Consider the following 119,588-nt stretch of genomic DNA (forward strand, 5'->3'; position numbering starts at 1 on the left):
TGCACACAAACATATTTTGTTTCCGTGTCTGTTCCGTTTTTTTTTTGCGGACTGGATGAGGACCCATTCATTTCAACGGGTCTGGAAGGGCGCGCTTCTAGGTATGGAACGCCTCCCCCGGGCAGAGATCGGGGAAGGCATTTATTCATAGTAATGAGCCTATACTAGGCTTCCAGGCTCATTACTTGTATATTACAGTTCAGGCCAGCAGGTGGCAGCACTTAACTGTGATATTGTGATTTCTGTATAAAATGATGGAGTAAATTCCATTATTCTCAATGGGGTCCAATTGGGGACCTAACAAAAAGTAAAAAAAAAATAAGTAGAAGAAATAAAATTAAAATCACCCCAAAATAAACAATAAAAAAGGGATCATGTGCATTACCACGTGCGAAAACGCACATACTATCATAATATTTAAAAAAACGTATCCCATACGGTGAAACTCGAAACGTAAAATTTTTTTGAAAATGGCCTATTCGCCATTCGTTTGATCACTTTACTTACCAGAATTGTTTTAAAAAAGTGATCAAAATATCATATACCGTACACCCCAAAATGGTATAAGCAAAAACTACAAATCGTCCCAGAAAAATGAGCCCTCATATATCCCTCTAAAAAAGTTATGGGGGTCAGAATAATTTTTTTTTCTGTATTTAAAGGGGTATTCCCATCCCAATGATCACTGTTAAATCTGTTAATGATTTGACAGTGATCATTTTTGTAAATACATTTAATTACCCAATTCCCACCCTTTTAGAGAAAATAAGTTCCCTCTTACCTGATCGTTGTCTTTGGTCTCCCCTGGTTACGGCCACCTCTCCTGTCGAATCCCGCCGGGGCGCGCTTGCGCAGAAGATTGAAGATTTTCTCCCGGCCGGGCAATGTCCTGAACGCGCACGCCGCCGCGTATGCGCCATGATGACTTCTTCCTTGCCAGTATAGTACAGAGCCGTGCACGCCGACTCTGTACTATACAGGCCAGGAATAAGTCACCATAGCGCATGCGCGGCAGCGTGCGCGTTCAGGACATTGCCCGGCCGGGAGAAAATCTTCAGTCTTCTGCGCAAGCGCGGCCCGGCCGGGAGAAGAATCCAGGAAGTGAACGTCGCGCTCAAGGAAGGTAAGTATGAAAAGGGAAGATGGGAATACCCCTTTAAAGCAAGAAAGACTATACATATGTGGTATTGCCGTACTGACCTGGAGAATAAGGGTCCATTCACACGTCCGCAATTTCGTTCCGCATTTTGCGGAACAGAATTGCGGACCCATTCATTTCTATGGGGCAGCACGATGTGCCGCTCGGATACGGAATTGCGGATCCGTACTTCCGGGTCCGCAATTCTTTTCCCGAAAAAAATAGAACATACCCTATTCTTGTCCGCATTAGGCATTTTCTATTAAGTGCCAGTCCGCAAAATGCGGAACGCACATCTCCGATGTCCGTGTTTTGCGGATCCACAAAACACACACAGACATGTGAATGGACCCTAAAGAGCACAAGTCAGTTTTGCCGCATAGTGAATGCTGTAAAAAAAAACGTAAAACTGTGGCAAAATTGCGCTTTTGCCCCCCAATTCCACCACATTTGGATTCCCCCCCACTTCCCACTAAATTGCATGTAGTATTAAATTGTGGCATTAGAAAGTACAACTTGTCCTGCAAAAAACAAGCCCTCATATGGCTATGTGAACGGAAAAAATTAAAAGGTATGGCTCCAGGAAGGAGAAAAACGAAAACGCAAAAACGAGGAGAGGGTTAAAGGAGAGTTAAAAATAAAAATAAAAAATCCCCTCACAAACTGCACAACGCTAGATTAGTAGATTCCTTCCCAGTTGAAGCATTGCGGTCACAAACAGCGCCACCTGTTGGCCAGTAACGGTTCTGCAGCGGATGGAGTGACGTTGCGCAGAAGGAAACCGCCTACATACACTCTTCAGCGGGAGCGGTAGCTCCCCGTGACGTCACTCACTTCTTGGCGGACTTCACCCCTGAACTTCCAGACGCTCTAGCCGTTGCCAGAGACTCTATGGTGATCCCGGCTGGCCCCGGAGATGCAGCTTACGGTGAAGGCATTAAAAGGAAAGGAGACCAGCCTGCAGGTACCGGGGGTGCGAGGGGAGGCCCCCTGCCCTTAGTAGTGATGTGTAAGATGGCATTGCGGGGGCACCCTCCTGTTTCTTGCAAGTGCCCGGTGTTACACCGCCTTGGTCTCCGTTACCGGGTAACGGGCACTCTGCTGCCCAGGACTGGATAGGGTTACATGGGTAATAGTGCCAGGGGGGACCCCGGGGCCTAGGCTGGGTGGTAAACCATCTGCCTGGCACAGTCTGACATCTGCACTCCAGCACACAATTTACCATTTACTTAAAGGGGTTGTCTATACAAGCCCTGCAATAGCTTAAAGGGGATGTTCACATTCAGACAGACCCCTCCCCTGTGCATCTTACTTAAACCATCAGATCTCCGCTTTCCCTGAGTCAACATCCGGTGACGTGACGCATGGGGGGGGGGGGGGGACACACCGCTACTGCAGTTGTCATGTCACCCGCGTCTAACCGGATCCTGACGCAGGGAGACCTGAGACCAGCAGAAATGGCGGGGGAGTGAAGGAGCGGGAACACAGGGATCAGGAAAGTAGGATTCCCTCCGCAGGTCCTTCCACGTTGAGGGTTCTACTCAAAACTCCCCCCAATGGGTGAACAACCTCTTTAAATTTTAAAAAGAATTCCGCAGCACTTCCTATTGCAGGGACATACCGGTCACAGTAAGGGTACATGCACACGTTCAGGATTCATGTGCGGAGAATCCGCACTGAAATCCGCAGGTGTTCGCAGGCAAATCTGTGCGGTCAATCCGCATTAATTGGTGCGGATTTGCATACGGATTTGCGTGCGGATTTGGTGCGGATTCGGTGCGGATTTTCCGCATGCGGATTTCACTAAGTGAATGAAGAAAATCCGGTCAGGAAAAAAAATATTAATTGACATATCGCGGATTTTAAAATCCGCACCGCAGGTCAAAATCCGCGCAGAAAAAATCCGCATCGTGTGCATTGAGAATTTCAAATTCTCATAGAACACAATGGACATGACCTACGGTGCGGATTTTCCGCACGCAAATCCGCGCGGAAAATCCGCACGCAATCCTGATCGTGTGCAGGGGGCCTAAGTGATGTGCAGGTAGACGGAACGTCACCGCGGCAGCCATTCACTGCCCACAGTGATTGGGTCAGCCGTCTTGGGCTGTGTCCCGGAACGCCCCCCCGCTGCTGTTTACAAGGGGTGAGCCCACACATTTTATACGTGTTTAGGTCTCGCACGTGCCGCCAAACAGCTTCAACGGGGCCGCAAAAAAATAAATAAAAATAGAACATGTCCTATTCTTGTGCTTAATACGGACAAGGATAGGACAGTTCTATAGACTAGAGGGCAGGACGTTCTATTACGCAAAATGCAGGACGCACACGTGAAGTATCCGTGTTTTTTAGATCCGCAAAACCGGCAACGGCCGTGTGCATAAGGCCTTAGGCTTTTGTCACATGTCTGTGTTCACACCCATGACGGGATGGTCAGTGCTTCATCCGTGTGTCCGTTTTTTTTGCCCTCCATGCGTCATCCGTATTCCACGGACAATGCTCGGCTGAAAATTAATTTCCAGAGCGTCTCCTACCAGTGGTCCGTGTAAATCACAGACTAAATGGATGGCATGGATGTATAGACCATAATGTGCGGAAAGGGTCTGCAATCTCGGACAAAAATAGGGTGTGCTTTTGTGGTGTCGCCAAGGAACGTGAAAAACCACTTTGTGTGAATAGACACATTAAAGGGCAGCTGTCAGCAGTTTTGTGCCTATGACATCGGCTGACCTGTTACCTGTGCACTTGGCAGCTGAAGACATCTGTGTTGGCCCCATGTTCCTATGGGAGAAAAATGATGTTTTACTATATATATAATAGGGCTGCACGATATGGGAATTTTGTGCGATTGCGATTAGGGCCCTAAAAATTGCGATAACGATGTGCGATGCGATATTTTAAGGGAATTGTGCTAGAGGTCTATTTGCTTGGATTTTCCCATAAGAGCCGCTGACGCGGCTGGGTATGACATAGTTATGGGGGATCTGTGGATGATGCTGTTATGGGGGATCTGTGGATGACGCTGTTATGTCGGGGATCTGTGGAGGACGCTGTTATGTGGGGGATCTGTGGAGGACGCTGTTATGTGGGGGATCTGTGGAGGACGCTGTTATGTGGGGGATCTGTGGATGACGCTGTTATGTGGGGGATCTGTGGATGACGCACTGTTATGTGGGGGATCTGTGGATGACGCACTGTTATGTGGGGGATCTGTGGATGACGCACTGTTATGTGGGGGATCTGTGGATGACGCTGTTATGTGAGGGATCTGTGGATGGCGCTGTTATGTGGGGGATCTGTGGATGACGCTGTTATGTGGGGGATCTGTGGATGACGCTGTTATGTGGGGGATCTGTGGATGACGCTGTTATGTGGGGGATCTGTGGATGACGCACTGTTATGTGGGGGATCTGTGGATGACGCACTGTTATGTGGGGGATCTGTGGATGACGCACTGTTATGTGGGGGATCTGTGGATGACGCACTGTTATGTGGGGGATCTGTGGATGACGCTGTTATGTGAGGGATCTGTGGATGGCGCTGTTATGTGGGGGATCTGTGGATGACGCACTGTTATGTGGGGGATCTGTGGATGACGCACTGTTATGTGGGGGATCTGTGGATGGCGCTGTTATGTGGGAGATCTGTGGAGGTGTAGATCTGTGGATGATGCTGTTATGGGGATTTGTGGAGGACGCTGTTATGTGGGAGATCTGCGGAGGGCGCTGTTATGGGGGACCTGCGGAGGGCGCTGTTATGGGGGACCTGCGGAGGGCGCTGTTATGGGGGACCTGCGGAGGGCGCTGTTATGGGGGACCTGCGGAGGGCGCTGTTATGGGGGACCTGCGGAGGGCACTGTTATGGGGGACCTGCGGAGGGCACTGTTATGGGGGACCTGCGGAGGGCACTGTTATGGGGGACCTGCGGAGGGCACTGTTATGGGGGACCTGCGGAGGGCACTGTTATGGGGGACCTGCGGAGGGCACTGTTATGGGGGATGTGTGCTATGACACATGGGGCCACGAGGGGGGCCAGCATAAGACACACATATAGCATCTTATGCTGGTCCCCCTCATGGCCCCATGTGTCCCTTCATGTGTTAACTCTCCTATTCATAAAATGGCCAGCCTCTGTACTTTCACTATGAATGCACTCACACTGCAGAGAGCGAGCCGGCCGGCGCGTGACTGACGTCACTGGCACGCTCCTCCCACTTAATTCAGGAAGCAGGAGCGTGACTAAGTTACGTCAGTCCCGCGCCGGCCGGCTGCCTCGCTCGCTCCCGCTCGTCGCTGCAGTGCATGCATTCATCGTGAAAGTAAGTACAGAGGCTGTAATAGGACAGAGGACTTTTTTTTATCAATAGGGGCCCCTTCATATATAATAATCGCGGCATTTTCGGCTCGGCCGAATCGCCAAACCGCATTTGCCGATTATCGCGATTCGATTACTTTTGCGATATATCGTGCAGCCCTAATATATAAATGAGCCTCTAGGAGCAACGGGGGCGTTACTCCTAGAGGCTCTGCTCTCTCTGCAACTGCACTTGGATTGACAGGGCCAGTCATGAGGACAACCTGGAGTGACTGTATCTTATAGGGGATTATCTGCCCCATTGTGTCACAGTTCTTAAAGGGGTTCTCTCACTTCAGCAAGTGGCATTTATCACGTAAAGAAAGTGAATACAAGGCACTTACTAACGTATTGTGATTATCCATATTGCTTCCTTTGCTGGCTGGATTAATTTTTTCATCACAATATACACTGCTCGTTTCCATGGTTACGACCACCCTGCAATCCATCAGTTGGGGAAAATAGGAAAAAGTGCTGACCTCTCTGGTGGCCGCGACCGTGGGAGCGCACATCGGCTGGTGCTTTTCTTTCTATAGTGTGCAAGCACGACCACCGCTGATGGATTACAGGGTGGTCGTAACCATGGAAACGAGCAGAGTATAATGTGATGGAAAAGGAGACTACTAGAATTACCGTATCCCGCATAGCCAGACACCGCCATAGCCCTTCAGATCCTCATTCACTATAATAGGATCCATCGGGTATCTGGCAAGAGGTGCTGCCAAATTCCCCCCCCCCTCCTCCCAAAAATAAAAAAACAGATGGCTGGCACCCAACAGATCCCATTATAGTGAATGGGATGGTGTCTGGTCATGCCGGATACGGTAATTCCAAAAGTCTGCTCCTCTGCCGGAAAAAACTACCAGATTTGCCAAACGACAGCATGTGATGTGGGTGAGGGCCTCCTACCTCTCCCGGGATGTTGGAGGGGGAGCATGGATTGGGCATCATTCCAACATGCAAGATCTTGCGTGTGCACCAGTCCTACAAATGGTCACCTAATTGCTGTTGCAGAATACCATGATATCGATAGGAAGGTGCCACGGTACTATAACTCCCAGCGTTGTCTCCTTGCAGGTGACGTCATTGTTCTTATTTGACTTCTTCCAGGTCTCTGAGAGTGACACGATTCTTGCAGTGAAAAGACAAGTGGAGGAAAAGTTACAGGTGCCGGTATCGCAGCAGAGGTTGTTGTTCAGGGGTAAAGCGCTGTCAGGTACGGAGCCCCTCCCCCATGTATTTTTTAGGTATACGTACTGCATAATCCTGACACTATATTGGGTGTGCACAGTTATGTGCTATACCGTGTTATGTCTAATGAGGGGCCGGTGCCATGTTCACCATCCCGGACTGGGAATAGGGAATTTAGAAAAGGATTTTTCTAGGGGCCCATTCACATGACCAATTTTGCAGATCGAATGCAGACCCATTCATTTCAACGGGGGGCCACAAAAGAGGAGGACAGCATGCTGTCCGCACCCATGTCTTTTTCTTGTCCGTTTTTGCGTACAAGAATAGGCATTTCTATCATAGGGAAGGACATTCTGATCCGCAAAGTCCGGAACGCGCACAGCCGATACCCGCGTTTTGCCGATCCGCAAAAACGCATATGGTTGTGTGAATGGACCCTAAGGCGGCATTCCCACGACCGTAAGGCCTTATGCATACAAGAGTGGTTTTGGTTCGCATCCGGTTCGCATTTTTGGCAGATCGGATGCGGTCCCATTCACTTCAGTGGGGCCACAAAAGATTCGGACAGCACACCCGTGTGCCGTCCACATCCGTATGTCCGTTCCGTGGCCAATGAAAAAAGATAGAACATGTCCTATTCTTTTCCGTGGGCAGGACGTTCCATTCCGCAGAATGCACACGGCCGTTATCTGTGTATTGTGGATCCAGAATTTGCAGACTGCAAAAAACGGCAACGGCCGTGTGCATGAACAGTTAGGGCTCGTTCACACGGCCGTTGGTGTCCCGTTACCGTATTGCGGACCGCATTTGTGGATCCGCAATACACGGGCACCGGTCCGTTGCCATTCATTTCAATGGGTCCGCAAATCCGGAGATGCGGAACGGAACACTACGGAAGCACTACGGAGTGCTTTCTGGGGTTCCGTTCCGTGCCCCCGCACCGCAAAAAGATAGAACATGCTGTATCTTTTTTGCGGAACGGAGAGATTGCAGACCCACTCAAGTGAATGGGTCTGCGATCCCCATGCGCCTGCCCCACGGAAGGTGCCCATGCATTGCGGACCGCAATTTGCAGTTCACAGCACGGGCACGGGACACCAACGGTCGTGTGAACGAGCCCTTAATGTTTTGCTGTCTGCAAATCGCAGATGCGCAAAACATGGATTCCAGCTGCGTGGAAGATGCATCATGTTGCAGAGCCATTGACTTCTATGGGTCCTTGGCGCACTTGTTGGCTGGATGATGGCTCTGACTGGGCAGTTTTGAAAGGATCGCCAAAACCGGAGATGGGGAGAGTCTGCCTTTATGTAAAGTCCTGTCTAAAGCCCACAGTCCGAGAAGATATAAGTGAGGGACATGAACATGTGGTCACTGTGGGTAGAAATACATGGAGGCAAAAACAATAATAAATTACTAATAGGAGTTTACTATAAACCACCTAATATACCGGAGTCCACAGAAAATCTACTACTAAAGGAGATAGACGAGGCGGCAAATCATAATGAGGTGGTTATTATGGGGGACTTCAACTACCCAGATATAGAAACTGAAACCTGTACATCCCATAAAGGAAACAGGTTCTTGGCAATAACCAAAGACAATTACCTTTCCAAACTGGTTCAGGACCCGACTAGAGGGACGGCCATACTGGACTTAGTATTAACCAATAGACCGGACAAAACAACAGACGTGCAGGTCGGGGGACACCTGGGAAATAGTGACCATAAAGTAATAACCTTCCAATTATTGTTCAAACGGGCGTTTCTACAGGGAGGAACAAAAACACCAAACTTCAAAAAGCAAAATTTAGCCAACTAAGAGAGGCCATAGGCCTAACTAACTGGGACAAAGTCCTCAAAAATAAAAATACATCCACAAAATAGGATATTTATAAAAGCATCCTAAAATCTAATTGTGGGAGGTACATACCGTATGGGAATAAAAGGTTAAGGAACAAGAAAAAAACAATGTGGATAAATAGAACTGTAAAGACAGCCAAACTAGAGACCTAGATTAATTGCCAAAGAGAGCAAAACCAACCCTAAAATGTTCTACAATTATATAAATGGTAAAAAGTATAAATCTGAAGGTGTCGGTCCTCTACAGAGTAATGAGCGGGGAGTTGCAGAGAGCGATAAGGAGAAAGCAAAGCTGTATTCACTGAGGAAAATAAACTGTCAGATGAAATGCAGAATGTAAAAGTTAATTCCCCATTAAAAGTGCCCTGTCTGACCCAGGAAGAAGTACAGCGGCGTCTTAAAAAGATTAAAATAGACAAATCGCCAGGACCAGATGGCATACACCCCCGTATCCTAAGTGAATTAAGTAATGTCATAGCCAGACCCTTATTTCTGATATTTGCGGGCTCTATACTGACAGGGAATGTCCCACAGGATTGGCGCATGGCAAATGTGGTGCCAATATTCAAAAAGGGTCCAAAAACAGAGCCTGGAAACTATAGGCCGGTAAGTTTAACATCTGTTGTGGGTAAACTGTTTGAAGGTTTTCTGAGAGAGGCCATCTTAGAGCATCTCAACAGAAATAAGCAAATAACGCCATATCAGCATGGCTTCATGAGGGATCGGTCATGTCAAACTAATGTAATCAGTTTCTATGAGGAGGTAAGTTCTAGCCTTGATAGCGGCAAATCAATGGATGTCGTATATCTGGACTTCTCCAAAGCATTTGACACTGTACCACATAAAAGGTTAGTATATAAAATGAGAATGCTTGGACTGGGAGAAAATCTTTTTTTTCCCTAAAGTGAGGATAATTGGCTTCTACCTTACAGTTTTAGGATCCTGTGATTTTCCGTCTTTGTATTTCCTTCCTTTTTTTTTTTTTTTTTTTACTTCCTGTCTCCCTGAAGCAGTTACTTTTTTTTTTTTGTTCACATGACGGCACACAATATAGTGGGAAGCTGTAAAAAAAAATTCCTAATGGGGTGGAATTGGGGAAAAAAAATGCAATTCCACCACAGGTAGAAACGAAGAAGGCGGTGAATTGGCCTTTTTGATTTATTCATATATTTTTTTTCATTATGGCATTCGCTGTACCATATACATTTTTTTACACTTATTTTACGTCCCCCCTAAGGGACTTGAAAATGCTATTGTCTGATTGCTTCTCCCATAGATTGCAATTTAACAGATTATGGGGGTCATTTATGATCTGAAGAACGCCGCTTTTGGCGTATTTTTGTTGCAGATTTGGTTGCAAAGGGGATTTGCGGCTGAATCTACGTCTTTTCCCTACTCGCGCAAGTTTTTCAAGGGGGCAGGCCAGCCGGCCTGTCTCATTTATCATTTTTATCATTTTTTAGGACATAACGACAAATGATGCTTTATCCACAGAGGATATAGTTACAGGAGACCCTGCAGCCATGTGTAGGCAAGGCTTTTAGCAGTGTAAATGGGTCAAGGCAGGGGCCGTGTATCGGCACCGTACGGATTCCAAAGAGCCATAGGCACCTAAACCCCTGCCTATCTTGTAAGGAATCCATGAAAAATAAAGTACATTTTAGGACATTTAGAATCGTTTATACCTTTTTATTCAAAAGTTTACTTTTAGCCCCACTTTATCCTTGTCCTCCTGGTTTTCAGATGAACATAGTCTTTCCTTTTACTCCATTGGACCTGGCGCAAGACTGAACCTAATGGTGAAGGAGCGATCATCACCGGAGGTCGGAGGGAGCGCAGTTTGGAAATCCCTGGCTGTCATCCTGGGGAAGCACTTCAGCCCCTCTGATGCAGAGAGAGTTTTGGAATATGTACAAAAGGTAAGGTAAAGGAGCTGTCCATGAGCCTGGCTTCTGCAGACTCGGGCCGGATTCACATCACTGTTTAGTTTTCCGTTCTTCTGATCTGGTAGAAGAACAAAAAACAAAAACGGATCCATCATTTTGAGCATCCGTTTTTGTCGGGGCCATCTGAGATCCATTATTTTAGATGGGAGAAGAATTCCTGCGTCTCCTGTCAAAAATAACGGATCTCAGACGGAACGGATAAAAATGGATGCTTCTGACTGATCGGAGGAACGGAAAACGAAACGTGATTTGAATCCGGCCTTAGGGCTGTAGTACGCCGCCTGATGTTCGGCCGATGCGAGTGCCTTTGGGCAATAGCACATCCATTGGCGTTTGTTTGCACACCGAATGTGGGAGGAAAGATGGCTACCGCTCTCATTCCTCCCTCGTTCAGTTATGTTGATTATTGGCAGCACAGGGAGATTTGCTGCCGATAGTCGGGCATGTTTTATCCTGATGAAAGATGACCATCAGTCGGCACGCTTGCTCATTCATCAGCTGTTCGGCAGCACAGTTACACGGGTCAGTATAATGAACATTCGTTCCCAATGTTTGGCCCGAACATCGTGCGGTCTAATAGTGGTTATCTGATTGGATGCTCTCAGCAATGACTCCATTCTTCTCTTGCACCAGTTTTGATAAATGTTCAAGGGTGAAGGCTTCATCAGGTTGGAGATCACAGCAGACACGCTGTTATACAGAATGTACAAAGTGTAAAAATGGTCATAAACGTTAGATTGAAGCGGGTATCCAATCCTATAAAATGCCCCCCCCCCCCCATATGCACGGGCCCCTCACATTGAATATACTTACCTAGCTCTCTGCTCCTGGTCACCAAACCGCCGCTGCAGGTAAGTATATGCAATGTGAGGGGCCCGGCTTATGGGGGAGCATTTTATAGTCTTGGATTACCCTTTTAATGTCAGCCAAGGCCGACGATTTCCGTGGGCCCGGGCGACCATCTGGTATGTCGATTCCAGCATACTCATTCCCGGGTTCCCACGGGAGAGAGCATGTTTGCATATGTGCAGCTGGAAGGAATAGCCATCTAAGCTGTATGACCACCATAAGGCTGGTTTCACACAAGCGAGCGTCACGCTCTGGACTCGCGGCATGAGTATCACACAGCTCCTGTCCTGAACTCCCAGCACTGCCGGGGTCGCATAGCATTATATTGATTTATGATGCTATGTAACTCTTAGAGGTCTGCAATGTATTGGATAACACTGACAGCCTAAGGCCCCTTTCACACGGGCGAGAATTCCGCGCAGGTGCAATGCGTGAGGTGAATGCATTGCACCCACACTGAATCCGGACCCATTCACTGCAATGGGGCTGTTCAGATGAGCGGTGATTTTGACGCATCACGTGAAAATCTCAGCATGTTCTATAGTCTGCGATTTTTCACGCAACGCAGGCCCCATAGAAATGAATGGGTCTGCGTGAAAATCGCACGCAAGTGCGGATGCGGTTGGATTTTTCACGCATGCTTGCTAGGAGATGATAGGGATGAGCAACCCCATTAAAGTCTAGTCACTGTATTATTTTCCCTTATAACATGGTTATAAGGGAAAATAATAGCATTCTTAATACAGAATGCTTAGTAAAATGTGCCTTGAGGGGTTAAAATTTTTTAAAAAATTAACTCGCCTCATCCACTTGTTCGCGCAGCCGGCATTGTTTTCTTTCTTCTTTTTTCAGGACCTGCAAAAGGACATTTGATGACGTAATCGCACTCACCACATGGTGACGTCAGCGCAGGTCCTGCTGAATGAAGATAGAAGATCCTTCTATCTTCATTCAGCAGGACCTGCGCTGACATCACCGTGCTCCCCACGTGGTGAGCACGATTACGTCATCAAAGGTCCTTTTGCAGGTCCTGAAAGAAGAAGAAAGAAGACTATACCAGCTGCGCGATCAAGTGGATGAGGTGAGTTAATTTTTTTAATATTTTTTTAACCCCTCCAGCCCTATTGTACTAAGCATTCTGTATTAAGAATGCTATTATGTTCCCTTATAACCATGTTATAAGCGAAAGTAATAACATCTACACAACAGCAAACCCGAACTTCAGTGAAGAAGTCCGGGTTCGGGTCTGGGTACCACATTCAGTTTTTTATCATGTGCGTGCAAGACGCATTGCACCCATGAGATAAAAACTGAACAACGCAATCGCAGTAAAAACTGACTGTAATTGCGTGCGCAGTTTTGTACCTGTGAAACTGGCTGGTCTGTGCACTTGGCAGCTGAGTGTCACGATTACAGGGGAGGGGAGGGACACAGAACTAGGCCTCAAGGCTAGGGAGAGGTAAAATGTCGCCTCCTAGGAAGTCCTGAAAACCTGGCCCTGACTCCTGTCAGTATGTATAGACCCTGAAGGTGGGAAAATACATACGCCGGAACCTAGACCCTAGGAGCCCTGAAATGCCCTAGGTAGTGGCAGGGAATGAGACTACTGGTTCCTTCCCAGGTGAATGAACCAGCGTCTCCCTGAGGCCTAGTAACAACAAGCACAGGGGAAACAACCAAATACAAAGAGCAGTACAACTTATCTTATAGAAAATGGATGAGCAGGAACACAGGTAAGGTCCACACACCAACTCTTCCAAATCCAAGCAGAGAATATAAACCGCATGGTATGAAGTGTGAGACCAAATAGGCAATGCAGTAATGACCACGGGCTGCACCTGACAAGAGGTGTGGTCATTACCAAACCACAACACTGAGAATCTCACGTGCAGTCAGTCTCCCCGATCTTCTAACCTCTGTCACAGAATGTACCGTAACACTGTGTTGGTCCCATGTTTATATGTGTCCGCATTGCTGAGAAAAGTGATGTTTTATTATATGCAAATGAGCCTCTAGGAGCAACGGGGGCGTTTCCGTTACACCTAGAGGCTCTGCTCTCTCTGCAACTGCCTCGTCCTCTGCACTTTGACAGGGCCAGGTATGATGACGTTTTCACTGCATGACCCTGTTAAAGTACAAAGAGCCAGCAGTCGCAGAGAGAGCACAGCCTCTAGGTGTAATGGCAACACCCCCGTTGCTCCTACAGACTCATTTGCATATAATAAACATCATTTTTCTCAGCAATGCGGACACATATGAACATGGGACCAACACCGATGCCTTCAGCTCCCAAGCGCACATGTAAGGCTACTTTCACATCTGTGTTTTCAATTCTGCTATTGAGATCCATCATAGGATCTCAATGGCGGAAGAAAACGCTTCAGTTTTGTTCCCATTCATTGTCAATGGGGACGAAACGGAAAGCACCAAAATGCATTCCGCTCCGTTTGGTTGCGCCCCCATCGCGGACAGAAAAATGCTGGAGCAAGACGCATCCGTCCTGACACACAATGTAAGTCAATGGGGACGGATCCGTTTTTTTTTCTGACACAATAGAAAACTGATCCGTCCCCCATTGACTTTCAATGGTGTTCAAGACGGATGCATGCGGTTGTATTATGGTAACGGAAACGGTAGCAGTTTGCGGTAAAAACACGTGCTGTTAATGTGGTGTAGTACTTTGCACAACCGCACTATGTAAATACACCCTTAGCCAGGGTGGGAAACAACTGATCATACGAGATAATAAGAGATTGGTGGAAACTGTATTTTGCCTCTTCTCCCAGATCGAAAAGGCTAATAACTGGATTGGAATCAGTTTCATTGCATAGCAAATACAGATGAGCGTTCAGTATCTGCACTGTGTGAACGAGGCCTTTTTGCTCCCTCTGGTTACCCGTACATTTGTATTTTTTCTCTTTCTAGGACTACGAGCGCAGTCTGTGTCTTCTCAGCCTGGATGACGTTGAACGACTGGCTACGCGAATAATTCACCCGCAGCTGCCAGAAGCAATAGATCTCGGATTCCTGGACTGAACTCCTAATACTACCGCCCCTCTCTTACACCCGTGTCGTCCTCGCCTGTACAGAGCTACTGAATGGGATCACAACTGTAATAAAGATACCAAATGACCAGGAGCAGAGTCCAGAAAAGTTTTTTATTTTGTTGCCTTTTAGGCTTAAAAAACAAGCAACACAAAAGGCCGATTTTCATTGTCTTTGGCAGAGCATCGTACATCAATGTATTATTTAAAGGCTATGTTCACCTTTGGGGGTAATTTTTTTTAAAATATTGCATTGTACTCATTTTGAACTATAAATATTTTTTTCAGTTGGTCTTTATTAAAAATTTTGAGCCTCTTTCTCTGTACAGCCTTGAGATTCTCTAGTAGCGGGCTCTGTATTTTTACTGTTTCTGTCAGGCAGCTCAGCCGATGGCTCCTCATCTCTTCCGTTATAAACACTCATTATACCCAAATTCTTATCTTACTGATGAGAATGTGGGTTAAATAAGTGCTTATGATCTATTAGTAAATTAGAGATAAGGTTTATTAGATGACCGGGCACAAAGTGAAAGTAGGATTCACACAGCTAGAAAACCAGTTAACCGTTTGTGACAGAATGGCTCAATATTTTTAATAAAGGCCAATTTGAAAAAATATTTACCCCAAAATGAGTAAAATGCAATAAAAAATATAAAAATTCCCCCGAAGGTGTACATAGCCTTTAAGGCACTTGTCATTATATATCTTAGGTGCACAGCAAAAATTTCGATACAAAATATTTTATAAAAATAATATTTAATGTTTTCAAAAATGTGGAATCGGCGACTATATATAATTAATTAAAATGTCTATTATATACATGTAAAACATCATGAGAACTCTGAGTACAGATAATGGAGTAGGTGTTCTCTGCGGTCCTATGTAACACCATAGATCAGGCTCTTCAACTGTTGCAAAACTACAACTCCTAGCATGCTCTGATAGGCTGTCCGGGCATGATGGAAGCTGTGGTTTTGCAACACCTTAAGGGCCACGTGTTTGACATCTCTGCCATAGATAAAGCCTTGTAGGTAGTGATTCTCCTTGGGGAGAGTGCCGCAGCTGGTGTAGAGAGTCTTATAGACCAGGCAGTGCTCTCTGGGAAACAGGATATGCAGATTAGCTCTCTAAGGAAAAGAAAGCGACCTCTGCGGTGCCACCTAGTGGAGGTAGCTACTCTGCAACATAATTAAGGATATTAGCCAACCCGAGGCTTGTCCAAAAATAAAAAGGACTACTTCTGCAGACAGCTGTTTTTGCGCCTCACCAGTACGGAGCAGGGTATGGAGTAGCACTGCCCACTGGACTCCTAAGCACAGAATAAGCAGGGATTTAATTGACAGTGAATCTTTTCTTACAAAACTATATATCTGCTCTAGAACATGCTACCTGCAGCTAAGACACCTGGCTTAAAGGGGTTGTCCCACAAAAATGATTCTACATTTTTCAAAAACAGGATCTGAATACTTTTTTTTTTAACTGCATATAATTATAAAAATAGCTTAGGCACTGAGTTACTCAATAAAATGTATCTGTATAGCGCCACCTGCTGTTTGTTCTTTTCCTTAATTCTTTGTCCACCTTGCTGAGGTGGCCGCACATGCTCAGTTCCATCCTTCAACAGTCACCAGCTGTTAGAAGCTTTGGCAGTTACAGGACACGACTCTGAGGAAAATCTAGAAGTGCAACTGGAGCAATAAATAGGAGATGTGTGGACCCGTGTTAGAGATTGTCATGTACTATATCAGGCATGGCCATCCTGCGGCTCTCCACCATGCCCTGCTGTAGGCTGATAGCTGTCGGTAGTCTGGGCATGCTGGGAGCTGTAGTTTTGCAACAGCTGGAGAGCCTCAGGTTGGCCATCTCTGTACTATATTATGTCTGATTTTCATATTTTACATTAATCACGGGATAACCCCTTTAATGACAGATTCCCTTTAAATGGGGCAGTCATCCTTCTCATACAAAGTAGATGGAGATGAGCCATTGTTCGTCCCCATTCAGTTTCCCTTTAGTTGCAGCATATCCCATTTACATGAGGGGATGTGACCCCTACAAACGATGACTTTTATGCCACGTGATGAAAAATGAGCATGGCCAATCGTCGGCCTGTGTAAAGGGGCCTTAAAGGGTCTGTCCACTCTTTTTATAATAATAGGCTAGCCTTATGATAGGCCATCAACAGGTCCAGCACCCCCGCCGACCAGCTCTGGCAGTACACAGCGCTGGCCATCGTGTAGTGGATGGAGCTGGTAACTGTAGTGCCGCTCCCACTGAAGTGAATGGACGCAGTGCTGCAGTAACTAAGGATGGAGCTGTGTGGCGCCAGAGCTGATCCCGAACAGCAGGGGTGCGGGTTGTCAGACCTCCGCCGATCATATATTCATAGCCTATACTGAAAACAGGCCATCAATATAAAAGTAGGCAAACCCTTTAATAAATCATATATGGTGTAACATTGCACGACAACACAGGTATATAATTCATAAAGCCTAGAATTGAAAAGCAGATATATGATGGCGAGAATAAATAAACTTAGGTCCCTGAAGTCAATGGAAAGCAGCTGTATACGCGCGGATACCGCTCCATTCGTCTGCTGGAAATAGCCGAGCCAGCGCTTGCCTCTTTTTAGAACTCCCATAGCGGTGAAGGGGGGGAGGTAGGGGAAGTCACGACTGATTATGGCTACTGCAGATTCAAGTATCCACTGGATTCTAAAGCAGAATTTTTTGGGGAAAAGAGTTCTTTAACAAAAACGTATCCCCTATTCTAAGGATAGAGTATAAGAGCCTGATTGTTGGGGGTCCCCTATCCAAAGATGTTCTCTAAAGTATAGGGTATAAGAGTCTGATCGTCAGGGGTCCTTTCTCTAAAGGATAGGGTATAAGACTGATTGTCACTGGTCCTTTCTCCAAAGGATAGGGTATAAGAGTCTGATCGTCAGGGGTCCTTTCTCTAAAGGATAGGGTATAAGAGTCTGATCGTCAGGTGTCCTTTCTCTAAAGGATAGGGTATAAGAGTCTGATTGTCAGGGGTCCTTTCTCTAAAGGATAGGGTATAAGACTGGTTGTCACTGGTCCTTTCTCTAAAGGATAGGGTATAAAAGTGATCGTCAGGGGTCTTTTCTCTAAAGGATAGGGTATAAGAGTCTGATCGTCAGGGGTCTTTTCTCTAAAGGATAGGGTATAAGAGTCTGATCGTCAGGGGTCCTTTCTCTAAAGGATCGGGTATAAGACTGATTGTCACTGGTCCTTTCTCCAAAGGATAGGGTATAAAAGTGATCGTCAGGGGTCTTTTCTCCAAAGGATAGGGTATAAGAGTCTGATGGTCACAGGTCCTTTCTCCAAAGGATATTGTATAAGAGTCTGATCGTCAGCGTTCCTTTCTTCAAAGGATAGAGTATAAAAGAGTCTGATTGTCAGGGATCCTTTCTCCAAAGGGTAGGGTATAAGAATCTAATCGTCAGGGGTCCTTTCTCCAACCGATAGGGTATAAGAGTCTAATTGTCGAGAGTCAGACTGCTAAGGCGCTCGCCGATCAGAAGAATGGGGGACCATTCTTGGAGCGGCAGTCACACATCAGTGTCCACTTTTCTATGGGACTGCCAGAGACAGCAGAGCACATGTACAAGGCTATCTCTGGCAGTCCCATAGAGTTAAAAGGAGCGATAACGTGCCTGCATGTCCGCCACGCCATTCAAATTGGGGAAACATGGGTTCTTGTGATCGGCGCGGGTCACAGTGGTCATAACCTTGCTGATCAGATACTTATTCCCTATCTTGCAGGTATGGCATAAGTTGTAATAGGACAACCCCTTTAAGGCAAATTTTCTCTCTAGTGATGCTTTCTTTGAATTGCAAAGCCTCATGCAGACGTCCGTGGAACACAGTCCGTGAGATACGGATGAGTGCAGGAGCGCACGGCGTCATTGGTTGCTATGACGCCATGCGCTTCGTGCTTCCGCTGCTGTACAGCAATACACTCATGTAGATCATACGAGTGTATTACTGTACAGCAGCGGCGGCACGAAGCAGACGGCGTCATAGCAACCAATGACGCCGTGCGCTGTTGCACTCAGGAGGATGCCAGTCTGGTACCTCATGGACCGTGTTCCACGGACGTCTGCATGAGGCTTTAGGCTGATGGGCAAGGTTTATGTCCGAGTGCCGAGTTTAGAATGGACAGCACTCGGACTAAACACTGACCCATTTAACTGAATGGCACAGTCACATGGGACATCGGCAGAGAAAACCACAATATTTTCTATATTTGTCCATTTTCCCCTCAAGACTTATTCAATTGAGTGGGTCCGTGGGAGAAATAGCACTCGGAATCTATCCATGTGCGGACCACTTTGTCTGTATTTCCGATTGTTCTTCTGCAAGGGGTCTAAGAGTGGTTGGCAAAACTCGCACTTCTAGAAAGAGTTGAACTGTCTGCTCATCACGCAGTGGACACCATTGTTCCTTAGTTTCCCATCGGGTTTGGAAGTGTGCATGATAAGTTTCTGACAGTGTTCCCCAAAAACTGCCAGATTCTCAACAACTGAGTTGTATTTAGACAACACTGATGTCTTGCATGGTCATCCTCCTACTTCCATGTTCACCTGCACCAATAAAACTCTATAAAATCTTCTTGGTCAACGAGTATCTACCAGATGGCAAGCACTGGTTGCACCCCCTGCATGGCACTTTCAGATTGGGGATAAGAAGTTCATGAAAAACTCAATATTCATTCAGCCCTGATCTCCATAAAGAGGAGTAGTTCAGTGTTCAAGTACAAGGAACATCTACAGTCTTTGCCTTCTAGTTTATTGGAGAACATGATTCATACTAGGTGGACATGGGAAGATTTTATAGTCTTGCTCTTTTTCTTGCTTCTGTGCTTTCGCCAGGCCCTCTGAATAACCATAGCAGCTTGTTTTTTGCGCTGGAAGAGCTGCTTCCTCGCCTTCTCCCTTTCCACCAGTTGCAGTCTTTCTTCTAATGGAATCAGCTCAATGTCTAGCTGCTGCCAGTCAGCAGTGCTTTGACCAAGCTTTGAATAGTCTCTAGGTATTGGAATAGTCAGTGACCTCATGAAGCTAATGTCACTTGATGGGGTGCGGGTTACTACTTTTCCTTCTAGTTCTCCATGTTTGATCCTCCTTGAGTGCGAACCAGAAGAACTACGATGTACTTTTCCTGAAGACTTTTTGTCCTCGCACCTGGACAGTTTTCCAGTGGCAGGTCTTTGTGTAGGTCTAGCAGATAGACTTCTTTCTTTATATTTTTGCTTCTCTGACATTTCTCTACTTTGGACAGAAGGTTCTGCATTTTCCACCGTGGCTATTCGGTTGGTAGATTCCCTCTTTCTTCTACTCGATCTTGATTCTGTGATGTTACAAGCTCCCAGCTTCTGGGTAACTATATCTAGGTCCTCTCTTTTACTTCTATGTGTTCTGGTGCTTTTTATTTGCTTTCTTACGGCCTCCTCTTTATAAATATCTTCAGGAGCTTCTTTTTCCTGCACAATAAGTCTGATTCCGCCACCTTTATTACTATGTTCTAACCTTAGAGAAGAACTAGAGCCTTCTCTGATCTCCTGGGTTGACTTCCTACAAACCTCTTTGTGGCCATGGCATACTTTTTCAGATGCAGTGACACTGCTGCCTTCTCTTTTAGGTCGGCTACATTTCCTACTGTCATCTTGTGCCCCAGTTGAGTCCTCGTCATGATACTGCTCCTCAGAACGTAGAGGTGGAGATGAAGGGCTTTGAGAATTACAAGCTCTTCTGGGACTAGTTCGGCTTGGTAGCACGCCAACCTCTCGAAGCCTTGGAGATGTGTTGCTATCTTGGGCAGCTTCGTAGACTTGATTATGGTGCTCGTTAACCTTTGTCTTACTGCTAATCTCTTTCAGTCTTGATTCTTTTGTTTCCTTATATTGTTCCTCGTTACCTCTGTCTTCCTTCTGGTCCCTCAAGACCTCTGAGGGTTTAACTGGTTTCTCTTCTTTCTGACCTTCTTTAGCCTGTTGACCAGCTCTTCCTTTCCTTCTATTTTCGCCTTCTCTCTTTTTGGCAGCAGCATCTTTTCTCAGCTGTTCATGTTTCATTAAGAGGTTCTTTTTATGTCGAAAAGTCCTCCGCATTATGTGTCCTCTGTAGACTGCTTGAATTTTGGAGGCAGCGATATATTGTATTGCAGCAATGGACAGGGCGCCATGCTCGAGCATGAACTGTATAACCTCCTGATGCCCACCGAGCAAAGCATAATCCAGAGGAGTGTACCTTTCTTCAGTGCTTTCCATCTGGTTAGGGAAGGCGTTATAGTGCAGGAGTAGCTTGATCGCATCTAAGTAGCCGTTATTGCAGGACCAGTGCAAAGCCGTGCGCCCGTTCTTATCCTGGATGTTGGGATCGGCCTTATTTTCCATTAACACCTCCATGCAGCCAATATAACCTCCGTAGGCTGCACAGTGCAATGGAGTCCTATCTTCGTAGTCCTGGGCATTGGGGTTAATATTATTTTCTATAAGTATCTGGCATACGTTGGCATTGCCTCCTAACGCTGCCCAGTGCAGCGGAGAACGTCCATCCTTGTCCACCAGGTGAACTTTGGCACCACCTTTAATTAAAGTAGCGATGACCTCTCGGTGTCCCATCTCACAAGCTCTGAAGAGCGGCGTGTGCTTCATGACATCTGCCGCATCGACTTGGGCACTGTGGTCTAAGAGAACGCGTACAGTACTTATCTGCCCGGACAAGGAGGCGGCGTGAAGGGCGGTTCCACCGTATTTATCCGTTCTGTTGATCTCAAGTTCTGGATCTAGCTCCAACATGACTTTTAGCGCCTCGTCACTTCCTTTCCCGGCGGCCCACATAAATGCGGTCCGACCCTCTAAATCGGCTTCATCTCTCACGGACAGGTGAGTGAGCAACACCCGTACTGTATCAGGGCAATTTCCCTGGGCAGCGTAATGCAGGGGCGTTGCACCTTGACTGTCGGAAGGGATGTTGGGAGAACGGTTTCTTTCCAGAAGGAGATTGGCAATAGGAGTGTGACCCAATAGCGCCGCCCAGTGGAGAGGGGTACGGAAGAGATTGTCATAAGGTGCCACGTTGCACCCCCGGTACGAGGTCAGAAGCCGAACCACTTCCTGATTACCATCGCCGACGGCAAGATGGAGAGGCGTGCGTCCTTCGTAGTCTTGCCAATTGAGTAAAGACTCCGTTGGGGCGGCCTCCAGCAAGCAACGCACTGTTAGGGCTGCTTCCGGGTCCTTATGTCCAGCTGCCCAGTGCAGTGGTATCTTCCCCTCTTGGTCGGGGATGCCGATATTCGATCCGTGCCTCACTAACAACCTGACGTGGCGCGGACGGTTGTAATAGGCGCTCCAGTGCAGCGCCGTTTGCTTCCTTTGATCCTGGGCATCAACCTGACCGGGCGGAGTGTGCTTCAGAAGAAGGGCCAGGCAGCGGGTGTCTTGGTGACGGGTGGAGAGGTGCAGTGCCGTGATGTCCCGTAAATCTCGGTGGGTGCAGTCAGCCCTACGAGACAGGAGAAGCTTCAGCAGGCGATGGTTGCCGGTCTGAGCCGCCAGGTGTACCGCAGTCCTCCCGCTCCTGTCGGAGCGGTTCACCTGGGCTCCATAACGGATAAGTGCTTCAGCACAGGCCCGGCGGTCACCCAGCACGCTGTACATCAGAGGAGTCCTCCCAAGTTGGTCCTCCTGGTCAATAAGATCCAGGTTGGAGACGATGAGGCGCAGCAGAGAGGCCTTGTCCCCTGTTACAGCAGCTGCATGGACAGGGGAGGCCAGGGAAGAGCCCTGGGGCGGGCTACTCATCCTTGCCCCAGCCGAATTCCCCAGCACAACGTCACAGGTAGCCAACTTCTACAACCTTACGGTCTCTATGGAAACAGCGACCGCTCTTTTCCCAGTCTCTACAGTGCGGCAGAGTTAGCCGGTATTCTCATCTCTATAGCAACGGCCGCTCTATCCAGAGTGACTGCAGTCGATGGTGGAAGATCCGCGCATGCGCTCGGAGCACGTTCTGACGCAGTTACGTCACGTTATATGTCTTGCGGACTCTGACCCCGGAAGTTTCATTTGCAGATTGCAGCCAGCTCTCATGGCGGCCGGGTCTCTGCCAGCGTCCATGGCGCCGTACTTTCCGGGGTACCGGCCGTTTGACCCGGAGTCTCTGGGGTTGGGGGCCGGATTCCGCCTCACTTCGTTCTCGGATCTGAAGGGATGAGGCTGTAAAGTCCCGCAGGAGACTCTGCTCAGACTCCTGACGGGACTGGAAAATGGGGAGCCCAGCGAAAGCTCCTGTGCGGTGCAGGAGGGAGGAAACCCGAGGCTGGGTGAGCATGCGGCGCTTTACGGCTACTCTGTGCGACATCTGCTTTGCGGCTCGGCGCATATGGTGCGACTGTGGGCAGCTGCCGCATGTGTCGTCCCCTAGTGCTAGCCCTGACCAAGCCTTTGTGCGAGACCGGGGGAAATCATGGAGGCGATCACACTGATCAGGGGGAAGGGCTCTCTAGAATGTGCTCACCCCTTTAACACTGCACAGAGATGGCTACCATAAGCTGACGATCATGTTACCGGATTATTGGTGATGTATGTCGTCTTGGATCACGATGATCCGTTGTACGCGCCGGTTAGACTTGCGGTCGCGTATTCACCGTATGTGACAACATGCGAGGTCCCCAAGTTGTTAGACCGCTGCTGATCAGACAGCCTAGGAATATGTCATCCTTGTCTGTTATCGGAGTACTCCTTTAATATTGTACATCGATGGCCTGTACTTAGGACCCCCATCAGTTGTATGGAGGCGCTGCTGTGTGCTGGGGCAGCTCTGTGTAGCCCAGGGATCAGCAACCTCGGGCGCACCACCTGTTCTCAGACTACAACTCCCAGAATCCTCCTTTCACTTCTTGGGGCTTTTCAAGAATTGCTGTGCAAGTGTGCATGCTGGGGGTTGTAGTTTCACAGAAGCTGGCGTGCCGAAGGTTGCTGATCCCAGGTGTCAAAGCTGAGAAATGTACTGCAAACAGACGGCTGTTGATCCCGACTCCCCCATACATAACCACGTTCAATTCAGCCAAACGTGTGTGTGTGTACCCCATGGGCAGAGGGTAGAAAACTGTCAGACATTTCTGGTGGTGGCTTATCTCCTGGGAGAGCGAGAGGATCAGGTGAAAATGCTTTCCCCCCCCCTCTGACAGAGGATGTAGGGGGAAGAGAAGGATTGGGCAGAGTCGGGGGCGCTCGCCATGTACATTAGACTATTGGCCCAACTTGCTGTTTTACCCCGGGGTTGGCTGACAAAGTGATTAAACTACATTTTCCTAGATACCAGGGTATTCACAGCCAACGCATTTCTATCAGAGAGATTGTAATCGGGGCATGATTAAGATCTATCTTCTGATCGAAAGGCGTTGGTGTGAGCATCCTGGTATCTGGGAAAGATGTATGTTAGGCTACTTTCACACTTGCGTTTTGGCTTTCCGTTTGTGAGATCCGTTCAGGGCTCTCACACAGCGGTCCAAAACGGCTCAGTTTGCATTCTGAATGAAAAAGGATCCGCTCAGTTTGCCTCCGTTCAGTCTCCATTCTGCTTTTGGAGGCTGCTTGCAGCGTTTTTCTGTCCGTCTGGCGAAACTGAGCCAAACGGATCCGTCCTGGCACACAGTGTAAGTCAATGGGGACAGATCTTTTTTCACTGACACAATTTGGCACAATAGAAAACGCATCCGTCCTCCATTGACTTTCAACGGTGTTTAAGACGGATCAGTTTTGGCTATGTTACAGATAATACAAACGGATCCGTCCTCCATTGACTTTCGACGGTGTTTAAGACGGATCCGTTTTGGCTATGTTACAGATAATACAAACAGATCCGTTCTGAACGGATGCAGACAGTTGTATTATCTGAACGGATCCGTCTGTGCAGATCCATGACCGATCTTCACCAAATGCGAGTGTGAAAGTAGCCTTAATTGAATAAAGTCTGAAGATTTTACACTCGTGCTGGACGCTTTTTCAATTGTCATGGGACAACCCCTTTAACAAGCAGATGTTCCGAACTGTAATCCTTTTTATATATGCTTTCCTTGTAGGAATTGGTATGGACTCGTGTGTAATCCCTCTAAGACACAGAGGACTGTCCCTTGTGCAGACCACCGACTTCTTCTATCCATCCGTGGAGGACCCCTACATGCAGGTGAGGAAGGAGTTAACAGGTAGATCTGCGGGTTCATCAGGTTCCTGTAGCCCCTTGAGCTCTGCTGAGTCACCATGACACAGTGGGTGGTAGCGAGCCGGGAAGGAATGTGCTGGGAATGCATTTTACGCCACACGGTCACGACACAAGTCTCGTGTTCCCCGCAGTGACATTTCTAAAGCTCACCTTTTTTAATAAATGCTAATTCTGGACAACCCCTTTAAAAAATGCATAGCTTACCGCAGCTTTCCCTAGCAGACTTTTTTTAAACCCCTTAAGGACCAGGCCTGTTTTTTTTTTTTGTTGTTGTTTTTTTTCTCCCGCCCCATGCTTTCCAACTTTTTTTTTTTTTTTTTTCCTGTTCACATAGACTTGAGGGCTTATTTTTTTTTGCGGAATGATTATTTTTTTTTATGGCACCATTCAATCTACCCATCTTATATTGGCAAATGGAACAAAAAATTCTTTGTGGTGTGAAATTAAAAACAAAACAGAATTCCGCCACGGTATGCAGGGTTTAAAACGCAGTGTAATACAGTGCCAGCCAAGTGTATGCGGTTTACCCTAATCTCATGTACATTTTAGAGATAATTATATTTTTTTTGAGTGGAAATTGATCTGCTGTGCGGATTCCAAATGAGGCTACTTTCACACTAGCGTTCGGGTGTCCGCTCGTGCGCTCCGTTTGAAGGGGCTCACGAGCAGCCCCGAACGCATCCGTCTGGCCCCAATGCATTCTCAGTGGTGGCGGATCCACTGAGAATGCATCCGCCTGCCAGCGTTCAGCCTCCGCTCCGCTCAGCAGGCGGACACCTGAACGCTGCTTGCAGCGTTAGGATGTCCGCCTGGCCGTGCGGAGGCGAGCGGATCCGTCCAGACTTATAATGGAAGTCAATGGGGACGGATCCGCTTGAAGATGACACCATATGGCTCAATCTTCAAGCGGATCCGTCCCCCATTGACTTTCAATGTAAAGTCTGAACGGATCCGCTCAGGCTACTTTCACACTTAGAAAATTTTCTAAGTAATAATGCAGACGGATCCGTTCTGAACGGATGCAAACGTCTGCATTATCGGAGCGGATCCGTCTGATGAAACATCAGACGGACCCGCTCCGAACGCTAGTGTGAAAGTAGCCTTAAATGTCATGTCAGTTATGTTTGAGACTTTAGCTGCAGATTTTGCCCCTTCAATGGAAGGGTGAGATCTACAGCAAGACCGCATCTGATCTGCACCAAAAAAATGCTGTTAAACATTGTGGCTATGTGTAGATATGCTGCTGAAACGCACATAAATCCACGTGGAAACTCGTGTGGATCTTAGGCTACTTTCACACTAGCGTTCGGAGCGGATCCATCAGACAGATCCGCTCCTATAATGCAGACGTTTGCATCCGTTCAGAACGGATCCGTCTGCATTATAACCTAGAAAATTTTCTAAGTCTGAAAGTAGCCTGAGTGGATCCGTCCAGACTTTACATTGAAAGTCAATGGGGAACGGATCCGCTTGAAGATTGAGCCATATGGTGTCGTCTTCAAGCGGATCCGTCCCCATTGACTTCCATTGTAAGTCTGGACGGATCCGCTCGCCTCCGCACGGCCAGGCGGACACCCGAACGCTGCAAGCAGAGTTCAGGTGTCCGCTCACTGAGCGGAGCGGAGGCTGAACGCTGGCAGACTGATGCATTCTCAACGGATCCGCCTCCATTGAGAATGCATCAGGGCTGGACGGCTGCGTTCAGGACCGCTCGTGAGCCCCTTCAAACGGAGCTCACGAGCGGACACCTGAACGCAGGTGTGGAAGTAGCCTTATGTGCATTCATCTGCACATGCAGGTGGCCTTAGGGGACTTTAACATGTGATCCTGCAATAATATAAATGCATTTCTGAGCGGCTGTCCACACCAAAATTTCATGGAAAAACGTTGTGAAAAGCCCCTTCAAGTTCAGTAGATGCAGCATTTAAAGGGGTTGTCTGGGTTCAGAGCTGAACCCGGACATAACTCCATTTTCACCCAGGCAGCGCCCCTGACTTGAGCATTGGAGCAGTTCATGGTCCAATGCTGTCCTTTGCCTGGTGCTAAATCGCGCAGGGCAAAGGCGTTTTTTGGAGATTGGGTGACGTACCAGGGCTGCCAGGAACGCCGGTGATGTCACGGCACTGATGGGCGGGATTTAGCGCTGCCCTAGCCAGTAAAACGGCTAGGGCAGCGCTAAAGCCCGCCCATCAGAGCCGGTGATGTCACCGAACACACTTCCGCCCGGCAGTGTGTTATGATAAACAAGAGACCTTGCCCTGCGCTACATGAGATGCTCCGATGCTAGCCTCAGGGGGGCTGCCTGGGTGAAAATAAAGGTATGTCCGGGTTCAGCTCTGAACCCGGACAACCCCTTTAAATGGGACTGAGCTGTAATAGCAGCGCAGCCAGCAGGGGAACGGAAATTTTCTGCCAGGTTCCTGCACACATTACAATACCCCATAATCCCCTGAGGGTTACTCCTTGCTGTAAAACTGACTCTTACCTGGAATGTCTGTTCTCCCCCAAATTTACTGTCTTCTGTGACACCTGACATTGCAATGGGATGAGCTCGGAGGGGAGGCCCAGGCGCCTCTCTTCTTGGTTTAGTATCTCGTATGTATTAAAGTTTTTTTTTTTTTTTGTTTGTTTCAGGGTCGTATTGCCTGTGCGAACGTGCTGAGCGACCTCTACGCCATGGGTATCACTGAGTGTGACAACATGCTGATGTTACTCAGTGTCAGTCAGAAGATGACGGAGGAGGTGAGCCCCAGAAATAGGAAAGTGTTGCCAAAGGTCAAGAAACTGTTTTCCTTAAGAATCGGTCCCTCAACATACAATATGAATTGGTTCTGGGGCGACCATAGCAGGTTGACACCATAACTCTAGGGTTAACTGGATCCAAAGCCTCGAAATGTCATCCCGAGTATAAGACAAAAAAAGCAGGAAAATGAACCCCCGAAAATAATACAGCTAAAGCAAGTTCTTCTAGCAGTCGGGAGAAGAGCTGGTTAGGGTAGGTCCATATCTGGACTCCAGGTAATCTGGGTGTCTGTTCTGGCAGTTAGAGACTACCGGCGCTACCGTATTCTGCACCGCCAGATCCCTGTTAACTGTAATGAGAGCCGGTGGCTTTCAGCCAGAAAAATATCACTGCTTACAGCGATAGTTCTCTGGCCAAAGTCAGCATTAAAGGGGTATTCCGCTAGGTATAAGTTATATAACTATCAGGTTGGTGGGGTGATCCCATGGTGGTGCCTGGAGGAATCTGGCTATGCCTGGTAGTCTTTAACGCTACCCGATTACCTTTAGCACAGATATGAATGTAGCATTAGTCTCATCCTTGTAGAAAGTAAAGATCTTCAGAGTCTGTTCTTGGCACATGGTAATGTTAGGCAGGCATTATGGCTTACACTGTAGTGGAGGGACTGGCTGGCACAGTTGGGGGGGAGGGCATTGTTGCTGATCCTAACCGAGGGCACAATGGCATTGGCCATAGACGGCTCATTATGCCTCGCACTGGAATGTACTGCAGACAATCGGCATTCCGACTGGGTGAAAGGGACCACCTGCTGCCAGCGCTGTTTTCTGTCAGCCACTCGCGCCCGTGCTGTCTGTAAGACACTCGTCAATTAGCTGGATGTTCCAGCCAGTCGGCATACACCATCGTAGCCAGGACAGTTGCATCTGGAGACTGCATTCAACTTGCGATGCCCTGTGAGAGACCATTGCAGGTTGAAGCGATCGCATCCTATGAACTCGCCCTAACAAAAACCATCATGAGATCCACCATCGTGGCATGGGTTAGACCATACTAAGGCGACTTTCACATCTGCGGTTTCCTTTCCGGTTTTGATATCCGGCAGAGGGTCTCAATACCGGAGGCAAAACTGCAACAGAGTGCACCAGAATGCGTTCTGTTCCGGTTTCTTGCGTTCCCACGCCGGAAACAAAACCGCCGCAAGCAGCGTTTTTGTGTGTAGCGGGGGAAACTAAAGAAGCTGGATTGGCATAAAAAAAAAAACATGCAAGTCAATGGTGTCGGACACAAAACCCCCCCGGATCTGGCACCCATTGACTTACAATGGTATTTGATGCTGTATCCGGCATGTTCATTTATAAATATAATACAACCGGGTCTGTTCTGAACGGATGCAGCCGGTTGTATTTAAACTGATGTGTTTTCCTGCGGTTTTGAGATCCTCTGCTGTAAAATGCAGACGTGAAAGCGGCCTAAGCTGATCACACACAGCCAGATGTCTCCCTAGTCCCAGTGTGCCCCAGAGATGGCCATTGCCTCCATCCTGGGCCTGCGCCAGGGCAGTGCCTGACTTTCCCACCTGACGTTATATGGCGGTACAACATCTGCCTAGGCCAGGGGTAGGCAACCTCCGGCTCCCAGCTGTTGTGAAACTACAATTCCCAGCATGCTCCATTCATTTCTATGAGAGTTCTTAGAAGAGCAGAGCAAGTATGCATACTGGGAGTTGTAGTTTCACAACAGCTGGGAGCCGGAGGTTGCCTAGGCTGACACGGGCACCTCTGAGACTCATGGGCTACCGGATTGTAACGGGCTGAGCTGCAATACCAAGTGGACCGGTGTAGCACATCATCATTATTTTTTTCTTATCCAAACCCCTTAAGGCTTAAAGTTAACCCGGTATCCAGTTTATGCTGCTCAAAGCTGCGGCGGTGTCACTTACCTGCTATTGTAAAGTGTTTTTTCATGAATTTGCTGGGGATAAGTAGAAGGCTGTCAGCCTGGCTTATTCATGAGCCTCCTGCTCAAAGGGGTACATCGGCTGCTTACTCTTCCGAGGGGAAAATCCTGGTGGACCGGCCAGGTTAAGACATCATGGGGCAGAGTAGGATGCTGTCTGTAATGATAGATAGATATAGATATATAGATAGAGAGATATATCTATATCTCACACACTACGTAATGATTGGCCACCGCATATCTACTATAGGGCGGTATATAATCTATACCTCTGGTGGTCCATAGCGCACTATAAGGCTCTATATGTAGTTATTCCACTCTATGTAGATGTAATGATTGGGCACCACATATCTACCATAGGGCTGTATATAAAATGATGAGCGGGGTGGGGGCGCTCTGTCCTATTGTATATTTACATTTGCCCCAAAAATTTGGTTATGGCGGTATTGCCTACTCCAGCTACTTGTTTAGGCCCTGCGTGCTGCCAGTTTAGACCCACCTACAATACGAGGCCGATTTCAACCCCTCCCTCACTGCTGAGCTCATGAACGAGTCTACCCTTCTCTAGCACCCACTGCCTGCATTATACAGTAAGTTCTCACAAACCACTTTACAGTAGCAGGTAAGTGACCAGGTAAGGCCAATGAAATCAGCTTGTCTTTCACTACTTTGTTGCTGAGGGCAACATAGTCCCCTTTAGGGCCTGTTCACACGGCAGAGTTTTGGCTGCGTGGTGTCGGTCTCCCATGGTTTTCAATGGGAGGCAGTGCTTTAAAGCCGAAGGCATAGTCCTTGGGACGATTGAAGTTGGGGTGCCTATCCGCTCACGGCTCAGTTTTATTCAATGGAGTTAAGCCACTAGTGCATCCGTGGCATCTTCTCAACTGGGAACAACCGTGGTAGAAACCACAGCAGATTTTGAGTTTCATGTGCATTTAGTTTCTGTAATGTTTCTTGGTCACCTTGTCGTTTCTTCCAGGAACGGGAGAAGGTTACACCACTGATGATCCAAGGCTTTAAAGATGCAGCTGAGGAGGGAGGCACCTCTGTCACCGGCGGCCAGACCGTGGTCAATCCATGGATCATCATCGGAGGAGTAGCGACAGTCGTTTGTCAGTCAAACGAATTTATCATGTGAGTTACTTTCTGGGTCAGACCCGTTGTTCTACTGAGATACCAGCAGCATCAACCAGTTCTTGGCTGAAAGCTTAGCAGGTAAAGCCATGTTATATCTCCACTAGGCCACAGAACGCTGTACCAGGTGACGTCCTCGTCCTGACGAAGCCTCTAGGGACGCAGGTGGCTGTGAACGCTCATCAGTGGTTGGACAATGTAAGTGATGGTCCTGATGAGAATATTCTAGAACATTCTCATGAATTTACACCAATAAACTGTAATAATCTCTCATCAGGCTGATCGCTGGAACAAGATCCGTCTGGTGGTGACCAGAGAAGAAGTCGAGCTGGCGTATCAGGAAGCCATGTTTAATATGGCTACTCTGAATCGCACAGGTAATCAAGGAACGAGGCATGGCCGCTGATGCTGGGAGACGCCTCTCAAATTCTTTTTGTAACGCACTAAACGGATATTTTCCAGTTGCACATAAAGAAAATGTAATCTGTAGCTGGTTGGTCGGGGGGGGTTTTAGACCCGCACCAATCGGATATTAATATCCTATCCTGAGGATAGATCATCAATATTTAACTCCTGGCAAATCCCTTTTAAAGGGGTTATCCAACTCTTATAATGAGCCCTGCCCAATGCCTGGCCCCTCATAGGTTATGCTTGCCCTGCTCACAGGCACCCGCGTTGCTCCTGATCCCTGCACGGCCGCCACTGAATCTCCCCGTCGCACTGATCAAAACATCTGGCTACAGGGGGAGCAACCAATAGCAGGCCGTGACGGGGGCGAGCTTCCCTAGTGTCACCCACGATGGTAGGGCGTTTCGGCCCTGTCACGGCCTGCTATTGGCTGCTCTCCCGGTTGCTGTGCGGGGGGATGAGGAGCGATGTGGGTGCCAGGGGAGTGGGGTAAATATAAACTATGAGGGGCCCAGGCATTAGGGGGGTCATCATGGGGGTTGGATAACCCTTTTTAAGTTTCTTATACTGTGTTTTAATTTTAAAGATCTCTGCTTTCTGTCAGGGAATGTGAACATAATTTGCAGAATGGCCACACGGATGCATCCAGCCCATGGATGGCATCATGTGCTGTCCATGTTTTTTTTTGCGGAACAATAGAAATTAATGGATCTGCGTGCGAACTTCCAGAAAATGCAAAACGGACGCAGACCCGAAGCACGGTTGTGTGCATGAGGCCTTACCTTGTCACTTTCTTTCAGCTGCAGCGTTGATGCACACATTTAATGCTCACGCTGCTACCGATATAACCGGTTTTGGAATCTTAGGCCATGCCCAAAACCTGGCCCAGCAGCAGCACTGTGAAGTTACCTTTGTCATCCACAATTTGCCCATCATTGCCAAGATGGCAGCCATCACAAAAGCCTGCGGAAGCCGTTTCAGTTTACTTCAAGGAACATCTGCAGAGACTTCTGGTGAGTGTTTTAAGTATTCACCCGACCAGCCAGTGTGTTGAGAGAGTACTTGACTCTTCCCCCTAACAGATGATGTCGACAAAGAGAAGGCTCGGGCATGTTTAAAGGGGGTTTCTGGGAGAAAATATCGATGACCTACCTCAGAATAGGTCATCGATATCAGATTGTTGGCAGGAGGGGGGGCGGTTTGACTCCTGACACCCTCGCCGATCAGCTGTTTTCCGGGTCAGTGATGTTGCATGACCTAGGTGCAGCTCAGTCCCAATGTGACAATGGGCCTGGGCTTCAGTACAAAGCTCAAACACTATACGGCAATGTGCTTGGTAATCGGTGAGGACGGACGAGCACTGCGACCCTTTCAATCAGCCGATCGCCCAGGAGTCGGACCCTCGCCAATCTGATATTGATTACCTATCCTGAGGACAGGTCATCAATATTGTACTCTAGGAAAATCCCTTTAATTTCAACGACCGAAAAGGAGGCTTTATCCTCTCTCCGAGCATTCATGGAGAAGGGGTTTTGGAGTGAGAGCTGAAAACTAATGGGGCGGGGGAGGCTGGTTGTGCTGTAGTTTTCTAATCTAAATGTTTGCTTATAAAGGTGGGCTACTTATCTGCCTTCCGAGGGAGCAAGCCGCCCGCTTCTGTGCCGAGATAAAATCGCCAAAGTATGGAGAGGGACATCAAGCCTGGATCATTGGTATCGTAGAAAAAGGAAACCGGACAGCCCGCATTATCGAAAAGCCACGGATTATAGAAGTGACCCCGCGTGGCGCCGGGACCAGCGACAGTAGCACTACATCAACTCTAGATGGACCTTGCTAATCTGGAAAGTCCAACGGTGCCTCAGGTCTCTTGCTTGAACATAGTTGTTTTTTTTGACTTTACAAAAAGGGGTAAATGGATAAAGCTACTTGAATGTATAATTATCTGCATCAGATGATAATATACAAATGATGGAGTGATTTATTATAATTTTTTTTTAATTTTGCTGTCACCATGGATATGAGAACATTCGTAAGGCCCTTCCATAGTAAATCTCCTCCACTCTAAGGTCCAGGCCTGAGCAGCTGGGTCTTGGAGTTATGGAGGAGAAGGGGCTCTGGTTGCCGTCCATACCCTCCTTCTGTTAATGACGTCTCTTCCTATAAAACCCAGTATGGGGCCGGAGGCGACAGAGGAATTCAGACGAGGGTGGGGCAGTTGACGCATCCCCAGGATAGGGCCTTTTTAGATTATTATATTTTTTTTTTCCAATAAAAAAAATTCTCTTCATGAACCAATAATGAAGGCGTTTGGCTATGTTAGTGTTCAGTGCAGATTTTATTTACAGAGGCACAGAACAAATTCATGTTGTAAAATTTACAATAGATTATTTTTTTTTTTTCCTTCTGGGCCTATCTTAGGCCTCCTGCACACGACCGTATGGCTTTTTCAGTATTGTGCGATCCGTTTTCTGTTTCAGTAGTGTTTCCGCTTCTGTTCCTTGCAGATCGGAAACGGAAGCATACAATAATGTTTAAACAGGGCTGGGCATAAAATTTTCAATAGATGGTTCCGCAAAAACTGAACGGATACAGTCTGTTTTATTTTTGCGGACCCATTGACTTGAATGGAGCCACGGATCGTTATTTGTGGACATGTTCTATGTTTGAACAGAAATGCAGAAACTGAAGGCATATGGAGTACTTTTTTTTTTTTTTTTGCGGATCCATTAAAATGAATGGTTCCGTATAGGGAACGTAAATCATGTGCAGGAGGCCTTATAAGCAGTGGAGACTTTCCCTTTTTTTCATCAACTGCAGAGGTTCAACCCCCATCCCCAAAAATTTTAATCATCCTTCAGCTTCAGAGTAAAATTTAATCCTGGTACAGTCAGGTAAGTGTGCATTCAGTCCATGGAGCAGTCTGTCGTGTTGGAGAACTACTGTATGCAATCCATCACGTGTATCTGCAGAGTATCCATGTCCGGTGCTTTGTACTGACACTTGGGGCAACAGTATTCTTGCCGCTCTACCAGAGGGTGGATGGAAGGAGGTGGTGGCGTAGCGTAGGGCGGCTGGTACAGCCCTGTAAAGAAAGGAAAATGGAGATGTTAGTGTCAGTTATGTCTATTCCACTCGAAAGGGAGGAGTGTCTGACCACTTGAACGGTGCGGCAGTTAAGCATGCGTGCTGCCAATGCCTTCAACCTCTAGGGGGTAGGTTAAAGGGCATCTGTCAGCAGTTTTGTTCCTAATAAACTGGCTGACCTGTCTAGGGCTGCAGCTAATGATTATTCAAATAATCGATTAGTTGTTGATAATTTAATCGAGAAAAAACACCAATAACAAAAGGGGTTTATATGATTTTACTTGAAAAATTGTGGGTGGCACTGTTGTGGGGAGGGGGACCTGTGGGTGGCACTACCCGCATAGCAACAAATCGGCCGATTATTCGATGACAATGAATCCAGATATTGAATATTATCGATAATGTCGATTTAATCGTTGCAGCCCTAGACCTGTTACGTGTGCGCTTGGCAGCTGAAGACATCTGTGTTGGTCCCATGTTTATACGTGTCCGCATTGCTGAGAAAAATTGTTTTTAATATATGAAAATGAGCCTCTAGGAGCAACGGGGGCGTTTCCGTTACACCTAGAGGCTCTGCTCTCTCTGCAACTTCTCTGATTTTGACAGGGCCAGGCAGTGTAAACCTCAAACTTGGCCCCCGACTGAACATGGGACCAACACATGTCTTCAGCTGCCAAGTGCACATGTAACAGGTCAGCTTGAAGTCAAGGGGGCAGCGGCCTCCTTGCTTCAAGCTAAGCCTGCCCCTTACCTGTCTTCCCTTCCGCTTTTCTCTCTGCGCATGCACGATGGAAAAGCCTGGCGCATGTGCTGAGAGAGGATAGTGGAGTGCGGGAGCTGGAGAGGGGATGGCGCAGTGACAAGGCGTGCACAGTGCAGGCGCAAGACTTGCACGATCCCAGCCTCACAGCAGGATGTCAATCACAGTGAAGGGAGGACGGGTAAGGGGCGGGCTTAGCTTGACTTGAAGCAAGGAGGCCGCTGCCCCCTAGACTTTAAGCTGACTCGGAGGATAGCGAAAACAGATTAAAACAGCGTTTTTATAAAGTATACAACAACCAGTGGAGGAATGAAAAACATGATTAGGAACACACTGGGGGCTCCTGTAAGGTAATGATGTCAGTTTAAAATGTGTTTTGGAGGTGACCGGTTTCCTTTAACCCCTTAAGGACTCAGCCCTATTTCACCTTAAGGACTTGGCCATTTTTTGCAAATCTGACCAGTGTCACTTTAAGTGCTCATAACTTTAAAACGCATTGACTTATCCAGGCCGTTCTGAGATTGTTTTTTCGTCACATATTGTACTTCATGACACTGCTAAAATTGGGTCAAAAAAGTTAATTTTTTTGCATAAAAAAAATACCATATTTACCGCAAATTTCAAAGTTTCAGTTTCTCTACTTCTGTAATACATAGTAATACCCCCAAAAATTGTGATGACTTATCATTCCCAAAATGCTACAAACATGAAGTAGACATACGGGGAATGTAATTTTATTTTTTGGGGATGTTACAAGGCTTAGAAGTTTAGAAGCAAATCTTGAAATTTTTCAGAAATTTACAAAAACCCAATTTTTAGGGACCACTACAGGTCTGAAGTCACTTTGCGAGGCTTACATAATAGAAACCGCCCAAAAATGACCCCATTCTATAAACTACACCCCTCAAGGTATTTAAAACTGATTTTACAAACTTCGTTAACCCTTTAGGTGTTGCACAAGAGTTATTGGCAAATGGGGATGAAATTTGAGAATTTCATTTTTTTGCCTAATTTTCCATTTTAACCCATTTTTTTCCACTAACAAAGCAAGGGTTAACAGCCAAACAAGACTGTATCTTTATTGCCCTGACTCTGCCGTTTACAGAAACACCGAATATGTGGCCGTAAACTACTGTACGGGCACACAGTAGGGCGTAGAGGGAAAGGTGCGCCGTATGGTTTTTGGAAGCCAGATTTTGCTGGACTGGTTTTTTGACACCATGTCCCATTTGAAGCCCCCTTGATGCACCCCTAGAGTAGAAACTCCAAAAAAGTGACCCCATTTTAGAAACTACAGGATAGGGTGGCAATTTTGTTGGTACTAGTTTAGGGTACATATGATTTTTGGTTGCTCTATATTACACTTTTTTGTGCGGCAAGGTAACAAGAAATAGATTTTTTGGCACTTTTTTTTTTTTGTTATTTACAACATTCATCTGACAGGTTAGATCATGTGGTAATTTTATAGAGCAGGTTGTCACGGACGCGGCGATACCTAATATGTACACAATTTTTTTTAATTTATGTAAGTTTTACACTGATTTCATTTTTAAAACAAAAAAAATGTTTTAGTGTCTCCATAGTGTAAGAGCCATAGTTTTTTCAGTTTTTGGGCGATTATCTTAAGTAGGGTCTCATTTTTTGCGGGATGAGATGACTGGCACTATTTCGGGGTGTATGACTTTTTGATCGCTTGCTATTACACTTTTTGTGATGTAAGATGACAAAAAATTGCTTTTTTTACACCATTTTTATTTTTTTACGGTGGTCACCTGAGGGGTTAGGTCATGTGATATTTTTATAGAGCTGGTCGATACGGACGCGGCGATACATAAATTTAAAAAAAAACTATACATATTAGGTAAGTTACACAACGATTTCATTTTTGAAACAAAAAAAAATCATGTTCTAGTGTTTCCATTGTCTAAGAGCCATAGTTTTTTCAGTTTTTGGGCGATTATCTTGGGTAGGGTATGATTTTTGCGGGATGAGATGACTGTTTGGTACTATTTTGGCGTACATACGACTTTTGATCACTTTTATTACCTTTTTTGGGAAGTAAGGTGGGCAAAATTTCAATTTCATCATAGTTTATTTTTATGGCGTTCACCGTTCGGGTAAAGTAACATGACCGTTTTATAGATCAGGTCATTACGGACGTGTCGATACCAAACATGTGTAGGGAATTTTATTTTTAATCTGTGATAAATGTGTTTGATTTTTACTTTATTTTCACTTTTTCTTGACCCAGACCCACTTGGTTCTTGAAGATCCAGTGGGTCTGATGTCTGTATAATACAGTACAATATATATTGTACTGCACTGTATTTTACACTTGTCTGAACAGATCTATGCCTTTTAGCACAGATCTGTTCAGCACCATGGACAGCAGGACGCCTGAGAGGCGTCCTGTTGCCATGGGAACCTTCCCCGTCTGCTCAGTACTGGTCAGAACTGCGCAGAAGGGTAAGGAGGGGGGCTGTCTGGGGGCTCTCCATCGGGGGGCTGCAAAGGCACAGCAGCCCCCCCAATGGGAGAGGGAGCTCCCTCTTACTGTTAACTTTTTCCATACAGCGGTCCGTATGGACCGCTGTATGGAAAGGGTTAAACGGCTGACATCGCATCAGCCGTTTATACCAGGGTGCCAGCAATGTGCTGGCACCCTGGTATACCCACTAGAAGCCAACGATTATTCAAGGGGAGGTGGGCGGGGGATCGCGATCCCACCTGCCGGCCAAAAATCATGCGGGGGTGCAGGGGGGGGGTGTAAAATCCATATTTTAGGGACATTAAAGTTTCTGCAGAAAGCGCAGGTCTGAATTGACCTGCGGTTTTCTGCGATCGCCGATACGGGGGGGGGGGGGGTCAAATGACCCCCCCCCCCTGCATTGTTACGGGATGCCGGCTGAATGATTTCAGCCGAAATCCTGTTCCGATTAACCCCTGGGGCGCCGGAATACCGATTTCAAGTTAGGACGTACCGGTACGCCCTGAGCCCTTAAGGACTCGGGAAATAGGGCGTACCGATACGCCCTGCGTCCTTAAGGGGTTAAGGAAAACTGGCTTAGCTGCCCATAGTAACCAACTGGATTGCTTTGGAAAACAAAAGTATTAGATCGGTTGTTATGGGCAACTAAGCCAGTTTTCCTTTTCACCACTTTTGCGCACTTTACTCTCATCTTCGGCAGTCCTATAGAGATGAATTGAGTGGCAACTGCAGCTCCCTTTATCCCCTCATAGTTAAAGGCTATGGAAAACCTCTTGGTGGCAATTTTTATGATTGAGTTCTACTCATTTTGGGTGAAAAAATTTCTTCAAATGGTATTTAAACAATTTTTAAGCAGTTTATCTACTTTTTTTTTGTACTGATGACCCATCATGAGTATCTGATTGATGGGGGTCCGACGCCTGGGACCCCTGCCGATGAGCTGTATTGAGAAGGCAGGAGCAGCTTACCAAGCACAGTGCTGTACATTGTATAGTGGCTATGCATCATGCTTAGCCCCATTCACTTGGACTGAGCTGCTCCTGGGCCATGTGACCCATAAACGTGTCCTCAATCTGCCTAGAAAAAGCAGAGAGAAGGCCACGGCCCTCAGGAGCGCTACTGCCTTCTCTAACAGCTGATGGGCGGGGGTCCTAGACGTTGGAAAAACCCCTCTTTTGTCTCTCTTGCTTTCAGTTTGACACTGAGCCGTCAGGGTTGCTGCTCTGCTGGCTGGATAGCCCTTTTCTCTGCACTCCTGACAGCTGCTAAACACTCTTAGTAAAACTTAGTAAAACTTTAGGCCTTATTCACACAGTCCGTGATTGTGAGCTTAGACCAGGAGTTGAGTCTAGAGAGAGAAAATATATCTGCAACTGCTCTGTGTAGACCTGTCCCTGGTTTTGGCTCTAAACCACTGACTTAGGCCCTTAGTCACATCTGTGATTGACAGCTATCTCTGTACACACAGAGGGAAGACTGGCGATCACTGATGGGACCTCCTCCTGGACCTCAATCACTGATAGGCCTGCCTCCATGACATTAAAGCCCAGAATGAGCAGGAATTTAAATGAATAAATTACAAGTTATACAGAATCTATTCCCACAGAACTGTATATCAATCTGCCCTGTAATCTTCAGCTCAGATTCCCTTTAACCCTGTAGAGCAGTGTTCCTCAACTCCAGTCTTCGGGGTCCACCTGCCGGTCAGGATTTCCTTAGGATGGAGCAGGTGATATTGTGATTGTATCAGGATTTACCACAGGTATTCATTCTGTGGGATATTCTCAAGTCATGACCAGTAGGTGGGCCCCGAGGACCACTGCTGTAGAACGTAACAAATTAAAAAATAGTTTTAGCCAAAAATTTTAAAAATGCAACCATTAAAAAAAATCGCTTGCCTATGTACAAAATGCAATGTTTTTTCTTTTTCTTTTTTTTAAATAAAGTGGGTGCCTTACATTATATACTGCAATACTTAAAGGGCTTCTGTCACTCCACTAAACTTTTTTTTTTTTGTCTCCTTAAAATCCTTATGCTGCGATTTCTCAATATATAGGGCTTTTACTCAGTTTGGTTCAGTAGTTATATAAAAACAAACTGACTTTTATAATATGCAAATTACCTCTCTAGCAGCAAGTAGGGCGGCTACTTGCTGGTAGCAGCCGCATCCTCCATTCATAATGACGCCCCCTCCTCATGTTGATTGACAGGACCAGCCAATGCGCTCGTCTTCTGACTGGCCCTGTCTGCGTTTTAAATCTCACGCCGGTCTTCAGTTGGCGCAGGCGCACTGAGTGGAGGCCACTCCATCCTCAGTGCGCCTGCGCTGATGACGTCACATGTACACCCGGCGCAGGCGCACTGAGGATGGAGCGGCCGAGCGAGCGTCCTCCACTCAGTGTGCCTGCGCCAACTGAAGACCGGCGTGAGATTTAAAACGCAGACAGGGCCAGTCAGAGAACGAGCGCGTCCGCTGGCCCTGTCAATCAACATGAGGATGCGGCTGCTAGCAGCAGGTAGCCGCCCTACCTGCTGCTAGAGAGGTAATTTGCATAGTATAAAAGTCAGTTTGTTTTTATATAACTACTGAACCAAACTGAGTAAAAGCCCTATATATTGAGAAATCGCAGCATAAGGATTTTAAGGAGATAAAAAATAAATAAATTAGTTTAGTGGAGTGACGAAGCCCTTTAGTATATAATGCTTGTCATAGTATAATGCACAGAAACGTGTTTTTCCGTTACGGAAACCATTCATTTCAATGGGTTCGCAAAAAGATGGAATGTACTTCGTATGCATTCCGTTTTTTCTGTTCAAAGATAGAACATGTCCTATTATTGCCTGCAAATCATGTTCCGTGGCTCCATTCAATGGGGCTGTAAAAAAGAACAGAATGCATTCATATGTCTTCCGTATCTTTTTTTTTTTTTTTTGGAGGAACCATCTATTGAAAATTTTATGCCCAGTCCAATTTTTTTAATGAAATTACTGTATACGCCATGCTTCGTTTCTGTGCTGCAAAAAAATGGACCACAAAACACTGAAAAAGCCATACAGTTGTGTGTGAGAGGCATCCTACTCTGGCCGGACCTATCAGGGATTCATATGGCAAACCTGCCTTTGGTTGCCATTGCAACTCAACACCCAGCAATTACAAATGGGGTGATGGGAGACCCCCCTTCCTCCATCTAAGCAATCACTCTGCACCACCTGGGATCAGTCTCCTCCAATCCCAGCTGTTGCGCCAATCTGTAATCTAAAACTGGCACCTGCTGATGGTGTGGGCATAGTTCTTATGCTATACACTACTGGGCGCTACCTCCATACTTCCTGTGCTGTACATGCAAGCAATTCTGCGCTAACTGGTTAAGTGACGACGTATCGTATTAAGCACAGGAGGACTACTCACCGGGCATGCTTTGCCGTAAAGTGTCAGAATGTCTGTTCCTCATCTCATCAATCCTCGCCCTATAAAAAACAAAGTGTTACCAGATGACTATTCTTACACAGAACCCCAATGAATAACCGGGACTCAGACGGACCTGGCCCCCTCAGATTCATTCCTCAACCTTTCTCGCAGGACTTCTTCTAACTGTTCCTGTAGCTTCTGTTTCTCTGCATGAAGTCGCGCCCGCTCTTCGCGTTCTGTAAGAAAGTCCGTTCGAAATATGTCGGCCTGAGTAGAAAGAAAAATCAACATCAGATGAGTGCCTAAGATTAAAGCGAATTCACATGACTGAGCTTGGTCCGGGATTAACTAGGGCTGCGTGTCAGCTGGACCGACCACTGCTCCCCTATCTGATTGGGTCTCCATTGTACTGTGCTCACATGATGTCAGCACAACAGACCCGCTATCAGCTAGGAACGGCCTGTCATAAATTACTGTGTTTCCTGGACCAAGTGTGGTCATGTGAGTAAGCTCTTACCTTGTTAGCAATGACTTACCTGAGCCTTAAGTACACCGACTGTTTCCTTCAGACCTTTCTGCTCATCTGTCTCAACCTTCAGCTTATCTATAAGATCTTGCTTGGCTACAAGAGCTTCTTCTGCTTCCTGCAGCTGTTGCTTCAAGTCCTGAATCTGAACTTCCAAGCTCTAAATGCGACAAACCAGAAAGTCCGTAAAACCGAAGCGATGGCATCTAAAAAGATGGCGGCGCGTCTGCTTCTACTCACGGTAATCCGTTTCTCATGATGGAGGGTGCCCTTGATGTGGGAATCATATTCTTGAAATAACTTGTGATATGCAGACTGGAGCTGTGCCAGCTTCCTCCTAGAAAAAGAGTAGGTTTTGTGAGACATTTCTTGGCAAACACTGGGCTTGGCTGTATTCAGAACTTCCATAAAAGTGAATGGATGTTTATTTCAGAAGTAGTGCCACCCCAGCCAACAGGCAGCCTCTGGTATTACACCTCAAGGCAGTGGACAACAGACCGATCAGCTGAGGTCCTTGTGAGAGACTGTAGACCAGGGATGCCCAACCTGCGGAACTCCAGCTGTTGCAAAACTACAACTCCTAACATGCCTGACCAGCCTACAGCAGGGCATGGTGGGAGCTGTGGTTTTACAACAGCTGGAGTGGCTGCAGGTTGAGCATCAAATGTAGGTAACCATACTGCTAGGGACTGTGTTGGTACACACGGATTCTGCTCAAGTAGCCATCTAGTCACATAGCAATGAGGTATATTAGTGTCAAATCAGGTGTTCGTAAAACGGTACCCTTCCCTCATCCATGTCTGTGCAAATTAAAGCTCTTTCCAGTAGACTTGTGCTGAAGAACCCATAAGGTCCCATCTGCAAGCAGGAGGTCAGTGAAGAAGAAAAATCCATCGAAATACCCAGAATGTAGAATTAGGTGTATACATATATACTGGAGCACGTCCACCTTCAATGTGTCCGACACCATTGTGAATGACTGTATAATGTACCAGTTGTGTAACTGCCTCATCGGTCACAGCTCTGGCTGTGGTAATGCCACTCGCCATGGCACAGCGACTGATGGGTAGGACATTGCGCCGGATCCAGTGCGATTTTGTGTTGCGTTTTTAAGCAGGGATGCCCAACCTGCGGCCCTCCAGCTGTTGCAAAACTACAACTCCCAGCATGCCTGGACAGCCTACAGTTATTAAGGCATGATGGGAGTTGTAGTTTTGCAACAGCTGGAGGGCCGCAGGTTGAGCATGCCTGGTTTAAAGGAATAAACGAGGATGAGAATTCAGTAGCTGTAAAATAACCTGGGGAACAACTTAATTTTTTTTCCCATCCCCTCAGTATCGGGTCAGAAAGGCAATGAATGTAGTCGCAGCCCAGTCCTCAACAGAAGAAAGTACTGCAGGTGGAGCAGCAGGAGATCCAGGAACCATCACACGCAGAAAAGGAGCAGAATCCCCTGGAAGAACAGGAGGGCTACATGTAGAGCAGGTCTCGCTCATTCCTGGATTTAGCAGAAAGGGGTTTTCTGGGAGTGCAACATTGATGACCTCTCCTGAGGATAGGTCTTCAATATGTGAGTGGTGGGGGTCCGACTCCTGCCACCCCCGACGATCAGCTGTTTAAAGAGGCTGGAGCACCACAGCGCAATACATTCTACAGTGGCTTTGCATGCTATTGCAGCCCAGGACCCATCCATCTGAATGAGACTGAGCTGCACCTAAGCAAGGTGACCGACGAGCATGACGTCACTGGCCTAGGAAGAAGCCGGAGCAGTCGGCAGGAAGCGCAGAGAGTCGGACCCTCACGGTTTAGATACTTATGACGAAAGGTTTTACTACTGGAAAACTCCTTTAAAATACTGAACCATGTTGTATATGAGAGTACATGTAAAAGATGTTGATGCTCTGTATTTGCATTTCAGGAGCTTGTCAGTGGTTCTGTTAATAGTATTAAATAGGGGCCAGTGAGAGCAGGACAACGACCGTATCCGTGTTTTGTGAACCGCAAAACGGACACGGTAGTGTGAATATGAACATTTAACATTCGCTGAGAAGTGCTCTCTGCTGTGACAGCTGTAGCATCAAAACAGGAGACAACTACAAGCGGTCACTCGGGGGACGGGTAGAGTAAGGGTACAGCAACATGGTGACATGTTGCACAACATTTTTTCTACATTGTCAATGGTGTCGCAATGTGACACGACAGTTGCAAAAAAATCCAGGAAAATAAAAAGTTGTGATCCGGACCCCTTATCTGCAGTACTGCTCATCTTTTACTGCAGATAATAGTCCAAGATCCCTTTAAGGCCCAAAACTATATACCAAATATATGGCAAAAGTTTTACAATTTTACCAAACACCTACTGATCTAACCTATGTATTGCAAAGGGTTAAATTAGCAGCATAAACTGACATATGGCAAATTACCAAATTCGCGCCGCAGGTCAACTGTGCGCATACGATATTACCATATTTTTCAGGCTACAAGACACAATCCCCCCCCCCCCCCACCTACCAAAACTGAGGGTGGAAAAATGGCAGCCCTTCTTGTAGTCCACTTCCAATATGGAAGCAGTCATTAGTATTCAGGAGGCGTGGGGAGCGCTGGCAGTACTCGCCGCTCCCTGGTCTTCCGGGCCCTGACTGCCGTACATTGTGCGCACTATGACCGGATGCTGTGCGATGCCGGGCCAGAAGAAGACCAGGGAGTGGCGAGTCCTGGATCTGCAGAGTGCCAGCGACATCCGGAGTGAGTGAGGTAACATAGTTCTGCCTGTTATCCTGAAATTTTTTATTTTTTTTTGTCTGATCTGAGGTCTAATGAAAAATATTTTTCTCCTCTAAATCCTAGGTCTGCCTTGTAGTACCGAAAATACAATATTATTTTTTTCTTCCATTCTGGGTCAATTTCTTAATTAAAAGGGTTGCATAAAATCAGAAAAACATGGCGGTCCCCCCCCCCCCCCCCCCCTCCAAAAAAAATAAAATAGCACCACTCCTAAAGCTCAGGCCCATTCGTTTGAACAGGGTTAGGCTGCAATATAACATTCAGGCTATGGCCAGGAGTGTCATGAGAGCCATGTTTTTCTAATCACCTGCAGCCCCTTTAAATCACCCCTACAGTCTCATCCAGACTTGTGAGAGGAGTCTGCTCCTTGCCCCGGTGCCTCCGCCATGAAGAAGTAGAGCGCGCGCAGACTTACATCTCTTCTCTGCCGTTCTGTCTCTCCATTTTCAGTGCCGCTTCCAGGTTCTGCACCTGCAGTCTGTGCTGGTCCAGCTGTAGAACCTGCTGCTTCATCTGAGCCTCCCATTCCCGCTGCTGCTCCTGCGCACTCCGCAAGCTGAAAAACGAGAGGCAGAGGGTGACGAGACGCCTTCCTACATAACGCTATGTCCCAAGACATTTGCAGGCTCTTTAACCAGGTGGCTTCATTTTCTGACCCGAGTCCCACATCCTTGTAAGTTCCTTACCTCTCCTCAACCTTTCTTCTCTCCTGCGTAGAAATCTCCAGGCTCCTTTGGCTCTCGTGTAGCTCTCCCAGAAGGGACGTTACTTGAGCTTTTACGGACATCTTCTCCTCGGCCAGTAACTAACAGGTAAAGTGAATACGAATAAGAACATATATTCAGCCCCTAAACTCCAACAAGCTGCATCTGCCTTGAAGGAGAATTAGGGGGCCAGGCTAGTACTTAGAAGTCTTGGTCTTGCTCTTCCAACCAATGTCGGACATTTCTAGCCTTGTGACATGTCGCATTGTCTTACTGGAAGATCCCATCCGCCCCAGGTAAGACAATCAGCATGTAGGGGTGTACGTGATCTGCAAGGTTGGATTCATATTAAAATGAGTGCCTTCCACAGAGATGAGTGGCCCAGAAAATGCCACAAAAACCTTCCCCAGCCCATAACGCTGCCACCACCAGCCTGTGTTCTTCCAGCAATGGCTGCGGGGGGTTTGTTCTCGGATGTTTCTCTCCTGACACGCCAATGTCCACCCGTTCCATGAAGCAAAAAACGTGACTCATCAGAGAAGACAACCCTCTACCAATCAGCGGAGGTCCAATTCTGATACTGGCGTGAAAATTGTAGTGTCTTCTGCCGATGCAGTTTCCTTAGCAGAAGTGCAGAGACCGTCTGTCTGCTCCGGAGCCCTATAGGGTTCACTGAATGGTTGTGTTAGGCTACATGCACACGACCGTATGTGTTTTTTTGGTCCTCAAATTGCGGATCCGCAAAAAAAAAAACGGATACCATCCGTTTTTTTTTTTTGGCGGATCCATTGTAACAATGCCTAAAACGGACAAGAATAGGACATGTTCTATTTTTTTCGCGGGGCTACGGAACGGACATGGTGTGCTGTCCGCATTTTTTGCGGATCCATTGAAATAAATGGGTCTGCATCCTATCCGCCAAAAAAACAAAAAAAAAAAAACGTAACGGAAACAAACAACGTTCATGTGCATGTAGCCTTAGACACATGTCTGGTGGCCCCATGTTGGCGGTGAGCTACTTCCCTGCAGTGTGTCGGTTCACCCTCACGTGGTGCTCCACAGTTTCCACGTCACTTATTCACAATGGTGCCATTTGTCCACTCACCGGACACTTTCACCACATCAGCGCATGAACAGTTTAAAATACTGACTTAGTTCGAAAGCCAACAATCATCCATTTTTACAACTCTGATCGCCCCTTTTACCCATGACACTTACACGGCCTTGAAGCAGACACCTAGAATCCTCTACCGTCTTCCCTCCCCCATAAGAAAACATGTCGCTTGACTGCAGTCCCGCTCCAGCCCGGTTGTCTGCTCCAAGGCCGTACAACCGATTTAACGTTCATGGGGTGCGGGCGATGGAGGACAGTGTCAGTCCTCTGCATCATGGATTCACAGGATCGTACCCGCACACGGATTACTGCAAGTTGTAGGCTATTGATTTGCACCTGCAATTTCCGCTGCGCTTCCTCCCCCTGCTCCGTCAAGTGATGTGTCAGACGTGAAACCTCCTCTCTCAGCTCTTCCATCTGTTCTTGAAGATGAATATTCCTACAACAAAAGGAATTATGTTCAGCTTCTTGAGAAAAGTTGTAGTGAATTCTCTGTGTTTTGACAACTCCCACCATCCTCCAGCAGGCCTGTGCCAACCATGAACACCTTAGCGGGGCTGTCTCCCTTCAGCAAGTTGATGCAAGGCACTTACTAATGTATTGCGATTGTTTATATTGCTTCCTGGATTCATTTTTCTATCACATTATACACTGCTCGTTCCCAAGGTTACGACCACCCTGCAATCCATCAGTGGTGGTCGTGCTTGCACACTACAGGGGAAAAAAAAAACACTAGCCTATGTGCACTCCAACGTTCCCGGCCACGCTTTTTCCCTATAGTGTGCAAGCACGACCACCACTGATGGATTGCAGGGTGGTCGTAACCATGGAAACGAGCAGTGTATAATGTGTATAAAATGAATCCAGACAGCAAAAGGAGGCAATATGGACAATCACAATACATTAGTAAGTGTCTTGTATTAACGTTCTCTACATGATGAATGCCACTTGCTGAAGTGAGAGGACCCCTTTAACTGGCGTTATCATAATGGAGTCTGCATAGGAACTGAACTCCCTCTGCTGGTCAGCCTGCGTCACTATACTTCTGGCCAATGCTGACCAACTGATGGATTAAAGGGGTTGTTACATGGCGGCTTTCTTCCACAAACAGTGCCACACTTGTCTGTGGGTTGTGTCCGTTTTAGGAAGCAGCCATGTTATCCTAATCCTGGACAACCCCTTTAATTTCCTATAAAGACCCCCAGGTGGCTTGTTAAAGATGCTAAAGGAGACACTCACCGTCTCTGTGCCTCCCGCAGCTTCTCCTGGAGATCTTGCTCAGCCCTTGAATTTCTGAAATAGACAGACTGTGAGTAAGGTGCAACGTGAGATGACCAAGGTATAAACCTACCCGCCAGTGGACACTTACCTGCCCCCTGCTCCCTGCAGGACGTCTACTTTTGCTGCCAGGTTCCTGACTTCAGGCTCCTCCTGGAACAATAAGACACAAGTCATCAGACTGAGGGTGGAGGGGGGATTGAGATGGCGGCCAGCAAGTGCAATTACGAATCCCTCACCCGCATTCTGACCCCATTTGTAGCTGCAGAATCAAAGTTCCGATGTCGCTCGTTTTCCAGTTTCAAGTTCGCTTCCATCAACCTTTGCAAGTCCTTTGTGGTATCGTCCAGCAGACGGAAAACGCCGCCAGAAAGATCACGGAAAAGAGAAGAAAAGAGCAAACGAAGTAGAGTTCAAAAACTAGATCGAATTAAGCAGGACTTCTGGCATCTAAGAGGATGCGGAAGGCAGAATCATGACTGAGGGGAAAATAAGAAACAGCGCCACCCTTGTCCATAGGCTGTGTCGGGTATTGCATTCACTTTAAAGGAGCCGCTCTGGAATGCTAGACACAACCAATGAGTGATGCCAAGCAGACCACTATTCTAATTTCATACTGTCTCTTTAAGACACCTCACACAATGACTGGACACTTTGCATTTACTTCTTCTAAATGGTAAAGGATCTGTCCCCTCTCCTGAGGTCTGTTTTAGTACGTACATGCACTGGCCATGGAACATAAATTCTGTATAGTAATGTCCCTCAGTTATCCCCCCTGGAAGTGGATCATTTGACAACTGGGCATCGCCATTCTGCTTGTCAATACGGCATGTCTGACACCGATTGGACAGTGTCAAGTAAACAAAGGGGCATTCTGGTTAGAGTAAGGGTCAATTCACACGTCCGTAAGCGTTTTGCGGAAAATTGCAGATCCGCAAAACACAGACACCTGCAATGTGCGGAAAGCACATCACAGACACTATAATAGAAAATGCCTTTTCTGGTCCGCAATTGTGGACAAGAATAGGGCATGTTCTATTTTTTTTTTTCAGGAACGGAATTACGGATCCCGAAAATGCGGATGCGCATCCGTTCCAGCCCCATTGAAAGTGATCGGGTCCGCAAATTGTGGAACGAATGCGGACCCAAATTACGGATGTGTAAATGGACCCTAAGTTATCCCCTATCCTATGAAATCGGTAAGGGTCCTACTGGCTATGAGAACAGGGCCCCCGAACCCCCCTGAAATGAACGGAGTGGTCAGTCTGGCATGCGTGCGGCCGCTCCATTCATTTCTATGGGAGTTCTGGAAAAAGGCGAGTACAACGCTGGGCTATTCCCGGAATTCCGAGCAGCCGCACGCATGCCCCCGTTTATTTCAGAGGGGGTATGGGGCTTCCCCCATTCTCGTGATTGCTGGGGTCCCAGCGGTAGGACCCCCACCAATATAATCTCCACAGGATAACTTACAACAATCGGAATACCCCTTTAACAGATTATACATTTACAAGAGGAGTATCATAGGAACAGGACAATGCAGAATTTAATTAGAAGTATTTACTTAAAGGGAATCCGTCACCAGCGACCTCCCTATCTGTCTGCATAGACATGTAGCTGTGCTTCACCTGATTAAAACGCTGTTTTTCCTTTGTTGATCTGGGGCTCCGTTCCTGAGTTATGATGCTTTTTCTTAATATTCAAATTAGGCCTTTGGTGCAATGAGGGCGTCACCATTGCTCTTGTTGCACCCAAGCTCTGCTCCTTTCTGTGGCCAGCCCATCCCTCGCTGCTCTGACAGTACCTGGGCCCTCTCAATCAAAGCAGCAAGGCATACATGGCGGGTGCCGGCTGTATAATACAGATGACCAGGAACAGCGATAATGCCAATCCTGGTCATTTAACCCCTCAGATGTCGCTGTCAATAGTGAACACGGCATCTGTGGGATTAGACCAAGGGAGGGGGCTCCAAGAGAAGCCCCCCATGGTGAAATAGTGGGGCTCCGAGTGGTTGCTATGACGGTCTGGAGCCTTGAGAAGCTTTCCAGCACTGTCAAAGCAGACTACTTGTGAAGCTGTGTTTGAGGCATAGCTTAGCAGGCAGCCTGTCCGAATCCCATAGTCTGCAATAGTATTCTATCAGAGGATCGCATGTACGAGTCTGCTAAGGGGACTAAAAATTACAGAAAAAAAAATAAATAATAATATAATATATTAAAAATTTAGCACCCCTTTTTCCAATTTTACATATAAAAATAAATAATAAATAAGCATAACGGTGAACGCCCTAATGGAAAAAAAAAATGCACAATTTGCTATTTTATTGCTCACCTCCCCCCCACCCCAAACAAAAAGAGATCAAAAAGTTGTATGTACCCCAAAATGGCAAAGAATAATAAACCCTCATACAGCTCTTTAGAGGGACAGTAAAAAGTTATGGGTCAGAAAATGTTTTTTTTTTTTGTTTGTTTTTTTAAATAAGTAACACATAGCAAAAACTATACAAATTTGTTATCGCCGTAATTGTAGTGACCCGTCGAATAAGGACGTCATGTGTTTTTAGTGCACAGTGAACACCGTAATATCAAAACCCAAAAAACCTTGGCGGAATTTTTATTTTTTTTTACCCGTTTTTCAATACAAGATAAATGGTGCAATTAAAGAAAAATACTACTTGCCTCGCAAAAAAAAAAAAAAAAAGTTGCAGCTTTTGGAAGGTAGAAAGGAAAGAACAAAAAAAAAAACGCAAAAGCAAGATTTGTCCCTGCCCTTAAAGGGATTTTCCAGGATTTTAATATTGATGAGCTATCCTCAGGATCGGCGGGGGTCCGACACCCGGGATCCCTGCTGATCAGCTGTTTGAAAAGAGGACGGCGGGCTGTGCCAGTGCTGCCTTCCCTTTATGGTTTACCTTCCCGCCGTCGACATCACAGCGGTGAGCAGGCGAAATTACAAGAAGCCGACCCATAGAAGTGAATGGAACGGCCTGTAATTACACCTGCTCGCTGCTGCGATGTCGACGGCGGGCAGGTAAACAATGACGGAAAGGCTGCGCTGGCACAGACCGCGGCCTTCTCTTTAACCAGCTGTTTGGCGGGGGGGGGGGGGGGGGAGGGGGGCTGCGCCGGGTGTCGGACCGCCACTGATCTGATATTGATGACCTATCCTGAGGATAGCTCATCAATATTAAAATCCCGGAAAATCCCTTTAAGGGGGTTATAAGCCGATCGTTCCAAAAGTCAGACCACCACCTATCGGATACCCCGAGGACAGGCCATCAGTATCCTCAACTTGGAAAACCCCTTTAAGGGTGCATTCGCATCACCGTTTTGTTTCCAGTTCTTCTGATCCGTCAAAAGAACAGAAAAATAAAAACAAAAAACGGATCAGTTTTTTTGGAGCATTAGTTATGATCATGAACATCAGTTTGCATCGTTTTCGTCATTTCCGTTAGTCCTTGCAGGACTTTTTCTCCCGTCTAAAATAATGGATCTCTGACAGAACTGATGCTCCAAAAAAAGACGGATCGGTTATTTTTAATGGTAACTGATGCTCAAAATAATTGATCCGTTTTTTTTTGTTTTTTTTCTGTTCTTCTGATGCTTTAGAAGAACGGAAAACAAAGCGGTGATGTGAACACGCCCTAAACAGACATGTCGGGACAGCTGTGTAATGACAGATGTGTGACGGACACGAGGACTTGGTCTCACCTGCTCAGCTCGGGGTGGCCCCACGTGATTTCGTGCCGTCTCTCTCAGTGTTTCGCACATACTCTGGGTCAGAGTCTCACAGGAGGACATAGAGCTCCCGGGGCTGCTGTTAGCCTAATGACACACAGCAGAGCAGTCAGGCCGGGGGCCAAGCCGAGGAGCGAGGCAGAGGAGAGAGCGGAGCAGACAGAGCCCAGAAGGAAACAATGGGGGCCCCGCCTCACTTATCCAAAATGTGCTTTTATTGGAATATACTGCCCAAGAAACCTATAGGTAGCAGGAAGGAGAAGCGTAGGGTACACTCACCACCCAAATCTCAAGGGCATTTGAGATAAGCTGGTATCTGTGTGCCAGGCCTTTAAAGGCGATGGGTCACTTCAGCAAGTGGCATTTATCATGTAGAGAAAGCCAATACCAGGCACTTACTAATGTATTGTGATTGTCCATATTGCTTCCTTTGCTGGCTTGATCCATTTTTCCATCACATTATACACGGCTCGTTTCCATGGTTACAGACCACCCTGCAATCCAGCAGCGGTGGTCGTGCTTGCCCACTATAGGAAAAGACACCGGCCTCTCTGGTGGCCAGGACCAAGGGAGTGCGCATAGGCCGAAGCTTTTTCCTATAGTGTGCAAGCGCGACCACCGCTGCTGGATTGCAGGGTGGTCGTAACCCCTGTATATGAGAAGCGTATAATGTGATGAAAAAATTAATCCAGCCAGCAAAGGAGGCAATATGGACAATCACAAGACATTAGTAAGGGCCTTGTATTAATTTTCTCTACATGATAAATCCCATTTGCTGAAGTGACACAACCCCTTTAAAAAGTTCCCCTTCCCCCGAGACTTGCTTGGTGACAACCGTTCTTCATATTAGCTCTTTTTACTAGCTGTGCTGCTGCACCCATTCAACAGAATGGCATCAGCCGTGCAGTAACCAAGCCTGGCCACTGGATGGAGCTGTGTAGTTCCAGCCTTCAAAATAGCTGATTGGTGGGGCTGTCAGGAGTAAGCACCCTGCCTATCTGATACTAATGACCTATCCTAAGAAAAGGTCATCAATAAGTAGGTACTTGAAAACCCCTTTAAAGATATGGAATTAAAGGGGTTTTCATAGGATTCATATATTGATCACCTATCCTCAGTAGAAGTCATCAATATCTGATCAGTCGGGGGTTCGACTCCCAGAACTCCCACCGAACAGCTGTTTGAGGTGACAACAGCGTTCCAGTCAGTGCTGCAGCCTCTTCTATGTCAGTGACGTCACGTTCATCGGTCACATGATCTAGGCGCAGCTCAGGTCCCATTCAAGTGAACGGGCCTGAGCTGAAATACCAAGCATGGCCACTATACAACGGACAGCGCTGATCGGCAGGGAGGGCCAGGTGTTGGACCCCCACTGATCACATACTGGTGACCTATCCCGAGTCTTGGAAGACCCCTTTAAGAAGTCCAAAGCTATAAAAAAAATGACAGCGGAGCTGTGGCCTTTTTCTTGTTTTTGAGAAGCCGAAACTGCACAATCCTAAATCCCTATTCACACCTGCCTCTAAATTCTGTCCATATCAAGTAAGCTCCAGAATACAGAGTCAAGATTTTTTTTGTGTGGACCTTTTCCCACATTTGAACTCTCCCCATAGAAGTCAATGGAGCCTAAAAGGACAGATGCAAGATACGGACCAGTACTATCTTCATATTACAGGTCCATATTTGTGTCGGTGGGGTGACCATATAGATGAAAAATAGTCATCAAAGAGGTTTGGCGCCATTCACAAGGCCAGGAACCGCTCCTGGTGCAAACACCACACACGTCTGGAGACTCATGGTCCTGACAGATGCCAAGGTTGGTGTCCCAGCTACCACCAACACAATGTGAACAGCACCTAAGACTCTGTTCACACTTGTGCTCCAAGCCTCTGTGGTTGGTTTCCATCAGCCAGTGCCGTTACAATGCCAGAAACCCAGACCATACTAGAAGTCAATGCCAGATGACGGGGAAGATGCAGTGTGAGGGTCTTCAGGTCAGTGTGAACAGAGATTTAAAGAATAAGGTAGGTAGCAAGTGCAGGGTAAAAGCACAGAAAGAAATGTGTAAGGGGCAGTACCTCGTTCTGTCCTTCTCTCATGTCCTCCTCGTCTCTGGCCATCAACGCCGACAGATGTCTTTTCGTCTCTTCGAGGTGCCCTTGAAAGGAGTCCCGCTCCATTGTTAACCTCAGCACCAGGCTCTTGGCTTCATTGAACTTGATGGCGATGAACTCCCGCTCTTTCCTCTGCGCCTCCTGGAACTCCAGCATCTCGCCGTGTCTTGTCCTGAGCATGGTATTACTCTGCTCCAGAGCCACTAGGGGGCAGAAGAAAAGCACATGGTCACCAGAGAAGAGAGGGGTCACAGAATACAGAGATGGGTGTTCTTTACGCATGGAAACCACCAGTCACCCGATTAGTTTGCAGTGGGGTCCATATGGTTCCTTCATTTTGACGGTAAAAAAATAGCGCTGCATGCGGGACCAATATGACAATCTGCGACAAGACTCTGAGGGACCTGGGAACAGAGCCTCGCAATCGGGACCCTGAGGGACCTGGGAACAGAGCCTCGCAATCGGGACCCTGAGGGACCTGGGAACAGAGCCTCGCAATCGGGACCCTGAGGGACCTGGGAACAGAGCCTCGCAATCGGGACCCTGAGGGACCTGGGAACAGAGCCTCGCAATCGGGACCCTGAGGGACCTGGGAACAGAGCCTCGCAATCGGGACCCTGAGGGACCTGGGAACAGAGCCTCGCAATCGGGACCCTGAGGGACCTGGGAACAGAGCCTCGCAATGGGGACCCTGAGGGACCTGGGAACAGAGCCTCGCAATGGGGACCCTGAGGGACCTGGGAACAGAGCCTCGCAATGGGGACCCTGAGGGACCTGGGAACAGAGCCTCGCAATGGGGACCCTGAGGGACCTGGGAACAGAGCCTCGCAATGGGGACCCTGAGGGACCTGGGAACAGAGCCTCGCAATGAGGACTCTGAGGGACCTGGGAACAGAGCCTCGCAATGAGGACTCTGAGGGACCTGGGAACAGAGCCTCGCAATGAGGACTCTGAGGGACCTGGGAACAGAGCCTCGCAATGATGCAAAATACTTACGGGGGAGATTTATCAAGATGGGCGTCACCTGCGCCAGTCTTGATCTCCTGTGCGCCAGAGTGAGATGCACCTAATTTTATCAAGATGCCAATTCGGACTACAGAGGCCCCACCTCTTTCTTATTAGCCTTGCCCCATTTCTCGCTACTTTAGAAAAGTGCCAAGAATCTCAAGGAATCGCAAATCTTGGTGCAAATATGGCGTGCACCAGAATCGGTGACATTTGACGCCAGGAAGCTTATTATGTCTCCCCCTTGGTGCGACTTCTAAAGGGGTTGGGGGTCATTACCCAATTTTAGAATCAAGGAGGACAGGAGACATTCATCATTACACGTGGCTGCCTATAAGTTGAGGAGACGAGGAACCAGAACTTCCCCATTGAACTTATGAAACTCCACAAGCCCTCCATCCGTCCACGAGGTCAGCGCAGAAACCTGCTCCTCGGTGAGAGGGTCCCCTAACCGGTCCTGATGTTCTTGGGGAAGGGATGGAAGGGGAAGTCCAGGTCATTTCTGGTGTTACTAGGACCAGCCTACTGATAATTACCTTTAACGACTCTTACCTGCATTGCTCCATCGTCCCAGATTACAAAACAAGGAAGTTTAATGGGGTTGTCCCAAGAGTAGGGGCTGGGTGAAAGGAAAAAAAACAAAAACAAAACACACTCACCTTTCAAAATGTTCCACAAATACGGTTCCGACCCCTGCAGCGTTCACATGACCGTCATTGTGCCGCATTATACTTACGACCACCAACACCAGTGACTGAGTGACATTCACAGCTATTTCCTGGTGTGTTGAGAACAGAAGCAGGAAGTAAAGTGCAGCAGGGACCCCTGCACCAGTGGATTGGGGGGTGGGGGGGGGACGACTATAAAACTATAAGTAAGAGGAGTGCAACAAGGACCCCAACACCAGTGAGAGGAACAGTGAGGAGACTAAGTGGAGTAAAGCAGGGACCCCGGCACCAGCGAAGGAAAAGTCAGGTGACTATAAGTAAGTGGAGGGCAGCAGGGGAACAATGAGGTGACTATAAGTAAGTGGAGGGCAGCAGGGGAACAATGAGGTGACTATAAGTAAGTGGAGGGCAGCAGGGGAACAATGAGGTGACTATAAGTAAGTGGAGGGCAGCAGGGGAACAATGAGGTGACTATAAGTAAGTGGAGGGCAGCAGGGGAACAATGAGGTGACTATAAGTAAGTGGAGTGCAGCAGGGACCCCAACACCAGTGAGAGGAACAGTGAGGAGACTATAAATAAGTGGAGTAAAGCAGGGACCCTAGCACCGGATCAGTGAGGTGATTGTAAGTAAGTGGAGCGCAGCAGGGACCCCAGCACCGGATCAGTGAGGTGATTGTAAGTAAGTGGAGCGCAGCAGGGAGTCCAGGACCGGATCAGTGAGGTGATTGTAAGTAAGTGGAGCGCAGCAGGGACCCCAGCACCGGATCAGTGAGGTGATTGTAAGTAAGTGGAGTGCAGCAGGGACCCCAGCACCGGATCAGTGAGGTGACTATAAGTAAGTGGAGTGCAGCAGGGACCCCAGCACCGGATCAGTGAGGTGACTATAAGTCAGAGAAGTGCTGTGGGGACCCTTGCAGTGAGGTCACCATACCAGTTCTGGTATTTTTTGCACGTGCAGCCACGGGGACAGCTTTACTTCTTGCGCTGGAATATCCCTATACGCTTACAGCAGGTAATATTACATCAAGTGATAACGAAGTGAAACACGAGGTGCCGTTTTTGCCTCGGGGCATGAAGATTTACATTGTTCTGACCTCGTAAGTCCTGGTTCTCAGCTCTCAGGCGTAGGAAGGCATCGTGATTACATATTTCGGGTGGAATCGTTTCTGGCTTCCCCAAGGACATGTCTCCAGAGCCTCCAGCACACAAAGGACCATAGCTACCGGCAGAGCCTTCGTTGGGCTGCACCATCTTGGCGGTCTGCCCTAGGGCGCTCATTCACCGCACAGAATCTTGCCAGGTCCCCAGTCTGCATGAGAAGAAGAAGGAGAGAATAAAGTCAGCTCACGATCCAGCGCCCTCTTATTTCCAAACAAAACATTTAAAGGGTTTATCCCATGATCGATGTAAAAAATGAAAATCAGACATCATACAGTACATGACAATATCTAACAAAGCTAGAACCAGCCCTGGACCTCACATGGATCCAGAGATCTCCCCATTCACTGCTCTGCTAGATTATCTTCAGCCTGCCAGTACAGGGGGCGTGTCCTTTCCGCTACAGCTCTCTACCTGTAACTGCTATAGCTTCTATGGCTGGTGGCAGTTGAATATTTAAACTGAGCGTGTGCGACCATCTCAGTGAGGTGGACAAGGAATAAGGAAAAGAACGAACAGCAGGTGGTGCTATACAGATACATTTTATTGAATAACTCAGAGGCTAGGCAAAATTTTTAATGACATGTAATTACAAAAGTATTCAGATCCAGGTGCTGGTTTAAAAAATGTAGAATGTTTTGTGACAACCAAAAAAAATAAAAAAAGCGCCACTTGTCGTCCAATGCACGCACTGACGAAAGCCAGCGGATGTCACCCCCGGAGTAAACACATACGTTACGATCCGTGTTCCTTACTTCCCATAGGCTTACAACAGGTCTCATGTTTCCGTTTTTTTCCTGAATAACTTAGGCTAGTTTCACATTTGCAGCACAGCATTCCGGCAGGGTTCTCCAGATCCGTGAATGTAGCCTCAGACTACTTTCACACTTGCGTTGTGTTTTGTGATCTCAATACCGGAAGAAAAAAACGTTTCCGTTTAGTCCTCATGCATTCTGAATGGAAAGAGATCTGTTCAGGATGCATCAGGACGTCTTCCGCTCCGTCAGCATTCCGTTTTGTGACCGGTCTAAAAAAAAAGAAAAAGGAAAAAAACCGATCCGGGACTGAAAACTATATAAGTCAATGGCAATATTTTTTTAGGAGCCTAAAAAATGTAATCCATCACACATTGACTTTCAATGTATTTAGTGACGGATCCTTTTTTTTTTTTTTCGTTTTGATTTCACACAACCGCATCCTAACGGAACAGATGCGTCCTGATGTGCAAAATCAAAACATCTGCCGGATCTCAATACCGGAACTAACAACGCAAGTGTCAGGGGAGCCTTATTCTGTCAAAAAGAAACAGAAACCTGACAGACGAGTACTAATGCAAGTGTGAACAGAGCCTCCAAGTGCAAACAAGAAGGGCTTCATTCACTGACAGCAAACAGAGCTCTTGGAAAAGGTTAGAAACTGAAACCCCAAAGTAAAAGAAAGACTCGGGTTGCGGAAAGTGATACACGCATGCCACCGCCGCCGGTGCCTACACACTGGCCACCGCCGCCTACACACTGGCCACCGCCGCCACCCTCATCATAGTCCTTAAAGAAGAAGATGATGAATGACCTGAAGCGCTGGACCACGACGTACCTTTTCCGAACCATCGGGTGCCGGACTACAAGACGTTTATCAGATTTGCTCCGTCAGCCTAGTCCTAGCTAGAAATGTTGGGTCAGCATCAGCGAGCGCACGGCCTGCAGAGCAGCTTTCGGTTTTACAGTCCTGCTCCTTTGTTCACTTCCTGATCCGTGGGCAGCAGACATGGCACACGTCCAGGGCTGGCAGTGAGGGCCACAGATCACACACAATCAGCCATTTAATGCAATTACTTTAGCTAAATGAAGCGTAACAATCATGGGCGAGTATAGTAAATAGGCCTCTACAGGAAACAGCAGACATGGCGGAGGGGGGCGTAATAACAGCGCAGATAACAGAGGCCAGGGAGACCGGGGAAAGCCTCTGCCGGACTGGACATCCCCTTTAAGTAAGCTACCATCCCTACAGCATTCACAAAATTCACATAGGACAATACCCTAATGTCCTTCTATTATCTGAATCCGCCCCTTTAAGAGGCCCTGTCCCCTCTCCTGACATGCATTCCCTATATATTCTTATGACTCTGTGTCGTGCTATTCCTCTATTATTCCTGCTAGAAGCTATGAACAGCCAGAAGTCTGCAGTGAGGGTATGCAGGGGGGTTGGGGGTCCCTGCACAGTCTTAGGCCTCGTACACTCGGCCATTGTGGGTCCGTGGCCGTATTGCGGGTCAGCAATACACGGGGGCACCGGCCCGTGTGCACTCCGCATCATGGATGCGGACCCATTCACTTGAAAGGGTCCGCAATCACTGAGATGCGGAACGGAAGCGCGGATCGGAACCCGCTCTACGGAGTGCTTCCGCTGTGTTTCTGTCCGTGCCTCTGCACCGCAAAAAAAAAAAAGAACTTGTTCTATTTTTTTTTTGCGGTGTGGACGGATCACGGAGGTCTCGATTCGTCGCGGCCGCCGCACGGACATTGCCCGTGCATTGGGGACCGCAAATTGCACTCCCCAATGCACGGAACGGACCCACAACGGCCGTGTGCAAGAGGCCTTACTCTATCCAGTCAGTGCGGCCATTGTCAGACTGTGCAGGGACACCCCCTTCCCCCAACTGGTTAACCCCCCTGCATACCCTCACTGCAGACTTCTGGCTATTCATTCATAGCTTCTAGCAGGAATAATAGAGGAATAGCACGACACAGAGTGATAAGAATAGATATTATTACATGGGGAAAGCATGTAGCTATTAAAGCAGGCATGTCAGGGGAGGGGAGAGGTCCTCCAAGTTACAAAATTTTTTCCCATACACTTTTAATGGCTGACACCCATTCCTGACTCCCCCATGAACATGCATCCTCGGTTCAACCGAGCAAAGAGGAGCGGGGTTTTTAGCCACTGCTGGAGACCACTACTGAGGGGTTTCCTGAAAATAAGCCTCATCAAAGGCCCCCCCCCCCCCCCTAGAACCCCCTACCCTATTGTGGCATATGGATATAACAGAGTCAGACCCCCTGACTCAGGACCCCCGCTATAGCAGGACTATCTCTCTGGAGGAAGAATCACGTCCAGGTGTAATGTCCCCTTTACCCTTATGCAGCAGGACCCCTGGACCTCAGGCGATCTTTCATGCGAGAAGGGGCTCATCCAAAGTGGACAATCCGAAGATAAAAAGGGGTCTACATGACATCGCTTTTGCAGATCAGATCTTGTCATCAGCGGGGATTTGACCCCATTGGACCTAATTAGACATGTACCAGGGTCTATGGTGGGATCCCCCATGCCGCTGGCGCCGCGGGGTCGGATCCCTCCCTTCACTATCAGGGTCAGAGATTTACAACACGCAGTAAATCTGCTACGAGCACATCTGATCAGGACCTACCTGGACTTTGCCCGGCCGCCAGCGCCGTCACCGAGCTGAATTTCCTTCTGTCAAGCAGTAAGAACTTTCTACCAGCCATTTCTTGGTTCTATCCGTTTCTGGGAAAGCTGGGTGACAACTTATAGGGCTGCGAATTCCAACAGGGACTGTCCTTAAAGGGGTTGTCCAGACTCGGAGCTGATAACCCCTGGAGTCTGAACATTAAAAATACTCACCTGTCCGTAGTCCCCCGTTCCTGGACCCCCCGCCCGCTGTGGCGAGTCACAGTCCTTTGCGGTCACAGCACTAAGGCCTGTGATTGGCCTTTAAGCCACTTCTTGGTCCTGTAGGGACTGGGATCGGCGTCGGGATACAGACAGGTCAGTGGGGGGGGACCCCAGCGGTTGTCAGCTCCAAGGTGCGACAACCACTTTAACCTCTGCTGGACTGCTAAATTTACCTACACACCTCACAGGATTGGGAAGAATCGCCATTCAGGAGACACTTACAGGCGGTCACCCAGCTTTCCAAGAAACCGATAGAGGAGGGCACCAGCTCAGGTGGTTTACCTATGTGTGTAGTCAGGGGCGGATGCAGAGAGCTGAGGGCCCCTGTAGCTTAGCATAGAACACGCCCCTTAAAGGGGTTGTCTCATGGCAGACGACCTCTGTCACTATGCCCCGGTAAGGCTTCGTTCACATCAGCGTTCAGCCTTTCCCGTTCTCCTACTCCGTTATAGGGGCAGGAAAAACGGAAAGGACGGATTCGGCACATAACTGAGCCTACGGACCCCATAGACTCCCATAGACTATAATGGGGTCCGTTAGGTTTACGCTCAGAGGAAGATTTTTGGAAGCGGAGATAAAAAATCCTGTATGCACTACTTTTGTCTCCGCTCCAAAATCATCTTCTGAGCGTAAACCTAACGGACCCCATTATAGTCTATGGGGGTCTATGGGGTCCGTAGGCTCCGTTATGTGCCGAATCCGTCCTTTCCGTTTTTCCTGCCCCTATAACGGAGTAGGAGAACGGAAAAGGCTGAACGCTGATGTGAACGAAGCCTTAGCCATAGGGACATAAAGGTGGGGTCCGCCTCTACGAGCCTGGGTGAAGAGCAGCTCTAAAAGGGGTGATCCCTGATGGAACAACCCCTTTAACAAGCCACCATTCCTTTATATGCAGAGCGTGACGGTGAGGCCCATTACCTACTGGGCCCCTGGGTAGTGGGTACAGTCCCTTACCTGGTATTGAATTCGGCTCCACTCCATCAGACGGCAGCTACGGTCACTCTACTGTCTAACTGTGATGAAAATCCACCTATTAGTCTATTTAGAGGCCCCTACTTTACACTGCAGCACAGTATATTCTGACATAGGTGTGGCGGTGACATATGACAGGTCAGGAGCGTCAGCCAAGAAAGCAACTTACCAATATGACGGCACCTATGGCAATGCCCATCCCCTACCCCATGCAATAGCCCTGGCAGTGCCAGGCATAGCTGATTAGAGGGAAGACCCTCTCAGTATCACACCACATGCCTATATACAGTGAACAGAATTCCTAGCTCATGACTTACCTACCAGGGGAGAGGCACTGGAATAAAACAGAAAGTGACACAGCCGGGCCACCTACCTGCAGATGTTTTATCACTTATTTCCGTGTTATTTCCCAGCTGCATGACGTCATTACGAAAGGGACTTTTTTTTTTGCAGCGGAAGTGGGGAAGATCCTTCGTCGACACGGACGGAAGTGGGGCAAGTTTCCCTGCCTATCATACCACATACTCTCCTGATGCCCAGTATGCCCTCTCCTGATTGGTTAGCGGCTGCTTACGCGTGGTCTGATTGGTCCAGGCGGGGGCGCGGGCACGGTTCCACGCCTCGTCACGCCGCTAGACCCGCCCCTCTGGGAAGGTTCTGATCGCTGATTGGATAGGAAGTCGTAGGGGGGGGGCGGAGCGCAGAGAGTGGGCAGAAATGGGGAGCAGACCCAGTGTGGGTGAGTGAGAGGAGGGGGGTGGATCCTTACGCTCCTCCTGCCTCGTTGTAGGTGTAGAACCCTTCCAATTGCTTTTTTTTATGTGCATAGTGAGAAGTCCGGGCATGCTGGGACTTCTAGTTCTGCTGTAGTTGGCTAGTACTACAAGTCCAAGAATGCCTCCCTTTAAAAAAAAAAAAAAGCTGCCTAGAGATGCTGCTGTGTAGCTTTACCTATCATATGTATGTGCTTCTCCTCCAGAACAGATGAGGATGCTGAGACTTGTAGTACTACCCCAGAAAGTCCATTCAATCAGAAGCTGCCTGTCATGCTGAGACTTGTAGTTCTCCTGCAGTGGAGCTCATCATTTCTGCAATGTTGCAGGAATAAATGGTAAAATCTAATACCCCCCCCCCCCCCCAGAGGGCTGAGATATGAGGTGCTGTTTGATGGGGTGGTGCATGCTGAGCAGTGGCCCACAGCAACCAATACACCTGCCATTGGAAAATGAGGGTTGTAGTCTGATTGGCTGCGGACACTACTCTATTTTTTGGGTGCCCCGGCTTCGCTCTGTGAGGATGCAAGACAGGAGCGATCAGGTGAGGGATGATGAGAGGAGGAGGAGGAGGAGGAAGCTGTGGGATGGGTGCAGAGCAGGGGAATGGGGAAGTGGGTGTGGAAAAGACTCGCAGATCGGGGAGGAATATGCAGTCCTTGCCTAGATCCACCCCTGTCACATATACCCAGAGCTCCCAGCATCCAGGGGCACACACACCATCTGAGAACCCAGTCTGTACCCAGTGTGGACGCCGGCGCCAGTGAGTACCCACCCAGGTCTGTCATTGTCTTTAAACCTCAAGCCACCAGTGGTTATGCTGTACGCAGCTCCAGGTCTCTGCACTGACGAGGCACCAGTATGGATGTAGCAGAGCTGAGTTTGTGTAAACCCACAGACCTATTCAGCTCTGCTGCATCTACAGTGATTGTCTAACACAACCCAGTAATGCGTTTGTGGTACCGATGGTTAATCGGGGGGCACATCATTTCGTACAGTGGCAGGCGGTACGCCATAAACCCCGGATCCGGCTGTGATGGGTCTCACCGGGTCCTACTTCTCTTACGGGGTTCCCAGTTTTATGCAGATAATGAAATGTTTTGCAACTTTCTAATAGACTTTGTGTCACTATTCTTGGCCATTCTCAAGATCTCTACTGGGTGTCAGTGAATGGAAACATTCTGGTTGATATGCTGAGGCTGAAAAGGCATACAAATGTAATGCTGTTTCACAGCTGAGAGTTTGCTACATTTGTAGCACTTTTCTGGTCGTTTGCTACAACGTAGCAGTGCAGATAAACCCAGCTGGGAGCCCAGACTGCATAAGCTTAAAGGGGTACTCCGGCTGTTAAAAGTTATCCCCTAGAATAGGGACCCTGGGACTGGGCACTGGGACCCTCAACAATCACGAGAACGGGGACTCCATACAACTCTGAGCCCTGCTATTCTATTCATCTCTATGGGGGTCCCGGTAATAGCTATGCGCGGTCTCCGGAACTCCCATAGAGATGATTTGGAACGGTAGGACAAAAAGGTGAGTTTATAACAGCCGGAATACCCCTTTAATATAACCGGCTTTGAATTAGGTTTTAGCCTCTGGATGTAAAGAGCAATGTTCCATTCTCTGACAGCAAGCAGAGATTTTGAAGCTGGTGGCAAGTTGAAAAAAAAAGTACATTAGAAAGTTGTATAAGTATTCGGTATGCAGCGATTAAAGGGGTTTTCCCATGGCAAGAAGTTATCCCTTGTCTATAGGATAGGAGTCTGATTGGTGGGAGTCTGGCCGCTGTGGCCCCTATCAATTGCAGGAACGGGAGGGGGGGGGGGGGGGCTTGTTTACCTCCATTTGAATGGATCGGTATATGTGTCCACCACTGCACTCGGCTCTATGGCACTGTCCCATAGAAATGAATAGATCAGGAGTGCGCGTGCGTGTCCTCCTCTCTATTCAAATGGGTGAACATGGGCCCCAGTTCTCGTGATCGGTGGGGGCCACAGTGGATCGGGCTCCCACTGATCAGACACTAATCTGTGGAATAAGGGACGAGTTCTCATAATGGGAAACCCTCTTAAGTTTTCTGCTTGTTAAGATTGAAAGCTCTTTTAGGCTAGGTCTACACGACATTTGTCGCACGACAGTTTTTATAATGATAGTCTATGGTGTCGCACTGCGACATACTGCGATGCGACAGTCGCAAAAAATCCATTCGAGATGGATTTTTCTGTGACTGTTGCGTCGCAGTGCGACACCATAGACTATCATTATAAAAACTGTCGTGCGACAAATGTCGTATTGTAGTTGTGCCCTATCTGTCGCGCGACACATGTCGTCGTGTAGACCTAGCCTAAGTCCTCCCGGGGCCTCCTCGTAGGTGCTTGGTTTCTGATAGGTCCCCATAATTTAAAGGGAACCGGTCATCAACTTTATGCTAACCTCACTGAGGGCAGCATAAAGTAGTGACAGAAATGCTGATGTCAGCGGTGTGTCACTCATCAGCTAAAAGTAAGTGGTTGCCGAGAACCAGCATCATAATCATTGCAGCCCGGGCCTGGAAGAGTCACATCTACCTGAGAAGAGTCCTGGTTATACATAATCTCCTGCTCTCTCACCACCTGCTGATGATTGGCAGTTCTCTACTAGAGAGAAAGGGAGACAACTAGGTAGAAGCCGGTCAGTTATCAGCAGGAATTCATCGATAACCAGGACTCTTCTCAGGTGGCCGGGACTCTTCTCCAGGCCCAGTCTGCAATGGTTGTGATGCTGGTTCTCGGCAACCACTTACTTTTTACTTATAAATGACAGAACCGCTGAAATCAACTCACCTGTCTCTACTTTATTCTGCTGTTAGTGTGGGCAGCATAAAGTTGACGACAGGTTCCCTTTAAGGAGTCCTGTAGTCCCTGACTGATTCTCTAAAGCAGGGATGGCCAACCTGCGGCTCTCCAGATGTTGCAAAACTACAACTCTCAGCATGCCCAGTCTGCCTACAGCTATCGGCCTACAGCAGGACGTGCTGGGAGTTGTAGTTTTGCAACAGCTGGAGAGCCTCAGGTTGGCCATCCCTGCTCTAAAGGGTTGTGCTCATTACCATTGATTGGATGAGACATAAGTTTCCTTGTCCTCCATTTCTGGCAGAGCTGACCGTGATTGTGGACCTCTGTTCTCGGGATCGGTAGGGGTCCGCTCTTCTCGGGATCGGTAGGGGTCCGCTCTTCTCGGGATCGGTAGGGGTCCGCTCTTCTCGGGATCGGTAGGGGTCCGCTCTTCTCGGGATCGGTAGGGGTCCGCTCTTCTCGGGATCGGTAGGGGTCCGCTCTTCTCGGGATCGGTAGGGGTCCGCTCTTCTCGGGATCGGTAGGGGTCCGCTCTTCTCGGGATCGGTAGGGGTCCGCTCTTCTCGGGATCGGTAGGGGTCCGCTCTTCTCGGGATCGGTAGGGGTCCGCTCTTCTCGGGATCGGTAGGGGTCCGCTCTTCTCGGGATCGGTAGGGGTCCGCTCTTCTCGGGATCGGTAGGGGTCCGCTCTTCTCGGGATCGGTAGGGGTCCGCTCTTCTCGGGATCGGTAGGGGTCCGCTCTTCTCGGGATCGGTAGGCTTCCGCTCTTCTCGGGATCGGTAGGCTTCCGCTCTTCTCGGGATCGGTAGGCTTCCGCTCTTCTCGGGATCGGTAGGCTTCCGCTCTTCTCGGGATCGGTAGGCGTCCGCTCTTCTCGGGATCGGTAGGCGTCCGCTCTTCTCGGGATCGGTAGGCGTCCGCTCTTCTCGGGATCGGTAGGCGTCCGCTCTTCTCGGGATCGGTAGGCGTCCGCTCTTCTCGGGATCGGTAGGGGTCCGCTCTTCTCGGGATCGGTAGGGGTCCGCTGTTTGGACACCTATTCTTACTGTGTAAATTTTAAGGGGAAATCCACACAAATCTTTTGACTAATCACAGCGACTCATCAGAAGGTGTGAACGTTGTAGGCCTGTGACTTCAGTCTTCTGCCGATTCCCAAATTGAAGGAGCCACACTTGTCTGCAGTGTGAACAGCCCCCCGAGGGCATCTCTAACCCTGTTTCTCACGTGGAGTCAAAATCAATAGAAGGAGAGCGCAGCACTTGTGTCCATACAGCACCTTATCCGTTATGAATTAGAGACCAGCGGAGGACATGGTCCCCATAAAATGGACATCCCCTTTAAGCCAGCAATAAATGTAAAATTGTTTTGCACAGTACAGGAATAATCAGAATCCATTCATGTGTAATACACAAAGGGATAAGCCACTGTGAGACCTGGGGCGCCGCTTATCTCTTGAAAAATAAATTTGTTTTGTCTAAGTAAACATTGCTTAGTTGCATGACTACTTCATTCAGTGGGGGAGATTTATCAAAACTGGTGTAAAGTAAAACTGGCTTAGTTGCCCATAGCAACTAATCCTCAGTATCCTAAGTAATCATTAGTATCCGATCAGTGGGGGTCTGACTTGTGGCTGCCCTGCCAAGCCGCTGCTTGACAGGGTCCAAGCGCTGCGGCCTCCTCGCAAGTACAGCACCATATGTTGTATAGTGGTTGTGCTTGGTATTGCAGCCCAGGTCTATGCGACTATTGTACGTGACTATGAAGAGGCCTGAACGCTCAAAAGAGCACAGCAGCCTGTCAAATTGGTCAGGGTGCCAGGAGTTGGAAGTCCACCGGTCCGATTATTTATTGTCGTAAAACCCCTTTAAAACAGATTTCTGTTATGTATTAGGTCTGAACTAATGAATTCCAAGACTGGTGGATGGTTAGACATAAGGGGGGGCTCTAAGCCATGCTCATCGAGAGCTAGGGGCCCATATATTGTGCTTGCACAGGGGCTGTCTGTCACCCTGCTTTAGGCCTCATGCGTCCGCCCCAAAAAACAGATGCGGCATCCGTTTTTTTTGTTTTTTTTTGGAGGATCCGTTTTTTTCCACAGATCCCTTGTAATAAATGCCTATCCTTGTCCGCAAATGTGAAAAAAGTAGGACGTGCACTATTTTTTTTTGCTGAAGGGAAACACGGACAACGGACGCGGAACACAAACGGATGAACTATCAGCATTTTTTTGCTGACCCATTGAAATGAATGGATCCCCATCCTATCCGCAAAAAAACGGAACGGAACATGAGGCCTTACTTTATGAACTTGGTCTTAACCTGCACAGCAGGAATTCATTAGGACCACGATTATATATAGACGTGGGCAGGTGACACAACTCTGCTGCAGCTCTGAAGGGGTTAACCCCAGTATGTACCTGGTTGCGGTTGATAGAAGGTGCACGGTGTGGGAGCGGTTGCGTCCATTTGCTGTATCATGCTGACACCGGGCTGGTGCCTTTTGTGCGCTGTCATTACCCCATTGTCAGGCTGCCTTGCATTGTGTGTAGTGTGCAAAGCTTGGCAGTGCTCACCCTGCGTAAAACACACCCATAGGACCTGCTAGGGCACGTCGGATCTGCCAGCTGCAGGCTGCTAGTCTTGCGGTGGGCCCTGGCAAATATATATAATTTGCATTCATGATTAGACACACACTGGATTATCGAGACCCGGTGAGAACCCTGCCCCCCACCTTCTCCCCTGCAGAAGAAAGTTTGTAATATACTTAATGTTCTGAAGTTGCACGAATCAGGAACCCGATCAGGTAATGCTACATGTTCCTTACCAGGTTTCTGGTCTAGTCTATGGACGGGGCTGGAATTCGACCTCTTCCTGGCGCATGTGCACATGAGGTGGACACAGGAGTTTGCGCATGCGCCATCCGTCCTTGGCTACGGAAGTGACGCCCCATTTGTAGACCGGACCGGAAACCTGGTAAAGGATGTGAAGTGCACTTTTAAGAAGGGGAGCATCAGGTGACCAAGTTTCTAATCCAGGCAACTTCGAGACATTAGGTGTATTACAAACTTTCCTCCACAGGTAATTAAAGGGATTACCGTAAGTTTTGATCGGCGGTTTTGAGTCTGTTCGCTAGAGCGAGGAATATCATGCCCTCTCTCCTCGCTGCAGAGGACGAAACCTAGACGTGCTGTCGGTAGAGAATCCATTTCAGGCCGGAGAGTCCAGCAAACTTTCCGCCGCTACCCTACATCCCCTGTGTTCAGTATTTAGGTGCGATGTCCCTTTAAGAGCTTGCGCTGTGCTTCAGATGAGATCGTTCTGACTCTTTTATATAAAAGTGACAGCAGTGAGCAGTAGCTGGCCGGATTATCTGCGGAGCAGCCCCTTATTATAGTCTTGTGGGTAAAAGGTAACCCTTTGTTTCCCTCTACAGAGAACAAGATGAGTGCAGTCCCGGAACAGGTGCACCTGAGCAGGTCGCAGATATGTGGTATAATGCGGGAGGAACTCTACAGCGAGGAGGACTTCCAGCAGAGCCAGACGCACATATTCATCGTAGTTGGCGCTTCGGTGAGTCCTATATGTCCCTTGGTGCAAATATGTTTTCTATATTGTGTCTAAAGGGGTCCTCTGAGATTTGGCAGAGGTCGCTGTACAATGGCTGGGCCTGTTCTGATGATAGGCCATGCAGTGGTCATGGGAATGGTGCTGCAGGCCCAATGGGGTTCGGAGTGACGATGCTGGGATGAATTACATTTTAAGGCCTCTTGCACACTACCGTATGGCTTCTTCAGTATTTTGCGGTCCGCGAAAAACGGATCCTCAAAAAATACGGATGACGTCCGTGTGCATTCCGTTTTTTGCGGAACGGAACAGCTGGCCCCTGATAGAACATCCTATCCTTGTCCGTTATGTGGACAATAATAGGACATGTTCTATCTTTGAACGGAAAAACGGAAATGGAAGGCATTTATAATTTTGTAATTTAAAGGGTATGTCCACTGTCATCATTACAGTTTACAATTAAAAAGTCTGCAATGGTGTCTAGAGCTGCATTAACAATTCTGCAGGCTTCAGAGCTGAGATCTCACATTTTGCTTTGTTGTCAGTACAGGTCTGCTTCTTATAATTTGCATTCTGGGAGCCGTCCTCTTTATACTCTGCAATCCCAATACATTATAAGTTGTTAGGGGGGTGTCTGAGAAGCTTGTTGACTGTTTCCAATAGCAGAATTGTGAATGCAGCTCTGGAGTGTAACACCTACTGTAACTCAGGACACGATGATCTAATGAATTGATGGCGTGTCCCTCCAGTTTCATTCTTCCACCCATTTTCATCTGACCCAATGCAAAACAGTTAGGACAGAATAATAAGAGAATGTATACTCATCTGGCGCACGCGTATGTACAGGCAGCAAGACCTCCTGTATCTGCGCCAGAGATTGGCCAACCCCTTTAATGACTCAGACTATCCCTTTAAAAGGGTTCTCTGGGACTTTGATGTTTATGGCCATATCAGATTAACAGGGGTCAGACTCGCCAATCAGCTGCATGAAGAGGCCACGGTGGCCTCTTCCTAGACCATGTGACATCATGTTTATGGGTCACGTGGTCTAGGTGTGGCTCAATCCCATTCCAGTGAATGGGGCTGAGCTGCAATACCAAGCACAGCCTCTATCCAATGGATGGCGCTGTGCTTGGTGAGCTACGAGGAGGTGGTGGGCGCCGCGGCTTCCGCAGGGACTCCGGGAGTCAGACCCCCACTGATCAGATATTGATGACCTATGTTCCCCTTCACGCTGCCGTCCCATTTAACTCTATGGAACAGTTGGAAATAGCCTCGCCATAGAGTTGAATGGAGCAGCATGCATGAACCCCAGTCCAGTCAAGCGGGGGAAACACAGGGCCCCCATTCTCATGATCTGACAGCTGGGGCCCCCGTCGATCAGACACTTAACCCCTCTCCTGTGGATAGGGGATAAATCTTTGTACGGGACAACCCCTTTTAAATACAAACAATCCTACTGTAACACCTGAAACCCCTTTAAACCCTGATTAGGCCGCATGGACCTTTATAGAGGTTAAATACCCCCCCTAATATGTAATGTGGGTGTGTAACTGCCGAGGTATGTGCAGACCTCCAGTCATGGTGTATGACGCCATCGTCCTGGTTCAGATTATGCAGTATTTATTGTGCTACGGGGTGGTGAGTTCTTTAAGGTGTTGTGTCACTTGTGTTCAAATTGTGTAAGACGCCAGAGGAAGAAAATTCTTTACTTAATTTCTGTGAAGCAACTTGGTGGGTAGCTGCGTAACGCTCATATGGAGGCACAATATCCTGACCGCTGATGCGGATGCCATTTCTCATTCATTTCCTTTAAAGGGATTGTGCAGTGCAAAGATATTGATGACCCCACCACCACCACGCGCGCTGACAACGAGCGCTCCTTCTCTTCAACCAGCTGATCGCGGGGATGGCCCACCGCCGTCTGATATTGATCAATAAAAATAACTTGGACAACCCCTTTAAAGGGCATCTGTCAGCAGTTTTGTGCCTATGACAATGGCTGACCTGTTACATGTGCGCTTGGCAGCTGATGGAATCTGTGTTAGGGCTATGTTCCTATGTGCCCGCAATGCTGAGAAAAAATAAGTTTGGGTAAATGCAAATGAGCCTCAAGGAGCAATGGGGGCGTTGCCGTTACACCTAGAGGCTCATTTGCATATATTAAAACATCATTTTTCTCAGCAATGCGGGCACATAGGAACATGGGACCAACACAGATGCCTTCAGCTGCCGAGCGCACATGTAACAGGTCAGCCAGCCATTGTCATAGGCACAAAACTGCTGACAGATGCCCTTTAACTTCCTAGAGTTTCACTCGCCCGTGGTCCCCTAAGACCAGTTTGTGATCCCTGAACATCTGCAGTTCATTAGCTCAGGGGGTGAAGGAAAGCCTACCTATACCCCCCCCCCCCCCCCCCCAGTCATAATGGACCCCGATAGAGCTTTCCCCATTGTATCACAGCACAGGGCCATGTATGTGCGCCCCTCTTTCCCGGGCAGGATGACTGTCGTAGTCTCTCGTACAGTCTTTGTCAGAGTTACTCAGCACTTTGTCCTGATGAAAAACCCCGGCTGCTGAATGCCAAGCTCATGGTGACTGTGCCACTCCCTGCCTCCAGCATACACTGCCCCCGGTGCTGGCCCTGACAACCTAAGTCCCCGTCCAAATCTAATCTCCACTCCTAATTGTCAAACACAAAGATTAGTTTTAATGACTCATTGCGGTACTGGTGTGACACAGGTTTTATATAGTCATCATTACTGAGGGTAGTTCTCTAATACAGTACGGCATATGGGTATACCAAAACTATAAACCCTCCTAATTATGACCATAAGATGCAAAATCATAAAGTATAAATCTTTATTAATTCATTGATTATAATCACAATGTAATAGTGGCAAAGTGCATATATAGAGGATGGTATAAATTATAGCAGTATACAATCCGAAAAGGATAAATATAACAAGAAAAGCAAAAAAAACAAGAGCAAAGAAACCTACCGTAGATTAGCAACTAGAAAGGAAGGTACATAAAAATATATGTGATACATATAATACATAATATACATATATATAGAACTGACATAAAATACAGGTATTTATACTAATTAGCAGCCTCCAGGTAAAACCCCCATATGATGAACATGTAAACATATTACCGACTAGGGGGGAAGGAAATTCTGACGTACGTTTTGCCTCTTCCTTCTTCTGGGACAGTTTTTACCGTCTTTACCTGGGGGCAACTAGGTAGTATGTATGCCTGTATTTGAGGGATCAGCAACTTTCGGCACTGCAGCTGTTGTGAAACTACAACTCCCAGCATGCAAACTTACTCAGCTGTTCTTGTAACTCCAAAAGAAGTCAAAGGAGGATTCTGGGAGTTGTAGTTTCAGAACAGCCGGGGGTCGCTGATCCCTGCTGTATTTCATGTCGGGTCTATATACATATTTTCTAGCTGATTATCAAGATTTTTTTTTTGCCTTTTTTTTGTTATATCTATCCTTTTTGGCTTGTATACTGCTATAATTACCACCAGGGAGGTGTATTTTTATGTTTTTACCATCTTCTGTGTATGCACTTTGACACTATTTTATTGTTATTATGATATCAATGAATTAAAGGGAACCTGTCATCAACTTTATGCTACCCCCACTAACGGCAGACTATAGTAGAGACAGGCGAGTTGAGTTCAGCGGTTCTGTCATTTATAAGTTAAAAGTAAGTGGTTGCCGAGAACCAACATCACAATCATTGCAGACTGGGCCTGGAGAAGAGTCCCGGCCACCTGAGAAGAGTCCTGGTTATCCATGAATTCCTGCTGATGACTGACCGGCTTCTACCTAGTTTCCTCCCTTTCTGTCTAGGAGAGAACTGCCAATCATCAGCAGATGGGTGAGAGAGCAGGAGATTATAATAACCAGGACTCTTCTCAGGTAGATGTGACTCTTTTCAAGGCCTGGGCTGCAATTATTATGATGCTGGTTACTTTCCGCTCATGAGTGACACACCGCTGACCTCATCAGTTCTGTCACTATTTTAGTGAGGTCAGAATAAAGTTGATGACCGGTTCCCTTTAATAAAGATTTGTATTTTATGAGGTTTTATATATTCTGCTAACTAAGAGAGACTTCTGACAGTGGTGATCACTCAATGGGGGCTGTATCGAGCCCCCTGCGCCAGAAACGTGGCATCGATGAGCCCCTTTTTGTCTTAAAATGTGAAACTTTTTGCTGTTTGCCGCCGCACTCTCCACTCGGGAAGGGTCAGGGCAAACTTTCAGGGGTATTCCGGCAGTGGCAAGTTATCCCCTTTCAGCAGGATAGGGGATAACTATTAGATTGGTGGGGGTCCTACCGCTGGGACCCCCACCGATCATGTTTTTGTATGCGCCCTGCCGCTCCATTCATCTCTGTGGGAGTTTCAGAATTTCCATGGAGATGAATGGAATGGTAGTGTTCGCGCCCGACCTGCCGCTCCATTCAGGGGAAGGGCCTGTTCTCGTGATAAGTGGGGGTCCCAGCCGTAGGACCCCCACCGTTCCAATAGGATAGGTGACAACTTGCCGCAACCAAACCATCCCTTTAATATTACTTCTGCCAGTGTCAATTTCGCTAGAAACCCATTTCAGTTTTGGCGCACGGACCACCCGAGGTGCACCAACATTATTAAGAGGAATGTGCCCCTTAATAAATTCGGCACTTCTTATGCCAGCATATTTTTTAATATGAAAACTGGCTTTAAAAAAATGCCAGTCTACGCATGCCTTTGTTGAAAACAGCAGAGCGAGCGACGCCTCTCTATTGAATTTTATGGGTACTGCGGGGGTCTCTGTTCTCCCAGAGGGGAGACTTGTATCCATCTTGTGGATGGGAATGACTACGGGCATGGCACTTGGTATAGTGCCATGGCCCTTTCGTTCTGGTGATTGGTACGTGGCCAAAATGAAAATGTATTATATTCCAGTCATTGGAATATAATAGTCAGGGCGGGTCCACCTCGGACAGGACCCTCCAATATGATGACATTTGAACGGTTGTTATCTTATTGGACGACCCCTTTAAGAATCAGCTTGACCTGAAACACAGAGGGGTAGATTGATAAAAACTGGTGTAAAGTAGAACAGGCTTAGTTGCCTATAGCAACCAATCAGATTCCACCTTTCATTTTTCACTGCTCCTTTGGAAAATGAAAGGTAGAATCTGATTGGTTGCTATGGGCAACTAAGCCAGTTCTCCTTTATACCAGTTTGATAAATCTTCCCCATAGATTATTGGGCCTATGAGTCACCTCTGACTTATCTTCCGAGTTACGTGACCATTTCTTCTTTGGTCAGGTCCAAAGCTAAATTTACAATGCCGCTGGTCGCCTGTTACCAGAGAGCAGTGCATTGTGGGATCTCGCATGGTAGTAATGTCTGACAGAGTGGAGATAAGTCTATGTCTGTTTCCAAGGGGTTAAATAAACGGAATAGGCACGGAATGACTAAAAATCGGTGTCAAGTAACTCAATCCAGTCAATTAAGATTATTTTCTGCCTCCTTCCCTCAGGTGCTATACCTATTAAGAGCCCTTTAGGTATTTTCTTACTACGTGGAGAGGTCACCCATGCTGATGGTTTCCATAGACTGTTCCCTATGACACGTCTAACATGGCTTCTCATCACTGTGAACACAGTATGACTGGTAATAATAGTTGCATCTTACCTTTCGCTCCTTGACAAAAAACCAGAGTCGCCCTGCAGGTATTAAGATCCGACTCGGACGGATTCCCAGCAATGGTTCAGGAAAAAGCACCGGTCCAGGCTAAAAGCGGCAAAACCGGACAACGCTGCTTTTTACCAGTATGTCCAGTTAAGGGCCGGACTGGGGAATAAGGATGGAAGGAGGAGTACAAATCAGCCCGAAAACAACAGGTGCAAAATAATCACACAAAGCCGAAAGCTTACAAAACAAAGACCGCTGTGTGGCGTGTGTGCCGCCATGGCGAGCCCTGACTGTGGGCGCTGTACCTTCACTTTCCCTGCAGAACGGTGCATTTCTATTGTTCCCTGTTATCAGCCATTTTATGGCATTGGCGTAAGGGAGTCTGGTAAAATACTTGCCCCCATGATCACTTCCGATTTTACATAATGTTATATACCACACGTATGTGTGAATGATAAAACTGGACTTTATACATGAGGTTTACTGGCCCTTTAAGACTAAACGGCCGAACCAGGCTTAAAGGGGTTTTCCCATGACTAATGTAAAAAATGAAAATCGGACATCATATATATAGTACATGACGATGTATTTCTAACAAGATCCAGAGATCTCCCCATTTATATCAAGCTGGCAGTTCAAGGGGAATGTCCTTTCTGCTGCAGCTCAAGGGGGCGTGTCCATTCTGCTGCAGCAGCTCTCTCCCTGTGACAGTTCAGGAGGCAATCGAAGGATGAAACTGAGCATGTGCGGCCATCTCAGTGAGCAGGTCAAAGAAATAAAAAAACAAACAGCAGGTGGAGCCATACAGAGATTTTATTAATATAGCGATGCTAAATTTTAATTACATGCAATTACAAAACGTATTCGGATCCAGGTGCTGGTTTGAAAACTGCAGAATATTTTTCGTGGGAGGACTCCTTTAAAGGAACGCTACAGGCAATACAATGGAAACTATAAGGACAAGCTGTCTTTGTTGCCCATAGTGACCAATCATTGTGCAGCTTTACATTTTTTCCAGAGCACTATGAGAAATGAAAGCTGGGCTGTGATTGGTTGCTGTGTTCTCATGGCACTTTTTCACGTTTATATGTCCACAAACCAGACCCGATTGTTGTTTTTAATCGGAAATATGCATCGTAGTCCTCTCCTCACCGATTGACATCCACCTTGTAGGGACTTCGGGTCCATTAGTGCTGACCTCAAAAGCAAGGGAGATATCACTCAGACTGGAGGAGGTGCCCACGTGACTCCGGGTGCCGCACCGCCCTCGTGACTCCGGGTGCCGCACCGCCCTCGTGACTCCGGGTGCTGCACCTCTCTATGGTCCCACGGTGCCACTGCCACTTTTAAGGCCCCATGCCAATCATAGACCTCATTGGTCACATGTGCTAGTGACACACTAGAGAAGTGGCGTTCAAGCACATGTGATGGCAGCGTTCACAGTACCAGAATCCAATGGCACAAGATTTCGGGCAGGTAAGTGTTTATTATTATTTTTTTTTTTTTTATGGAGCACAATTTAGGAACATTGGGGTTGTCAGCTCCTAGGCTTGACAACCCTTTAAACTTAGTTATTCTGAAGTAACAGGGACATGGTGCCAGTGCTGTTCAGCAGTCCTATGATCCCATCTCCCATCCGATCTAATACCTAAAAACCTGAGGACCGGTTCCCTTAAGTGTAATTTTGGAAGTGTGCCTGATTCATACCTGTGAGTACTGTTAATACCACAGCATGCTTAAATATTCATTTTTCGCCTTTCTATTTTATAGGGAGATTTGGCAAAGAAGAAGATCTATCCCACCTTATGGTGAGTCTATGGAGACACCCTTCAAAGCTCCCCGGTCCAGTACCAGGTACCTGCACCTGGTTTACACAAAAGCGTGCAGATCCAGGATAGTCACATCGGCCATCTAAGTCCTTTTCAAACTCTATGTAAATTTCCTTTTGGTAGTTTAAGTGCACAGAGGGCGGGCCCAAGCCACTCTGTGCACCCTTGCTCCTCCTGCTTCCTCTGCCAGCCCCTCCCTCTTCTTGATTGACAGGGCCAGGTTCCTGAATAGTCATCTTACTCTGTCAATCAGGAAGAGGAGGGAGGAGCAGCAAGGGTGCACCGACCGTGAGTCCTGTCTGCTACCAGATAGATTTTGTCTTTATGGTGCCCACCCTCATATATGGGAATCTTAAAGGGCTTGGGCAAAGGTAAGCATACTTACCTGCTCCCTTCCATAGGCTCTGCTATGGTTCCTCCACAGATAGTCAACATAGCTTGGGTTGGTGGAGGGCACACCAGCAATATGAAAGGTGGAGTGTCCCTTTAATCCATAGGTATATGGTTTAACGCGCTTGTATTCTGTATTGTTGTCCTACAGGTGGCTGTATAATGATGGTCTCCTCCCTGAAGACACCTACATAGTTGGTTTTTCTCGTTCAAAACTGAATGTACAGGACATCCGAAAACAGAGCGAACCTTACCTCAAGGTACGGCGATGTCTCCTGTAGCTTAGAAGACAGTTACCCAGGGTTTATAACGGAAGGTGGGTGCACTGACCTTTCATGTGACCTTCTAAAGTGCACCCGCCCACCGCTATGGTTTTCCTGGCAGGGGATTTTTTAACCAGCTGCACCAGTGATGTCACATCGACAGCATGTGACCGCTGCAGCCAATTGCTGGCCTCAGAGGTGCACTGAAGAGGTCAGTGATTGGCTGCAGCAGTCACATGTTGACATGAAATCACAGCTGCAGCTGGGAAAACAGAGGCGGAGCAAGATCTATTCTTTATTAAAGGTTGATTTCCACCGTATGTATTTTGCAGTGTTGCATCAGTTTTTTTGCGGACCCACTGATTTCAATGGGTCCGTGGTTCGGATTTTGCAACATGTTTTCTCTTTTTGCGGAACGGACATACGGATGTGGAAAGCACACAGCTTATCAAAAGATAGAACATGTCCTATACTTGGTCCACAGACCCGTTGAAGTCAATGGGTTTGCAAAAAAAAAACTTGCAACACAGACGTCATCCATATTTTGCAGATCCGCGTTTTGTGGACCACAACATACATACAGTCGGGTGCATGACGTCTTAAGATGCAGATTGTTTTTCGCAGCGTGTAGATGAGACCTCTTAAAATCTCCTTCGCTTTGCTGCTACTGCAGGGTATACATCCTGTAGCGCCACCTTGTGGCACCATTAGTTCATTCAGTGCCTTTAAAGTGTAACTGTCATTCATTTTTTATTTTTTTTTGTAATGTATCGGGGCAGTGATACTGACCATTTTTGTAATATACTTTCATTACTGAAATCGTACATTTCTATTAGAAAACTAGCTCTGAAGTGGGCCATTTTGAGCCTGAGCCTTACATAACAGTGGAGACGCGCTCAACACTGACTGTGTTATGTAAACGGAAGACAGGGGAGCGTTGCTGAAGATCAAAATGGGCCACTTTAGAGCTATTTTTCTAATAGAAATGTACGATTTCAGTAATGAAAGTATATTACAAAAATGGTCAGTATCACTGCCCCGATACATTACAAAAATAAAAAAAAGAATGACCGTTACACTTTAAAGGCACTGAATGAACTAATGGTGCCACAGGATGTTACACTTTAACTTATATTTACGTCCATTTCTCAGGTCTCTCCGAATGATGCTGAGAAGCTGAACGCCTTCTTTGCGAGGAACTCCTACGTGTCTGGACAGTACTCCGACGAGGCTTCTTTTAAAGCCCTGAATAAGCACTTGCAGGCCTTACCAAATGGGTTAAAGGCCAACCGCCTCTTCTATTTGGCAGTCCCACCAAGCGTGTACCACGATGTGACCCGGAACATCAGAGTGACCTGCATGAGCGCAGTGTACGTATATCGTAATGTGCCAGTCATGATGAATGGCTGGGATGTAATGATAGTAATGATAGATCACAGGTCATGATGCTTGTTTAAAATCAAGGGGAACTCCCCCCCCCCCCCCCTTAAAGGGATTGTCTGAATTCAAGATCCTTAGGATAGGGCCTCAATATCGGACACTGTGCACCTCAACACAGCGGACGGGGACGGAAGCAGAAGGCTCCATCCACTGTGTACTGGCCATGCCAGGTTACTCCAGTTCACATGGATTTAGCGCCATCTTTGTTTTCTGGATTGGGTGGATGTGCTGGTGCCATCACAGGAGACTGTGCTGCTGTTGCTGCTCATGCCAAAAAGGGGCTGATACAGCGCACAGGATGTGCAAATGTAACGAGGGAACCGTTGCGTCACCCATGACTGTGCCAGGCTGTTGCTATAAAGTTCACTGAGCACAAAGGAAATGCAATGTTAAGGAGGTCACCCCACGGAAAACACATGCATGGGTAGGTGGTAAATGTCTGATCCACCGATCAGTAGAACAGAGGTCCTGAGACCCCAATTCCTCCCCTGTGCACCCCCACAATTAGGAGGAGTTTGAATGGACAGGTTTTTCTGGCTGTGTGCTGCTGCTCCATTCAGTGTCTGTGGGCCTGATGAAGACAGCCAAGCACACCTGGAGTTTCCCTTTAACCCTTAGGATACTGGAGATTTTTTCGTTTTTGGCATTTTCATTGTTCTTCCCTATCTTCCTTGAGCCATAACTTTTTTATTTTTCTGTTCACATAGCTGTACGAGGGATTAGGGAAAAGTTGCACTTTCTAATGCCACCATTTATTATGGTATACAATGTCATGAGAAGCGATAAAAAAAGAATTCCAAATGGGGTGGAATTGGGAAAAAAAAAACACAATTCCTGGACTGTTTAACGAATTTTGTTCCCGCGGCGTTCCGTTTGCGGCAAAACTGATCCATGCCCTTCATTCTCTGGGTCAGTACGATTACAACGATGCCCCATATGTATAGGTTTTTTATGTTTATATAGTGTAAAATCGACATTTTATTAAGTTTTTTTTGGAGTAATAGAACGCAATGAGATAATGGCAAATTGGCCATTTTGACCCTTTTTCCGTTACGCCATTCGCTGTATTGGAAAAATATTTTTATATTTTAATAGTACGGACGTTTTCTGTTGCGGTGATACCAATGATGTTTATATTTTTTATGTATTAATTTTTTTATTATAAGGAAAGGGGGGTGATTTAAATTTCTAGATTTATTTTTTAATTTTTTTTTACTTATTTTGTTATGATTTTGAAGCTCTTATTTGAGAGTACAAAATCCAATTTTGTTTTTATTCTAAAAAACATGGATTTTTAAAATCCAGGTATGGCTCTGAATTGCTCATGGCTTATAATGGCCTGCCACCTGGTGGCCAAAATAAGAATTACAGCTTTCATACCCTGAGCCTCTTCAGCGAGCTTCCGGGTTTTTCACCCTTTAGATGCCGTGATCTCACTTGATCACGGCATCTAAATTAGTCCCAAACAGCAGAGACCCGCCAGCCATGACGCCCGCTGCACGTGCGAGCGGGGGCCATGTTTGCCCATCGCTCCAGCTCCGTACATGTACGGCGCTGGTAGCGAAAAAAGGTTAAAAATGGACTATGGTCCCTTTAACAAAAACTGGCAGGTGTAGCCACTTTCCCTGGTAGACACCTGGCTTGCATTAAACTTTATTTCACTTTGTTGTTCCCCTCGCAGTGGTTGGAATCGAGTGATTGTAGAAAAGCCATTCGGGAAGGATCTGGAAAGTTCAAACAAGCTCTCTGACCACATCTCCTCACTCTACCAAGAGAATCAGATTTACCGTATTGACCACTATTTGGGCAAAGAGATGGTCCAGAACTTCATGGTGCTCAGGTTAGACGCGAGAACGTTCCTTCACGATGTTGTAATTGACCACCTGCCTCCATACGCCAACCTTTTCTTGCGTCCCCTTTAGATTTGGCAACCGGATATTTGGTCCTCTGTGGAACCGCGATCACATTGCTTCCGTGGTCCTCACATTTAAAGAACCCTTCGGGACCCAGGGACGTGGAGGATACTTTGATGAGTTTGGGATAATCAGGTATGGCTTTTATTAATGTATTTGATGTGTGAAACCGTTGTCCCATCTGGACACTGCCTAATGGTGGCGCTGTCTTCTAGAGATGTCATGCAGAACCACTTGCTGCAGATGCTGTGCTTGGTGGCCATGGAGAAACCAGTTTCTACTAATTCCGATGATGTGCGGGATGAGAAGGTAATAGGTTGTTATCTTTTAGGTATTGTTTGGTAACCCTGTACCCAGGAGTGTACATTGAGGTTAGGTGACCCCATAGGGCCCCTGGCTGAGATGGACTTAACTCTTTAAGTAATGGTTCCTCTGTTCTCTTCACAGGTGAAGGTGCTGAAGTGCGTGCCCGAGTTGACCCTTGACAATTTTGTTATAGGACAGTATGTGGGTAATCCTGAGGGAAAAGGAGAGGAACAGAAGGGTTACTTGGATGACCCGACTGTACCTAAAGGTTCCAACACCCCAACATTTGCCACTGCTGTCCTTTATGTGCAGAACGAGAGATGGGACGGTAAGCGATTGCTCCATTTTTCATGTAATATGAACGGACTTGGTTGCATTATGGACCATACACAGGGGAGAAAGTACCGCCATAGCAGCCATATGGGCCCCGCAGTGGCAGTGCACACGCGCAATAATCATAATTACTGTGTGTGTGTACCGGCAGGTGAGAATGTATTGGATTACAGACCTTCATTACTGCCCGGGCCTCATTCCTTGCCGGTGCTCTCCTCAGCAAGCGCCTGCTCGGCTGACAGGCCGAGGGTCAACCCCCTGTCTGTCCTCAGTCTGTGTGCTTTCTAGTTTACTACTCCCTACAGACACAATGGCATCACCCAGATGCGCCCACTGGGAGATCGGGATGAGCCTTGTACATCGGGGGGACAGGGATAGGGGAATATTACTGTATTTTTTAAAAAATTTACATCATAGGACTTCACTAATGTAAAGGGGGTACCAAGTGGGCAGTGAGGGCACTGCGAGTTTATCACTACTGTGATTGTGCACTAAGGGGGCATAATTACTGATTGGGTTGGGGTTGTATGGGGTTGGTAAGCATTGGCGATCCTCGTTAGCAATGAGAGAGGTGGTTGCAAGAAGTTGATCAGAGTTAGGGGGCCGTTCAAGTATTTGTGCTGGTGGGGCCCAGCCTTTTCTAGTTACGCCCCTCTACAGAATCTTAATCTATTATGTAAATCTCCTATATGGCCATAGTTCTGGATGTGAGACCCCCATAATTCTCACTCCCCAGGTGTTCCCTTCATCATGCGCTGTGGAAAGGCGCTGAACGAGAGGAAAGCGGAGGTCCGGCTGCAGTTCCGAGAAGTTCCAGGTGACATCTTCCAAGGACAGTGCAAGAGGAACGAGCTGGTGATAAGAGTACAACCAAACGAAGCCGTTTATACAAAGATGATGACCAAGAAACCGGGAATGTACTTCCACCCTGAGGAATCAGAGTTGGACTTGACATACGGTAACCGATACAAGGTATGGCCGCCATCCATACATGGGATATACATATTAATCTATACACAGTCACAGTAGAATTTTTTAAGTACAAACACCTTTTTAGAATAGAGTCCATAGTAAATGCAGCCACCTTTTATAGTTTAGAGCAGTGTTTCTAATCCAAGTGCCCATTTAAGGGGTTGTCCAGGATTTTGATATTGGGTCCCGATCAGCGGTTCTGAAGTAGCTCCAGCGCTAGAACTTTACAGCACCGCCCGCTGCACAGAGCCGTGTAGTTCCGGTGCCGACTTTCAGGGCGCATGGTAGAAGCGAGTTGTCAGACCCTGGCCAATCTGATACTGATGGCCTATCCCGAGGATAGGCCATCAATATCAAAATGCTGGAAAACCCTTTTTGGTCTCCACACATTAAACTGTTGATGGCCAAACCGGACATTTTTGTGGGGTCGACTGACAATCTAATGTGTATGGGGAGATCCCAACTCTCCTCGAACAGATCCTTTTGTTGTCCTGGTAGATAAGCCACCACCAAAGTTGTCTGGCAGCATCTTTCTGCTCTCTCCTCCTTCACAATATGTGTGTGTGGGGGGTCAGCTGTTGACAGGACGAGAGTTCTTCGGTAGCCATTGAAGGTGTATTTGGACTTTTACTCAAATACATTACATCACGTACCCCTATGACCTTGATTAGACACTGCCGATTAGAAGCGCAGAAGGAGGACACTGCAGATGCCCCCAAGGTTCATGTTCCTCTGGTTGAGAATGAAAGCTCTAGAGGACTTCCTGGCTGTCCCCTTGTGAGAGCTTGTGGTGGGCTTGTGCGCATACACAGCAGCCAATCTGAACATGCAGAGCTGCAGTATAAAACTATAGGAGGGGGTACAGCAGCACTCTGAGCCCCTACTAAAACAAGAGGTGAATGTCATGCTATCTCAGACTCCCATTAACCACCGAGAAATGTCCACCGTTGTAATAAATAGTGTCTGCCTTATCCAGGATGTGAAGTTGCCAGATGCCTATGAGCGGCTGATTCTAGATGTGTTCTGCGGGAGTCAGATGCACTTTGTGCGCAGGTAGGTCTTGCACTGGCTGCACTTCCTAAAAACATGGTGTCTGTAGACTTGTCCGTGAACGTTCTTCTTTTCTCCTTTTCTTCTGCCAGCGATGAGTTGAAGGAAGCTTGGAGAATCTTCACTCCTATCCTGCATCAACTGGAGAGAGAGAAGATCAAACCTCTGCCCTACAAATATGGCAGGTGAGCAAGCATGACAGAGGATTATTAAAGCCATATTCTTATCAGTTTGATTACAGTATAATGAGTGTTTATGGGGTCAGAAGCTCAGAGATCAGGGTTGGCATGAGCCATCAGTTGATGGCACTTAGAATAAATACTCTGCAAACAGACAGATTATTATATATTTTTTTTCAACCCTTGTATCTAAAACAAGACTGAACATATTTTTAGCCTGAAATGAGTAAAATGCAGTCATAAAAAATGCCCTGAAGGTGTCCACGGCCTTTTAAGTTTCAGCCTGTCTGCAGAGTATCTTGCTTTCAGTTACACTGAACCATCAGGTTGCTGTTCTGACGGCTTGATGTATAGTCCATTCAAAAATCGCACGCCTGTGTTCATTCGACCCAGGCGCTCTGAGATGAGGAGGCTCGCCTCCTCAGAACTCCCTCAGTGCGCCTGCGCCGATGACATCACCGAAAGAGAAGACGTCATCGGTGCAGGCGCACTGAGGGAGTGCTGAGGAGGCGAGCCTCCTCATCTCAGAGCGCCTGCGCGAATGAACACAGGGGCGCGATTTTTGAAACGCTGACAGGGCCGGCTGGAGGAGGAGATCGCGGCTGGCCCTGTCAATCAACACGACAAGGGGGCGTTTTTTTGCGGCGGCTACCAGCAAGTAGACGCCCTATTTGCTGGTAGAGACCTAATTTACATATTATAAAAGTTCGTTTTTATAAGAAACTGCTGAAGGAAAGTAAGTAAGACCATTATATTTTCATATATCGCAGTATAAGGAATTTAACTAGCCCAAAAAAAAAAAAAACTTTAGTGGGGTGACAGAAGCCCTTTAAATCTGAAATCCTGATCGCTTACAAACATTCAGAAAATGGCTTAAATAAGTGTTTATGAGCTGGCAGCAGTTCAGAGATAAGGGCTATACATCCATCCGGTTCAGTATGAAACTGAAAGCCAGATACTCTGCAGATAGGCTGAAACCTAAACCTGTAGGGCAAATACTGTTGAACGTTTTTAATAAAAACCTATTTTTAGCCCCAATAATGAGTGAAATGCAATCATACAAAATTGCCTCCAAAGGTGTATAGCCTTTAAATGATTTGGAGCCTGAAGGACATTCATCACTTACTGCTCATACACGTAGGACCAGGGGCGTCGTTGGCTCAAAACATTCGGGGTTTGAGCCCTGGATGTTTTGTCCAGTGCCCCGAATGTTATGCTGGATTGCTGGTAACATTTTTTTCCAGGGCCCTTTTAATATTGATTGGACTTGGGCAACCCCACAGATCATCCCCCACCACGCTTGTACTTGTTCCGCTACTTTCCTGCTGCGCCGGCATGAGTTCAGTCACTTCGGTGGCATCGGTGCGCAATCCTGTCCTGCGGCGTGTAATCCCGCAAGACCTGCCGATGGAGGTCACGGGTCTCGTGGGATCACGCGCCGCAGAACAGGATTGCGCACCTTTGCCACCGAAGTGACTGAACTCATGCCGGCGCAGCAGGAAAGTAGCGGAACAAGTACATGGGGGGTGGGGGATGATCTGTGGGGTTGCCCAGATGGCTAGGCCCTTCACATTAGTTATTAACCCCTTTCAGCAGTCCCCCATTCACTGAAGGGAGGACTGCACAAATGGGTTAATAACTACTGTGAAGGGGGGACTGCTGAAAGGGGTTAATAACAACTATTGTGAAGTCCGTCCGTCCCCCCCCGGCCCGGTGATGGGGGCGTGGTACAGTGGGCTTGTGCCCCGGATGTTTTCAGACCCTAGCAACGCCCCTGCGTAGGACATAACCCATTAGTGCTCACCGCTCATCTCATAGGAATCTTCTAGTAAATGATAAACGACCTGCTTATCCCAATGGATCAGTCCTTGCACAGTCTTCAGGATATGGTGATATCTGCCTTGGGGCCACACTGGGAATCTGCTGATGTTCCCAAAGGTGGACGTGATTGCAGTCTTATAGCAGATTGTATATGAGGATAGATGGGGGGGAGACCACCTCTATGAGCCAGAGCAAAGGGTCACTGGCTAGCAGCATCTGTCACCTTCACATACTGAAACCAGCCATGTATGACCTAGAACACTGCTGCGGGGGTGATGCATAGTCAGCTGAATTTTAGGAGCCACGCTGCTTCTCAGATCAAAGGCAACCCCTTTTAATAACAATACAGAAAATTGAGAGAAAAAATAGATCCAAAAGTATAATCGCTTAAATATTGATTTTTCAGTTTCGAGAAAGCAGTCACTTAAAGGGCATCTGTCAGCAGTTTTGTACCTATGACACTGACCTGTTACATGTGCGCTTGGCAACTGAAGACATCTGTGTTGGTCCCATGTTCATATGTGCCCGCACTGCTGAGAAAAATGATGTTTTAACATATGCAAATGAGCCTATATGAGCAACGGGGGCGTTGCCATTACTCCTAGAGACTCTGCTCTTTGACAGTATTAGGAGTGATCACATTGACACTACCTGGCCCTGTTAATCAAAGTTGAGAGGGCGCTGCAGAGCAGAGCCTCTAAGTGTAACGCCAACGCCCCCGTTGCTCCTAGAGGCTCATTTGCATATATTAAAACATCATTTTTCTCAGCAATGCGGGCACATATGAACACGGGACCAACACAGACGCCTTCAGCTGCCAAGTGCACATGTAACAGGTCAGCCAGTGTCATAGGTACAAAACTGCTGACAGATGCCCTTTAAAGGGATTGTCCACTTGCCGATGATTTTTGCTTGACGATTACCATCTTGGCACGGCATCTTTCCCTGATCAGTTGTAATTTGTGGAAGAAGCCGCTAGAAAGTGCACACTTCCCCTACAGCTCCTCCACAGGGGAAATCAGTGGACATTTGTCATCCGTGTGCTGTCCACATCTTCTGTGCAGCCATTCCGCACATTATAGAACATGTCCTATTATTGTCCGATTCTATAATGGGGCCCACGGCAGATCCGCAAAATGGACACGGTCATGTGAATGTAGCCTTACACTGCATGGCCTCGGTGCAGAAATATAATTATTCTCAATGTCTTTCTACCATATTTCAGCCGGGGTCCTCCAGAAAGTGACGAGTTCACCCAGAAACTTGGTTTCCGATATGAAGGAACGTATAAATGGGTGAATCCTAACAAGCTGTGAAGTCCTGGTAGAATGGCGTGCCAGCGGACTTCGAAGAACAACAGACGGCGACCATGGAATTCTTGAGGACCAAAGCACAACTTCCTTCAGTGCTGACTTTCTGTACCATGTGACTGCATAGTCTTAACACATTTAAAGGGGGATTCCACTTTTGGCAGTCAAGGCTTATCAGCCCTGACCGGTAGGGATGCCAGGTGTCAGAATATCACCGATCTGATATTGGTGACCTACAGTACTGTGCAAGCGATTTAGGCAGGACAAATGCTGCAAACTACAGGTGCTTTCCAGAAAAAGAAGTGTTAATAGCGAATGAACAAAAGTGAAATCTAAATCCGATCACTATTAAGGGTGACTACCCTAAATAACGGCAAAAGTTCTTCTAGGTACTCCTGAACACCATTTTTTATGAAACACGGCAGGGAGGTTGTTCCAAACATTTTGGAGATCTTCTGTGGCTGTAGGCTTGCTCAAATCCTTCTGTCTCTTCATGTAATCCCAGACAAGTAGTCCTGGAGGTGAAGATATGGCCCCCACCGAGCCTGATCTCATCATCATCATCATCAAGTCTGTCTGGGATTACACGAAGAGACAGAAGGATTTTAGCAAGCCTACATCCACCGAAGATCTGTGGTTACTTCTCCAAGATGTCTGGAACAACCTGAAGGCATTCAGGCAAGGATTTAGATGTCTCTTTTACTCATATAGGGCTCATGCACACGACCGTATGTATTTTGCGGTTCACAAAACACGGATCTTCAAAAAAACAAAAAACGGTGACGTCCGCAAAACAGACAAGAATAGGACATGTTCTATCTTTTTGCGGACAAACGGAATGCACACGGAGTCATTTCCGTTTTTTTTCAGATCCATTGAAGTAAATGTTTCCGCATAAGGGCCGCAAAAAAAATTGGAACGGACGCGGAAAGAAAATACCGTCATGTGCATGAGCCCTTACTTTGCATTTTCTTAATTGATAAGTGTAAACCATTAACACTTCTATTTTTGAAAGCATTCTTACTTTGACGCATTTTTTCCCCGAACATGCCTACAACTTTTGCACAGTACTGTATCCCGGAAACGCCCCTTAATTAAAGGGGTTGTTCATCAGATACCAAATATCTTAGAAAAGAGGCAGAATGGGGTAAAAATATAAGACGAGTAGTACTCCCCTCACTGATCTCCTGCCGCTGCCATTCAGATGCCACCTGGGTCGTCCACTGGTCTCCGCTTTCCCCTTCCTCCCGACCCACAGGAAATGCAGGCTAAGCTGATCACTGGACCGGCCGGAAAACTTAACGGCCCTGATTTATCACACGTTCACTCCAGAATTCTGGCTTCAAAAAGTTGCAAAAAAGGGCTTTTGCTACTTTTTTGCGCTCCCTTGCGCAAAACTTTTGCGCCTTTTTGCAGTTTTGCATCACTCTGGTTTTGAAAAGTGGGCGTAGTTAGCAATGCGTTTTCACTCCAGATTTATCATTGTGACTTTTTAAAAAGTCGCAAAAAGAGTCGCAATTTCCATGCAGTAGAAGGGTGGAGTAGGAAAACTGGAGGAGCTTTCCAAGACAAAAAGTGTTAGGTTTAGGGTCCATTCACACGTCGGTATTTTTCTTTTCCAGATTTTCATTCCGTTTTTTTGCGGATCCGTGTTTCCGCAAAAACCTTCAGTTTTTACCAATTGTACATCCGCATCCGTTCCGTTTTTTTCTGCAAAAAAATACGGAAGAAGGAATGTGTATTGGTAGGGTACTAAAAATAAAGTCTTTCTATTTCCTGGAAACGGATCCGCAATTGCGGATGACATATTGATGTCATCCGCATTGTTGCGGACCCATTGACTACAATGGGACCGCATTTTGCGGACAATGATAGGGCAAGCTCTATTTCTTTGGCGGATCCGCATGACGGAACGGAGCAACAGATGCGGACAGCACACTGAGTGCTGTCCGCATTTTTTGCAGGGCCATTGAAATGACTGGGTCCACATTCCGTTCTTCAAATTTGTGGAACGGATGCGGATTACAAAATATTGACGTGTGAATGGGACCCTAACGGATAAGACAAATGTATCAAACAACGTGCGATATTTGATAAATGTGGCCTAAAGTACACCAACACAGGCCCTGATTTATCATACCTTCACTCCAGAATTCTGGCGTCAAAAAGTTTCAAAATAGGGCTTCTGCAACTTTTTGTACTCTCTCGCGCAAAAATTCTGCAACTTTTTTGCACTCGCGCCAAATTTTGCAACTTTTTGCATTTTTTACACTGCTCACTCCAGTTTTGTAATGAGGGTGGAGAAGTGGGTGTGGTTAGCTACGTGAACGAGTTTATCATTGAGACAAACGATGGAGCCCAGGGAACATGTCAATAGTGGCAGCGGGGATCAGCGAGAAGAGTATTGCTTGCTTTATCTTTTTTTATATAATTTTATTTCATTTTTTTACATCCAACCCCTTTAACCCCTTGCTCGTCCAAAGTGGAGCTCCCCTTTAAGAAACATTTCCTTTTGCGTTTACATTTCATAACACATTTCCTCTCGCTTCTTCTGAAAAACCCAAGTAACTCCTGACGCTATTCTATATACTGCGGTGTAGTAGGTGAGACAGACGTGTGTGTAGCGGTGGGGCCTGTATAGTCCTATGGCTTCCTCCTGAGGTTAGGCAGATATATATATACGCCTCAGTGTTTTTTTTGAGTTTTCATTGCCTTTTATTTTTTGAGATAGTAAATTTGGTCATGCCTAGAAGTAAAGGAGCGGCTTCTTTTCTTTTTATTTCTCTCTTCCTGGTGTGAATACCTGAATATACGGCCAGGTTACTGTATTATAATATGGGGCGTCTATTTCATAATCTATTTAGCTGTTCTTACATTGCAAATCAGTACATCAGTGTTTGGCCTCTTGCACACGGCCGTTGCCCCGCCGTGGCCGTATTGTGGCCCGCATACGGCGGGTCTGCAATACACGGGGCACCGGCCGTGTGCATTCCGCATTCACTTGAATGGGTCAGCAAATCCAGAGATGCGGAACGGAAGCACGAAACGGAACCCCACAGAAGCACTACGGAGTGCTTCCGTTACGCAAAAGAAAAAATAGAACTTGTTCTATCTTTTTGCGGAACTGAGGGATCGCAGACCCCATTCAAGTGAATGGGTCCGTGATCCGCAGGTGGCTATACCCCATGGTCGGTGCCGGTGCATTGCGGACCGCAATTTGCAAGAGGCCTTAAAGAGGACCCATCGCCTCTCCTGACAGGTCTGTTTTATGGTCCATTCACACGTCCGCAAAATGGGTCCGCATCCGTTCCGCAATTTTGCGGAACGGGTGCAGACCCATTAATTTTCAATGGGGCCGGAATGTGCTGTCCGCATCTTCCGCATCCGTGCTTCCGTTTCTGCAAAAAAATAGAACATGGACTAGGCATTTTCTATTAAGTGCCGGCGATGTGCGGTCCGCAAAATGCAGAACGCACATCGCCGTTGTCCGTGTTTTGTGGATCCGCAAAACACACACGGACGTGTGGATGCACCCTTTCACTCTCCTTTTATTATTCCTGCTAGAAGTTAGGAATGAGAAGCAGTTTGCAATGAAGGTCCAGATAGGTGTTACCAGTTGGGGGCGTGTCCCTTCACTGGCATCACTGATTGGATAGTGTCAGACTGTGCAGGGACACGCCCCCGACTGGTAAGGGCTCATGCACACAAACGTATTTTCTTTCTGTGTCCGTTGCATTTTATGGTCTGCATTACTGACAAGGATAGGACTGTTCTATTAGGGGCCAGCTGTTCCGTTCCGCAAAATACGGAATGCACACGGATGTCATCCGTATTTTTTGCGGACTTCAAAATATACGTACATACGGTCGCGTGCATGAGGCTTAACAGACCTTCATTTCAAACTGCTAGTAATTAGCATCTAGTGCAGGGATGGCCAACCTGCGGTCCCTCCAGCTGTTGCAAAACTACAATTCCCAGCATGCCGACACTGCCTACAGCAGGACATGGTGGGAATCGTAGTTTTACAACAGCAGGAGAGTCACTGGTTGGCCATTCCTGGTCTAGTGTCTAGTACAGGCATCCTCAAACTGCGGCCCTCCAGCTGTTGCAAAACTACAACTCCCAGCATGCCCGAACAGCCTACTGGTATCAGCCTACAGCAGGGCATTGTGGGAGTTGTAGTCTTACAACAGCTGGAGGGCCGCAGTTTGAGGATGCCTGGTCTAGTAAATAGCGTCTAGCAGGAATAATAGAGGAACGGCGCAGCACAGCACAGAGTCATAAGAATAGATGCTCCAGAATTGTTATAACAAGGGGTGCCAGTAGTTACTACATGTCAAGAGAAGAGACCGGTCCTCTTTAAATGTCAAATGGTAAACGGAAGTGGAATTGCCCTTTAAATTTAATTTAAAGGGAACCTGTCACTGGGATAAAGACATGTATGGTATTTCCCGCAATGGAGGACTGGAAAATATTTTGCCGCATAGGATCTGCTTTTGCAGCAGAGCTGACCGCAGTCATGCCAAACTTCTTTATAAAGACTTTCAAAGCTGTCCACACACATTATATTAATGCTGGTTAGGCCCGTCCATTTCGCTGACAACCATGTAATGTATATGGAGGGGGAGGGGTGTCCTGACTATCCGGAGAATAAAAGGATCGCACATGTTTAAATCCATCTGCCCGATCATTTTGTTCTATGGAAGATAAGCCAGTGGCCTTTGGCAGTCTTCCCATTCAGATCACATGCAGGCTGAGCATGCATGTGGAGTTGGGAGAGATAACTGTTGGTCGACCGCTTTCTGAAACGTATGGCCAGCTAGAAAAGTTCCCGTCCAGTCGGCACTTCAGGGAGGTTCGAAGCCATTAGCACATCCAGTCTGGGGCAGATTTCCCTTTAAATATGATTTCAATGACATGTGCCAGTGCGCCGTCCCTTTAATCGCTCCTGGTTGCCTGTATTTCCAGGCCATATGACTTGTCTTGTTAAATAAACCCATAACCTCGATCCGCCTGAACAGAACATCATTTTTAATCAGTTTTACATGGCAGACATCTGCTCGGGGCTCGGACCGTAATCCCCCGATGGGCGTACAGTCTGCTCCCAGTATCCTCCTTGAGGATGGAACGTTAAGTCTTACAAATTGCCCGTTACTGCTGTGAAATGTCTCCGGCTTTACGGATTCCGCATCCTGGAAGTGATCCAACAGAGCAGGAATTTTCTCCAGGACTTATAAATTATACCCAGCGGTTCTGTGCCATATGGCGACGCCAGATGTGAGGGGAACTTCTTAAAGGGATATTTTTATTATTAATACTCAGTGGTCCGATTCCACCTGTCCTAGACACAAGTCCAATAAAATCACGCTTAGGGCTCATGTACATTTGCGGATACAAACCCATTAACTTTAATGGATCCATGAGCCGCACCTCAAAAAAATAGGACATGTTTAATTTTTTTTGGTGTGGAGGCCTATTTTAGCAATCGAGTTTTCTGCCGATTATTTTTACGATGAATCGAGTAATCTAATTAGAAAAAATGAATTAATAGACTGTTTTACTTTATAAAAACTCATCAGTCTCCAACACCCTTTGTTTCCCCCTGTGCGATCATCCCCAGTGCATCAGTTCCCCCCAGTGCCATCAGCACCACTATCCCCCAGTGCCATCAGCTCCAATATCCCCCAGTGCCATCAGCTCCAATATCCCCCAGTGCCATCAGCTCCAATATCCCCCAGTGCCATCAGCTCCAATATCCCCCAGTGCCATCAGCACCACTATCCACCAGTTCCATCAGCACCACTATCCACCAGTTCCATCAGCACCACTATCCACCAGTTCCATCAGCTCCACTATCCACCAGTTCCATCAGCTCCACTATCCACCAGTTCCATCAGCTCCAATATCCCCCAGTGCATCAGCTCAGTTCCCCCCAGTGCCATCAGCACCACTATCCCCCAGTGCCATCAGCTCCACTATCCCCCAGTGCCATCAGCTCCAATATCCCCCAGTGCCATCAGCACCACTATCCACCAGTTCCATCAGCACCACTATCCACCAGTTCCATCAGCTCCAATATCCCCCAGTGCCTTCAGCTCTCCCCCACCCCAGTGCCTTCAGGTCCACTCCCCCAGTGCCATCAGGCCCTCCATGCCATCCATTGCCATGTCCCCCAGTGCCTCCATGCCATCCTTTGCCATGTGATGTCCCCCAGTGCCATCAGATCAGCCCCTCCATGCCATGTCCCCCAGTGCCCCCTTGCCATCCACCATGTCCCCCACTCCCCAGTGCCATCCGCCCCTCCATGCCATCCATTGCCATGCCCTTCTCCCCCAGTGCCGCCATTGCCATCTGTCCCCCTCCCTCAGTGCCTCCATGCCATCCGCCATGTCCCCCACTCCCCCAGTGCCATCAGATCAGCCCCTCCATGCCATGTCACCCAGCACCATCAGCCCTTCTATGCCATTTCCATCCATGTCCCCCAGCGCCATCAGCCCCTTCAAATCACAGGTGCCCCCCAACCCCCTTTCCCCTGGCATATTCGGGCCCCTGCTAACTTAAGCCTCATGCAGACATCCATGGAACACGGTCCGTGAGATACCGGACTGGCATTGCAGGAGCGCATGGCGTCATTGGGTGCTATAACGCTGTGTGCTCCTGCAATGCCAGTCCGGTATCTCACGGACCGTGTTCCACGGACGTCAGCATGAGGCTTTATACTTACCTTTCCTGGCAGTGAGCTGACAAGTATAAATCGCCCCCTTTCCCAATTTTACATATAAAATATATAAACATATTACATATCGCCACGCCCAAAAAAAGTGCAAAATATTACATTTTATAAAAAATATCTCCTATGCGGTGAACACCGTAACAGAAAAAAAAAAAAAAACGCGCGATTCGCCAATTTTTAGTCACGTTGTCCACCCCCAAAAAAAGGATCGGACTGTTACATTATGGGCCGGATGTTCCATAAAATGCGGAATGCACGCGGCTTTTTTGGTGTTTTATTTTTTCCGCGTGGTATCGTATTGTATCGAGTATCTCAATACTTTTTTATGGTATCGAAATCAAATGAAAATTTTGGTACCCTAGTTCCCCGGTATGGACACTTTTTCTTAATATGCAAATTAGGCCATTGGTGCAATGAGGGCATCACCATTGCTCTTGTTGCACCCAAGCTCCACTCCTTTCTGTGGCCAGCTGCTTTAGTTTCAAAAAGCATTTATTTGGTTTTTGCAAATCAAAAAAAGGAAAGCAATTACATGAGAAATTCACGCAACAGGTGATACAACAAAAAAAGGAAAAATGTCTCTTGGGTTTACACATGAAACACAGCATAATAAGCAATGCATGGTATGGCAGAATAAATAAGAATATATCGATCTGATATACATAAGTTTAAAGGGAAATACTATATCTAACGTCTGGAGAGTGAGGAGAAGCTAGCCAGGGTTCCCAAACCTTCTCAAAAGCAGCATATGTATCAGTGCGGATAGCCGATAGCTTTTCAAATATTAATATTTTATTAACCCTGTCCATGACAGCCTGGAAGGACAATGAGTCTGAGCGCCATTTAAAAGCGATGTGAATCCTCGCTGCCAGAAGGATGAATTGGGCAAGTTTGAATTTAGCGTAAGGAAGCTTGTGCGGTTTGTCACCTAGAAGACAGAAAGGCACTGTCCTGGGACAGCTACAGTCTAAGACTGAGGATATCAAATGGGTCACCCTATCCCAAAATCTTTTCACTATACGGCAAGACCACCACGTGTGGATCATGGAACCCACCTCGCCACAGCCTCTAAAACACAATGGAGAGACTTCAGGGTATATACTGTGTAGGCGTGCGGGAACCATGTAAGTCCTATGGAGCACTTTTATGGAGGTCTCAGCTAACGTGACTTGCCATGAACCCTTCGTGAGAGTTATGGAACAATCTGACCATTTGGAGGGTGTAAGTTCCCGACTCATATCCGCTTCCCAAGCTCTCATGTAAGGCATTTTGTGATCAGAAGGAACTGAGTTGAGTGCCCCATACATTCTGGATAGTAACCCTTGTCTATACAACGAGAAGTTAATTGTACGTTCAAATGGCGTAAGCTCTACAGGTCAATCAGATGGAAGAATCGCTCTAAAAAAGGAAAAAATCTGGTTCATGGTGAGGTATTCTCTAATGGGAGGCGAGAATCTCTCTTTAAAATCTGTAATGGAAATCAGTTTGCCTTTAGACAGGAATTTAAGCAATGAACACTAATTATTGCTCGCCCACCAATCCATATTGTGAGAACGAGTACCCGGTAGGAAAGCTGGGTTCCCTAATAGGTATTCTAGTGGTGAGGGCTTATTCTGCAATGCGAACTTAAATCTGACCGACCTCCACAGCAGTATTGAGTAATATGACAATATGGAGGTGGTACGTAAAGCTTGAGGAATGGGAGAGGATGACCATATCAGTGCCTTCCATGTGAAAGGTTTAAAACTGTTAAATTCCAGTCCAATCCAAAGAGGATGCATGCGTGGATCAAGCAGTGTCAAAAACATCTGAGCTAGTCTCGCTGCTCTATAATATTTTACTAAATCAGGTACAGACAATCCCCCTTGGGATCTGTGTCTACATATCGTTACTCTAGATATGCGGTGACGCTTGTTCGCCCAAATAAACCTCAGCACATCTCTTTGCAAGGATCTCAGATCCCCTATAGCAGTGGTTCTCAACCTTTCTAAAGCCGTGGCCCCTTAATACAGTTCCTCATGTTGTGGTGACCCCCAACCATTACATTTTCCCATATGAGCCGCTGACGCGGCTGGGCATGACATAGTTATGGGGGATCTCATGTGTCCTAAACTGCGCACATAACTGTCTTTGCGTGTAAAGTATGTTACTCCTGTGTGAAACAATCTCTCTCCTATTTGTAGCGTTATACTACCCTACCTCGTGATATTTCCCTACCTCCTGACTTCCTGTCGCACTGCTAATGACGTGAGGAGGCGTTCCTGAGTTTTGACGATCTGCGCATGCGCAAACCGACAGTTTATGGAAAATCTCAGCGGAGTTCAGCTTTACACCGGGACACTGCGCAGGAGAGCCTTAGTAGGGAAATATTACGGCCCAGTGCGCAAGCGCGGCTAACTCCGGCCGGCGCATGCGCAGTGTCCCGGTGTGAAGCTGAACTCCGCTGAGATTTTCCATAAACTGTCGGTTTGCGCATGCGCAGATCGTCAAAACTCAGGAACGCCTCCTCACGTCATTAGAAGTGCGACGGGAAGTCAGGAGGTAGGGAAATCTCATGAAGTAGGGTAATGTAGCGCTACAATCGTGCAGCCCTAATAGGAAAGCCTCAGGCGACCCCCCGGAAAGGGCCGATCGACCCTCAGGTTGAGAACCGCTGCCCTATAGGAACTGGAATTGGTAGGGTCCTAAATAGATATAGGAGCCTAGGGAGAACCACTATTTTGATAATGTTTATTCTGCCTATCCAGGATGTCTGTAAAGTCTGCCAAGACGTCAAATCCTGACGGATCTGTTAGGAGTTATATACATGTTAACATGTTTACTGCCACCTGTAGGCTATTCTGATATGACAGTTTTTAACCTCCTCAGGACCGCCGTACGCAGGATTGCGTCTTTGCGGCGGCCCTGCTCTTCTGGGTGGACGCGCCGGCGCGTCCTCTCGCGAGACGCGAGATTTCCTGTGAACGCGCGCACACAGGCGCGCTCACAGGAACGGAAGGTAAGAGAGTTGATCTCCAGCCTGCCAGCGGCGATCGTTCGCTGGCAGGCTGGAGATGTGTTTTTTTTAACCCCTAACAGATATATTAGACGCTGTTTTGATAACAGCGTCTAATATACCTGCTACCTGGTCCTCTGGTGGTCCCCTTTGTTTGGATCGACCACCAGAGGACACAGGTAGCTCAGTAAAGTAGCACCAAGCACCACTACACTACACTACACCCCCCCCCCCGTCACTTATTAACCCCTTATTAGCCCCTGATCACCCCATATAGACTCCCTGATCACCCCCCTGTCATTGATTACCCCCCTGTCATTGATCAACCCCCTGTAAAGCTCCATTCAGACGTCCGCATGATTTTTACGGATCCACTGATAGATGGATCGGATCCGCAAAACGCATCCGGACGTCTGAATGAAGCCTTACACGGGCGTGATCAATGACTGTGGTGATCACCCCATATAGACTCCCTGATCACCCCCCTGTCATTGATTACCCCCCTGTAAAGCTCCATTCAGATGTCCGCATGATTTTTACGGATGCACTGATAGATGGATCGGATCCGCAAAACGCATCCGGACGTCTGAATGAAGCCTTACAGGAGCATGATCAATGACTGTGGTTATCACCCCATATAGACTCCCTGATCACCCCCCTGTCATTGATTACCCCCCTGTAAAGCTCCATTCAGATGTCCGCATGATTTTTACGGATGCACTTATAGATGGATCGGATCCGCAAAACGCATCCGGACTTCTTAATGAAGCCTTACAGGGGCATGATCAATGACTGTGGTTATCACCCCATATAGACTCCCTGATCACCCCCCTGTCATTGATTACCCCCCTGTAAAGCTCCATTCAGATGTCCGCATGATTTTTACGGATGCACTGATAGATGGATCGGATCCGCAAAACGCATCCGGACGTCTGAATGAAGCCTTACAGGGGCATGATCAATGACTGTGGTTATCACCCCATATAGACTCCCTGATCACCCCCCTGTCATTGATCACCCCCCCTGTCATTGATTACCCCCCTGTAAAGCTCCATTCAGACGTCCGCATGATTTTTACGGATCCACTGATAGATGGATCGGATCCGCAAAACGCATCCGGACGTCTGAATGAAGCCTTACACGGGCGTGATCAATGACTGTGGTTATCACCCCATATAGACTCCCTGATCACCCCCCTGTCATTGATTACCCCCCTGTAAAGCTCCATTCAGATGTCCGCATGATTTTTACGGATGCACTGATAGATGGATCGGATCCGCAAAACGCATCCGGACGTCTGAATGAAGCCTTACAGGGGCATGATCAATGACTGTGGTTATCACCCCATATAGACTCCCTGATCACCCCCCTGTCATTGATCACCCCCCTGTCATTGATCACCCCCCCTGTCATTGATCACCCCCCCTGTCATTGATCACCCCCCTGTCATTGATCACCCCCCTGTCATTGATCACTCCCCCTGTCATTGATCACCCCCCCTGTCATTGATCACCCCCCCTGTCATTGATCACCCCTCTGTAAGGCTCCATTCAGACATTTTTTTGGCCCAAGTTAGCGGAATTTTTTTTTTTTTTTCTTACAAAGTCTCATATTCCACTAACTTGTGTCAAAAAATAAAATCTCACATGAACTCACCATACCCCTCACGGAATCCAAATGCGTAAAATTTTTTAGACATTTATATTCCAGACTTCTTCTCACGCTTTAGGGCCCCTAGAATGCCAGGGCAGTATAAATACCCCACATGTGACCCCATTTCGGAAAGAAGACACCCCCAGGTATTCCATGAGGGGCATATTGAGTCCATGAAAGATTGAAATTTTTGTCCCAAGTTAGCGGAACGGGAGACTTTGTGAGAAAAAAATTAAAAATATCAATTTCCGCTAACTTGTGCGAAAAAAAAAAATTTCTATGAACTCGCCATGCCCCTCATTGAATACCTTGGGGTGTCTTCTTTCCAAAATGGGGTCACATGTGGGGTATTTATACTGCCCTGGCATTCTAGGGGCCCCAAAGCGTGAGAAGAAGTCTGGTATCCAAATGTCTAAAAATGCCCTCCTAAAAGGAATTTGGGCACCTTTGCGCATCTAGGCTGCAAAAAAGTGTCACACATCTGGTATCGCCGTACTCAGGAGAAGTTGGGGAATGTGTTTTGGGGTGTCATTTTACATATACCCATGCTGGGTGAGATAAATATCTTGGTCAAATGCCAACTTTGTATAAAAAAATGGGAAAAGTTGTCTTTTGCCAAGATATTTCTCTCACCCAGCAAGGGTATATGTAAAATGACACCCCAAAACACATTCCCCACCTTCTCCTGAGTACGGAGATACCACATGTGTGACACTTTTTTGCAGCCTAGGTGGGCAAAGGGGCCCATATTCCAAAGAGCACCTTTAGGATTTCACAGGTCATTTACCTACTTACCACACATTAGGGCCCCTGGAAAATGCCAGGGCAGTATAACTACCCCACAAGTGACCCCATTTTGGAAAGAAGACACCCCAAGGTATTCCGTGAGGGGCATGGCGAGTTCCTAGAATTTTTTATTTTTTGTCACAAGTTAGTGGAAAATGCTGATTTTTTTTTTTTTTTCATACAAAGTCTCATATTCCACTAACTTGTGACAAAAAATAAAAACTTCCATGAACTCACTATGCCCATCAGCGAATACCTTGGGGTCTCTTCTTTCCAAAATGGGGTCACTTGTGGGGTAGTTATACTGCCCTGGCATTCTAGGGGCCCAAATGTGTGGTAAGGAGTTTGAAATCAAATTCTGTAAAAAATGACCTGTGAAATCCGAAAGGTGCTCTTTGGAAAATGGGCCCCTTTGCCCACCTAGGCTGCAAAAAAGTGTCACACATCTGGTATCTCCGTACTCAGGAGAAGTTGGGGAATGTGTTTTGGGGTGTCATTTTACATATACCCATGCTGGGTGAGAGAAATATCTTGGCAAAAGACAACTTTTCCAATTTTTTTATACAAAGTTGGCATTTGACCAAGATATTTATCTCACCCAGCATGGGTATATGTAAAAAGACACCCCAAAACACATTCCTCAACTTCTCCTGAATACAGAGATACCAGATGTGTGACACTTTTTTGCAGCCTAGGTGGGCAAAGGGGCCCATATTCCAAAGAGCACCTTTCGGATTTCACTCGTCATTTTTTACAGAATTTGATTTCAAACTCCTTACCACACATTTGGGCCCCTAGAATGCCAGGGCAGTATAACTACCCCACAAGTGACCCCATTTTGGAAAGAAGAGACCCCAAGGTATTCGCTGATGGGCATAGTGAGTTCATAGAACTTTTTATTTTTTGTCACAAGTTAGTGGAATATGAGACTTTGTAAGAAAAAAAAAAAATCATCATTTTCCGCTAACTTGTGACAAAAAATAAAAAGTTCTATGAACTCACTATGCCCATCAGCGAATACCTTAGGGTGTGTACTTTCCGAAATGGGGTCATTTGTGGGGTATTTGTACTGTCTGGGCATTGTAGAACCTCAGGAAACATGACAGGTGCTCAGAAAGTCAGAGCTGCTTCAAAAAGCGGAAATTCACATTTTTGTACCATAGTTTGTAAACGCTATAACTTTTACCCAAACCATTTTTTTTTTTTACCCAAACATTTTTTTTTTATCAAAGACATGTAGAACAATAAATTTAGAGCAAAATTTCTATATGGATCTCGTTTTTTTTGCAAAATTTTATAACTGAAAGTGAAAAATGTCATTTTTTTGCAAAAAAATCGTTAAATTTTGATTAATAAAAAAAAGTAAAAATGTCAGCAGCAATGAAATACCACCAAATGAAAGCTCTATTAGTGAGAAGAAAAGGAGGTAAAATTCATTTGGGTGGTAAGTTGCATGACCGAGCAATAAACGGTGAAAGTAGTGTAGGTCAGAAGTGTAAAAAGTGGCCTGGTCTTTCAGGGTGTTTAAGCACTGGGGGCTGAGGTGGTTAACCTTTGTCATATTGTTTGTGTCTGAATAAAGTTTGTTGAATTACCTCACACCGCCTCAGGAAACATGGTGTCAGAAGTGGAGAGGGCTTTGGTGTTTTAGAAACCACTAAAGTCCTAATATCAGAACAAAAGACCAACAAGAATTGTTTCTCTGGTAATTTATTAATAAGAGACACACCGTGTTACAGAAAATGGCTGCAAACAACTTCCCTGTGCCGTCTCCCACAGGGGACCTGGCAGTTAACTGGACCAATTTCAAATCCCAGTGGGAAGATTATGAGGTGGCAACTGAACTTGATAAGAAAGACCCCAAGGCAAGGATAGCGACACTGCGCTCAGTGACGGGGAGAGACGGTCTGCGTATTTATCAGCACCTCTCACTCTCTGATGCCGACAAGCAGGACATAGAGAAAACTCTGGATGCATTACAGAGCCATTTTATGCCTTCACGTAACATCATTTATGAGAGGTACATATTCAATACCACAAACCAAGGCCCATTGGAAACTATAGATCAGTATGTGACTAGACTGAGGCAGCTCACTGCTACATGTGAGTTTGGAGTATTACATGATGAACTTATCAGAGACAGAATAGTTCTGGGATCAAAAGACATTAATGCTAGAAAGAGAATGCTCAGAGTACCAGACCTGAACCTGCAGAGAGCCATGGACATGTGGAGAAGCCATGAACTTACAGAAATGCAAATACAAGCAATGCAAGAAGCAAAAGTGAAACTGAAGCCGTACATTATACTGCTAAAACATATAAAAAGCCCATGAAAGAAAGCAAAGTAAAAACAATCAGATGTAGATACTGTGGAAACAACCACCCCTGGGGCAGAGACCACTGTCCTGCATATGGAGAAACCTGCAGTAAATGCAAAAAGCAAAACCATTTTTCTAGAGTATGCAGGCAGAAAGCAAATGCCAGAATACATATGGCTGCACAGATCAAGAGCAGCAGCTCAGAAGAATCAGTATTCACTATTATTCATCAAATAGGAGCAGTAAGCAGTCCGGGGTCACAGTGGTTTGTACCACTAGAACTCAGCACTGACAGAGAAGCAGGGGAAAGGTTACACTGTCAGTTAGACTGTGGGGCCACCTGCAACCTTATGACATACAAAGACTATTGCAAAATTGTTAAAGAAGGAAAGCCAACATTACAGAAGAGTAATGTCAAATTAAAATGGTACAATGATACCTATATGAAACCTATGGGCCAATGTAATCTAAATTGTACATATAAAGATAAAACATATACACTGCAATTCCAAGTTGTCCAAGGTAAACACAAACCTTCTTACACTGAATGTAGAACATAATGTATTATTACATGATGACCAGCAAACAACTACAACTTCACCCTTTTCTTATGAAATGATCACAACTGAATATAGAGACATTTTCAAAGGACTAGGGTGTCTACCTGGAGAGTATCACCTAGAAATAGATGAAGCAATACCTCCTGTTCAACACCAACCACGTAGAGTGCCGGCTCCACTTAAAGCAGACTTAAAGGCGAAAATAGAGAGATTAGAGACACTGGGAGTGATAAAAAAGGTCATAGAACCTACGACATGGATAAGTAGTATGGTTGCTGTTAAGAAACCAGGCAAGCTGCGAATATGCATTGATCCCAAAGACTTAAATAAAGCACTAAAACGCTCACATTATCCAATGCCCACTATAGAGGAAATCCTGCCAACTTTGACAAATGCAAAAGTATTTTCTGTCTTAGATGCTAAGGATGGCTTCTGGCAAGTAAAACTGGACACTAAAAGCAGTTATCTCACTACATTCTGGACTCCCTTTGGGCGTTACCGATGGCTACGCATGCCTTTTGGGATTGCTACTGCACCAGAAGAATATCAACGTAGACAACATGAAGCAGTAGAAGACCTGCCCGGAGTGGAAGTTATTGCAGATGATATATTGGTGTATGGCTGTGGTGACACTACAGAGGAGGCCACAAAAGATCATGACGAGAATCTGATTGGTCTCTTAGAGAGAGCACGAAAGCTGAACCTAAAATTCAGTAAAAAAGAAGCTGAGATTGAGGCTATCTTCAGTACCATACATGGGACATTTACTCACAGCAGAAGGCCTGCGTCCTGATCCAGAAAAAGTCAGAGCAATTTTAGAGGCACCAAAGCCTGACAATGTACAAGTAGTTCAGAGACTGCTAGGGTTTGTAAACTACCTTTCAAAATTCTTACCACATCTTTCGGATGTATGTGAACCACTACGCAGACTGACAGACAAAGACAGCTTGTGGGCCTGGCAATCCAGCCATGATGAAGCCCTTCAAGCAAATAAAAGATATTGTTACTAAACATCCAGTTTTGAGATACTACAATGTCAATGAAGAAGTAACAGTCCAATGTGATGCCAGTGAAAAAGGTCTTGGAGCAACACTTTTGCAAGGAGGTCAGCCAGTGATGTTTGCATCACGTACACTGTCTTCAACAGAACAAAGATATGCCCAGATTGAAAAGGAATGTCTTGCAATTGTATATGCATGCCAGAAGTTTAATCAGTACTTACATGGAAAAAATATTATTAACATTGAGACTGATCATAAGCCTCTAGAGAGCATTTTTAAAAAACCTCTCCTAGTAGCACCAAAACGTCTACAGCGCATGATGCTACAGTTGCAAAAATACAACCTTAATGTGGTGTACAAAAAAGGATCAGAAATGTATATTGCAGACTTCTTATCAAGAGCAGCATTACCTCACAAAACAATGGACAAGGACACCCCAGATTATGAGATTTTCTTGATGCAATCAGAGGATGCCTTTTCTAAGGAACTGGAAGAGACAAACTTTGCAGAATATCTAAGAGTGTCTGATTTGCGCCTACAACAAATTCAGAAGTTCACAGAACAAGATGAAGTCTTGCAAGCATTAAAAACTACTGTTCTTACAGGATGGCCAGACCAAAAAGAAAAAATACCGATTTGTATCAGGGACTACTGGAGCTTTAGAGATGAGATAAGCATACAAAATGGAATTCTGTATAAAGGACACAGAGTCATCATACCAAAAAACATGCGCCCAGAAATGATTGCGAGGACTCATTCTAGCCACTTAGGAATAGAAGCATGCCTTCGCAAGGCCAAGGATGTCATCTTTTGGCCACACATGGGCCCAGAGATTATAGAGGCAATAAAGAACTGTAACACTTGCAATGAGTATATGCGTAAACAAACAAAAGAACCTCTGATGACTCACAAAGTGCCCACTGTACCCTGGAGCAAACTAGGCATGGACTTATTTTCCTTAACAGGACAAGATTACTTAATAATTGTTGATTATTATTCAGATTTCTGGGAAATTGATTTAGTTTCTGATACCACCTCTAAAACAATTATAGATTGTTGCAAAGCACATTTTAGCAGACATGGAATCCCTGATTCTGTAATTACAGATAACGGACCACAGTTTGTCAGCTCAGAGTTTGCACGATTTTGTAGAGAGTGGGAATTTGAACATCTTACATCATCCCCATATCACAGTCAGTCCAACGGTAAAGCTGAAGCTACTGTAAAAATAGCAAAAACACTCATAAAGAAAGCTAAACGAGATGACAAGGATATCTGGAAAGCGGTTCTTGACTGGAGAAATACCCCATCAGAAGGCACCAGCAGTAGTCCTGTACAACGGCTAATGTCAAGAAGGACCAGGACTTTACTTCCGACTGCTCAGAAACTGCTGTTTCCAAAGGTTATAAAAGGAGTGGTCGAGAACCTAACTGAAAGACGCAAAAAAGCAAAGGCATATTATGATAAAGGAGCCAAGGAACTTCCTGAACTAAGAATTGGTCAGCCAGTGCGAATACAACCATCGCCGTCGTCAACAGATGAAATTTGGCGACAAGGTATTTGTTTGGAGAAAGTTGCTCCACGATCTTATAAAGTGGAAGCAAATGGACAGTTGTACAGAAGGAATAGGAAGTTTCTGAAGACTGCAGATGACAAATCTGACATTGAAATAAGTGAAGTGATTACACCAGGTACATCTCCAGATGAGACAACTCCCGAAGAAACAGGGATGATCATATGCAACAATGTGAAGCTCCTGCCACACCAAGACGTACTAGAACTAGGGTTATTAGAACACCAACAAGATATAAGGATTTTGTATGCTAGATACATTATAAAAAACATTGTCACCTTTTGGAATGTATTGTGGTATCCAATCATCTTATGTTATATATTACTTGATTTCACAAGAAAGGGAGGATGTTAGGAGTTATACATGTTAACATGTTTACTGCCACCTGTAGGCTATATAGATATGACACTTGTTAACCTTTGTCATGTTGTTTGTGTCTGAATAAAGTTTTTATTGAATTACCTCACATCGCCTCAGGAAACACCTACCACTACCCCTCGGCTACGGACACTCATGTGGTCTGATGAGAACAGCCATACAAAGGCAACCTGTAGTCATGTCCGCCGGATACGTACAGAAGCAGACGTTCCTTGCTGCCTGAAATCCTGTCTCTTCCATCTTTGGTTTGGGATCTGCTTGGAAGAAGGGTATCTCCTAGAGAGAGCGATGGCGTGATGTTTGGCTCCATTCGGGCACATACGCACATACACTCAAACAACTTTTCTAACTGAAACGGCACAAGCCAAGAAGCTCTTCAGTTCAGTTAGAAAAATCAGCCGTGTGACATTCAGGAGCCTCCAGGAACTGCAGACCTTACGTGGACGAGTCTTTGAGGACTAATCCATTAAGGGGTTGCTCACAATTAGAAAAAACGTGGCTGCTTTCTTCCAAAAACAGCCCCACACCTGTCCATTAAAGTGTATGAGGCTGAGCCTTAATACCACACACAACCTGTGGGCTGTTTTTAAAAGAAAGCAGCCATCTTATTCTAGTTCTGGAGGACTCCTTTAATTGACAGATCAAAGAGGAGATCTCTGCTTCTTCTAAAAAGCAAAATCCTTGGTGCAAAGGAAACTGTCTTACTTGTCCATAGCAATCAATCAGATTCCACCTTTAATTTTTCAGAGCTCTTTTGGAAAATGAAAGGTGGAATATGATTGGTTGCTATGGGCAACTAAGCCAGTTTTCCTTTACACCAGTTTTGATAAATCCCCCTCTCTAGGCTACTCTAGACAACTTAGTTTTATGAACCAATCCTTTACTGGGTGATGATCGGCCACAGCAAATTGTTTCCTTTTAACAAAACGGTATCAAAACCCCACCTCCTCCACGAACCATTCCTCCGATGCGGTATACCACCCTGGGTCCCCAATAACTCTTTACTACGAACTTTCATTTTCAAATGCCGCCATGGAGGAGGATCGTATCTCAAACGGGGCTCCGACCACCACCCAGCAAACTAAAAGCCTGTTCGATGCCATCCTGCAAACCGGACAAAAAGATATCCAGACCGATCTCTGTGAGGTGCACCCCGTCTGGCCTCATCAAAGATCTATTATCGCCCTCTAACTGCCCATGCCGGACAACCACCCCTCCCTTTGAACGCACAAAGCGGGACATTCGGGCATTCAATGTCCTCCTGCATTTCTCCATAGCCTCCCCGTCCCTGGCGCCATGCCAAACTACTCTTGGCACTACTTCTGACCACACTATAACTAGCTCCGGGAAGAACGCAGGGAAGCGCTCCAAATCAGACCTCATCAACGCCATTAGTTCCAACATCCTCTGAGAACACAGGTCATTCCCACCCGCATGTAAGACCAGTATCACTGGCCCCACCGATCTTCGTCCAATCTCCACCACCTCCGGTAACACCTGTGCCCATGTCAGCCCCCGAAGCCCTCTCCATTGCACCTCTACTTCCCTGAATCCCAGGCTGCGACCTCCAGGCCTGCATTCAGCCCTCTGCGCTGCCCAGAAGATGTAAGAGTGCCCAACCAACCAAATCACCGGGCGACCAACTTCTGCAAAGAAAAAAGAATTAGTAAAAACACCAACATGTCTGACACGCATGTAACGATCTCCAACAATCTCCTCTTCTCTTTTTTTTATTTTTTATTATATATACCTAACTCACCAATAAATCTGGCCTTACGTACCGCGCAAAGCAGGCCGACCTCCAACGACCAATTCGCATGACTTCCGATTCCGGCAATCCTGCCCTAGCCGCTTCCGTCGCGGCACTTATTCTAAAGGAGTGGGTACCGAATTCCCCCGGATCTAACCCCAACTGCGCCAAACATTTACGCAACACAGATGAGAACTGAAATTTCGTCAAGGGAGACCCGTCGGCATGAACGAAAAAATTCCTCCCACTAACCCGTACCGCCTGGTACTCTGAGACCAATCTTATGGGGCAAGCCCCACTCGCAACCGGATGGATAGGTAACCAAACCCCTTTACCGAACTGATCGGTTTTTGAACAACGAACCCGAACCCGTAGCGCATTATTATTGAGAATCACATCCGACATCAACAAACCACCCTGTCGCGAGCTCGAAGGCGCCACCAGTTCCCCCACCCGTAAAGCCGCGAAAAAGGCAACGCTAAAACACGCCGCCACTAAAGCCCTCTCGAACCCTGATGAACACACAACTTGACACACATCCACCAATCTTCCCAGCAAGCTAAATGAAATCGTCCGCCTACTCTCACGCACTACTTATTCCTTCTGCCACCCCTTCATAGCCTGCCTGATTAAGAAATTTTTTGTTACATCTGGCCATCCGCGTAATTTAAAATAAAAGCCCACCCCTGCCAATTTACGCTGCGCAACCGGAGCAGAAACCCCTTGACCACGCAGCCTTAACATCCACTCCACCGTGACCTCCAAACACACATCATCCCCTGCCGACACTTCCCTATTACCTTTTACCGCCAACCACTCAGTCCAGGCCTTACCATGCGCCTGCCACGTGGCCGGAGTCACCGAAGAGCTGACCAACGTCATTAATTGTTGAGCACTAGACGCCACAGGAAATCCGGGCACGCCAGTCCATCCATTTCCGCCTCCGGAAGAAGGTCCCGGAAAACCTGCCAACGGAATCGAGAGAGGGCATCAGCAATCCTGTTATCCACCCCCGGAACATGGCGGGCCCTAAAGAAAATATTGCGCTCCAAGCACCTTAGCACCAAATGCCGAAGCAATGCTAGGATATGCCCCCATTGTCTTATAGGTGTGGGTCCCACCGCTGGGACCCGCACCTATATAGAGAACGGAGCCCCGCAAGGTGGTAGCTGGAGGACTCCGGTGCGGCCACCACCAAGCCGGCTCCCTATAGAAATGAATGGGAGCGTACCGCGCATGTGTGACCCCCGCTCCCATTAATTTCTACAGGGCCAATGGAAAAAGCCGAGCCAGCGCTCAGCTATTTTCGCGGGCCCCATAGAAAATGAATGGAGGATGGCTGAAAATGCGCAGTGCACCCTACTTCACTTGCGGGGCTCCGTTCTCGATATAGGTGGGGTCCCATCTGTTAATATCATGACCTTCATTTGCTTTCCATGGTTTGCGCTGAAGGCTTAAAACAGCTTTTAACCCAAAGCCCATAAGAGTCACATCACAGGTACAAGACATACAGACAAGATAAAGGTCGATAAATGTCTTTCTTTAGATTTATTAAAGACAACTAGCAATAACTGAAAACAATTTAATTATCCATTTTGCACAATTTTGATGGAACTGGAGAAGCCTTCTTGCTATGGGGCCTTTTTCTTGAAATTTTTCCGGTGTCACAGGTGCATGTTGCCTTGTAAGATTCTGATGGTTTTGGAGATGCAGGTTTTCGGTTGGTATAAAAACTACGTATCATCTCCAGGACAGCCAGTTCCTCTCTGTTACTTGGAGCAACATAGTCCTCAATCCCGGGGTTCAGCTCTTTAACGTCAGGTATCTTTGCTATAGTGGTTGCTCTTATGGAGTAGTCTGAAGAACGTCCACAAAATCATTTGTCAATTCATCTAGCAGTTTGGCAGTCACTGTTTCGTCCACACCTTCCCACCAAGGTTTATCATTGTTTTTAAGACATACCTCCTGTTTGGACAACTTGTAGGCAAGGTGGATACATACACAGGCGATGACGGATGGCTTGTACTGAAGGCAGAATGTGGTGACAAAGCTGTGGTCGGCCAGGTGATAGAAGACGCTTGTAAGAGCCTTGCTTTCTTTCAGTGATGGCACTATTTCATCAAGACTTGCATGAGGATGTTCAATCGTGATATCAAAGCCCAGGGTCTCCAGAAGAATAGTCTCTAGAGTCAATAACTCATCTGCCTTCTCCATGTAGGCCTGGCTCTTAGTGTCCAATTCTGGAGATTCAGGTGTAAGACAGGCATATGTCATGAACATCTTCCGCTGCCCGCGGCTCTTCCTCTACTTTTGCGGCCAGGAAGAGCGCTGCCGGGGACAGCCATTTTTATTGCATTTTGTAAACGAATGCAGCATGTAGAACCGCTGCATGTACACGATGGCAGTATTGATGGTAACCTGCGAGACATGGAGCTTCTTGCCCATGTCCTGGATCAGAAAAGTAGCTTGTTGGCGGTAGGAGAACTCCTTCTGGGCCTTCAAACCACATTTACGAGAAGGGCTATTTTTCAGCTGCTCTTGGGTGAACAGCCAACGAGAAGTAGGAGAATCAGAGTCCTCCATCGCACGTAAAGTCGGAGAATCACAGTCCTGCAATGCACGAGACATCGCCGTCTGCGGCTGATCCGAGTGTCTGACTAGATCACTAGTCAAAGATGGCCGCTAGGCCCTCACTGGACGCTTAGGTCACAATGGCACGGAACGTGGTGGGTCACAATCACTCAGAACACTTGGGTTGAGGACTTGGTTACCACTAAACTAAGACTGCTGGTACTAAAATGGGGATGGGGCAAGGAGAGGGGAAAAAGGGGGGGGGGGACCCCACCGGCCCCCTTAACTTCAACCAAATAAAACTCAGACAACTGATCGGCCACAGCAAATTGTTTCCTTTAAACAAAACGGTATCAAAACCCCACCTCCTCCACGAACCATTCCTCCGATGCGGTATACCACCCTGGGTCCCCAGGGCGTACGTACGCCAATAACTCTTTACCACGAACTTTCATTTTCAAATGCCGCCATGGAGGAGGACCGCATCTCAAACGGGGCTCTGACCACCACCCAGCAAACTAAAAGCCTGTCCGATCTCTGTGAGGTGCACCCCGTCTGGCCTCATCAAAGATCTATTATCGCCCTCTAACTGCCCATGCCGGACAACCACCCCTCCCTTTGAACGCACAAAGCGGGACATTCGGGCATTCAATGTCCTCCTGCATTTCTCCATAGCCTCCCCGTCCCTGGCGCCATGCCAAACTACTCTTGGCACTACTTCTGACCACACTATAACTAGCTCCGGGAAGAACGCAGGGAAGCGCTCCAAATCAGACCTCATCAACGCCATTAGTTCCAACATCCTCTGAGAACACAGGTCATTCCCACCCGCATGTAAGACCAGTATCACTGGCCCCACCGATCTTCGTCCAATCTCCACCACCTCCGGTAACACCTGTGCCCATGTCAGCCCCCGAAGCCCTCTCCATTGCACCTCTACTTCCCTGAATCCCAGGCTGCGACCTCCAGGCCTGCATTCCGCCCTCTGCGCTGCCCAGAAGATGTAAGAGTGCCCAACCAACCAAATCACCGGGCGACCAACTTCTGCAAAGAAAAAAGAATTAGTAAAAACACCAACATGTCTGACACGCATGTAACTATCTCCAACAATCAACAATCTCCTCTTCTTTTTTTTTTTTTTTTTTTTTTTTTTATATACCTAACTCACCAATAAATCTGGCCTTACGTACCACGCAAAGCAGGCCGACCTCCAACGACCAATCCGCATGACTTCCGATTCCGGCAATCCTGCCCTAGCCGCTTCCGTCGCGGCACCTATTCTAAAGGAGTGGGTACCGAATTCCCCCGGATCTAACCCCAACTGCGCCAAACATTTACGCAACACAGATGAGAACTGAAATTTCGTCAAGGGAGACCCGTCGGCATGAACGAAAAAATTCCTCCCACTAACCCGTACCGCCCGGTACTCTGAGACCAATCTTATGGGGCAAGCCCCACTCGCAACCAGATGGATAGGTAACCATACCCCTTTACCGAACTGATCAGTTTTTGAACAACGAACCCGAACCCGCAGCGCATTATTATTGAGAATCACATCCGACATCAACAAACCACCCTGTCGCGAGCTCGAAGGCGCCACCAGTTCCCCCACCCGTAAAGCCGCGAAAAAGGCAACGCTAAAACACGCCGCCACTAAAGCCCTCTCGAACCCTGATGAACACACAACTTGACACACATCCACCAATCTTCCCAGCAAGCTAAATGAAATCGTCCGCCTACTCTCACGCACTACATATTCCTTCTGCCACCCCTTCATAGCCTGCCTGATCAAGAATTTTTTTGTTACATCTGGCTATCCGCGTAATTTAAAATAAAAGCCCACCCCTGCCAATTTACGCCGCGCAATCGGAGCAGAAACCCCTTGACCACGCAGCCTTAACATCCACTCCACCGTGACCTCCAAACACACATCATCCCCTGCCGACACTTCCCTATTACCTTTTACCACCAACCACTCAGTGCAGGCCTTACCATGCGCCTGCCACGTGGCCGGAGTCACCGAAGAGCTGACCAAAGTCATTAATTGTTGAGCACTAGACGCCACAGGAAATCCGGGCACGCCAGTCCATCCATTTCCGCCTCCGGAAGAAGGTCCCGAAAAACCTGCCAACGGAATCGAGAGAGGGCATCAGCAATCCTGTTATCCACCCCCGGAACATGGCGGGCCCTAAAGAAAATATTGCGCTCCAAGCACCTTAGCACCAAATGCCGAAGCAATGCTAGGACCGGCAATGATGAAGAGGACAACCTATTAATACACTGAACCGTACCCAGGTTATCCGACCAAAAACACACATGACGATTTTCTAACCTATCACCCCAAATCTCCACTGCCACTACAATAGGGAACAATTCCAGCAACCCCAGAGCTCTCCACTCATCAGGCCAAGGAGAAGCGCACCATTCCTTACCCAACACCGTACCAAAGCCACAGGAGCCAGCCGCATCCGACCACAGCTCCAACTCACAACTAGATATTTTCTGCGAAATATAACACGTATGGCCATTGTAAGAACATAAAAATTCACGCCACACCCTCAAATCAGCCTTGAGCGACTTGGTCAACCGAATGCGATGACGAGGGGAAACCACCCCCCGCGTCGCCAAAGATAACCGCCGCGAAAAAACACGCCCCATAGGCATAACCCGGCAAGAAAAACACAACAAACCCAGGAGCGACTGCAGCTGCCTAAAAGTTACCTTCCGTACCACCAGAAACCCTTCAATCAAAGCCTTTAGCCCAACTAACTTGTCCTGCGGCAAACGAAAGACCATAGCCACTGAATCTATTTCGATACCCAAAAAAGACAACCGCGTCACCGGACCTTCCGTCTTCTCAGCCGATATGGGAACCCCAAAACGCTCCATCAAGGACAAAAAGGAAGACAAAAGAGCCTGACAGACTCCCTCACCCCCGGGCGCTACAAACAAGAAGTCATCGAGATAGTGAATCACCGACGAACAACCAGACTCAAAACGCACCACCCACTCCAAAAACGAACTAAACAGCTCGAAATAGTGGCACGAAATGGAGCAACCCATGGGCAAACAGGTATCGTAATAGAAGAAACCCTCAAAACAACCCCCAAGCAAATGGAAACAATCCGGATGAATAGGCAAGAGCCTAAACGCTGACTCAATATCCGATTTAGCCAACAGAGCTCCCTTCCCTGCTTCTCTCACTAGCGCCACCGCCCGGTCAAACGATACATACGACACTGATGACTCCTCCTGAAGTATCGCATCGTTCACTGATGCGCCCTTCGGATGAGACAGATGATGTATCAGGCGAAATTTGCCTGGTTCCTTCTTCGGTACGACACCCCACGGCGAAACCCTCAAATTGGAAAAGGGGGGTTGAACAAAGGGACCCATAATCCTGCCCGCTGCCACTTCCTTCTGCAGCTTCTCCCTGAGAGCCTCCGGATATTCCCTAGCTGATTTAAGATTATCCGAAAAAACCGGGGATCTATTGAGGATAAACGGTATGAAAAAACCTTCCGAAAAACCCTTCCGCAAAATGTCAGCTGCCCCTTTATTGGGGTACCGGTATAACCAGGGAGCCATCCTTGCCACGTTGACTGGAGTCCTTTTGTTCAAGGGAGGTAGGGGGTTTGACACCTCTTCCTTGAGATCTAAAGCACCTACCCGCGGGATGAGGGCCCCCGCATGCCGAACATTCGTGCTTGTACCTACACAAGCCAGCGTACTTACAGTGCCCTTTGTTGTACAACCAACATGCCCCCGGGCGTCTAATGGCCACTGGACCTTGGGCAGCCGAGGCCCCAACGCCAGTGGCCGTCCCTGGAAAGGAAGGAGGCCGAGGCGCCGTCATCAAGCGGAGCCAGACATCCGTGGCCTTCACACCCCATCTCAGGCTGTAGTGCAAGACGCCTCCGAAATTTCTCATCATATTTCCACCAAGCACTACCCCCATGCGCCTTATACGCACTATAAATTGTGTCCATGTAAACAAACAACTCAGCGCACCGCTCCGGATGCCTCTGACCCATCACACATCCCAAAACCGCAAAGGCCTGCAACCAATTATTCATAGTTCTGGCTACCTTAAACCGTTTATCATAGGGCTTATCCACAAAACGCTTCTCTTTATCCACCCCATGCTGATCCACTGACACCAAGGACCATATGTCCACATATTGGTGGGACCAGATCTTCTCCCTAACTGACTTCTCTAAATGGGCCCCCAAAGGACTGACACCACAAAAACATGAATCCCTATGGATCCCTGCCAATACCACTGAGGACTTTGTCACCTGTGAAGGAGCCACCACTGACGCCTCCGCCACTCCAACAACCGGAACCGCAGGGAGGTCAGGGGAAACCACGGGCAATCTATCTAGCAGTGATTTTAATAAAGACTCTAAACCCGCATTAACACCTCCCGCTCCCCACGCCCCCACATAATGGCACTCACCAGAAGCGCATAACTACTATGAGGGGGAAAACAACGAGGGTAACAACTGTGAAGGGGGCACAATGAAGGGATAAGTACTTTAAGAGGGGCACAATGGGGGCATAACTACTGTGAAGGTTGTACAGTGAGGGCATACCTACTGTGATGGGCACAATAAGGGCATAAATACTGTGAGGGGGCACAGTGTGGGCATGACTACCGTGAGGGGCCACAATGTGGATATCATTAGAGGGCACATATCTGGACGTAACCATAACTACTGTGAAGGTTGTACAATAAGGGCAATACTACTGTGAAGGGGCACAAAGTATTGGGGGGGGTGCCAGAGAAAGGACCCTGGGTGGGTGCCAAACACCTTAGGTACGCCACTGTTAAAGCCCCCCTTGCGCCGTTAAAGCAGCTCTGGCTTATAAGGGCATGGACTCTATAAAGGTACAACCGCATGGCGCAGTTGTAAGGTGTTTGGTACGCGACCGTACTACACTCAAGTACTGTGCTACCTCTTAACTGCTTTTTTCCCCCCGTCTAAATATAACTGATTTCTGACGGAAATGGTTCAAATGGAAGTAAAATGTGCATACCTGATGCACAGGGTGAGTTTTCTATACATTTATGGTATTGTTGTGATCGCACTGACCCAGAGAACGAAAGTAACAGGTTAGTTTTACTGCATAGGAAAAGCTATAACAACAAAACCCATAAAATTTTGGCGGAATTGCATTTTTTCTCCAGTTCCACCACATTTGGAATTTTTTCCCCCAGCTTAGTAAATGGTGACATTAGAAAGTACAACTTGTCCCACAAAAAAAACAAGTCCTTTTATGGCTATGTAAAAAAAAAAAAAGTTATGGCTTTGGGAAGTTTGGGAGTGAAAAATCGAAAACATAAAAGTGGAGAAAGGGATTAAAGTAAATTATACCACATTTGGCTATGTGAATGGAAAATTTAAAAAAGTACGGCTCTGGGAAGGCTGGGAGTAAAAATAAAAAAACTGAAAATGGCCAGTCATGAACGGGTTAAAGGGTTAATAATTGGATACAAGCTTTTCTGCATTTTTAGTAGTGTTGTAGCAATATGTTGTATGCTATGTATGGCGTCTAGGGGTCTCATTACTTCTAGATGCATTCTACCTGTTGCCCAGGAACTTGTTGGTCAGTTGTGCATACAGACTCATATGTAATGGTGGTTGACATCTCCCAGCCTTTCCGCTGCCTGAGATGAAAACTGAAACGGTGCCCCTTCTTCCACAATGCCAATTTCTTAACCCCTTCCTTTCAGCCTATAGCCCTTCCGCTGCCCCCAACTTGCCCCTACCTTGTGCTGCCTGAGGCGATCGCCTCACCTGGCCTCATTGGTGGTGCGCCTCTGCCTATAATAAAGTTGGTACCAAAGACTGGGGGGAATGTGGACAGATATGTGACAGAACTGAGGAGGCTGGCTGCAACCTGTGGATTTGGGGGACATCGGAGACTAGTGTGTGGAGATTACTGAGAGAGGATGAGCTGGCCTTGTGTAGCGTCAGGAGAAGCTGTTGGAGGGCTGAAACACAGACTTGCTGTTATCTTTCCAGTCCAGCAGAGGGAGCCAGCTCCCAGCCAGAGATAACACATCCCACTTTTCCTACCAGGCCAGACAAAGTTGCTTGCAAACGGCACTGTTTGAGCGCTTTCTGCAGGACCACCTGTAGTGTAACCATCCCTATAGGGTCTTTCTCAAGTGTCTTGACCACTTGAGTAAGACCCTATAGGAGTCGATACGTGGTGGCGAACGCCGTATTCACTCCAGTAAACTTTTTCATTTGAAGATGCCGACAAACATTTACTTTACTTTAGGCTGACAGTTATTTTTTTTCTGTCTTTGCTATCATGGCGGTATCCATGTATGATACAGATCCATGGATCCATGGACATCCGTACACAAACCATATAATATTCTACAAATATAGCAAAAGAAAAATGTGAGAAACTATTTTATTGCACAAACAAATGCACTGAATAAATAACATTAAATATTAAACTCAAATATTAAATAATATTAAACTACTCAAACCACTTACTGCACATAGTGATTGCACAGTACCGTACAAATACAGTAACATTAAAATGGTATTAATGCAATAACTTACAAACCGTTAAAGAATGCCATATTACACAACCAGTTTACAGCAGCATTTTTTGGAGAACAGAAGACGAGTTTGCAAATCTGTCAACCATGTCATCATAATCTAAAGCCATGGAAATATCCCTCTCGATGTTCATTATAACAGTTCCTGTCCAATTATCGATCTCAGTCGATTCTTTACAATTTTTAGTTTTGAAAACACACGCTCACAAGAAACCCGAGTGCACGCAACTGTAAGGAGTGCTTTATAAACGGCAAAAAGATTCGTATATGCAGCTGAAGGTAAGTTATGATCGTATAAAAGTTTTCACAAGCTGCATGTGTTCCCTCACTGATGTCATCCTCACCATCATCATCATCATCCACATCAAATACATCCCTGGCAGCAGGGAACGTTTTTTTTTAAAGCAGCATTGTTCTCTTGGAAACTTAGTAGTTCAAGTTTAAGTTGTACAATATCTACATTGGCCAACTGAGCTACTGTTTTCAAAGACTCAGTGTTAATTGGCCAAATCTTCTTGGGTCTAATTGTGATATATCTCGGATAAGGGTTTCATTTTTGGAAAATTTTGCCTGGTCTATGACCACATTAAATACTTGATACTGAAAACCTTTAATGGGGTCAGGAGGAGGCTCATGTTTGGCTAATTCACCAGGCATAGTTTTTTTCTTTGTTGGTCTCTTTTTTGGTAAATTGTGCTCAATCACAGCCTTTACAGATTGCTCATCAAGAACAGTTTCAATCTGTTCAATGAATTGATTTACCAACATCGTTAGATCTGAAAATGAATCCCTAAGGGAAACAATCTGTCTTTTGGCATTCTCGATCATTCGCCATGCCTGTAGAATGTCCAGGCCACGGGTTTGTAGATAGTCAGAAACTGGACTTGCAATTTCAAAAATCTGCATGAATAGAAACGATATCAGCAAGGTTTCATACCTTGTCCAGCCATGAAGTAAACAGTTCGCCTCATTTACAGCCTTACTGTCGAATCTAGGAGAATCTGCAATGTGTTCCAAGAAGTACAACAGAGTACTATAGAGATCATGAGATGAGCCAAAAATTGTGCTCAGTGCCCTTGGCTTACTCCACCAGCGAGTGTCTCCTATTTTTTTTTAGCCTAGTTAGTTTTGCTGGGCCCTCAGCATGAGATGATACCTGGTCTGTCCAAACAGATGATCTCTTGTAGGATTCAGAGAAAAAAACAGATGTTTTTTCTAACAGGCCAAAAAATGATTTGACTGAGGTGGCACATTGAGTCACATCAGTGATCACTAAATTGAGAACATGTGCGTAACACCAAGTGTATATGGAATTGCACGCTATGGCTTTTATGTGGGCCTGAACTCCATTGTAGCATCCACTCATATTGGCAGCACCATCAAATGAACAGCCAATGATGTTATTGACACTTAGGGAAAACTTTTCTAACTCCTCTTTCAGCTTTGTATAAAGCTCTTCTTCCATGGGTGTAGCTATAGGGGGTGCAGAGGTAGCAGTCGCTACCGGGCCCAGGAGCCTGAGGGGGCCCAAAGACCCTTGTGCCACATAAGAAGACACACAACGCACTGAGGGAAGGGGGTCCAAGCTGAACTCTTGCACCAGGGCCCATGAGCCATTAGCTAAGCCCCTGCCTTCTCCTGTTGTGCTGCTGACATTAATTAGAGAAAACAAACGTTTCTATCTTTGACGTAGCGCAAAATTATGCTACACTGCTCTTTAACGCCAACATCTTGAGTACTACTCATTTTTACACTAAATTGTACAGCTTTTTTCACGTCTTCGGTTATTTTTTGTTTCACCATACTGCCCGTTATTAGAATTAGTCGGTTTATAGATGTTTTGCTTAAGAAAGTAACAAGACTACCTCTCCCTTTACTTTCTGGATTTTTGCTTTTTCGTTTTTTGCTAACGGCTATTACCTCATCAACATGTTTTTTGAATGTGGGATCACATTTGCTGCAAAGTATTGCCAACTCCAGAAAATTCCCATGATTTAATTCAGCATTCAGTAAAGCGCGAGCTGCCTCATCCTTCCCTCTGTAGGCAAGAGCCAGTTTTGAAATACAAACTGGATTCCAAAAAAGTTGGGACACTATACAAATCGTGAATAAAAACTGAATGCAATGATGTGGAGGTGCCAACTTCTAATGTTTTATTCAGAATAGAACATAAATCACGGAACAAAAGTTTAAACTGAGAAAATGTACCATTTTAAGGGAAAAATATGTTGAATCAGAATTTCATGGTGTCAACAAATCCCCAAAAAGTTGGGACAAGGCCATTTTCACCACTGTGTGGCATCTCCCCTTCTTCTTACAACACTCAACAGACGTCTGGGGACCGAGGAGACCAGTTTCTCAAGTTTAGAAATAGGAATGCTCTCCCATTCTTGTCTAATACAGGCCTCTAACTGTTCAATCGTCTTGGGCCTTCTTTGTTGCACCTTCCTCTTTATGATGCGCCAAATGTTCTCTATAGGTGAAAGATCTGGACTGCAGACTGGCCATTTCAGTACCCGGATCCTTCTCCTACGCAGCCATGATGTTGTGATTGATGCAGAATGTGGTCTGGCATTATCTTGTTGAAAAATGCAGGGTCTTCCCTGAAAGAGATGACGTCTGGATGGGAGCATATGTTGTTCTAGAACCTGAATATATTTTTCTGCATTGATGGTGCCTTTCCAGACATGCAAGCTGGCCATGCCACACGCACTCATGCAACCCCATACCATCAGAGATGCAGGCTTCTGAACTGAGCGTTGATAACAACTTGGGTTGTCCTTGTCCTCTTTGGTCCGGATGACATGGCGTCCCAGATTTCCAAAAAGAACTTCGAATCGTGACTCGTCTGACCACAGAACAGTCTTCCATTTTGCCACACTCCATTTTACTTTCAATAAGTTTTTATTATCAGAGAAAGTGTGCACATCATGGTATATCTTTAACATGTACAAATATGTAGATAAACACTTATCTCCAATGTTTTCCATCAGATCAAATGATAACACAAATCATTAATACAGCAAATAATGTATAACCAAATCAAATTAAATCAAATTAAAAGAAAGTCATGTCTATACTGTGTCAGTTCTGTGTTGAGATGTTTTCAGAAATTTTTTCTTTATGCTTGTCTCAACACTCATTTTCAAGTGTATCCCGCCCTCTGGCACGCCACAAGACCCTCTTCACAACCCCAATCTTTCCGGAATCGTTGGATTCAGACCCCTCCAGGCCCCCCATGCTTGAAGGTGATGATTCACTCGGAACCATTGATGTCCCAGTATGTATTCATAAGATCTGGTTGTGTCCACAGACCTGACTATTTCTTGTATATCAGGGATAATTGCACTTTTCCAGTTTCTTGTGATTGCTAATTTGGTGGCTATCAAAAGATGGGCCACAATAAGCCTAAATCTAACAGGTAATTTGTCAAGATCTATTAGTAACAAGGCCGGGTCCGGAGTAATCCTATGTCCAACGATCCCAGAAATCTCATTAAACACTTGGTTCCAAAGGGAACAAACCCACGGACATGACCAAAGGATATGAAATAGTGTCCCACGCCCGCCACATCCTCTCCAACAATGTACGCTTGTACTGGGGAACATCATATTTAACCTGACTGGGGTGTAATACCACCTAAGTGTTGTTTTGATGTATGCTTCTAAATGTGAGGAACATCTAAAAGTGGCAATTGCTACCTTATGTGCAGAAATCCATTGTGCCATAGTAAATTTCCTATTCAGGTCTTTTTCCCAAGATAGAAGTGGAGCCGTTTTCACAAATTTATCTTTATCCCCTAAATACATGTATAAAAATCTAATCCCAGTATGTACCTGGTTTGCTGCGGACCACCGGATTAGTAACTGTATGTGACCTGTTAGTCGAAAGGATGGGTTATTCCCCAACGCATGTTTTATTTTAATATAAGAAAAGGCTTCTCTTGGAGAGATGTCAAAATTGTGCTTAAGGGTGTCAAAGGGTTTTAATTCAGATCCTAGCACTATGTCTGCCACTGTTTTTATACCCTTGTCCTTCCATGCTTTTAGATTCAGTCCAACAGACAGGTGTTGTAAAGAATCAATTGGCACTAGATGTGCCATTGATACTGGTGTTTCCTTTCCTCTGTCATGGTATACCTTCCATAAAGCCAGGGACGTGGAGATGTAATAAGCGGGATGTATATTTGAATAGTCATCATGTAGTGCGGCCATAAGTAAGGCCCGTAAGCTATGACCCGTAGTTTGTGACTGTTCAATATGCACCCAATGTTTCTCTATCTCTTCCTTCCACCATTCTCTCAGCTGATTAACTCTAGAAGCTAGATAATAGTCGTATAGGTTTGGTAGACCTACTCCTCCACTCCTCCTATGTCTATTCATTATACTTTTCGCCACTCTTGGCCTGGACTTATGCCAAATGAAGGCATTTAACATTTTATTTGCTAGATTAAAAAAGGAACTTGGGATGGGGATGGGGATAGTGCGGAATAAGTACAGTAGTACAGAACATGTTGCTGAAAGGCTGCTATACGGCCTAGCCATGATAGTTCTGCCTTTGCCATGTTGTCAAGCTCAGGTTGTAATGCTAACAGTAGAGGTGGAAAGTTTGCCTTGTATAGCTCCTGGGGAGAAGAAGTCACATTAAACCCTAAATATTGAATCTTAGATTTCTGCCAATCTAAAGTGAAGTTCTCTTTCATTTTAGATAGAGTTTTTTCTGGGATACCCAATGGGAGAGCCTGAGATTTACTCTCATTTATCTTATAATATGAGACAGCCCCGTAGGAACGGATAATATCCATTACTATCTTCAGGGACACCTGGGGATTGGATAGGGACAAAATTATGTCCTCTGCATACAGAGATATGCAGTGCTGTCTGTTCCCTATACTGATTCCACTTACTGCTTCCTCTTGACGTATTGCCTGCGCCAAGGGTTCTAAAGATAGAATAAATATTAAAGGTGACAAAGGACACCCCTGTCTAGTGCCATTGGACAAAGCAAAGGGGTCGGACAACACTCCATTTGTTAATACTCGGGCTGATGGGTTTGAATAGAGAACCTTTATAGCTTGCACGATAAATTCGGGGAATTCCATTTTGTGGAGTACCGAGAAGACCCACTCCCAGTTAACTCGGTCGAAGGCCTTCTCGGCATCCAAAGTAACCAATACTGTCGGAGTTCTTGATCTGTTAGCAAAGTCAATTAGATTCAACACTCTTCTGGAATTGTCTGTGATCTGGCGCCCTTTTACAAACCCCACTTGATCAGGGGCTACTAAAGTAGGGATTATGTCAGCAAGCCGAGCTGCTAGGAACTTTGCGTAGATCTTTAGATCAGTATTGAGTAGAGAAATGGGGCGGAAATTTTGTGGGATGGAGGGATCTTTACCGGGTTTAGGTAAAGTGACAATGACCGCTTCTAACATTTCTTTGGGCATTATACCAGTCGTCATGGCACTAGACAGGGCTGCAAATAAATGAGGGAGTAAGGTAGCAGAGAATATTTTGTAGTAGGAATTTGGTAGGCCGTCTGGACCAGGACTCTTTTGATTTGGCAAATCTTTTATTATTCTAGATATTTCTTCCTGCGATATGGGGCTACAAAGGGATTCTTTCTGGGTTGAATCCAAGGAAAGAAT

At 46.8% G+C, this 119,588-nt stretch overlaps 6 protein-coding genes across 15 annotated transcripts; 3 read left to right on the top strand and 3 right to left on the bottom strand.

Annotated features, from left to right (window-relative positions):
• The first annotated feature begins 1,931 nt into the window (after positions 1-1,931).
• Positions 1,932-15,720, top strand: UBL4A (ubiquitin like 4A). The gene is made up of 4 exons (XM_040442037.1): positions 1,932-2,102; positions 6,602-6,707; positions 10,285-10,460; positions 14,262-15,720. The coding sequence occupies exons 1-4, from the start codon at positions 2,055-2,057 to the stop codon at positions 14,370-14,372; spliced, it is 441 nt and encodes a 146-aa protein (XP_040297971.1). The 5' UTR covers positions 1,932-2,054; the 3' UTR covers positions 14,373-15,720.
• Positions 15,721-18,914: 3,194 nt separating this feature from the next.
• Positions 18,915-22,452, bottom strand: INVS (inversin). Its single transcript, XM_040442022.1, has one exon. The coding sequence runs from the start codon at positions 22,208-22,210 to the stop codon at positions 19,208-19,210; it is 3,003 nt and encodes a 1,000-aa protein (XP_040297956.1). The 5' UTR covers positions 22,211-22,452; the 3' UTR covers positions 18,915-19,207.
• An 11-nt stretch (positions 22,453-22,463) lies between these two features.
• LOC121009141 (selenide, water dikinase 2-like) lies at positions 22,464-33,171 on the top strand. Of its 2 annotated transcripts, none has more exons than XM_040442035.1 (8): positions 22,464-22,731; positions 24,493-24,596; positions 27,267-27,374; positions 30,311-30,465; positions 30,573-30,663; positions 30,743-30,842; positions 31,740-31,886; positions 32,487-33,171. In XM_040442035.1, the coding sequence occupies exons 1-8, from the start codon at positions 22,497-22,499 to the stop codon at positions 32,708-32,710; spliced, it is 1,164 nt and encodes a 387-aa protein (XP_040297969.1). In that variant the 5' UTR covers positions 22,464-22,496; the 3' UTR covers positions 32,711-33,171. The 2 variants fall into 2 exon arrangements, with proteins under 2 accessions (XP_040297969.1, XP_040297968.1); XM_040442034.1 differs by having other exon boundaries at positions 22,466-22,731; positions 31,674-31,886.
• Positions 33,172-33,437: 266 nt separating this feature from the next.
• Positions 33,438-66,509, bottom strand: IKBKG (inhibitor of nuclear factor kappa B kinase regulatory subunit gamma). 7 transcript variants are annotated; one of them, XM_040442030.1, is made up of 15 exons: positions 66,387-66,509; positions 55,637-55,851; positions 52,833-53,071; positions 50,728-50,841; positions 47,260-47,352; positions 47,112-47,173; positions 46,982-47,035; positions 46,079-46,181; positions 44,611-44,729; positions 44,340-44,480; positions 41,381-41,477; positions 41,151-41,300; positions 40,748-40,881; positions 40,615-40,673; positions 33,438-33,955 (listed from the first exon to the last, which is right to left on the bottom strand). In XM_040442030.1, exons 2-15 carry the CDS (start codon positions 55,818-55,820, stop codon positions 33,810-33,812), a joined length of 1,695 nt encoding a protein of 564 aa, XP_040297964.1. In that variant the 5' UTR covers positions 55,821-55,851; positions 66,387-66,509; the 3' UTR covers positions 33,438-33,809. The 7 variants fall into 7 exon arrangements, with proteins under 7 accessions (XP_040297964.1, XP_040297961.1, XP_040297962.1 ...); XM_040442027.1 differs by lacking the exon at positions 66,387-66,509 and adding an exon at positions 60,736-60,840; XM_040442028.1 differs by lacking the exon at positions 66,387-66,509 and adding an exon at positions 60,680-60,788.
• Positions 61,071-85,396, top strand: G6PD (glucose-6-phosphate dehydrogenase). Of its 3 annotated transcripts, none has more exons than XM_040442024.1 (13): positions 61,071-61,101; positions 67,403-67,539; positions 75,008-75,045; positions 75,608-75,716; positions 76,872-77,089; positions 78,841-78,999; positions 79,082-79,207; positions 79,288-79,381; positions 79,520-79,706; positions 80,448-80,683; positions 81,660-81,736; positions 81,826-81,918; positions 84,959-85,396. In XM_040442024.1, the coding sequence occupies exons 1-13, from the start codon at positions 61,080-61,082 to the stop codon at positions 85,047-85,049; spliced, it is 1,587 nt and encodes a 528-aa protein (XP_040297958.1). In that variant the 5' UTR covers positions 61,071-61,079; the 3' UTR covers positions 85,050-85,396. The 3 variants fall into 3 exon arrangements, with proteins under 3 accessions (XP_040297958.1, XP_040297957.1, XP_040297959.1); XM_040442023.1 differs by lacking the exon at positions 61,071-61,101 and adding an exon at positions 61,727-61,898; XM_040442025.1 differs by lacking the exon at positions 61,071-61,101 and adding an exon at positions 61,765-61,914.
• Positions 85,397-106,635: 21,239 nt separating this feature from the next.
• On the bottom strand, positions 106,636-107,418 carry LOC120978028 (cyclin-T2-like). Its single transcript, XM_040406265.1, is given in 3 exon segments — positions 106,636-107,065; positions 107,067-107,133; positions 107,136-107,418. Coding segments are annotated over 3 exon segments (780 nt in total).
• Positions 107,419-119,588: the final 12,170 nt, after the last annotated feature.

The sequence above is a fragment of the Bufo bufo genome, chromosome 8, assembly GCF_905171765.1.
Source record: "Bufo bufo chromosome 8, aBufBuf1.1, whole genome shotgun sequence".
Lineage (NCBI taxonomy): Eukaryota > Metazoa > Chordata > Amphibia > Anura > Bufonidae > Bufo > Bufo bufo.

What these genes read in the sequence shown, in the direction of transcription:
- UBL4A (XM_040442037.1), top strand. Translation starts at nt 2,055, where the DNA reads ATGCAGCTTACGGTGAAGGCATTAAAAGGAAAGGAGACCAGCCTGCAG. An exon ending in GAAAGGAGACCAGCCTGCAG is followed by an intron (nt 2,103 to 6,601) that starts GTACCGGGGGTG and finishes GACTTCTTCCAG; the next exon opens with GTCTCTGAGAGTGACACGAT. An exon ending in CAGGGGTAAAGCGCTGTCAG is followed by an intron (nt 6,708 to 10,284) that starts GTACGGAGCCCC and finishes CCTGGTTTTCAG; the next exon opens with ATGAACATAGTCTTTCCTTT.
- INVS (XM_040442022.1), bottom strand. Translation starts at nt 22,210, where the DNA reads ATGAGTAGCCCGCCCCAGGGCTCTTCCCTGGCCTCCCCTGTCCATGCA.
- LOC121009141 (XM_040442034.1), top strand. Translation starts at nt 24,501, where the DNA reads ATGGACTCGTGTGTAATCCCTCTAAGACACAGAGGACTGTCCCTTGTG. An exon ending in GGCTACTCTGAATCGCACAG is followed by an intron (nt 30,843 to 31,673) that starts GTAATCAAGGAA and finishes ACTTTCTTTCAG; the next exon opens with CTGCAGCGTTGATGCACACA. An exon ending in AACATCTGCAGAGACTTCTG is followed by an intron (nt 31,887 to 32,486) that starts GTGAGTGTTTTA and finishes TTGCTTATAAAG; the next exon opens with GTGGGCTACTTATCTGCCTT.
- IKBKG (XM_040442030.1), bottom strand. Translation starts at nt 55,820, where the DNA reads ATGAGCGCCCTAGGGCAGACCGCCAAGATGGTGCAGCCCAACGAAGGC. An exon ending in AAGCGCAGCGGAAATTGCAG is followed by an intron (nt 44,730 to 46,078) that starts GTGCAAATCAAT and finishes TTTACCTGTTAG; the next exon opens with TTACTGGCCGAGGAGAAGAT. An exon ending in TCGGTGTACTTAAGGCTCAG is followed by an intron (nt 40,882 to 41,150) that starts GTAAGTCATTGC and finishes CTTTCTACTCAG; the next exon opens with GCCGACATATTTCGAACGGA.
- G6PD (XM_040442023.1), top strand. Translation starts at nt 61,742, where the DNA reads ATGGGGAAGTGGGTGTGGAAAAGACTCGCAGATCGGGGAGGAATATGC. An exon ending in ATGATGTGCGGGATGAGAAG is followed by an intron (nt 79,382 to 79,519) that starts GTAATAGGTTGT and finishes TTCTCTTCACAG; the next exon opens with GTGAAGGTGCTGAAGTGCGT. An exon ending in CTGCCCTACAAATATGGCAG is followed by an intron (nt 81,919 to 84,958) that starts GTGAGCAAGCAT and finishes ACCATATTTCAG; the next exon opens with CCGGGGTCCTCCAGAAAGTG.